The sequence below is a fragment of the Pocillopora damicornis genome, chromosome 2 (genome assembly GCF_964200805.1).
Source record: "Pocillopora damicornis chromosome 2, jaPocDami1.2, whole genome shotgun sequence".
Taxonomy (NCBI): Eukaryota; Metazoa; Cnidaria; class Anthozoa; order Scleractinia; family Pocilloporidae; genus Pocillopora; species Pocillopora damicornis.
Window position 1 is genome coordinate 30,210,162 of NC_142671.1, and position 144,179 is coordinate 30,354,340.

The following is a 144,179-nucleotide window of genomic DNA, read 5'->3' on the forward strand; positions in this document are numbered from 1 at the left end:
GAACGGCAATCAGCTAGAAAAGCTATCACGCGAAATATTTCTTGAATTGCCTGCCTTGGAAGAATTGTAAGTAATTTTTTTTTTTAATTTTTTAAAAATATCATTATTCAGTACATTGCGTTTGTATGAGACCAACTGTTATCGACTAGTTCAAAACATGGCACTAATTTATTGACTATATCTATCAAGCTTCGCAAATTTGGAAAAAAAATCACTGAACATCTAATGATGATGACTGGTCACTTTTCAGCGGTAAAAGTGGATTCTGTCAACTATCAGGGAGTGGACTTGCCCCGATTGTACTCGTTGGAAAGTTGCTCATCGGACCGCTAAAAAATTCTGAAAAAATTGCTAAAAAAATTAAAAAAGGTTACCAACTGAATTTTAAAAGTTGCCACCTTAATTTCTCGATACTCCTCTTCTATAAACGTTCATTGAAAGCTTTATTTTTCGTTCTTCACAATAAATGCTAACATAGATCAAGAAAAATAGCTTGAAACTTAGCTTTAAAGAGTTACTTGCAAATGTGGGCCCGATTTATATAAACTCTTACGTTTAAAGGAACAAAACACATGGTTCATTAGACGCTTTGCCGAACGATATGAAGGAAATTGAATGAAATTAGCTCTACCGATTGCATTCTTAGAGTCTAAACCATAAAACTCTTAAAGTTTTCAATGAAATCGTTTATTTTTTCGTGCGTCATAAGAAACACTTTTCATAAAAAAAAAACTGCTCAGAAAGGCACGAATTATTGCTCCTAACCTCAAAAGGTGCGCAAAAGTTGCCAAGCGCAATCGGGACAGGTCTATCGGGGAATACAAAGCCGATTAAATGACTAGCTTGCTGTGGTGGGGGAGGGGGAGGGGGGGGGGGAGAAGGAAGTGCAGAGGGACTCAATCAAAAATTTGTGAGCCTCTAATTTTAAACGTTGTCTAGAAATTTAAACATCAAGCCCCCATGAAAACGACCATCAACTGGAATTGTTTCTCAGCACTTTCTCCACTTTTTATATAAATAAATAGAATAGATGTTGTCGTGGGTCTGTTTAGTAATAGATCGCAGATGACGTCAAATTGTGATTAGAACTAAAAAAGAGACACAGGCGAGTGTGTCAGTGGCGTTTTTCGCAAAGTATGACGAAGAAAATTTAGCTTTGTTGGAGCACACATGCCTAACTAACCGTGAGATAAGTCTAAAATTATCACCACCAATCGGCATTACCACCAGTGCCTTTGTTTGGAAGCCTGGCATATCGACTCCACCCACGCTCGTTTAAATCGTGATGATGGTGGCTTACTACCAGACGCCTATTTACACCTCGTAAGAAAAAAGGGCAGCTAATTAGTTAGCATATAAAAGGACCTCTTGTTGCAGCGATTAGATCACCCCTAATGAAGGCACTAGACAGGAGTGTCGAAGCGTTGGGTCTATGAAATGTTACTTCTCGGCTACATTCATGAAATCTACCAGAGTAGCATCAAACCATGAAAGTGTTGAAAAAATTTTTGTTGGACGAGAAACACGGTAATTTTCGTTGGAAAGGTCAAAGTCGAAACTCATATCAAGATCATTTTCCCGATACGGTTCAAATAAAGTCGATGTCCATATAATGGGTATAACATCTATTCATAGCACTTAAAACTTATTTTAGCTAAGGACATATGTCCCATTACTTTAAAATGTTTGTTAACTGCAACTTTTGACTTGTTCTATTCACCTCACTCCCCGCTTATGTTATTGTTAGGGACTTGTCCTACAATCAGTTGCAGTTTTTGCCTCGAGGGCTACTTAGCAACAACACCAACCTGACAGAACTGTAAGTAAAACTGGTTGTGAAACAAAAAAGAAAGGCAAAGTTTCAAGTAAAATATAGATAATTAATAAGGGTAGTCTTTAAACACTTAAAAAGTTTGCTTATCTCTGCTTCGACGTGATCCGCTATCGGATGAATTGATTCAATGATTAGCGTTATTTGGTTTTGGATCTCAGAATGCGTTCGGTGGGCCTACTATTAATTATTGTCTCAAACGAAACGTCTAACGGTTTAATACATGGAGCTATTTTTCACTGAGTGAATCTGCTGCATATTGGTTATTCCTGGACATTGTTTGTGGGGTCAGGGGTATTGCAAATGTCTCCATTCGCCTAATTTAAATCTAAAAACACGTTGCGGTGTATAACTGGTTGGCTCGTTTGGCTCCTGTTTAGCTCATACCAGAATACTTAAGTAGCGGGCTTTCAGCCCATTTTTAAAGTAGGATTTAAGTTCTTGAATTGTTATCTAGTTTACTGTTATCTGAATAAACACTTTAAGGAATTTGTCAAACAACAAAATTCAGCGTCTACCCATGGATGTTTTTGGCAACCTCACTAAGATGAAAAGGCTGTAAGTGGCATTCAGCCCTAAGCGGCAAAGGGAATTATAATGTATGGTTTTTCATAGAGCTTAAAGTAAACTTATGCAGTATAGTAATAATAACAATACTTTAGCAGGGATCCCCACTTCACCAAAAGGTGCTCTTCAGTGGGGCCCTGCATTATGACCATTCTGAAAACAGAGCTGCGCGAACTTAGATTTTGTGATTATTTCAAGATGCGTACTGGCTTTATATAATGCTAACTTTTGTGGAGTTGATCTTCAAGAACAATTGAAAGAAAGAGGTCAATATTAAATTCAATTGTCTCACACAGCCTTTATTTTCACGTGACTTCTGACTATCTTTTCTTTTTCGCTGAGTAACCAAGGAACTCCCTTAAGATTGATTTGTGATGTAAGTGACATAATATAGTTTGGTGCATCAGTACTGAAAAGTTATGTCATGACATGAAAACGCCCATGTTAACAATGAACGTGCAAATGGTATCTTTTACCTAAATTCTCAGTACCAGAAGTAAACAGTTTATGTACTCAGCAAAAATGTGTCAAGTTTTATAATTCCTCAAAATAGCTATGCCAGAACCAATTGGGTTTTGTTTCAATAAAGTTAAAGTCCTCCCTATTCGGGGAGAACAAGAACTTATCCAAGAATCTCAAATTCTATTTTAACTGACTTCTTTTTCATTCTATATATTACTTTAGCTTTCTCTCCAGTAACAAACTTCAGCGCTTGCCAAGGTTCAAAAATCTCTCCAAGTTGGAAATATTGTAAGTGATTGACGTTTGTAATGTAACTGGTTCAGTAAGTGTCTTGCTAATGAGCATTAATTAAAGGAAGCATTGGCCAAAATCAGCTTCGGTACGGACTATCTCTATGGCATCTTCTTATGACATAAAAGTTTATTTAAGGATCTTAATTGAGTAAGTTAAAAGTTAAAAATATGCATCCACTTTGGAAGGAGATGCCATCAACTAAGAATTACCAGGAGTCAAATGTTTAAGGTGATAGAACAAAATATAACACAACAAATCCTGTACAATACATTAATAACACCCTTCCCTTACGTTAGAAATGATCGCTGGTTGATGATTAACCTAAATCAAATTTTAATGATAAATTGTTATTTTTCTGAAAAAATTGTTTACCGGCTATTAAACGTTTTCGTCAATATTGGGATAATTTGGGATTTAAATGAAAATACAAGATCCATAGATTCCAGTTTTTAACAAACATTTTCCTGTAAGCTTTTCGACATGTTCCAGAAAAGGGTTGTTTCAATTAAAAGCATAGAATTCCGGGTGGTGCGATTACAAATGCGCGCTTTAACTTGATTGCAAAAGTAAATGGGCACACGTCCGATCATTCATTTAAATTTCACAATAGCGTTACCAAGGTTTAACCATTGTTTTCATGGTGGCCAGCATAGTTCTTTCGGTGAAGGCGTAATATGATGGGACTTAATTGTTTCTGTCGCAGTGCACACAGCAACGTTTTGGTCCAAATACACTCACAGGACGAAATTGCAAGAATCCGTAAACGGAAACGTGGCAGAAACATGTTAAACCGTTCTGGAAACACGACGGATAACCTGTGTTTCCGTTACCGGTTTCGTGGCGTTTTCTCGCGTTTCCGTTGCTGCGTATACAACGGAACCGGACCACTTTTTGTGCATGTTAAACATAACGGAAACATGGAGTCGCATGTTTCCGCCACGTTTCAGAAATACGGAAACATGTGATTTCGTCCTGTGTACTTATGGGACGTTTTTTCAGGAAGTGTTGGAGCACACTGATTAGCACTAAAACAGTTTGCCAAATACCAAGGCACTAAATACACTTATGAAGGAGGTTTCGATTATAAACATGACTGACTTTAATAAAGGATGAAACAGTTTCTATAATATTAGACAGGGTTCAGGACAAAATTAGTCTCAAGGTCCTTAAAAGATAAAGGTGGGTCAAAGTTACTTAAGGACCTCTGAGTTTCGCAGTCAGCTATGTGCTGCCAACCACCACTAAAGTCAATAAATACCTCCCCCCGTTGAAGACTCTAATTATACCGAGCGCCTGGTGCACTTTATTGTGTAGGTACATGTATAACAACAGCCTCGCAGCCCTGTCACCTGATCAGTTCCAAGGCCTGTCCAAACTGGAAGAACTGTAAGTAAACATTCGATAGAAATCATACCTGACAGCACAAGTAACTATTCTTGACCAAATATGTATTTAACCAACTTTAATTGATATTCATTTTCTCGCCGAATTGTTCAGCTTCCTTGTTTTACTCTTGGTCGGAGAACATACAACTGCAAAAACAAGGAAGGAGTAATTCTCGAAAGTACAAGTATTCAATATTTTTGTAGTTTTAAAGAGGGTCAGTAGAGCGAATAGACCTCTCTTTCCTCCTCCCACCACTTTTGCCCAAAGTTCCGCTAAATTTTTAAGCCAATGTACTTTGATTGAATAAAGCTCAGAAAGGTTAGCAGAATTCTGAAAAAGATGCTCTGTCATCCAAGATAGCACCTGCCACCTTGGATTTCTCTCGGAAAAGACAGAAAAAGAAGGAGATTAGAGATAAAGGAACTCCCCAAAAAATTCAACAGATAAATGGAACAATGCTTTTAAAGTAGTCCAAATATAAGCATGCGCTAAGTTTTGACATTTTCAGCAAGGTAACCGCAAACTGCACATCAGTCTAACTTTTACGCATTTCTGGCTGTGTTTTTTTGTACCTTTTTACTTTTTTCAAAATCGGATAGCTTTTGAAGATATCGTGGGGAGAGGGCATTTAACAGTCAATAAAGATAGGAAGGAAGTTTATGTAAATACGAGTTTTCTTCCAAATTTTTCTATATATTTCTGATAATAATAATTTGTCCTCTCTTTTGTTCAAGGGCTGTTTGTGAAAACAATATCGACTACCTGCCGCGTGAAGTTTTTAAAGGCATGAAAAACATGATTTCTATGTAAGTATCTGTCTCTAAACTTTCCTCTAAATAACATTCTTTGCTAATTTTCTGTCCAGTTTTGTTATAATTTATACCTTGATGCTTGTCAATTGACGCTCTACACTTTTCATTGTTTCATCGTTCTCTAGGAGCTTTTATTTTAACAATATCCGTGCCGTTACCAATGAACAATTCAAAGATGTCGCTCCAACTATTCGGTTCCTGTGAGTATGAGTAAACTGATAATATCCCAAGTGTGTCCAAACTACTTCGAGTTCAAGGGAGACAGATATCGTTGGTGCGACCTACACGTGCCGCAAACTTACGGATTAGCGCCCATTTCCCATTTTAATGAATGGACAAGTAATAGCATTGTGCCGCTACTAGAAGTTAGGATCGGCTTTATACACTAATGCACAATTTATACTTTTATTTGCGCCCAAATGTTATACTCCTTTGGATGATCATATCTGGTCACGAGAAAAAGTTTGGGAAAAACTTAAGGGAGGGCCCCTCCCCATAAAGTACCCTCTCGGTAATGGGGGACCCACCGTTTCAGCCTTAATTTGAAACGAGTGCACCAGGTGCTTATTGGAGGATTAACAGCATATGAATATAACAAATAAAGACACTTCGGCATAGCTTGTGTAAGTATGTTTTACACGCTCAATGACGAGTTATTCGTATTCGGTGTCAGTTTTCTATCAATAGTTGTTGAGAATTGGGCGAGAAAAGGAAAAAGAGAGAGCCGAAAAACTGATTAATACATAATGGTAATAGGACAGAGTGGAGTCCAATTCGGTCTGTAATCATACAAGTGATCAACAAAATCAGACGATCGCGAGGTGGGAGTCCGATTTGTTAATCACGAGTATGATTACAGACAGAATTGGATAACAAGAAGACCTGTTACCAAGTAATCATAGCCATTTCAATTTCCGAAAAAACAAATACAACTAAAAAACAAATATCTCCAGTGGAGACAATATCTTTAGTTAAGAATTCCTCCATTTTGAAAATTCCCTAGTTTTTCTTTGAATAATTAGTTGTTGCTATGATTATTTCGATCATTTCTGTGCTTGGAGGATTAGCTGCTTCAACTGTCCGATTACAGTAGCCCGATTACAGCCAACTGTCCGATTACACTGTCCTATTACAACTGTACAGAATGATAAGTGAAAAATGAAGCTGCGAATGCACCAATAACATTCGAAGAATTTGTAATGGTTGTGATTAATAGACTAAAGATGTCGATGTAATCGAGAATTAGCAAGCAAAGTTTGCCTGAAGGTCTTTCCTTAAATTTGCAGGTACTTCCACTACAACGAATTACGAGAACTACCGGAGGGTTTCTTTTCAAACATGAATAATCTAATCACTGCGTAAGTCAAGTGGAATATTCTGGATGCGAGGAGTTGAAAATAGAAAAATTTTATTTGCCAGTGCCCAGTTATACTGTAATTAGAGTATTACTATCACACTTTCATTTTCTTAAAAGTTGAGATCCTGTGACGGATCAAATTTGTCCTTTTGTCTCTTTTGTCGTTCATTTGAACTCTTTTTATGAACCGTAGGACTGTAGACACCAACCTGATGTGTTGCCATTTGACGAAGGAGGACGCAGATTGCGACTTTGCTTATGTCGACAGCTTTGCCAGTTGTGAAACTTTGTTCAGAAATCGAGCTCCTAGGGAGTGCCTCTGGGTGATTGGAATTATGTCGTTGGTTGGTGCTGTGTTTGTCATTGTGTGGCGGTCGGTGTTTAGGGAGACGAAGAAGAAAAACAAGATACAGTCCATCATGTTGATACATTTGGCTGGGTCTGATGGACTTATGGGTGTCTACCTCATAACTATAGGTGTGGTGGATGCCATTTGGGCCGGGGAGTATTATTTGCATGACTATTACTGGCGTTCAAGTTTGACATGTCAGATAACAGGTGCCATTGCCGTGTTGTCAAGTGAGGTGTCTGTAATGACAATTTGTTTGCTCTCCGCCGACCGGATGAAGAATGCTCTGTTCCCCTCTCGTGGAAAGTCCCTTTCACTTAATGCTACGCACCTTTTGTGCTTCCTTATCTGGATTGTTGGTGGCATACTTGCCTTTATTCCCACGGTGGGCTTTGACTACTTCGGTAGTCGCCAGAAAGGTCATCACTTTTATGGCAGATTAGTTGTATGTCTGCCATTGCAGCTTTCTACTGATAAGTCGTCGGGCTGGGAGTACTCTGTTGCCATGTTTGTTGGTTTAAACTTTACCCTTGTGCTCTTTGTCGTTGTGGCATATGCGATGATAATCTATAAGTCTTGCGCATCAAACAGGCTCATGGCTAAGCAAGGGAGCAAAAGAGAAAGGAGAATGAAAGCCAAGTCAAGGGTAGCCGATCTAAGGAGGGAGGCCTCGCTCGCCAAAGGAGTGTTCTTCATTGTTCTTACCGACTGTCTCAGCTGGCTGCCTATTGTGGCGATTGGAATGAGGTCTCTCTTGGAAAAATCCTTCCGTACACCTGGTGACCTCGCAGTTTGGATCGCAGTCTTTGTTCTGCCAGTTAACTCTGCCATTAATCCCATTCTCTACACCTTGTCTACCCCACAGGTACATGTACTAATAACTTGAACAGTTGGAAAAATATATATACAGCCAATAAATTAAATTTTGCACTTATATCATCACAGATCACAGATTACATCTAAATTAGACAAGAATAAATAAGTGGAACACGAACCGCTAAGAAGTGTCAAGAAGTGTGTTTTACCGTATTTTATATTAGCTGGTAAACTTGATTTCCGCCATTTCTGGGATCCCTCTGCCTCAGAACTCTCTTCTGAATGTAAAACGTGCACGTTTTCATTGTATCGCACTCGTTTTGAGAATGGCTGGAAAGCTGCACAAACATAGTTTGCATTTGTGGGGAAATTAAAGACTCGAAGGGTTCAGAAACTGGTGAAGAAGCACTATTTACTGATTATAACTTCGTGCTTTATTTCGATGTATTAAGGTCCGAGGAGTCATCAGAGCCAAACTCCAACCGTTGTGGGATTATCTGGTGGCAAAACTCGGCCGAAATCAAGATGTTGAAGGTAATTTTTGACACTTTTAAATAATCTTTCTTCATTCTGGGAAGTGTTTTTCCCGTTCTTTAATTTTTTGGTTTCATCCTATAAAGTTACGTTTAAAACAAGTTTAAGAACAGGTTTACCGTGGGTTAATTAATCAGATCGGCTCGTAAGCCAAGAGATACTTTTTGTTACCTATATGAATAAGAAACAAACAGATGTATATATTTAGTGGCGCGCGAGCTTGTGTATTTCATGTAAACACATAGGTAGACTCAACCTCAAATGATAAAAAAAGACATTGCCTCATAAATGAATAATTTTGTTATTGCTGATGTTTTGTCCACTTGCTTGTATTTTTCCGTCAGTTCAAGATCAGGGAATAGAGATGAGAGTTATCGAAGAAGGTATGCACCATTCACTTCTCCACAGACTAGAACACATTTCAGAACGCAACACCTTTTTACCAGTTTAAGAAACGCGTAAAAAGTAATTTAGCCTCCAGTTTGAAGTTTACAGACAACCATATTTTGAGTCAATTTAATGACTGTAATTTTTCGTTATGTAATATACTTAATCGTACTTTGACTGATTCTTAACTACTATTTAGTGGAGGGAAAACCTATAGATTTTGTCACCACTAACAATATTTCGCTTTTTATGTCGTAAAACAAATAGAAGTCACTCACATAAAAATGGAAATGGGCTAAGAACATCGGAGAGTTAATCGGCTGTCTCCACTGCACCACGTTTTTGATGTTACCACATTCCGACGTCATCTGTGATCTATGAGTGAACAGACGCACGGCAATATAGGCTACTTGCTCGGTCGACCCTGAAAAGTTTTTAAAGAATGGTTTTGGTAAGGTATCAAAGCCACAAAGAGATATTCGGAAAGAGCAAAGGCGGAGCGTAAATGATTTAGGATGGAGAAGTTACACGATGCAGGGACCAAATGCAAAAAGCACGATGTAGCTCGTTTAACAAATTTGGCGATTTGGCCAACTACAACCACCTGAGCAAACACTTTTTAACCTCATTCCCTTTTTGTGTTTATTTCATTGAACACAGTACAAAACCAAGAGGAAGTGGGGAGCGCTGACGATAGTGAGGATGAGTCGCAAGAAGAACAAGGAGATGGTGAGCACCATGCAGGATCAGGCGAAGAAGATGAACAACCTTTTGAATCCCAGCAGGTTCAACATGAACAAGACGAAGAACCAAAACAAGGAAAAGAAGAAGCCACTGAACTGCAGCGAGTTGAACGTGAACAAGACGAAGAACCAAAACAAAGCCAAGAAGAAGCGACTGAACAGCAGGAAGTTCAACGTGAACAAGACGAAGAAGAACCCACTGAACAGCAGCACGTTGAATCTAAAGGAAACGAGGCACCAAAAGATAACCATGAAGAACCCACTAAAAAGCAGGAATTTGAACAAGATCATCAAGCAGATTCAAAGGGAAACAAAGAAGTAAGTGAAACGCAACGAGAAAAAGAGGGACTAAATGACGACGATGAAAAACCTGAGCGAAAGCTAAAAGGAGACGACCAGGGATCCAAACAACAGGGCACTCAAGAAGAAGAAGAAGAAGAAAAAGAACCGAATGTCGACCATGCAGAGCCTGATGAGTTAAAGGATGTGAGTAAACAGAAGAAAAAGTCGAAAAAAAATTAAAAAGAAAGAGAACACCAACAAGATGAGCAGGAGCAAGAAGAACACCCTGAAAAAACCGAAAAGCAGCAAGTTGATTGTGATCAAGAAGGACGAGAACAAGACCATAAGGATCCTAAACTCGAGCAAATTGGACAAGAAAAACCAAAAGGAGACGATGAAGATCTTAAGAAAGTCGAAGTGGATTATGAACAGCCAAAAGAAAACCATGAAGAACCTATGAAAGACCAACTGCAGCTAGGAAAACCAAAAGGAGAGAGTCAGGAACCTAAAAAAGAGCAACTGGAAACAGATAAACCAAAAGGAGAGCATGAAAAACCCAACCAAAAGCAACTTGAAGACGAGAAGTCAAAAGGAGCTTGTAGGGACTCCCAAAAGCAGGTTGATCATTCAACGGAAGATAAATCTTCACGAAAACAGCAGCTGATTATGGACGAAGGTACGTTTTGCCACCCTCCATTTTCGCCAAAATTCAAGTTTTGGAGGATTAATTTCTCGCTTATCAGGCTGGGTAGAGGAAATATTTCTTGATTACTCCAAAACTCTTGGTTATTTGTTTTAATGTTAACTAAAGTATGATGATAATGAGTTGCTTTGTTATTCAACAGGACAATACGAAGATGATGCGGTGCTGGATACACGTCTGTGATTGCTAGCATTGACTCATCAAGTCCTTTTTAGTTCTAGTTATCGTTTTAGTAACAGAAAGGTTATATACCGCTATATCATGAAAATGATGCATTTACTTAACCAAGAGCATTAGAGAATAATTCATATAAGGTATTACAGTGATTAGTGCGAGCCCGCAATGTTTGTTTTCATTTTTTGATCATCTCAGTTGTCGTAGATGAAATTGCAAGATACTCTTAAAAACTGTACTCGGCTACGCAGTAAACTGAGTGATTTCCCGCCAATGCCGCGGGTTGCATGTTCTAGCGCCCGTGCTACAGTTGGCCGCGCATGCTAAAAGTAGCATCTTGTGCGGTCGTACGGTCGTACAACCAAATTTTTTGGGTTTGATGGGTTACTACTATTTTGTATAGTTATGGGGCTACGCTCTGCGAGCTCCGCTACAAGTACAAAAAGCTACAGGAGAAAGAAAATTAGTATGGTTTGCTAAATAGATCACTGTGAAAGCATGTTTACGGCCGTGTTGCGTTTCAAGTGTCGTCAGAAGTTTCCGCAACTGATTTTAATTCAATATTATTAGGTTTATTAGTACTTATAAACATGATTTAACTATTTACTTAGCATTCAGTGGCATATATTACTCATTATTTATTGACTTTAGTCCTAGTTTGTTATTAAGTAGGTGGCTTTATTGTTATTACAATGCTAAGCCACTAATTGTATTTACTCCACTGCACACATGTATCAAGTGCACAGGTCAGATGATGCATTTTCATCTGGCTCCTTTTTTATTCACATTTGTTGTTAACCTACGATTTAAGTTTAAATTTTTTAGGAGCTTGCACAAAAATAGAAGAAAAAACTATCACAGGGGTGAAACCCAAGTGAGAATGTTATAAAAGTGTGAAATGTTTCATGATCTATTGTCAAGCCATTTAGTGCCTAATAAAAAAAAAAAGTTAAAATTTTAGCTCTCACTTTTTTATCTTCTAATAATTGAGCCATCCTGGAGCTCAGTAGTGTAAAGAGTATATTATAACTGGAAGATCACCTCTGATGCTGGAAATCAATTCAGTTGCTGCGGGATTGTTCAAAATAAGTTGAATCAGATTGTCAGTTGACTGATCAACCAATAATACGGTACGTGAGCTCCAGAGAAAGGTTGAAATTCCAGCACAGAAATGGTCGGAGAAGTTGAATGTAAAGATTCCATCAACAAGCTTTTTTGTATCTCCATAGTTTTGAATGAAGGTCATGCACTGTGGCCTCCTAGAGTCAGTGACAATCCCCGACTTAATATTATTTCTACCACCAGGATCCCGCTCTTCCTCACCCCGTGGAGAGTCAAACATTTTCCATTCCCCCGCTGAAAAAGTATGGTTATAGGGTTTAGTACTTACACTTGTCTCCTGGACATACTCTCTCCAATCAAATGACCAATTAAAAAACGACAAACGTCCAATACTCAAAAACAGATTCTGACGGTTTTCTGATGGAATAGGCAAGTCTGGACGCGAGATAGAACCAGTAGTCGGCAGACATCAGACATTTGGAAATCGACTCATCCGAGAGATACAGATCTCACCATCAGGGACCGGTCATTGTTTATCGCCTGGGTGGGAGCGAGTGGGTGGTAGGTCGGAGTATTTTGGCTGTGTCACAATCTAATCCCCCCCCCCCCCCCCATAAGGCTAAGGATGGGAGCGCCGAGTAACTTTTACTGAAACTTTCTGAAGAACACTTGTTACTATAAGTAAGTGAGGCCTACCCTTTTCCTTGTACTTGTGTTCTCTAGCTCTGTGACTGCATAGAGTCATTATTTTCAGCGCCTTTTTTTGACACGCATTTGTTTGCAACTGTCTCTTTTACATGACTTTTCATCGCTTACCGAGTAGTAAAGAACCATGATTAAAATGTGCTAGTTACAAAGTAATTCTAATTCCTTAAAATAAGTCGAATCTCATACAAAAGATGCCTGTCTCAATGAATTAGTGAGATACTGCTTTCAGCTAAGTACTCGAAGCTCAGGCAATTGAAAGCAACAGCAGTACACAAGAATTTATTCTCTTGTACTAAAATGATTAGCTGGTTAGTTAGAAGAGCACACAAACCGCTCACAGACACTTCCTAACAAGCACCACAGGGAACAGGATAATACATGGAGACAGTTTCAGAGAAGCTATGACATTAACCAATGACATTCCCCTTCTGACATTGCGGGTGATGAGCTTTGTCCTGACAGTTGTGCTCTGAAAAATAAAATTGTAAAATGAATAAATGAGTTAACAAATAAAAAAAATGCCTAAACTCTTCATTGAAACTGTAGCAAGCACAATATAGGTTTAAACTCTTTAGCTTGGGAACTCGCTGGTGAAGAAAAAGTCCTGAACTCAGTATAGCGATCAGGCTTTGCCCTGTTTCTGTGGTGCTTTTTCAAAAGTGTTTTCTCTTATAACTGCTCAAAGTTCTTCTTTACCGTTGTGGTTTTCCAATGTGTTGCTTTGAGAATTTTGTTGAAAGTGGGGCCTTAGCGCCTCAACTTCTTTGTCATGATATTTAATTTATCAAATAAGTTAAGAATAATTTTATGGCCAGCACATTTTGATCTATGTAACGAGACACATAAAAGCAATATTTTCTGTATGATAAAGACTTACAAGAGAGGAAAAAATACTTCGCACGAAGAAAAGGTGAAAGCAATAGCTTGATAGTAAGTTTGGTACAAACATTTACTCAGCAAAGGTAACTTGTAAAAGTCATATGTACATATACACATGTGTATACATATGTGTATATATACGTATAATATATATATATATATATATATATATATATATATATATATATATATATAGATATATTGTGGGAGGAAAAAGACAAATAAACTACAAGTTCATCCCTACAGGTCTGTTTCGTGGTCGCCCACTCATCAGGGGATTTAATGAGAATAATCTTTACCATCGCTTACATACAATATAATCTAATTTATGCAGCGCGAAATTTAACAGTTTAGTCTTTGCGTAGGAGGGCTTTGTTTATGCGGCGGCAGGAAGACACGAGTTCATTACATTTGTTTAGTGTCGATAGTTCGGGTCGACAGATGATTAGGAATTTTTCTTTGAGGCAGAGATTACATCTTTTACTTGAGCTGTTGTACTGCGAGTGTGATGAGAGAATGTGCCAGGAAATAAAGTGCTCGATGACGTTGTCTTTGAGGGTCCAGATGTGCTTGCTAAGTTCGGTGGAGTTTCTGTGTTTAGCGTGGCGGAATAATGCGGTGTGGTTTCTGTATCTTGTTTTGAAGTCGCTCTCTGCGAGTCCGTCATCAAAATCATTTTGATGATGACGATAGATCATAAGACGAGTTCTTTCTTCTTTATGACGTTCACACATTCAAAAACCCAGATTTTCCTTATGAAAGTTATGGGAAACTTTATTTTAATGCTATGGATGACAGTGAGTGTTTATCCGAGTTTCGTTTTTGTAAGAGTGAACTTCCTGTCCTTTCTGAGGCCCTACATCTTCCTAACTACTTTACATGTCACCAAGGAACAATATGCGATGGAATTGAAGGGTTGTGTATCGCACTTCGAAGGTTTGCGTATCCATGTAGTCTCGGTGATTTGATTCCACGATTTGGCCGCCCAGTTCCAGAGCTAAGGATGATTTCCAGCCTTGTGGTGGACACAATTTATCAGTAACATAATCACAGAATAGCTCAGTGGAATCATACACTCCTGAACCCAGGAACACAAAACGTCCAGTGTCTGTAACATTAAGTCTTTAATCAAGTTTATTTGAATTAAAAAGCCTGAACATGAAGCTGATATAACATGGAAAACCTAACAATAAAATAAAAGCAAGTGTACAAAACAAAATCAAGAAACATATTCCTGAAATTGCGGGAAACTACATTCATCTTGCACAGTACAAAATCAGGCCATGACTTAGTTTTGTTTTTCTAGAAGTTTTATTATAATTGAGACTGCTGCTGCTGCATTAGCGTGAACATCTTCTGAGAATTTTGCATTTGTTCTTGTTGCTGTTTAGTTTGCTGCAGCATGACCTGCATCAGATCCTAATGTTGCTTTTTGGACTGCTCCTCCTTCTTACTTTCAGCCTCCAGTCGCTGCTTCTGTAGCTGCGTTTCTTCCATTTTCCTTTCTGCATGAGATCGTTCTTTTCTCGAAAATATGCCACCGTGTCACTATCACCTCTTCGACGTTTTGGTCTTGGTGCTGTTTCATTCTCCACCTCATCCACCCGCCGAGGTTCTCTAGAGCTCTGTATCTCATTTCCGCTGCTTTGGCACTATCGACTTTCTTTTTGTCATTTTGCGCTGTTTCTTCAACCACAGCTTCTCTTTCTACTATCTCCTCAAGTGCTTTTTTAACGTCACTCAAATCTGTATCTATTCCACTTGCCTTTTCTTCATCTCGCATCTTTGCTCTAAATTTGGCGCTCAAAAGCGTATATCGTTCTCTGACAGATCGCTTCGTCACTCGGAACTGGGGATGTTGAAGGCTGTTCAGATTGTTCGCTATTTTATCCCAAATTTGGCCCCTTGCAACACTTCTTTTCTTTGCCTTGAATGGTTCAAGAACGAGAATCTCCTGACAAAGAACATGGTCATATTGTTCAGCCCAATCCATATTGGTTCTAAAGATAAAAATAAAATGTTAACACTTATTTTCTTTTTGTTTGTGTTGCATGTTGTTTGTCTTTTTTTTTAATGCAAGCAGAACCCTTTTTTGTTCACCAAATATGCAAGACACTTTCACAAACATAAATAATCCAGAGATTGTCATTTACTAAGCGTCGTGTTGAGTTTCACCACATTTATTGTTAAAAACGTAAAGAAAAGACAATAAGAGAACTTACTAAGCAATCTTCTTGGCACTCGTGTCGGCTGCAGCCTTATGAAAGATATTTTATAAAATCACTGTAATCAACGGCACGTTTTGTACGAAACGGCAAACTAGTTGTTTTGACGTCGCAGACAACACAGCTACGGCAGGAATTTACGGGGAACGGCTACCGGATGTAGGTAAACACGCATTCAAACTTCCGCCCGCCGTCGTAGAAATCCGCCCTCCTCGGATCTTAAGGTCCCTAATAGCAAGACTTGCAACTGCCGACAAAAGAACGCATGCCCGCTCGACGGAAACTGCCTGCAACCATCAGTAATTTACCAAGCCACCGTTACACGCAAAGACAACAACACGACAGTAACGTACATCGGACTTCGAGTATGAAACACCCTCATTGCAATAAGCGCCCCTATACCAATTAGCGGCACTATTCTGTTTCAGCGATAATACTGTTAGTGTACCTACACATTCAGATTGAAGGTGGTTCATCCTCCTTTAATTGCTTAATTGCTTATTTCAAACCTTACTATACAAAAAGAATGGTCTTTGTCTCAGTCTCTCAACTATAATGTCCATGTGTGTGCACAGTTCCTTCAAACGAAGGATCACCTCTTCAAATTTTGCGACTACGATTTCTTGGCTCTTCGTTCTGGCCAGGAAAAATCCGGGGAGAGTATGTCCTTTCACCAGTCCTCTTGGTCCTTTTCAAATAAACATCAAAGCTTTGTTTGGCACCATTTACTGTTTCTCGAAAATTAAATAAATGCCGTGTCCCTTAATAGCGCCCTGTTTCGAATAAGCACCCTCCCTCTAGGTATTAAGAGTAAATAAGCGCTCCGGGCGCTAAATGGAATCATTACGGTACGAAGAAGAAAACTCAATATCGCTGAGCTTTTTCATACCTGATTTTTTCTGTGACGAAGAAAAGCTATAAAGTTTGCCAAAGTGACAATCGCCTCTGACCTTTCAGACTCTTACGTCGAGGATGAGAGAAAGAATATAGCGGGAAGAAAAACAGCAAAAAGGGGGAGGGGGTGGAGAAAAAGCAGGCCCCTCCCATACCATCCCCTACCTGCCGCTTCATTCGAAGCTAATTCCAACAGGAAGCTCTACACAAGCTGTATCGACAGTCGGACACGAATAGCCGATCAGATTACCCCCTAGCTAACTAATGGGTCAACAGGTTTTAGATTAATGACACGTAACATTACACACGTTCATGCTACCAAAAACTCAACTGAACTTCCAAATAATGTCCATGTCGACCCAATTGTCAAGTTCAAGGTCTCTAAAAAAAGCGACTGGTTAATTGATCGGACCACGCACTTCCCACGTGAATACCAAAAACATACCATAGGGGAGGAAAAGACAAAACTTCTCTCCGAAATATCGACGAAAAAACTAGAAAACTTCAATGACCAGGATTTGGAGAAATACTTTGCTGAGAAAGTGGGAGGTCAATATGGCTCAATATGAGCCTGAATATGAGAAACTTCTTCTACCTATCGTCAGAGTTTAAAAAAAGAGATTTGGATTTATAAATAAATCAACATTATCACTTCATGATCTCTTGGTCGACTTTGGTTCATGTGCAGCACCCTCATTCATTTGTGTACAACTTCCTCAACTAAATCTTTCCGGCTTGTTTAGTTCGTTGCTTAATCTAAGACTACATGAAAGCACTGTCCAAAGAATCATTCCTTTCATATTGTCTTTCTAAATTGTTTGTTTGCGTTTGAAGATATGTGAAGAGGAACGCTGTTATGAGGGATTTTTCTTTTCAGATTTCTCTTACAAGCATAAGGACATCAGCTGAATGGAAATTCCATCACCAGTTCCAAAAACCATATAATTTTCATCTCAGCAAGCGAGAAGTACATCGTTATGAAATGGTGACATTGACCACGCTTTGTCTCCCAATGATGATCTGCATTAACAATTAGATGCTACAAAAAATACATATTTTTGATGCGAATAATGATTTTTTTTCTTTTTTATGGTCAGAGCAGCAGCTACTTGTAAACCGCTCGATGTGGTTTCCGCGAGTCGATAGCTTGCAGCCAGATTACCATGTTAATTTTGAAAATGGCAGCGTCGATAGTCAACTTCTTGCCTCTTGAATTCTTTTGGCTTCGAAATCTGAAAACACGGTAGTACATATGTAGTTTTTCGATACACTTTTATAAGCAAAGGAAGAAATCACTCTGTAACAGTTCCCTTAAGAAGAATAGAAAGTATTGTTGCCTTTCCACTGCCGTCATAAAACCAATGATCATCAAAGAGGTTATTCTACAATAGTTGTATCGGTTCTTTTAAATCGTGTCTATCGGCTTATCTGCGTACATCACTTAGATGCATTTTGTTGAAAGTGAATCATAAGAATGATTTAGATGTTTCAAAGAAGACAAAGGCCATTGTTTTCTCTTGACTATTTCAAGTGATATTGTCAGTGAGAAAATTTCCCAGAAAGTGGAGACATGGAATAGCCTACGTGTAGCCGTACCCTCCCCCCGCCAAGTACGGCTGCACGTAGGCTGGACATGTATAAACCAATTTTGAAGAAACTCGCTGCCGATGATGGCCTTAATAAGATAGTCGAAAAGCCTTAAAGTTGTTGGCTAAAAAAAATAATATCTCTATCCAAAATAATTGCGAATACGTGTGGAATATTGGGGAAACGGCTCTAAAGTTCTGGATGCTTTCGATGGGTAAATCCGGATTAAAATTTGGAAATGCAGATTTGCAGTAAAAAATGAAAAGAAAAAACGGATTTCGACGCTGAAAAATCAGTCCTCATGGTGGCTTTCCATTAAGAAATCCAGAGCCAAAAATCCGAAGTTGGATTTCTTAATTGAGATCCACTTTAAGGATGGATTTCGCAGCGTTGAAAGTCCTTTTTGGGTTTCATGTTCTACCGAAAAATCCGGTTCCCGATTTCAAAATCAAAATCCAGATTTATCGGAGTAAAGCTCCCAGATTTCTTTTAACATAGTGTCTTCTTTCTGATTGGCCTAGACTAGCTCTAGACCCAGTTTCATAGCAGCCACATTCAAAATGGCGGACGAGTTACCGTGAATTTAGAAATGAAAGAATCGATGTCGCACTGAATAGTCAGTTTATTTCGACAGTTGTGTTACATTTGATGACGGATGATGATGACCTGTTCTAAAATCTCGTCTCATCTTCACTTTGTACATCGGATATGTAAAGTAACGTCTTTCTACCATGATGAAATTCTAATGTTTGCCAGGAACCCCTCGTCAGATGAGAGATCTTCAAAGAACTTTCAACCGAGTCAATATCAATGAAATGTATTTTATTACATAGGAACGTTACTTACTCATCTTCTCAGAAATATTGCACTGATCACCAAGGAATGGCGTGATGGACAAAACAATGTCATCCAGTCCATGGACTTAACCCCGTTGGACAACTCAAATGAACTACCCTAACATGCACCAACCCTTCGATGTTTTTTGTTTTGATTTCGTTAGGTCACAATGAACACTACGAAATTTAAGCGATTATTTTAAACATTCAAAATCTTATCATCGAAATATATCGTGATCCAAGTCATGTTACATTCTTCAATATCGGTCACGAAGTAAGGCGAGAAATCGATTATAATATTAAATGTCCTTCACTTTATAGATTGATGCAGATACAAAATATATTTTTATGTACATCAGTTGGCATGGCTATGTTTGGAAGGAGATTATTTTTATAGGACTCGCACATCCATTTTAAGCCGCACTGTATTTATGGTCCAGAAGAGCGTTCTTTTTTTTTTCCTTTTGTTTACTGATTTTATTATGGTAAATGAATTTAAGATTCTATCATGGTGATTTATTGCGAGAATGATTGCTTATCACAGGTTCTTAAGCATTAAATAAGAGCTAAAAAATAATAGATGGTTAATCCCTTTTACAAAATTCAAATTTTTCATTGGGTTCTTAAAAGTTGGCCTCAAAAGCATTTTAATGTAAATCGGCCAATTCGTCTCATCAGATTTTTAATTAAGCTAAGTTAGACATTGAGAAACCTAAGTTTCAATTGTGCTCTGCAGGCATCAAGTGGTCTCCCCTGGAATTTAAAGTTAAAAGGCAGAAGTTGTACTTTTTTTGGCTGATTGGCTCACCAAAGTATCCTTTGCAACAAGTTTCACCACAATCGGTTGTCCCTTAGCGTGTTTCTGTCCTCTGGAACACTTTCTTGTAGACAGAGAGACTAAAGAATTTTTGTTATTTATAAACTGTTTGGTGTAGAAAATGAATTTGAAAAGAATTAAATTAAAGGAACCTTAATTTGGAAAACTTCTTTTAGAATGAAGAATTTGGGATAAATTAGAACAAGTAACAGATTGTCTCTGTTATTGAGCACTTTTTAAACTATAACAGAAGCACTTTGCTTGAAGATTATAGTCACCTTTGCTTTTCTTTGCAAGAGAACTTATGAATTGGCATGATTTATTTTGTGTGAATAAATTAAAACTGGAAAAAAGGAGAGCATTCAGTATCTTTCTTTTAAAAGACATTGATTAAGGGTGATTCCTTTGAAAAAAAAATTTATTGAACAATTTTCTCTAAACTTTCCTTAAATGTTCCTTGCAAATGTTTGTTTGGAAAAAATTCATCAATTTTATAAAAGATAGGTCACCATGCCTGTTTAGGAGATATAATGGGCCAAACTAACTCCATTTATTTATTTACTGGGACAAATCGGTACATTTTGCTGCAGGTGGAAGCGTCGATGTTGCGTCGATATTGCTCGGAATAGTCAGTTTATTTCGACAGTTGTGTTACATTTGATGACGTATGATGGTGAGCTGTTCTAAAAAATTGGTTTCATCTTTACTTTGTAGATCGGATGTGGTAAGTAACGTCTTTCAACCATGATGAAATTCTAATGTTTACCAGGAACCCCTCGACAGGTGAGAGATCTTCAAGGAACTTTCAACCAATTCAATGTCTATGAAATGTATCTTATTACATAGGAGCATTATGTACTAATTTTTTAACATAGTTTGAAAGCACTGAGGAATGGGGTGATGGACAGAACAATGTCCTCCAGTCCATGGCCTTGACCCCGTTGGACAAGTTAAGTGAACTACCATAGCAATTGCACCCACCCTTCGATGTTTTTTTGTTTTGTTTTCGTCAGTCACAGCGAACACCACAAAATTTAGGCGATTATTCTAGAAATTCAAAATCCTTCCTTCGAAATATAGCGTGATCCAAGTGATGTTCCTTTCTTCAATATTGACCACGAAGAAAGGCGTGAAATCGATAATATTAAATGTCCTGTAGTACATAGATTGACGCAAATCTATATGTATTTGTAGGAAATGCACACCCATTTTAAGCTGCATTGTATACATATTTAAGGTCAAGAAGGGCAAAACATTTTTTCTATTTCTTACTAATTTTCTTATTCTTTATGAGTTTAAGATTTATCATGGTGTTATTGCTACAATGATTGCTTATCACAGGTTCTTATGGATTAAAATAAGAGCTCAAAATTAATAGAAGGCTAATCCCTTTTACAAAATTCATATTTCCGATTGTGTTCTTCGAAGGTAGCCTCAAAAGCATTTAAATGTAAATTGGCCAATTCGCCTTGTTGGATTTTAAATTTAACTAAAGTAGAGATTGAGAAATCGAATTTTTAGTTGTGTTCTGCAGGAATTAAACGTTCTCCCCTCAAATTTTAAATTAAAAGGCTGAAATGTTAATTTCTCTGGCTTTTGGAATATTTCACTCAAGTATCTTTTTCAACAAGTTTCATCATTATCAGTTCAAAATCCCAAGCATGTTTCTGTTCTCTGGAACACTTTCTTGTAGACAAAGAGACTTACATGTAAGAATGTTTGTTATTTATAAACTGTGTGGTGTAGGAAATGAATCTAAGGTAAAACTAAATGCACCGTAATTTGTAAAACTTCGTTCAAACTGAAAAATTTGCAATTATTTAGATCAAATAACAGATTTTCTCTGTTATTGATTACCTTTCAAAGAGAAGCCTTTGCTCGAAGATTATAGTCACCTTTGCATTTTCATTCCAAGAGAACTTATGAATTGGCATTATTTATTTATGTGAAGGAGATGAAACTGCAAAAAAGAAGAGCATTCAGTATCTTTCTTTTAATAGACATTAATTTACTTAACATATTTTCAAGTATTTGAACTCTGAATCAGGAAATTAAAAATTTGTTGAGCTGCATTGAGGTTTTTTGGGGCACATCAAGGCCAGAAAGTGGGGATTAGTTTTTAAGGGTAGGTATTTAATTGACAATGTACAAAGTGCGACTTGGAGTACCCTTTGTGCAAGATGAAATCTGTTGATTTCGAAATAAAAGGCTTCAAAGCATTTCTAGAGTGAAATGCCAAAATAATGGGAGATGGAAATAGCTGGTTGGCGTAAATACGAAGGATACAAAATGCGGATCTTAGTATTACTGAGGGCCATTTTAGTGATTTCCAAAGTAAATTAATGAACGTAGCTATTCAGAAATTGGTTCTCTTAAGTCCATGCAGAACTTTAGCTCTCTGAAATGTATTGGTTCTTCTGAAACGATTTCGAGAAATAAAAATCCCGTTGTTTATTTAGTTAACTTCTGCCACGACATGATTGTTTGATCACAAGGTTTGTTTGACTTGAAAATACACGCTGACATATATTTTTTATAGACGGCTACACCTGAAGTTTTATATGAAATAATTCATATTTGTACTGCGGTTGTAGATGAAAGTGAAATGTGATCATCGCAGTAAATTTTCCAACTTAAGCAATTGGAAAGAAGAAGCCTGAAAAAAAAATCAGGGCTTCAACGGGATTCGAACCCGTGACCTCCGCGATACCGGTGCGATGCTCTACCAACTGAGCTATGAAGCCACACATTGGGAGCGAGGTCAATTTATTGAGTTCATATCTTCCCGTGCAGTGAAATGACGTGAAGTTTTATATGAAATAATTCATATTTGTATTGCGGTTGTAGATGAAAGTGAAATGTGATCATCGCAATAAATTTTCCAATTTAAGCAATTGGAAAGAAGAAGCCTGAAAAAAAATCAGGGCTTCAACGGGATTCGAACCCGTGACCTCCGCGATACCGGTGCGATGCTCTACCAACTGAGCTATGAAGCCACACATTGGGAGCGAGGTCAATTTGAGCATCGCACCGGTATCGCGGAGGTCACGGGTTCGAATCCCGTTGAAGCCCTGATTTTTTTTTTTCAGGCTTCTTCTTCACTTTCATCTACAACCGCAGTACAAATATGAATTATTTCATATAAAACTTCACGTCATTTCACTGCACGGGAAGATATGAACTCAATAAATTGACCTCGCTCCCAATGTGTGGCTTCATAGCTCAGTTGGTAGAGCATCGCACCGGTATCGCGGAGATCACGGGTTCGAATCCCGTTGAAGCCCTGATTTTTTTCAGGCTTCTTCTTTCCAATTGCTTAAATTGGAAAATTTACTGCGATGATCACATTTCACTTTCAGACGGCTACACCTATTAAGTTTCACCCTCTTCATCCGACGTCAACCGAACACTTATGAATTATTTCAAAGAGTACAAAGGTGTAACTTCTAGCAATCTGCCTTAGTGACCTTCAGAGCCGTAAGTTTCTTCTAGATAAGCGAAAAAACAATAGGATGTACAACGAAAATTTCTGGATATCCATGTTTACGTCTCAAAATAAGTTACTTTCGGTTGAGGTTTGTGAGATATCTTATCAAACGAGTCAAAAAAGTTCCCAGTTCCTTCTTGATGCAGGGTATCTGCGTGCTGGAACAAGAATACGGGTTCAATTGTCCATTTTGAACAGGAGTAAGCTAAGGTTGACCTTGTTATGATACAAACCCTGCTGCTTTTCAAATGCAAATTACTTTCTTATCATGCTAACTAAATACTGATCTCTATCACAACGTTAACAAGGTCACCTTCAGCCTCACTCCAAATCAAAGGCTTGGTAACCAAGTACATAACTGTTAAATTGCCTATTCAAAGGGAAATAGATTGTCTAGAAATCATGAGTGACAACGAATGTTGTGGAAATGCACAATAAAGCACCCTATTGATAAAGTAAATAACACAATTATTAGTTCATTCAATTCAGCATCCCGCTGCATGATCCTTCACGATAAAGTTTTATAGCGAAAAGTGGGGCCTTTCGCTCTGATGCCGGATCATCTCCAATACATAATTTGCGTACTTATATCTATGCTATACAGATACGGCACGTCTCGGTGAATCAATTTCTCCCTTTAGTAATGTTTGGTTGAGTGGCGTGAAATACACTTTTTTGCATACATTTTGGTGGTTTATCAGTAACATAAACCGCCCAAACTGAGTTAGAGTATTGTCACTGTTCTCGAAATAAACCGTTTTTCGTTGCAGTTAACACCACCAAAACCAGGTGATGAAGTTTGGTACATGAGATGGTACATGAGAAGTCCTTTAGGAAAGAACTATTTGGCAAATTTATTTCCAAGGCCGTCAAAATTCTGGAATACACGGTAGAGTCATTAACCACTCTATATGGATTTCGTCCATCTCGCGTCTCCTTTCAATGTAAGATGCAGATACCTCAGAAAATTTTGTTGGTTTATAACATAACTACTAGCTGTAAGTACTAGCCTGGTTTTTTCTGCTCGATTTATGGCTCCTGCGCGCTTTGTGCTTGGGCCATAAATCGGAGCGAAAAAAACTCGGTCCGCAACGTGCAGAGCGGCCCTCGAACTCGGTTGGTAAGAGGTATCTCGTGCTCTCTAAACTTCCTGCGTACATCCATACTTCGGTTTTCGCACGCTAAGCATGGACCAATTCTCTATTATAACATAGCGCGTGCTTGCCCTATATAAGTTCCATTGAGCTGCTATGAACAAAATCTTTATTTACGCACGCCCGTGCGTAAATAAGATGACGTGAGCATTTTTTTTACCTGGCTTCAGAGTTTCGGTCCTTTTAAGCTGCAGTGCAGTTTTCCTTCTCCTTGAAATATGGAAGAAACCAGCGAAGAACTGCCCAATTCTTCTATCGGCACTGACCTTTTAGGTCCTTATCCAACAAGAAACAAGAATAAAGTCGCAAGTTGCACGTTTCTCAAATTTGTCGGAAGACCAGTTGCAGCAAATTTTGGCCGAAAGACATTCACTGGGAACCAAAAAAGACACCAATTGGTCATTAATAACTTTAAAGGTAAAATTTCCGCTTTTATTGTTGTTTTTAAATTTGTTCAACCTGGGGAATAAAGTACACAGTTGTTAATTGGGAATTAACCAAAACCCGCAAATACAAACACAATTGCATTCTATCACAATAAAAGGCTTCTTCACGCAGATCCTTGTTGTCGCTCTGTTTGTCATAAAAGAATTTGCTCATGCTTTTAGCTGTGCGTATATCGAGTTATGGATGCATTGAGATAATAACATAACGTCAGAAGAGCGGTATTCTTCTAGTTTACTGTAATGTTTTGATCTAGATTGGATGCACCATAATGTAATGCACCATTACCTAAAAATAACAATTTGGTCATCATCAACTAGAACTGTCATGGTCTCCATCTAGGGCAGTAGAAGTTTCCATATGTCAGATATGTTCACCCAGACTGTTGGCGGAAGATATAATCCTATGATCAACAATCATTGTCAATATGTGTTTTGGCGTTCGACTTCACAAAATATTCATTTAATTTGGGTTTCCTCATTTCCTGTTTTCACCAGGAAAGCGTTATCCATCTGAAATGGAAATTTTAAGGAAATGTTTTACCTTAATTTTTATAAGGAAGAGACTTTTATTATTCTATTCTATTTTGTGATCAGCATTTGTCATGTTCTGCTTGCATTTAAATACTACCCTGAATCAGGTGTAGTCTCCAGAATCACATTTGAATCTAAACTATGATGGAACTTGTAAAATAACCATCGAAGGCCTTAGATTTAAAATTTGAAATACATCTTCGGGTCAGTGAAAATAACGAAATCTTTACATTTGGGATTTATTTGGCAAGGAAATTGGGGATTTAAGATCCAGGACTGTAAATATTACAAATGAACGAGGAGACAAGATATGGGAGTTTCGCCAGTTGGATTCGAAAAGACACATCGGAAAAGCTAGATAAGACCCCCACTGTAATCCGCTGTAACAATAAATTAACCATGTAAACATATTTTCCAAAATTCTGATCACAAGAAAGTCTTAACGAAAACTGTGTTACCAAGCAGTACATACGAAATAGAAATTGATAACAAATTGAACATTTCTCAGTTATCTTGACAACTGATAAGTCTTCAAAAAATATCCACAGAGATAGCGTAGGCATTCTGCACGCAAAAATAGTGGCATATAAAAAAGTAAATATATTTTCAGTAGTTTTTATTTAATAAAAAGTATGTTACCACACAATCAAAACAAAATAGGAAAAAAGGTTCAAAATGAAACGATTTGAACTGACGTAATTCGAAATTAAAACTATAAAAATTTGAAAGAAGGATGTCATCAAGGTGTTTTGGTTGAATTTTATGCAGCGATCACTATGCTTGAATCTTCACGCATCGTGGATTCACTAGACGGCCTCTCTTTTTGAAGTAAGAAACATTTAAAAATTGCAAGAGAAATAAAATACAGGTTTGTGAAAACATGAGTGGAAGACACATTTGATATTGGTAATTTTCACCTATTTATTTAGGATCATATGTGTGTGATCATTATAACTATCCTGTCACTCTTTTGATTACACTGAAAAAAAGAAAAAAAAAACGGAAAAACCTGAAGAACTAAGGTTCGAGTCCCCACCTGGCTATAATATTATAATATTTCCTTGGCCCCGCCTTCGTGAAAAATGGCTTAAATCTTTTTCCAGAAACGATTTTAACTGGTTTATGCGTCCGATGCAGATGTTATCAGACGTTATAATTTGCATATCTTGGGAAGAGAGGAAATAAATTTGTAGATGGTCGGTGCCAACAACAGCAATTCATAATTTCAAGTTTTCCACATCTTTGTGGATGAGACTAAAGTTGTAAGAACAAAAACGTGCCACACGAAGCACAGCCTAGTGTGACACTGTGAGTTGCTACTGAAGAGACCCACGGCAATATTTATTTGCTTAAATATTGATTATCGGGATGCCAACGAGGAGTCTGTCCTCCAATTGAACATTAGTAAAAACTAATCCAAATGAGTGTGATTTATCTTGTTATACAAAGCTATGGCGGAGTATAGCGAGTGTTTATCAGGTGTATAACTTAACAGAAAAAGCAGTCAGACATAGAAGTTTTTCTCGTATTTTTGTTTTCTTTTGTACCTATGCCCTCTAGGAAAAGATCGCCATGCTGGCTCTACGAAACTTCTCGAATTTATTAAAGAAAGGGAGGTAAATGTTTTAGCAAAAAGTTTCAAATTTCAGTTGCTTCTAGTAATTATTACGGAAATGCTAGATGATGGAGAAACTAGGTGAAGTTTCTTTAAATCAAAAAGAGTATGATAAATGAATGAAATTGAAAGATTTCGATAAAAATTCCGAGTCAATTGATGATAATGAAAGAAAATACCCCGACTTTTCAGACTTGTTTCGTTATTTCTCTATCTGAAGTTCATAGGTATTACCAATCAAGCAGCGAATAATTTTGTAAGTATCCGAAATCGGTCGGGTGTTCGGTCACACTTTAAGAGGTTGGCTTGCAGAATCTCTTGAGTTGGTTACATCACGTACAACCTTTCCATATATAAATTACCATTTGAAACCTGTTAATTTTGATGGTTTTATTAATTATTATCGGCTTAACGCTTCTGAAAGTCGTGATAATAAAATTATCTTTTATCTGTTTTTATTCTTTTTTTAGCATGAAAAGTAAGGCAGGTGCATTGTGTCTGATCACAGTTTCTCTGCTCACCGAGCCTCCATGACCTTCAAAACATAAAATGTCATTTTGTCAATGGGCAACTAGCTGTGGGTTCGTTTTTTATTCGGAGCCAGGTGAGAAGTGATTTGGCCTCTGAAAAATTCAAGCACTTGAAAGCGAGACTTCTTGGAAACTTCAAATTTCTCAATCTACAGATTAACATTAAATATTGGGAATTATGGATCAAATGCATCAATTAATGATGCATGACACAAAAAGGTAAATAACATGGAGATGTCAAGTGTGAAAAAAGTGGGATGACATCTCTGAATAAATTCCGTCTCTATGCTTTTCCTTTGTTCTGAGAAACCTGAAGAGTCGTCGTTACGGACATATAAATGCAATGTTTGTTTTTCCAAACCGATGTTCATGAGAGTTGTAATCCTTTTAAGGTCTTTTAACCCTCCTAATGTAGCTAAGTTAAAAATTGATCATGTAGGCATCGTCGTTTGATACAAGCACTTTGATCATCGCTTGATAATACAAGCACTTTGATCGTCGCTTGATGACACAAGCACTTTGATCGTCGCTAGATATTACAAGCGCTTTTCCTTCGCACGGTTCAACCGTACCTGCAATTTCCAGACATGAATTCGTTGGTATAAGTTGCTATATAGACCTAAGACCGCACACTAAATGACTATTCCTCATGTAAAATGTACATGTCTTCTCACGCGTTGTCTTGTTTCCTATCAGATCCATCACATGTAGATTACACATGCCCGTGAAGAGTTTGAGACTTAATTAATCATGAAATCAAAATGCTATCGCAGATGAGTTATAAGTCGGGACTAAATTACGAATGATCTTTGCCACGATCGACGGTGGACTGTTGCTAGTTGTCTATAGTCAAGAGAGTCTGCGGGTAAGTCACCATCTATTATTTTCAATGAATTTCTTTTTAAGTCTCCTAAAGAAAAATGTCTTTCGTATCAGCTAACGACCAAACGTCTAGAGATCGCAGCCCTGTGCATGGTTTGCACGGTTTTGTCTGTTTTCGTGAGAGTCGTTTTGTTACCTGTGTCGATAAACCTGTGTCATTTCAACACTGCACTGGTACAATTTTATTTCTTGTGCCTCTACCATGGCGAGAAGCTCCTCCAGTTTCGTTTCCCATAGCACAGTAAGAGCAAAATCCGCGACTCAGAGCAAGCCCCCCTGCAAAACTTGCGCTAGCTTGCCAATGAACTAACTATACAGTAATAGGGGTATCCTGCTCGAATCTCCAACTTAACAAGTACGCAGATCGTGAAGGGGTGTCTAGGTCAGTTTTATTATCATCTACGTGGGCATCGTCGCTCGACGCTTTTCGTCGCACTGTTCAGCTGGTTTGCCACATTAGATAAGCGTCATTTCATTTATCGAGCTCCAGTGATTATCACACAGTACCTTTAGAACTCAAACCTCTCCCTTCTGTGCTCATTTTGGCTAGCATTTCAAACTGAAAGAACAAGACAGCGACAGGGTTCTATGCAAAAATACACTGAACGCGATTCAGTTTTGGATGGTAAGTGATGTAAGCCTCATTCGTTTAATGTAATTTGATCCAAGCAGAAGTCTAATATGCCGTAGGTAAGTCTCTTTATGATTTTCATACCATGAGCTTATCTTTTTTGTGGAAATGAAAATGTCGCTGACGATAGTTGAAATATGGTTTAGTTTCTCAGCCGGATTTTCTTGTTATCAGGTCTACTTCCTGATACCGCAATGATTCCTCAATCATACAAATGCTACGTTCAATAAAACGATTCACGTGCCGCTCTAACTACGGAGACTTGAAATATTTCGCCTTGGTTAAGCTTAGCTGATGCTTATGTTCCAAATTTATTCCAACACTTACTCAACCATACGAGTATTAGCGGCGAAGGCCCAAACTGGCGCAATATCTTGTTTAAATTTAATGTCTCTTCTAAGATAGATTATTATGCTAAAGATCCTATGTCAGTTTGCATCTGAACGAAAGAGTGTCCATGCAGAATTTTTTTTTTACTGAAATAGCTTTCGTCCTCGCCAAGTCTTCTCTTTTGCCCCTGAACAAAAAGCAAAGAAACTTTCCGTACGTTTTTGTCTTCCATAAAGCTGAAGATAAATAATTGGGTGGTCCTAGCTGTTCAGCGTCAAATTATCTCGCAGGAGCTGGTTTTGAAGATTCAAAAAAGCATTTCCTATACTTATTGTATAGCGCCACGCAAAAAACTTATATTCTGGCTGCCTCTTTTGATATGAATGCGACATGATCTTGACAAAAACTGAAAAAAGGTTGTATTCCTAAACTTGAATCATTAGGAATTGAATTAGTTCAGGAAATGTAAAACTGCAAAGCGCCGCGTCAAAGTGCTATTCCTATCCCCTGTCCATGCACCATCCATTAAACATTAATTGAACTATTTTATTAACAGTCAGGCTGATAGAGACTCTTGGGGAAATGTAGAAACTGCGCCTTTAAACATAAAGGCCAAAGTTGACTACAGATTCTTGAAGTCAAATTAAAGAAACAGCGACTGGAAACTATATCAATTAATTCATGAGAGAGAGCTTTTCGTTTGTGCCCTATTAAACAAGTATCAGGCACAATCTTGAGTGGCGTTCAAATACCGCGTTAAATCGAAAGACAAAATCGGCAAATCAATGTTGGATTTCCATTAATAAAAATAAATATGGCGCAAATAAAACTCTATATGAATTTATAGTTTTGGTTCTGGCGCGGACTTTATTCCTGTGGTTGCTTCGCTTCAAGAATACATTCTTCTGAAAATAAAGTTAATTCATCGTCCGCTAGCATGACAGCGCGCATTGCAGAACCGTCGTATTATTTCATGGTCATGGATCTGTCAAAAATATGTGGGATCATTCGCATGCAATTAAACTTCGATAGGAGGGCTATAAGGTAAAAATAAAATTGACCTGAAAGCGACGGTTCCATAACGGAATTTTGACATTAAAGTGATCCGAAATGTGACGTGTGCTTTCCCATGATTATGCAGGCTATAAAAACAAAGTGTAAGGATACAAATTTATATGGAATTTGTCTCCACTTTCTGTGCATTGTTACGATCAACCATCATAGAATTCTAAATAACAGGCCTTGCGTTCCAAGACGCCATTGACTTAAAGCTAAATTATCATTTTTTTTATTAAACTTAGTTGCGTGTCATTTGCCTAGTGCATTATTTTTTTTCGAACTAATAGAGCCCACTGAAGGTCTGTCATTGATTCACAGCTGCTCATGATCAAGAACAAACCGTCAAATTTACAAGGAAGTAAAATGACATACATAGAACATAATTTCGCAATTTCCCCAGATCTCCGTCACTTTTTTAGAATTTCCTACATTAAAATTGTTCATTTCACCTAAAGCAACTTTCTCTTTGGTTCGTCACACTGTTCGTGAGACCACTTGGCTAATTACTCACTAAAGTGAGTTTTAAAATACGGAGCATCTGCCTTAAGACTCGCGAGAAAGTACAAAATCTCCTTTTTGAGTTAATCTTGAATTTCTGCACGTAAATAAGGTTTCTTTCTTGTTTGTTTGTTTTTTCATACTCAAGTTTATGAATTAAAATCAACGAGGAGATCTAAAGCAAAAATGGGATTATTTATAGGAACGGACTGTAAATGACATGTGACATGTTCTAATTTGATGGTAAATCAACAATTATCCCTATTCAATAAATTATGAGTAACATTCATAAAAAATACTCTGCCTCTATGTAACCTAACTCACATCAATCATATAGGGCTTGCTTTGAAGAAAAATAGCTTCTAGACGATGTTCTTAAGTTTGACCTCTTGACTGAGCTCTAAATAGTTTTTTTCGTGACTTTCAAAGCGGAAGACAAAGCCCGTGTTGTACGTGTCTTGAAAATTGATATGAGGCATGTTGGATTTGAGATCAATTTGAGGACTCCCACACGCAAACATTTATGTCCGATATTCCTGTCCAGCTGTCAAGAAGAGATGCGGCCGAGATTAATATTCATAGCAAATCATTTTAAAATGGTTGAAAAAGGAAGGGATCAGGAATGAGCTCCTTAGTTCATCAGTCTCGGGCCACTGAATTCTCAAACCGTTGGAAAGGGGTAGCAACCTTATCGATCTCCAAAGGTATACTATGTTTCTTATGTTAGATCAACCTGAAAAAACGCTTGGATCAGTGCGGTTGAAATGTTAATTTTTCCTTTTTTTTTAATCTTCCTTTAGTACTAAGAGGCTACAAGTCTGTTTGCTTACAGCGGACTTCAGTGCATTCTATCGCAGGTACGTTGAATTGCCATGAGACGTTCAACGCTTCCTAACTCATAATAACTTGAAGGGAAATAAGTTGACTTTGTAAGGCGAATATATTGGCAGATTGATTTCTTGCTTTCAAACTAATACTTATAACGTTACAGTCAATCAAGAATAGTTATATACATGCCCCAACGGTGTCTTCAATAAGATATCATACATAATCTTTGGTGTTATTTTTTATTCTACCGGATATTGAACCGCGAATAAAAGGTTAGTTATAATGAATATTATGTTATTTTTATGGTTCTTTTCTGATAATTTTCATTATTGGTATTATACGAACAAATGTAGGAACCGTCCAGAAAATTTGAAAATGCTAATAAGAAAAAACTATTTCTGAAAGTTATCTTTATCCATCGGGACGTAAAACGATAATTGAGAAGATGACAAATAAGAAACACTTTCGTCATAAAAGCAAACCAACAACGAAGACCAGTATTTATATATTTTAAGGATGGGAATATTTAGCACTTCTAGGCATAAATGCTTAACCAAGTGATAGTAAGATTTTTTCACCAGGGTTATGTACGGAGAAAATTAAAATGCCCTGCTGCATTCCTTTTCCTGTTTCCAGTATTTCCGTTGCTGTTCACAGCTTCAGTGACGTCCTGAAATATCATCGACTCAACCAAAGTGAACATAATTTCAAATAAAATTAAAAAAATTTTTAAAAATAATTTTGTTTCTTTTGAATTCACAATCGAATCCTCACATCACACCCCCCAAGTTGGTATCAAATAAGATCTTAGGAGGCCATGGGTGTTTCCTTTACTGATTATTTATTCAGTAATAACAGTTTTATCCTATTCAACTTTAGCAGCAGAAAAAACAGGGACTAAAGATGAAACCAGTAGCCGAATGGATCATCACAGTCCTCTACGCCATCACGATGCTCGTAGCGTTTACAGGGAATATTTTCCTCATCTACATCGTGTGGAAGAAACCTGAAGTCAGATCACTGACAAGCTTTATGTTCGTCAACATGGCCATTGCTGATTTGCTGGTAACCTTGGTAGTGATGCCCTGGTCGATTTCCACAATATATACAGACGGTTTGTGGATGATCCCGGGAGTATTTGGAAAAGTCATGTGCAAAGGTGTTGTATACATTGCCTATGTCACTTGGTCTCCATGTCCATTTTCCTTGTTATTCAAACTGTGGAGGACTACAATAATTCTCCCCATTGCACGCTATCTGTTTACATCTTGGGTGATCCAGATAGGGCTCTTCAAGGAATATACGTCCTCCTTTTCGTCGTCAACTATCTCATCCCCTTGGTCGTTATTTCTTTTCTGTATACCATCACTGCATGGAACTTATGGTTCCATGATGCACCTGGAGTGAATACTTTGAGAGGAAATCGAGCGCAACTAGAAACTTCCAAGAGAAGAGTGGTTCGGATGCTCATTATTGTTACCTGTGCCTTTGCCCTTTGTTGGCTCCCACCACAAGTGGTCCACATCATGTACGTCATTCACGCATCTAAGGCTTACCAACATATACAGCCGATTGTCAGCTTTGTGTGTTTTTGGTTTGGACACGCTAACAGTGCCGTTAACCCATGGCTGTACATTTTTCTGAGTACCAAGATAAATACGGCATTTACAAGGATCGTCAGTAGAAAAAGCAACTGGTTGCCTTCAAGTCTCGCCATCAAAACATCAGATGCCGTCTTACCACCTGAAGATGAAGCAATCCAGAAAGAATCAAGAATGTAATCTCTCTCATAACATCAAACGTTTATTACCAATTTGGTAACTGTAAGATAGACACTCGCTTAAAACGGATTTGCTTATTTCTAATTATATAGTATAATACAAACACCTATATACGGTTTCATAAAAATTACTGTAGTAATCCGAGTAATTTCATGAGAAATTGATAATTGCAACTTATTTCTAAGAACCGTTCCGTGTATATGCAAACCGTTTCCGTGATAATAATTTAATTTTGACTAATTCATATTATAATTAACTGTTTTGAAAGGAGATTTGTAAGAGCCTTCGGCTATGACATACACAATTAAAGCAAAAGAAATGCTTATGGACCAAGAATCGTCTTATTCCGTTTAGAGTGGAGCGCGCTAACCACTCGGCCACACTATCTCCCTTAAGGTTGCAATATTTGTTCTTTCTTTTTCGTCTGAATTTGTTCTGAAATAATACAATCTTGAACAACTGAAAAAAAGAAAAGGGAAAATGAAGCTAATATTCAGGGGCTTGGACATCTCAGAGGACATCTCAGAAGAGTATAGAGAAATAGAGTTCAATTTTCACAACTATCTAGCAAATTTTTTAATTTTAATAATATTGAGAAAATAGGCGTTGTCAAACAAGGTATTTCACAGTCATTACCGGCGATCTAGCTTATTAGCGCGCGCGAAAAGCGCAATTCACTTGTCTGCTATATAGTAATTTGGTTTGTTCATTCATAATTCTCTCATCGATACTAACCAATCGTTCCTCACAGTTTTCTTAAATTCTGTAGCATAGAATTCTGATAGTTTCAGCTGAAATCCAAGTAAGAGCTCTGTGTAATGGGGCGTTAATTTTGTTTTTTAGGTTTCAAGTGTCATAGGGACAAAATGGGGACAATAGGAAAAATGAGATTTTCAAGGGGAGCTCGGCAATCCCTCGACAGAGTACAATAAGAAAATATGCACTTTATTTAAAAACGAGCAAGCAGCTGGGAACATGAAAAAATAATCTGAGACTTCGTTAAGAATTTGAACATCAGACCTTCCCATGGTGCCTCAAATAACGGAGCTGCGTTACAAGGCAGTCCAGCATACTGATAAGATCGGAAATCAGTATTTGCTTGAGTATTCATCGAAAACTTTCGAGGAGATGGGGGAGACTCTGTGAGCCTTCGTAGGTAGAGTGGGAGCACTCGTCTCCTCATATGTAGTTGTGGCTTGAGTTCGACTCCCCAGTGATTCTGGCGATACTTGTGGGTTGACTTGGTAACTGTTTTATTTCTCTTTCGCCATCTTAATTTTTCTCCCAATATTGATAACATCTATATAATTTTTGGATTATCCAGAAAAAATAAGAATTCCCGTGAAGAAAATAACCGCGATTGCTCTTGGAGAAGAGGTTGGAAAAAAAAAACAAAACAAGGAACGTCTCAGTGAACACGACGAAACGAGTATTAAATTCCTAGAAGAGGCCATCAATTGCATACCTCTGGAAAATGAGGATGGAGCTGATTTTGAAAATGTCGCTTTCATTTTTAACCTCCAGCCGGGGAGTTTATTGTTATAGCAGGAAAGGGTGATTGGGAATATTACTTTTCCGAGGATGGCAGCAACAATATAACCTGTAAATGTGTCCGCAAACCCTCGCTGATGTACCTCTGGAACAAAGGCACATTTGGTTTTTCTAGTATCACCTTGTTATTGTTTCTTGCAGAAGTAGTCATCAAGGCTTTTAGGTCTAATTAAGTGTTATCTTGGAGAGCTTAATATAGGTTTTATGTCTCATTTATATAGTTGTATATTTTACAGTCCCAAACAAACAAGCTAAAGGTACCAGTTTAGTTTATTTTCTTTGCGATACACAGAACGTCATTGCCTTCGTAGTTCCCGATCGCTATGTTTTGAAAGCCGCTCTCGTACATTAAATTGTTGAGTACTGATAAGAAAATACGGGGAGAGTTTGGATGCGACCTCCCTTTCAAAAGGCCTCTATGAAAAAAGAGTGTTATGAAGTGCTATTACGATGCAAGGTTTTTTTTAAGGTTAGTATTCAAAGATTGTACCACTCCTACCTATTACGATAGGTTCCATTGTTGTCTTTCTCCTCTGGCGATGGAATTACTCGAACTTGAAATTTTGTTTCTAAACTGGTCATTTTGAGTACTTTATTTTTAGTTTCCTAAATGTCACTCACAAAAGGTTTATCTGACTATTGTATAGTCGTTGTGCGAGTCTTATCAAGTTTAGAAGCCCGCAAGGTCTTTTTCTAATTTTAACATTAACAATAGTTTGTGCTGACACTATTTTTGAGACTTTTTTCTCGAACAAAGACGTTCTTCGGTGGTCATGTTTGGATGTGTTTAGTGAACTTGTATAAAAAATACATTTGACCGGGTCAGAATTTTGAACAAGGGGTTAAACTCTGCGGAGACAGCGCATTACCTACATGTTCACCAATAAGGTACTTTAGAGCGTGCACTACAGTGAATAAAAGAGAAAGACAATTTGGTTAGCTACAGAAAATGTAATAAAGAAGAAGAGAACCAAGAGTCTTGGTGCCTCCTGTTATATAGAAGGTTATAAAATGGACAGCTAAGGAAGTTACTTAAACACCCAACTACGAGACTGTTGCCAAAGTCGAAATGAAAATGAAGAAAATTTTGGAGAAAAGGAGAGACGTAAACATCTTTTTTCATTGTTTATGATACTACATTTTATTATCCATCTCGAGAAATGTATAGAAAATCCCTGCATGCAATGATGCATGGTTCTAAAACTTTTCTTACGTAACCCTTTTACTCCCATCAGTGACCAAGACAGAATTTCTCCTTACCAAATCAATACAATATCAAACAGGCAACAGATGATGGTGATGATAATCAGCTAGGGGACTATTAGTTGATCCAATACCAAATTCTAAGAGCTAACATCATAAGAGTTGTATGGCAAACAGTAAAGAGAATAACCAATGAGATCTTGGATGTGAAAGGGTTAAGGGAAACACTGAAGTACCGAGGAATCCCAAACAAAAAAATGTTTCAGTTGATTTCCCAGCCTTTGTTACCTTTTCTGTTCTTTTGACTTTGTGTTTTTGATTTTATTTTTGGCATAACAGGAAACGCAAAGTTACTGTGATAGAGATTCAGCTTAAAAAAAATCGTTCACATATTAATCAAACGATGGTGGAGTGTTAACAAGGTTAACAAGCCTCACTCCAAATCAAAGGCTTGGCAACTAAGTACACAACTGTAAAATGGCCTATTCAAAGGGAAATAGATTGTCTAGAAATCCTGAAAGACTGCGAACGTCGTGGAAATGCATAATAAAGTATCGTATTGATCAAGTAAATAACACAATTAGTAGGTCATTCAATTCAGCATCCCGCTGCATGATCCTTCACGATAAAGTTTTATAGCGAAAAGTGGGGCCTTTCGCTCTGATGCCGAATCATCTCCAATACATGGGTTGCGTACTTATATTTATGCTATACAGATACGGCACGTCTCGATGAATCAATTTCGCCCTTTAGTAATGTTTGGTTGAATGGCGTGAAATACACGTTTTTTCATACATTTTGGTGGTTTATCAGTAAAATAAACCGCCCAAACTGAGTTAGAGTATTGTTACTGTTCTCGCAATAAACCATTTTTCGTTGCAGTAAACACCTGAAAAAACCAGGTGATGATGTTTGGTACATAACGGGTCCTTTAGGAAAGAACCATTGGGAAATTTTATTTCCAAGGCCGCCAAAAATTCGGGAATGCGTGGCAGGGTCATTAACCACTCTGTACGGATTTCGTCCATCTCACGTATCTTTTCAATGCAAGATGCAGAGACCTCAATAACATAAGTGCCAACTTTAAATACTAACCTAGTTTTTTCTACTCGATTAATGGCCCCTGCGTGCTTTGTGCTTGGGTCATAAATCCGAGCGAAAAAAATTCAGTAAGAAATATCTCTTGCTCTCCAAACTTCCCGCGTACATCCATACCTCGATTTACGCACGCTAAGCATGGACCAATTCTTTATTATAACATAGCATGCGTCCTTACCCTATATAAGTCCTATTGAGCTACTATGAACAAAATCTTTACTTTCGCACGCCCGTGTGTAATTAAGATGCCGTGAGCTTTTTTTTTACCTGGCTTCAGAGTTTCGGTGCAGTTTTGCTTCTTTTCATTTAGTTTGGGTTTTCTAATTTCTTGTTTGCACTAGGAAAGCGTTATCCATCTACAATAGAGATTTTCGGGAAATGTTTTACTTTAATTTTTTATGTGGAAGAGACTTTTATTATTCTTTTCTGTGATCAGCACTTGTCATGTTCTGCTTACATTTAAAAACTACCCTGGATCAGGTGTAGTCTCCAGAATCACGTTTGAATCTGAACTGCGATGTCTTCCTTAATGGAACTTGGAACTATCTTAGATTGAAAATTTGAAATACTTCTTCGGGTCAGTGAAAATAACGAAATTTTCGAAAAATGGCTCTCTGCATTTGGGATTTATTTGGCAAGGAATTGGGAATTTAAGATCCTGGACTATAAATATTATATATGAATGAGGAGACAATATATGGGAGTTTCGTCAATTGGATTCGAAAAGACAGATCGAAAAAGCTACATAAGAAACCCACTGTGATCTGCTCCGACAATAAACTAACCATGTAAGCATATTTTCCAAAATTCTGATCACTAAAAAGTCTTGGCAAAGACCGTGTTACCAAGCAATACGTAAAAAATAAAAAAAATGATACTGAATTGAACATTTTTCGGTTATTTTGAAAACTGATAAGTCTTTTAAAAATATCCATAGTGATGGCGTGGGCATTCTGCACTCAAAAATAGCTGCATAGTAGATAGTACACATATTTTCAGTAATTTGAATAACAAGGCGAGGGTACGGAAAGCTACAACGCAATCTTAGCAAAATAGGAAAAAAAGGTTAAAAATGAAACAATTTGGATTTACGTAATTCGAAATTGAAAATGTAAATATTTGACAGAACGATGTCATCAGGGTGTTTTGGTCGAATTTTACACAGCGATCACTATGCTTGAATCTTCACGCATCGTGGATTCACTGGACTGCCTCTCTTTTTGAAGTAAGAAACATTTAAGAAGTGCAAGCGAAATTAAATACAGGTTTGTGAAAAGATTATGGGTGGACTACACATTTGATATTCGTAATTTTCACTTATTTATTTAGGATTGTAAGTGTGTGATGATTACAACCATCCCGTCAATGCTGCCTCATCAGCGCGTCGAAAGTGTCTTGAATCGGGAGATTGTTTAAGGCTGGAGATGTTTTCATCTAGAAATATTTCTTTCTCAAGATATTAATTTTCGACATTTTCCATCACTTGCCGTTTGATAACAAAAATGACTTAAATATTTTTTCAGACTTTTTTGACTGGTTTATGCATCCAATGCAGATGTTATCAGACGTTAAAATCTGTATATCTTGGGGAAAGAGGAAATAAATTTGTTGATGGTCAGTGGCAACAACAAAGTTATGGCGGAGTATAGCAAGTGTTTATCAGGCGTATAACTTAACAGAAAAAGCAGTCAGACATAGAAATATTTCTCGTATTTTTGCTTTCCTCTGTACCTATGCCCTCTGGGAAAAGATCGCCAAGTTGGCTTTACGAAACTGGTCGAATTTATGAAAGAAAAGGAAATTTCAAATTTCAGTTGTTTCTAGTGATCACTACGGTCATAATAACTGGTCATAATGTTCGATCCAAATAAACCTTCCAAGGGGTGGAGAATGACTGGAAATATATGAAAAACCTTATATGTGCACTGCGGTGAAGAAATGACCAGCTCCCAGTTGGCTTTTTAGCTCAGTTGGTAGAGCACTGCACCGGTATCGCAGAGGCCATGGGTTCAAATCCTTACGGGCCTGAATTTTTTTCAGGTCTCATTTCTCAACTACTGGTTCAGTTGTGTTCATAGCTGCGAGGATCGCTTATATCTCTTTTCTTCACCGCAGACTCTACTCAGCTAACTTGTTATTGTCAAAAATTCAAGCTTACAAAAGAAATTTGTTATCGAGTATAATAACAAATCGAGTCAGATTGGGCGTGATTGTTTGTGTTTGGCCAAAGCTAGTACAGAATCTGGACTTCAATTCACTAGGATCCGTCCCTTTTGCCAATTACTATCTAGCGCTAGCGCAGAGAGGCGGACTTTTTACAGTTGTCAATTTCACTTGAGCTTAAAATGTCTTCTCACGTGTTGTCTTGTGTCCTATCAGATCCATCACATATAAATTACAGATGCTCGTGAAGAGTGTAAGATCTAATCATAAAATCAAAATTATTTCTCGGATGAGTCATAAGTAGCGACTGAATTACGGATGATCTTTGCTACACGGTGGACTGTTGTTGGCTGTCTATTGTCAAGAGACTCTGGGTAGGTCACTATCTATTATTTTCAATGAATTTCTTTTTAAGTATCTTAAAGCAAAATGTCTTTCATCTCAGTTAACGACCAGACGGCTAGAGATCACAGCCCTGTGCATGGTTTGCGCGGTTTTGTCTGTTTTCGTGAGAGTCGTTTTGTTACCTGTCTTGATAAATCTGTGTCATTTCAACACTGCACGGCCACATTTTATGCTCTTTAAAACCCATTTCTTGGGTCTCTACCATGGCTAGAAGCTCCTCCAGTTTCACTTCCCATAGCACAATAAGATCAAAATCCACGATTCATAGCGGCCCCTCTGGAACAACTTCCGCTAGCTTGCCAATAAACTAACTATAAAGTAATAGGAGTATCCTGTTCGAATCTCCAACTTAACGAGTACACAGCTCGCGAGGGGGCTTCTAGGTCAGTTTTATTATCATCTACGTGGGCATCGTCGCTTGACGCTTTTCATCGCACGGTTCAACCGTACCTGTACATGCGTCTTTTTCATTTCTGGTTTGCTCAGCCATCATGTCACAAGAGATAAGCGTCATTTCATTTATCGAGCTCAAGTGACTATCACAGTATTTTTGCAACCTAAACCTCTCCGCTTTGTGCTCATTTTTGCTAGCATTTTAAACTGAACGAACAATGCAGCCACAGGGCTCCATGCCAAAATACCCTGAACCTGATTCAGTTGTAGATGGTAAGTGATGTAAGATTCATTCGTCTGATGTAATTTGATCATACCATGAGCTTATCCTTTTTGTGGAAATTGAGACCACTTGGCTAATTACTAACTCGCTAAAGTGAGTTTTAAAATACGGAGCACCTGCCTTAAGATTCGCGAGAAAGCGCAAAACCTCCTTTTTGAGTTAATCTTGAGTTTCCGGACGTAAAGAGGGTTTCCTTTTTGTTTGTTTGTTTTGTTTTACTCAAGTTTATGAATTAAAATCAACGAGGAGATCTAAAGAAAAAATGGGAATATTCATAGAACGGACTGTAAATGACATGTGACATGTCCTAATTCGATGGTAAATGAATAATTGTCCCTACTCAATAAATTATGGGTAACATCCATAAAAAATACTATGCCTCTATGTAACCCAACACACATCTATCATATAAGGCTCACTTTGAAGACAAATAGCTTCTAAATGGTGTTCATAAGTTTGACATCTTGACTAAGCCTAAGTGGTTTTTTTTTTTTTGCTCTTTAGAGCGGAAGACGTAAGCCCGTGTTTACGTGCCTTGGAAATCAATATGAGGCATTTTGGATTTGAGATCCATTTGAGAACTCCCACATGTACACGTTTATGTCTGATATTCCTTTCCGGCTGTCGAGAAGAGATGCAACCGAGACGCATTAATATTCATATCAAGTCATTTTGAAATGGTTAAAAACAGAGGTGATCAGGAATATGTTCTTTAGTTCATCAGGGTTCATCAGTCTCGGGCCACTGAATTCTATCTCCAAAGGTATACCGTCTTTCTTATTTTAGATCAACCTGAAAAAACGCTTGGATCAGTGCGGTTGAAGTGTAAATTTTACCCTTTTTTTAATCTTCCTTTAGTACTAAGAGGCTACAAGTCTATTTGCTGACAGCGGACTTCAGTGCATTCTATCGAAGGTACGTTGAGTTGCCATGAGACGTTCAACGCTTCTTAACTGACAATAATTTGGAGCAAAACAAGTTGACTTTGTAAGGCGAATATATCTGCAGATTGATTTCCTGTTTCCAAACTAATACTAATAACGTTACGGTCCATCAAAAATAGTTATATACATGCGCCAATGGTGTCTTTAATAGGATATCATACATTTTTATCGTTTCTTTCTGATAATTTTTGTTATTGGTATTATGCGAACAAATGAAGGAACCGTGTAGGAAATTGAAAATAATAATAAAAAAACTGTTTCTGAAAGTTATCTTTATTCATCGGGACGGAAAACGACAAATGAGAAGATGACAAATTAGAAACGCTTTCGTCCTAAAGGCAAACCAACGACGAAGACCAGTATTTATATATTTTAAGGATGGGAATACTTAATAATTCTATGCAGAAATGCTTAACCATGACTTCATTACTAAGGGTGCGTTCCTTTGGGAGGATCCGGATTTAGATTTGTGATACAAGATGGCACAGATCACGGTGCATGAAAGGAACGACGTTTCAAACGAGCTCTCAGAGAACTCCAAAAAGTACGCTATTTTAAGACTATGCACGTGGGTTAGTGAGCTCTTCCCTGAAGGGTTCGTCTTATTGCACGGGCTTTTCATACGCACTATTCATTAGAAGCACATTTTTTCATGGTAAACTCAAACGATGGAATTAAAACAGGAGCAAATATTGATTACGATATGGATACTTAGGAACCCTGAATGACTGCGATCAGAGGGCGATCGATTCAACATTACGAAATCGATTTTATTTCGAGTTTATGGCAGAATTTGTGGAGCGATTGCCAACAATCTTTCCGGTCAAAATATCAAGTACCTACGTGTTTAAAATTGAGCACCGCTGGGCAAAATGATTAATGTCGGATCCTTCGCCCAAAAGAACGCGTTGGATCAGTGATTTAATGATCCGTCATTAGATCACGCAGATCAGTGATCCAATGAATTCTTGTCCAGAGTAGATTTGATAGATCACTGATCTGAAAATGGGTTTGCTCGAAAGGAGCGCACCCTAAGATTTTTTCACTAAGGTTATTTATGGAGAAAATCCAAATGTCCTGCTGCATTCCTTTTCCTGTTTCTAGTATTTCTGTTCCTGTTCACAGCTTCAGTGACGTCCTGAAATATCATCGACACAACCAATATGAACTTTGTTAAAAAAAAAATTAAATGTTTTGTTTCCTTTGAATTCACAATCGATTCCTCTCACCACACCCCAGGTTGGTATCGAATAAGATTTTAGGGGGCCATGGGTGTTCCCTTTACTGATTATTTATTCAGTAATAATAGTCTTGTACTATTAAACTTGACCAACACAAAAAACAGGAACTAAAGATGAGACCAGATACAGAGTGGATTGTTATCACAGTCCTCTACGCCATCACGATGCTCGTAGCGTTTGCAAGGAATAGTTTCCTCATCTACATCGTGTGGAAGAAACCTGAAGTCAGATCACTGACAAGCTTCATATTCGTTAACATGGCCATCGCTGATTTGCTGGTAACCCTGGTTGTGATGCCTTGGTCCATTTCCGCAATATATACAGACGGTTTGTAAATGATCCCGGGATTATTTGGAAAAGTCATGTGCAAAGGTATTGTATACATTGCGTACGTCACTATAACAGCATCCGTCCTCTGCCTGATGTTCATGGCGATCGACAGGTACTATACCATCGTTCATCCCCTCCGCCGCCATCTTTGGTTTCGAAAGCCTAAACTAACCGTTCCATTTATTTGGATCGGGTCACTGGTCTCCATGTCCATTTTCTTTGTTATTCAAACTGTGGAGGACTACAATAATTCTTCCTATTGCACGCTATCTGTTTACATCTTGGGTGATCCAGATAGGGCTCTTCAAGGAATATACGTCCTCCTTTTCGTCGTCAACTATCTCATCCCCTTGGCCGTTATTTCTTTTCTATATACCATCACTGCATGGAACTTATGGTTCCATGTTGCACCTGGAGTGAATGCTCTGACAGGAAATCGAGCGCAACTAGAAACCTCCAAGAGAAGAGTGGTTCGGATGCTCATTATTGTTACCTGTGCCTTTGCCCTTTGTTGGCTCCCACCACAAGTGGTCCACATCATGTAGGTCATTCACGCATCTAAGGCTTACCAACATATACAGCCGATTGTCAGCTTTGTGTGTTTTTGGTTTGGACACGCTAACAGTGCCGTTAACCCATGGCTGTACATTTTTCTGGGTACCAAGATAAATACGGCATTTACTAGGATCGTCAGTAGAAAAAGCAGCTGGTTGCCTTCAAGTCTCGCCATCAAAACATCAGATGCCGTCTTACCACCTAAAGATGAAGCAATCCAGAAAGAATCAAGAATATAATCTCTCTCATAACATGAAACTTTTATTATCAATTTGGTAACTGTAAGATAGAAACTCGCTTAAAACGGGTTTGCTCGGCAATCCCTTGACAGAGTACAGTAAGAAAATATGCACTTTATTTAAAAACGAGCAAGCAGCTGGGAACATGAAAAAATAATCTGAGACTTCGTTAAGAATTTGAACATCAGACCTTCCCATGGTGCCTCAAATTACGGAGCTGCGTTACAAGGCAGTCCAGCATACTGATAAGATCGGAAATCAGTATTTGCTTGAATATTCATCGAAAACTTTCGAGGAGATGGGGGAGACTCTCTGACCCTTCGTAGGTGGAGTGGGAGCACTCGCCTCCTCATATGTAGTTGTGGCTTGAGTTCCACTCCCCAGTGATTCTGGCGATACTTGTGGGTTGACTTGGTTAATGTTTTATTTCTCTTTCACCATCTTAATTTTTCTCCCAATATTGATAACATCTATATAATTTTTGGATTATCCAGAAAAAATAAGAATTCCCGTGAAGAAAATAACCGCGATTGCTCTTGGAGAACAGGTTGAAAAAAAAAAACAAAACAAGGAACGTCTCAGTGAACACGACGAAACGAGTATCAAATTCCTAGAAGAGGCCATCAATTGCATACCTCTGGAAAATGAGGATGGAGCTGATTTTGAAAATGTCGCTTTCATTTTTAACCTCCAGCCGGGCAATTTATTCTTATAGCAGGAAAGGGTGATTGGGAATATTACTTTTCCGAGGATGGCAGCAACAATATAACCTGTAAATGTGTCCGCAAACCCTCGCTGATGTACCTCTGGAACAAGGGCACATTTGGTTTTTCTAGTATCACCTTGTTATTGTTTCTTGCAGAAGTAGTCATCAAGGCTTTTAGGTCTAATTAAGTGTTATCTTGGAGAGCTTAATATAGGTTTTATGTCTCATTTAGTTGTATATTTTACAGTCCCAAACAAACAAGTTAAAGGTACCAGTTTAGTTTATTTTCTTTGCGATACACAGAAAGTCATTGCCTTCGTAGTTCGCGATCGCTATGTTTTGAAAGCCGCTCTCGTACATTAAATTGTTGAGTACTGATAAGAAAATACGGGGAGATTTTGGATGCGACCTCCCTTTCAAAAGGCCTCTATGGAAAAAGAGAGTGTTATGAAGTGCTATTACGATGCAAGGTTTTTTTTAAGGTTAGCATTCAAACATTGTACCACTCCTACCCCTTACGATAGGTTCCATTGTTGTCTTTCTCCTCTGGCTGTGGAATTACTCGAACCTGAAATTTTGTTTCTAAACTGGTCATTTTGAGTACTTTATTTTTAGTTTCCTAAATGTCACTCGTAAAAGTTTTAGCTGACTATTGTATAGTCGTTGTGCGAGTCGTATCAAGTTTAGAAGCCCGCAAGGTCTTTTTCTAATTTTAACATTAACAATAGCTTGTGCTGACTCTATTTTTGAGACTTTTTTCTCGAACAAAGACCTTCTTCGGTGGTCATGTTTGGATGTGTTTAGTGAACTTGTATAAAAAATACATTTGACCGGGTCAAAATTTTGAACAAGGGGTTAAACTCTGCAGAGACAGTCAGCGCATTACCTACATGTTCACCAATAAGGTGCTTTAGAGCGTGCACTACAGTGAATAAAAGAGAAAGACAATTTGGTTAGCTACAGAAAATATAATAAAGAAGAAGAGAACCAAGAGTCTTGGTGCCTCCTGTTATATAGAAGGTTATAAAATGGACAGCTAACGAAGTTACTTAAACACCCAACTACGAGACTGTTGCCAAAGTCGAAATAAAAATGAAGAAAATTTTGGAGCAAAAAGGAGAGACGTAAACATCTTTTATTCATTGTTTACGGTACTACATTTTATTATTCATCGCGAGAAATGTATAGAAAATCCCTGCATGCAATGATGCATGGTTCTAAAACTTTCTTACGTAACCCTTTTGCTCCCATCAGAGACCAAGACATAATTTCTCCTTACCAAATCAATACAATATCAAACAGGCAAGTGATGAGAAAAAAAATATCAGCCAGGGGAATATTAGTTGATCCAATACCAAATTCTAAGAGCTAACATCATAAGAGTTGTATGGCAAACAGTAAAGAGAATAACCAATGAGATCTTGGATGTGAAAGGGTTAAGGGAAACACTGAAGTACCGAGGAATCCCAAACAAAAAAATGTTTCAGTTGATTTCCTAGCCTTTGTTACCTATTCTGTTCTTTTGACTTTGTGTTTTTGATTTTATTTTTGGCATAACAGGAAACGCAAAGTTACTGTGATAGAGATTCAGCTTAAAAAAGAAAAAGCGTTCACATATTAATCAAACGATGGTGGAGTGTTAACAAGGTTAACAAGCCTCACTCCAAATCAAAGGCTCGGCAACTAATTACACAACTGTAAAATGGCCTATTCAAATGGAAATAGATTGTCTATAAATCCTGAAAGACTGCGAACGTCGTGGAAATGCATAATAAAGTACCGTATTGATGAAGTAAATAACACAATTATTAGGTCATTCAATTCAGCATCCCGCTGCATGATCCTTCACGATAAAGTTTTATAGCGAAAAGTGGGACCTTTCGCTCTGATGAAAAATCATCTCCAATACATGGGTTGCGTACTTATATTTATGCTATACAGATACGGCACGTCTCGATGAATCAATTTCTCCCTTTAGTAATGTTTGGTTGAGTGGCGTGAAATACACGTTTTTGCATACATTTTGGTGGTTTATCAGTAACATAAACCGCCCAAACTGAGTTAGTGTATTGTCACTGTTCTCGAAATAAACCATTTTTCGTTGCAGTAAACACCAGAAAAAACCAGGTGATGATGTTTGGTACATAAAGAGTCCTTTAGGAAAGAACCATTGGGAAAATTTATTTCCAAGGCCGCCAGAAATTTATTATCGAGTATGATGACAAATCGAGTCAGAGTGGGCGTGATTGTTTGTGTTTGGTCAAAGCTAGTACAGAATCTGGACTTCAATTCACTAGGATTCGTCCCTTTTACCAATTACTATCTAGCGCTAGCGCAGAGAGGCGGACTTTTTACAGTTGTCAATTTCACTTGAGCTTAAAATGTCTTCTCACGCGTTGTTTTGTGTCCTATCAGATCCATCTCATATAAATTACAGATGCTCGTGAAGAGTCTAAGATCTAATCATAAAATCAAAATTATTTCTCGGATGAGTCATAAGTAGCGACTGAATTACGGATTATCTTTGCCACACCATCGACGGTGGACTGTTGTTGGCTGTCTATTGTCAAGAGACTCTGGGTAGGTCACTATCTATTATTTTCAATGAATTTCTTTTAAGTATCTTAAAGCAAAATGTCTGTCGTCTCAGTTAACGACCAGACGGCTAGAGATCACAGCCTTGTGCATGTTTTGCGCGGTTTTGTCTGTTTTCGTGAGAGTCGTTTTGTTACCTGTCTTGATAAATCTGTGTCATTTCAACACTGCACGGCCACATTTTATGCTCTTTAAAACCCATTTCTTGGGTCTCTACCATGGCTAGAAGCTCCTCCAGTTTCACTTCCCATAGTACAATAAGATCAAAATCCACGATTCATAGCGGCCCCTCTGGAACAACTTCCGCTAGCTTGCCAATAAACTAACTATAAAGTAATAGGAGTATTCTGTTCGAATCTCCAACTTAACAAGTACACAGCTCGCGAGGGGGCTTCCAGGTTAGTTTTATTATCATCTACGTGGGCATTGTCGCTTGACTCTTTTCATCGCACGGTTTAACCGTACCTGTACATGCGTCTTTTTCATTTCTTGTTTGCTCAGCCATCATGTCACAAGAGATAAGCATATTTCATTTATCGAGCTCAAGTGACTATCACAGTATTTTTACAACCTAAACCTCTCCGCTTTGTGCTCATTTTTGCTAGCATTTTAAACTGAACGAACAATGCAGCCACAGACAGGGCTCCATGCCAAAATAAACTGAACCTGATTCAGTTGTAGATGGTAAGTGATGTAAGCTTCATTCGTCTGATGTAATTTGATCATACCATGAGCTTATCTTTTTTGTGGAAATGAAAATGTCGCTGACGATAGTTGAAATATGGTTTAGTTTCTCGGCCGGATTTTCTTGTGATGAGGTCTACTTCCTGATACCGCAATGATTCCTCAATCATACAAATCCTACATTCAATAAAACGATTCACGTGCCGCTCTAACTACGGAGACTTGGAATATTTTTCCTTGGTTAAGCTGAGCGGTGCCTATGTTCCAAGTTTATTCCAACACTTACTCAACCGTACGAGTATTAGCGGCGAAGGCCCAAACTGGCGCAATATCTCGTTTAAATTTAATGTCTTTTGTAAGATAGATTATTATGCTAAAGATCCTTTGTCAATTTGCATCTGAACGAAAGAGTGTTCATGCAGAATTTTTTTTTTTAACTAAATTAGCTTTCGTTCTCGCCAAGTCTTCTCTTTTGCGCCTGAACAAAAAGCAAAGAAACTTTCCGTACGTTTTTGTCTTCAAAAAAGCTGAAGATAAATAATTGGGTGGTCCTAGCTGTTAGCGTCAAATTATTTCGCAGATGCTGGTTTTGAAGATAATTTTTCAAAAAAAGGAACTCCTATACTTATTGTATAGCGCCACGCAAAAAACTTTTATTGTGGCTGCTTCTTTTGATATCAATGCGACATGACCTTAACAAAAACTGAAAAAAAGGCTGTATTCCTAAACTAAAATGGTTAGAAAATGTAAAGCTGCAAAGCGCCGCGTCAAAGCGCTATTCCTGTCCCCTGTCAATCCACCATCCATCAAACATAGAATGAACTATATTATGAACAGTTAGGCTGATGGAGACTGGTGAGGAAATTTATTGCACCTTTAAACATAAAGGCTAAAGTTGACTACAGATTATTGAAGTCAAATTAGAGGGACAACGATAGGAAACTATATCAATTAATTCATGAAAGAGAGCTTTTTGTGTGTTCTCTATTAAACAAGTATTTACCCCGGCACTGTCTTGACCGGCTTTAAACTACCCCCTTTCATCGAGAGACAAAATCGGCAAATCGATGTCGGATTTCCATTAAAAATAAATATGATGCAAAGAAATCTTTTATGAATTTAGAGTTTTGGTTCTGGCGCGGACTTTACCCCTGCGGTTGCTTCGCTTCAAGCATATATTCTTCTAAAATTAAAGTTAATTCATCGTCCACTATTGACAGCGCGCATTGCAGAACCGTCTCATTATTTCATTGTCATGGACCTGTAAAAAATACGTGAGATCATTTGCATGCAATTAAACTTCGATAGGAGGGCTATGAGGTAAAAATAAAATTGACCTGAAGGCAACGGTTCCATAACGGAATTTTGACATTAAAGTGATCCGAAATGTGACGTGTGCTTTCCCATGATTATGCAAGCTATGAAAACACAGTGTAAGGCAACAAATTTATGTGGAATTTGTCTCCACTTTCTGTGCATTGTTACGATCAACCACCATCGAATTCTAAATGACCAGCCTTGCGTTGAAAGACGCCATTGACTCAAGGTTAAATTATGGTTTTTTTTACTAAACTTAATTGCGTGTTATTTGCAAAGTGCATTATTTTTTGTCGAACTAATAGAGCCCACTGAAGTTCTGTCATTGATTCACAGCTGTTCATGATCAAGAACAAACCGACAAATTCACAAAGAAGTAAACTGACATACTTAGGACATAATTTCGCATTTTCTCCAGATTTCCTTCACTTTCCTAGATTTTCCTATATTAAAATTGTTCATTCTACCGAAGGGTAGTTTCTCTTTGGTTCGTCACACTGTTCTTGAGACCACTTGGCTAATTACTTACTCATTAAAATGAGTTTTAAAATACGGAGCACCTGCCTTAAGATTCGCGAGAAAGTGCAAAACCTCCTTTTTGAGTAAATCTTGAATTTCCGCATGTAAAGAGGGTTTCCTTTTTGTTTGTTTGTTTTGTTTTACTCAAGTTTATGAATTAAAATCAACGAGGAGATCTAAAGCAAAAATTATTCATAGAACGGACTGTAAATGACATGTGACATGTCCTAATTCGATTGTAAATGAATAATTGTCCCTATTCAATAAATTATGGGTAACATCCATAAAAAAATACTATGCCTCTATGTAACTAAACACACATCTATCATATAAGGCTCACTTTGAAGACAAATAGCTTCTAAATGGTGTTCATAAGTTTGACATCTTGACTGAGCTCTAAGTGGTTTTTTTTTTTGCTCTTTAAAGCGGAAGACGTAAGCCCGTGTTTACGTGCCTTGGAAATCAATATGAGGCATGTTGGATTTGAGATCCATTTAAGAACTCCCACATGTAAACGTTTATGTCTGATATTCCTTTCCGGCTGTCGAGAAGAGATGCAACCGAGACCCGCATCAATATTCATATCAAGTCATTTTGAAATGGTTAAAAACAGAGGTGATCAGGAATATGCTCTTTAGTTCATCAGGGTTCATCAGTCTCGGGCCACTGAATTCTATTTCCAAAGGTATACCGTGTTTCTTATTTTAGATCAACTTGAAAAAACGCTTGGATCAGTGCGGTTGAAATGTAAATTTTACCCTATTTTAATCTTCCTTTAGTACTAAGAGGCTACAAGTCTATTTGCTGACAGCGGACTTCAGTGCATTCTATCGCAGGTACGTTGAGTTGCCATGAGACGTTCAACGCTTCTTAACTGACAATAATTTGGAGCAAAACAAGTTGACTTTGTAAGGCGAATATATCTGGAGATTGATTTCCTGTTTCCAAACTAATACTAATAACGTTACAGTCCATCAAAAATAGTTATATACATGCGCCAATGGTGTCTTTAATAGGATATCATACATTTTTTATCGTTTCTTTCTGATAATTTTTGTTATTGGTATTATGCGAACAAATGAAGGAACCGTGTAGGAAATTAAAAATAATGATAAAAAAACTGTTTCTGAAAGTTATCTTTATTCATCGGGACGGAAAACGACAAATGAGAAGATGAAAAATTAGAAACGCTTTCGTCCTCAAGGCAAACCATTTGTATATTTTAAGGATAGGAATACTCAATAATTCTATGCAGAAATGCTTAACCATGACTTCATTACTAAGGGTGCGTCCCTTTGCGAGGATCCGGATTTAGATTTGTGATACAAGATCGCACAGTGCATGAAAGGAACGACGTTTCAGACGAGCTCTCAGAGAACTCCAAAAAGTACGCTATTTTAAGACTATGCACGTGGGTTAGTGAGCTCTTCCCTGAAGGGTTCGTCTTATTGCACGGGCTTTTCGCACGCACTATTCATTAGAAGCACATTTTTTCATGGTAAACTCAAACGATGGAATTAAAACAGAAGCAAATATTGATTACGATATGGATACTTGGGAACCCTGAATGACTGCGATCAGTGGCCGATCGATTCAACATTACAAAATCGATTTTATTTCGAGTTTATGGCAGAATTTGTGGAGCGATTGCCAACAATCTTTCCGGTCAATATATCAAGTACCTACGTGTTTAAAATTGAGCACCGCTGGGCAAAATGATTGATGTCGGATCCTTCGCCCAAAGGAACGCGTTGGATCAGTGATTTAATGATCCGTCTTTAGATCACGCAGATCAGTGATCCAATGAATTCTTGTCCAGTGTGGATTTGATAGATCACTGGTCTGAAAATGGGTTTTCTCGAAAGGAGCGCACCCTAAGATTTTTTCACTAAGGTTATTTATGGAGAAAATCCAAATGTCCTGCTGCATTCGTTTTCCTGTTTCTAGTATTTCTGTTCCTGTTTACAGCTTCAGTGACGTCCTGAAATATCATCGACACAACCAATATGAACTTTGTTAAAAAAAATATTAAATGTTTTATTTCCTTTGAATTCACAATCAATTCCTCTCACCACACCCCAGGTTGGTATCGAATAAGATTTTAGGGGGCCATGGGTGTTCCCTTTACTGATTATTTATTCAGTAATAATAGTCTTGTACCATTAAACTTGAGCAACAGAAAAAACAGGAACTAAAGATGAAACCAGATGCAGAGTGGATTGTTATTACAGTCCTCTACGCCATCACGATGCTTGTAGCGTTTACAGGGAATGGTTTCCTCATCTACATCGTGTGGAAGAAACCTGAAGTCAGATCACTGACAAGTTTCATATTCGTTAACATGGCCATCGCTGATTTGCTGGTAACCCTGGTTGTGATGCCTTGGTCGATTTCCGCAATATATACAGACGGTTTGTGGATGATCCCGGGATTATTTGGAAAAGTCATGTGCAAAGGTGTTGTATACATTGCCTACGTCACTATAACAGCATCCGTCCTCTGCCTGATGTTCATGGCGATCGACAGGTACTATGCCATCGTTCATCCCCTCCGCCGCCATCTTTGGTTTCGAAAGCCTAAACTAACCGTTCCATTTATTTGGATCGGGTCACTGGTCTCCATGTCCATTTTCCTTGTTATTCAAACTGTGGAGGACTACAATAATTCTTCCTATTGCATGGTATCTGTTTACATCTTGGGTGATCCAGATAGGGGTCTTCGAGGAATATACCTCCTCCTTTTCGTCGTTAACTATCTCATTTCCTTGGTCGTTATTTCTTTTCTATATACCATCACTGCATGGAATTTATGGTTCCATGTTGCACCTGGAGTGAATGCTCTGACAGGAAATCGAGCACAACTAGAAACCTCCAAGAGAAGAGTGGTTCGGATGCTCATTATTGTTACCTGTGCCTTTGCCCTTTGTTGGCTCCCACCACAAGTGGTCCACATCATGTACGTCATTCACGCATCTAAGGCTTACCTACATATACAGCCGATTGTCAGCTTTGTGTGTTTTTTGGTTTGGACACACTAACAGTGCCGTTAACCCATGGCTGTACATTTTTCTGAGTACCAAGATAAATACGGCATTTACTAGGATCGTCAGTAGAAAAAGCAAATGGTTGCCTTCAAGTCTCGCCATCAAAACATCAGATGCCGTCTTACCACCTGAAGATGAAGCAATCCAGAAAGAATCAAGAATATAACCCCTCTCACAACATGAAACTTTTATTACCAATTTGGTAACTCTAAAATAGAAACTCGCTTAAAACGGATTTGCGTATTACAAATTATATGATATAATACAAACACCTATATACGGTTTCATAAAAGTTTCTGTAGTAATCCGAGTAATTTCATGAGAAATTGGTAATTGCAACTAATTTCGACAAAAACTGTTTTATCGGCTGGTAAGAATAAAAAGGGAGATCCGTTGCAGAGTGAACTATAGGAAGAAGCATACTAGCAGTGAGGCAGTGTGGTGAGGGTGCTGAACTAGTGATCTGGTGGTCACGGGTGAAAGCCCTCTACCTTATTACTCGCTGGATTTGTTCTCGTTTTTCCCTAACGTCGATTCCTTGACTCAGTTTGTACACAGCCAACTGGTGTGCACTCTGCTGGTTGGGATTTTCAAAACACTATGATTATTTACAACGTCTGTTTTCCAATTTGACTGAAATGGTCAAGAGAGCCCTATGGGTTATTGATAAAAAAGGAAACACTGACATGTTTCTTCAGTGCTCCAGGTAGCGTTAAGTAAGCGTATTTGCATACCGTTTTCACGATAATAATTTAACAACTATTCCAGTTTATAATTAGCTGTTTTGAAAGGAGATCTGTAACAGCCTTCGGTTATGACATACACAATTAAAGCAAAAGAAATGCTTATGGACGAAGAATCGTCTCTTTCCGTTTAGAGTGGAGCGCGCTCATCACTTGGCCACCCGATCTCCCTTCAGGTTGCAATGTTTATTCTTTTTATTTCGTTTGAATTTGTTCTGAAATAATACAATCTTGAAAAAAAAAAAAAAAGACCAACTGAAAAGGAAAAGGGAAACTGAAGCTAATATTCAGGGGCTTGGACATCTCAGAGGAGTATAGAGAAGGAGTTCAATTTTCAGAACTATCTAGCAAATTTTTTTGTGGTTGTCGTTGTCAAACGAGGTATTTCACAGTCATTACCGGCGATCTAGCTAATTAGCGAAATACCTAATTAGCGCGCGCGAAAAGCGCAATTCACCTGTCCGCTAGATACTAATTTGGTTTGTTTATTCATAATTTTCTCATCGATATTAACCAATCGTTCCTCACAGTTTTCTTTAATTCTGTAGCACACAATGATAGTTTCAGCTGAAATCCAAGTGAGGGCTCTGTGTAATGGGACGTTAATTTTGTTCTCTAGGTTTCAAGTGTTATAGGAACAAAATGGGGACGATATGAAAAAATGAGATTTTCAAGGGGAGCTCGGCAATCCCTCGACAGAATATCATAAGAAAATATGCACTTTATTTCAAAACGAGCAAGCAGCTCGGAACCTGAAAAAAATAATCTGAGACTTCGTTAAGAATTTGAACATCAGACCTTCCCATGGTGCCTTAAACTACGAAGCTGCGTTACAAGCCAGTCAGCATAGTGATAAGATCGGCAATCAGTATTTGCTTGAATATTCATCGAAAACTTTCGAGGAGATGGGGGAGACTCTGTGACCCTTCGTAGGTGGAACATCAGACCTTCCCATGGTACCTTAAACTACGAAGCTGCCTTACAAGCCAGTCAGCATAGTGATAAGATCGGAAATCAGTATTTGCTTGAATATTCATCAGAAACTTTCGAGGGGGGAGGGGAGGAGACAGTTAGTAGGTGGAGCGGGAGCATTCACCTCCTCACATGTAGTTGTGGCCTTAGTTCGACTCCCCAGCGATTCTAGCGATACTTGTTGGTTGACTTGGTTACTGTTTTTTTTTTTTTCTTTCGCCATCCTAATTTTTCCCCCAATATTGATAACATCTATATAATATTTGAATTATCCAGAAAAAAATGGATTCCCGTGAAGAATATAACCGCGATTGCTCTTGGAGAAGAGGTCGAAAAAAAAATACCAAACAAGGAACGTCTGAGTGAACACGACGAAACAAGTATCAAATTCCTAAAAGAGGCCATCAAATTTCATTTTAACCCTCCAAGCGGGCACTTTATTTTTATAGCAGGAAAGGCTGATTGGGAATATTATTTTTCCGAGGGTGGCGGCAACAATATAACCTGTAAATGTGTCCGCAAACCCTCGCTGATGTACCTCTGGAACAAAGGCACATTTGGTTTTTCTAGTATCACCTTGTCATTGTTTCTTGCTGATGTAGTCATCAAGGCTTTTAGGTCTAATTAAGTGTAATCTTGGAGAGCTAAATATAGGTTTTATGTCTCATTTAGTTGCGCATTTTAGAGCCCCAAACACACTAGCTAAAGGTACCGGTTCAGTTAATTTCTTTGCGATGCACAGAACGCCACTGCCTTCTTAGTTCCCGATTGCTATGTTCTGAAGGCCGCTCTTGTAGACTAAGTTGTTGAATTGTAATAAGTCAATACAGGGATATTTTGGATGCGACCTCCCTTTTAAAAGGCCTCTATGGAAAAAGAAAGTGTTGTGAAGCGCTATTACGATGCAAGGTTTTTTGAGGTAAGCATGCAAAGATTGTGCCAGTCTTACCCCCTTACAATAGGTTTCACTGTTGTCTTTCTCTTTTAGTTGTTCGATTACTCGAACATGGATTTTTGTTTCTGAACTGGTCTGGTCGTGTTGAGTACTTTATTTTTAGTTTTTTAAATTTCAATAGTAAAATTTTTAGCTAATTATTGTATAGTCATTGTGCGAGTCTTATCAAGTTCAGAAGCCCGCAAGGTCGAACTCGTAATTTTAACATTAACAATAGTTTGTGCTGACTCTATTTTTGAGGCTTGTTTCTCGAACAAAGACGTTCGTCGGTGGTCATGTTTGGATGTGTTTAGAGAACTTGTATAAAAAATACATTTGACCGGGTCAAAATTTTGAACAAGGGGTTAAACTCTGCAAAGACAGTCAGCACATTACCCACATGTTCACTAATAAGGTGCTTTAGAGAGAGAGAGTCAATTTGCTCAGTTATAGATCTAGAAAATGTGATAAAGAAGAAGAGAACTAAGAGTCTTGTTGTCTCCTGAATGCGTGGGTCTTCTCAAAAGCTAGTTTTCCTTCTCATTGCATCTTTACAGAAGGTTATACAATGGACAACTAACGAAGTTACTCAGGCACTCAACTACGAGACCGTTGCCAAAGTCGAAGGAAAAATGAAGAAAGTTTTGAAGCAAAAAGAAGAGATTTAAACAGATTTTTACAATGTTTAGGCTACTTTATTTGATTATTCATTACAAGAAATTTATAGAAAATTCCTGTATGCAATGATGCATGGTTCTAATATTTCATCCTCCCCCCCCCAGGCGAGAAATTGGTTTATAGAAACTGATAGAGGGCCAATTGTCTTTGGCTGGGAATCGTCTGTGGAATTTGTGTGATTTGATTAGCAAGCGAGTGTTATATTTTCTTGTAATGGTAATGAGGGAAAACCCCTTTCACGAAATCAGTTCATCAGGAATCAATGTAAATTAGTTGAATTTGTATTTCACAGATGATCAAGAAAATCAAGAACAGGACGCTTACAAAGTGAGAGAGCTAGCGGGGTATTTAGGCAACAAATTAAGCCTGTCTATGAACCTGTATTAATCAGCACCGTATTAAGCGCCAATTGTCCAAGACAATCGAGGGCCAGTTGTCTATGGTTGGAAATCGTCTGTGGAATTTGTGTTATTTGATTAGCAAACGAATGTTACAGTTGCTTTCAGTGGTAATGAAGGAGAAACCCCTTTCACGAAATCAGTTCGAGACAATCATGTTTACCTTCTACAAATAGCTCCTCTTGAATTGCTTTCAGTAGGTGTGCAGACAATTTGTACGTTGTTTATTATTATTTTAATATCGTTATCGGCGTTAAGGCCCAGCTTTTTACACTCGATTTTTCTCATACATTTCGTGACATTTTGTTAGATTGATAGAACTTTGTTGCATTATTGTTTCAGTTTACGATCGTTGGATTGATTGATTGACTGATTGTGAGATTGATCGTGATATGTGGTTCGTGGATTGCTTGCAAGATTAAAGATTTCTGTAAACGGTCAACTTTGGTCTGTTATATTTCAGTCTTGATCTGCAAAATAGCCCCAAACACCTCGTTAACCGCGTCTTGGAGCGACACCGCTTAAAATCTTATGAATTAGATTTTTGGTCACTGCAAGCACTACAGATAGATCTGCATTCATCATCCAGCCAGAATCAAATTAGGATTTTATGTTAAATCAACATTTAAGTCCTGTTATTTTTTCCTCCATCAACTTTTTTCATTTTATATTTTTTCTTAAGTTTGTTTGTGTTTTCTCTTGGCCCAATTGGCTATAAAAACCAGGCTTATAATTATATGACAGGGTAAGCAGTGGCCAAATTAATCCATTTACATTGCATGAGATAATTACATGTAAACGCTGATATTTTCAATAGCAGGTTGAATTCATATTATACTGCTAAGATGACTAAAGCAGCAAAAGTGTGGGTGCAATGGACAACATGTGGAATGTTTTTTAACTTTTTATAAGGAAGCCGCTTCATGCAGGTTAAAACAAAAATTCTTTAGTGGGAGGAGGGGGAGGGGATGCTGTAAACCTCCCCTTATTAGGCCCTTGGTTATAGGTCTATCTATCTGTGAACAAAAAATACATCTGATTATAAGCTTCCCTTCCCCCTCAACTCCCCCCTCCTCCTCACCTCCCCCCTCCCCCTCATCTCCCCCCTCCTCCCTTGGATATAAGCACCTCTCTAGCTTTTCTTGTTTTAGTGATACGCAAGAAGCCACGCTGTTGTAAATTAGACATTACTATTTTAATTCAAGAAGCAAAGACAAGCTTCAAGGAAATCAAAGTCTGAACTTCCTTTTTGTTATGTTCTAGTTTTGTCTGTGTTATTAGCTGTTTTTTTTGTTCTAAATGTATTGAAATTAGTTCGATTTATTAATGCAATGCATATTTTGATCAGTGCGGCTATAGCTTACGCTTTTTTTGTTCTGGTTAATTTAAACTCTGTTAGATATACATTGTGTTTGTATGGCCCTCCATTTGTAAGTCCTCCTAAAACCCCTTACAAAGTTGCACAAGCACAGGTAGTAAAAGCCTCAGTTTACTGTATAGTATTTTTTCAGAACAGTCCGTGTCTACAGCCGTACATGTTACATTTTGTGGATTGTGTGTCAGTCTCTCGAAGTTCCTTGCATGGTTTCCAGTCACACAAAACTAGAAAAGGCAGATGTCATTACCTTTAGAGAAATAATTATTTTGGACAAAATGTTTTTGAGACAATATTATGCGAGCTTCACTTCTCCGTGATCCTTCGAAGAACAAACGGTAAAATTTCCACATAACCCCATACTATTCTAAAACAAATCCGTTTTCCCAATGGCGATGTATTGTTTTTTTCATTGTTTTCTCTATCCAAGAACTGAATGCATAATGTAGTATGGGGCTGTGCGCAAATTTTACCGAACAAAGTTTGGAACCAGTTGTAGAGACTTCAATCAAGTTAAACATCTTAGAGAAAAGATAATATATCTTTAATTATTCCTTTTAAAATTGTGGAAATTCCTGAAATGGTCATGAGCATCAAACCTTGATAACTCTCACTAAATTGGCGAAAGAGTATAGTCAGCTGTAGAAATAAATAATCAGACCTTAGTCTTACATCTTACATGTTTGTAATTTTTATCCCTTAAAAGTGAACTCGGTGCTCGTAAAAAAAGTCCCAAAAGGATTGAAGCTGTTGTGTCCGAGGCGGCTCGTGGAAGCATAACATGCCACATTCCTTCACGTGTCCATTGAAGAGAATCGTCTGGAAGCTGACTCAAAATGGCCCTTTAAACGTTCCAGTTTAGTCATCACATGGAGGACTGCTGAGTGCTGACCTCACCTTTCAGTAAAGGAAGAAGCCTAAACAGGCAGCGCGCCCTTAAGGTTCTGACTGCTCCACGTGATTGGCTGGGCCTGCAGAGAAGGGAGGGAAACAGTTCCATGTCCTCTCTGGCAGATAGTAGGGGGTTTGAGAAAACCACAACTGCAACGGCAACGGGAACGTCACTAAACGGTTTAATAAGCAGAGCAATGGTTTTGCACGCGCGTTACAAATTTTCTGCAAAACTGCAACGTGAAATCACCAAACTTTGCGTTGTTTGGAGAACGTGAGCGACGACGGCTAATTCTTTAAATTGCTATTTCTAATTTAACACGGTGTTCCTTACTCAGTTTCGAGATAGAGTTGACAGTGAAAAACAAACTAGATGACTTTAGAGTATCGCGATATTCGTAGGTAAAATAAAGGTTCACTTTTTAACCGACGTTGTCGACGGCTTCGCCGTTGTCGTTTCTTAAACTCGCCATTGTTCATGTGTGGCATAAACTGCCATTTGAACTGTAAATTAGCAAACTATATACGGCACAGGAGGCTAGTTTGTGGTGGTTATTGTTATGGAAGAGACACGTGTAAGTATGTTGCGTGAATCTGTGCGTTTTAGTCTTTCTAAGTCTCTGTCTTTCGGAATCAATCAATCAGTGTTCGTCAGCAAAGTCAGAGTAAAGTGTAAATAACATGTAGTGCAATGTCCTCAGACTTATTTCGCCTCCAATTGCTCTAATATTTCGTTATAGGTGCGCGGTGTCCGCTAACTCCCAAACGTTATCCAGTTTCTAACATCTTTTCTTGACAGGATTTCAATAAAGAAATCCATCTAAGCCATTTGGATTCAAATCACACCTTCAAATCATCCCTTGTTCTGAATGTAGTATTTACGTCATGCTATAGAAATGCAGCCGATCGAGAACAGCTAGGTATACTTTGGCGGCCGTTGCAAATAACGCGGTCAGTTGAACAGCGGCTTCTAGTTATGATTCCAGGAAATCCTCTTCGGCTCCAATTTCCCGCTGAAAACAAGATGCCTTGAGCGACGGTTTCCTACCTTCCGTTTCACAATTTTTTTGGGGGGGGGAGGAGAGGGGGGATACGGCTACACACTGGTTAGGGTTTGTTATATCGAAAACCTCGATTTAACGAATTTGCGGGAAAACAACGAAAATGTTCGTTAAATCGAGGAATGGTTAATGATTTTTTTTTTTGGTGGTGTCACGTCGGGTTACCCAGCATTTCGGGATCGGAACGATTACTGTGAATAACATTTCTGCGTTAATATCCATATGAAGCTACAGTACGCTGTACAGGTCTGTACATAGCTACAGCACCTTGTTTTAAAAGCACGTAGGACAAATTTCAGTGGAAGTCACTGGCAAACAGAGAAACAAGGGTATTAGACAGGAAATTCCTGCCTCTTACATATTTAACTACAAGAAGCTTTATTGTACCTAATAAGAGAAATGTTAAAAAATTGAAGGATTTTGATTCTTGTTGGTCTGTTTTGCTTTTGTCCTTTGTCACGTGTTGACATTTGTTCATTATATCGGGGTATATTATACGTTTCGACTTCTAGATTGTATTCGTTATACGAGGATTTCGTTATATCGAGGTTCTTTCATATACATTTTACTGTAACTTTGGTCGGGCTGAAGACTATCGTTCGTTATATTGAGGACTTCGTGTCATAGAGGTTCGTTACATTAAGGTTCTACTGCGCTTTAAGTTGCATCAGGCCTCGGAGACCAGTGGAATTCTGGTTGCATGGTTCTTCTGGCTCATACTAAATTTAACTGAGTGTAATTTTCAGGGGAGAGGGATATGTCTGATGGTATGAGCACATCCTCTCACTTTTACTTTACTCACTTTATTTTGAAGTGAAGTTGCAATTAATTTTTTCACAAAACAACAAAATTCTCACACAATAAATTATCTTGAAGACACTTTGTTTAAATATATTGAAGTAGCTGAATTTTATCTTCCTTACATATTTACATATTTAAGTATTTACGGTGCAGGAATACCAGCTTCAGCTTTTGTTTCTTTGGTCTAGGAAATGTAATAGAATAAACCATTGAACTTTTTTTTTGCAATAGGTAAATCAACAGAAAAATAAAATAACATGCTTCGTTGACATCTTTGAAAGGTTTTTCCCAAAGATAAGATTATGATGGAAAAATTAAATCCCTTTGTTATTCAAATCCTAACTAAACATATGGAAGTAAGAGATAATTGTCTCATTTTGTTCACTACAGTTTTGAATATTTAATTCTAAGGATAACGGCCGCCCGGCAGTATCAACGAACTTGGAGGATTAGTTAACAACAAACTGAACTGTTCAATCATCATGAAAAATGAAAAATAGCAATACATCTGAGTTTAATTAAGATGATGCTGAATGGAGAAGTGCATTATATATCATAGCCGCAGTGATTATTTACTGTAGCTGCAAACTGGGTTGGATTTTTTTTATGTTCTTTGAAATGTTTACATGTTCAACTTTCTTATCATTCTTTTCTATGGCATCAAGTAGGTATTTGAGTTATTTAATCCTGGTCTTATACACCTAGTTATTTTAGCCCAAATAAGTAAATTTAAAAAAGCGTTATGGATGTATAAAATACCCAAAGTGAATTAAAAATGAGACAGCCTTTACGTTTATTACTTGCACAGCTTTAAACATCTGTGTGGGCTTATTTTGTCAACTGATTTGAAAATAGAATTATTTTTGCGTTGGGAAATTTGGTGACGTTGTCTAAGCATGCATCATGATAACTCAATAGAGGGCCGGGAGATAATCGCATGACATTTTTTAGCAGCAAACAGAAGTCCACTTTTATGATATACGGTGGTTTTTTTTATATTATTATATAATATTATTATATTATTATTTATATAGTGAAATGAATAAAGATAAAAGCGAGGCATTACAAAATAAACGGAAGAAAATAAGTTCAAATTTACCACCAAATTTACCATTTATCGCCTCCCCCCCCCCCCCCCCCCCGCCCTCTAGCAAATAAAATGAGTACTATTCAGCCAAACAATTCACGGTATTTTAGCGTCCAATTTTCCCTCGGAAAGTTCTGATTAAAATTCTCAAGTCTCTGCTGGTTATGGCAGAGCTTCTCTCACTTTCTTTGTGTCTTTGTAGTATGTCCGCGCGTCCTCTCATGACTGAGATGGTCCCGTTTTACATATAACACTGTGGTATTTTGGGAAAGATTCACAATTTGCTAATATTTCTAATGAGATAAGGGGTTAAGAACAGCTCAGAGAGCCCTGACACCAGTCAAACTAGGAGCAAAATAATCGGCTGAGACAAAAAATTCCTTCTAAAGTTTCTCATTCAATTTCCTTGCGTTCAGCTTTTGTATGAAATGTCCTGTTTAGCTGATCAAAAATGAGAAAGTTGGGCGAACAATAATAACTGAATCCTGCGTCAAGTTTTTCGGTACAAGAGGAAGTGCAACAAAATATGTGAGTGTTTTAGTGACATCTTCCACAACCTCCTAAACTATTCACGCAAATTAAGAAAGAAAATTGACGATTCTCAATGAGCTTTTTCTTGACTCATTTAGCGGGTACTTTTAACTTATTGATCACAGTTAAGTCTTATTAAAATTTCGCGCCTACTTAATTTTGCGATTTTGGGGAGACGATATTTTGCGGGGTTTTATTCTCGCGATTTCAAAAGTCAAATATAGAAAAGGTGCATTAAATTTCAAGATTCAGACGTTCTCATTTCATTTCAACTTTCAACACGTCAACTTTTGACGGCCGCACGAGATATATCCTAAGGAATTTGTACGAATTGAGAGAGCGATAAATTAAGATGAAGATGAGAGCTGGATTCTCTGCACCATATGCGAAACCCTTGCAAAGTACATAAGACCAGTTAATGATTTGTGTATTTTTCAACACATATTCTGTATATTTTGTTGTTATTAAATGTTGATCACTTTTTTTGTGATTTGAATTTTCAATGAGGAAATAATTTAATTGCGCGCGTTTAGATTCCGTGCGGGTTTTTATGAGCCGATCTTCAATTATAACAAATGGTGCTCGGGTGCTTATTTTCTTCAATATAGATTTAGATTAGGTAGCCTAATAACAAGTTTCAGCAAATTTACTGGGACAACAGAACTAATAAACAGGGGTTAAAATACTGACGAGCACGTGAATACACAGAGGCACAAAAGAATAATATATAAAATTGTTAACATGCTTTTTCATTGTGTTATCTTTTAATTCGCTCTCGTTAAGGTTAAAACGTTTTTCGTTGTCATTAGTGTCATTTATTTCGTTCCTTTTTTTCCTCATCTACTTTATTTATTTAATCATTATTTAGACACGGTAAAAAAATATTCATCAGGTACAAAAAATTCCAAGACAATGACTAATGTCCTAAGAACCTAAAAATCCTTGTCCTAACATCATATTAACTTACAACAATGTGCTACTTAAAAACCTGATTTCCATGAATGCCGCGTTTAAAAATTATGATAGAGAAGGCGTTTAAATTGGTTTAATAAACCAGACTCTCTAATGTTGACAGGGCAAGCTATTCCAAAGGGTTGTGCGGCTATAACTAAAACTGTTTTTCATGTTGTTAGTTCTTGGAAAGAGGACAACAAGCTTGTTTACCGAGTCTTTTTTTAATATAATATTACTGTTTCTTTAATATAATTTACAATCAAATTAAAGGTTAGTCTTGCATGTGAACAGTGCATAGCTTAAGACACCGAGTCTTGTAATCGATTTTCGGTTTACAAAGTTGAAGGTATAAATGTTTTGATTCACAGATTAGAATGAAATATTGGCGGGTGTTAAAACTTCCTTTCCAAAATAAGAATGAGACATTCGAAATGCTAATTATTGAACAAAGAGGAAATGACTAGAGAGGCCAGAGGCTGACTTCATTTTGTGAAAGATTTTCTCCTCTGAAAAATAACTTACGTTATCATTTTGCCACAACTAGTGCGAACACAGTCTTTGTTTTTATCTTTCAGTTTTTTCCACCTCAGCTTTAAACACGTTGATAAACCTTTCTTCAGAGGCTACCTGAGATAAATATATGTCAAGCCTCCACTTTAGCAACTTACGTACAACCCCACCAGCTTGAGACATCTGTTAGGGTTTTATTGATGTATACGTGAATAAAATATTTGTTGTTTTGGTAAATGTGACTGCAGAATAAAAACACTCTTGCGGAGAAAAAAACAAACACTTTTCAGGTAATTTTGTAGTTCTTTTTGTGTTATAAATTAGTTTAAGTAGAGTCTTATGCTACTCTGCCGGAGAAAAATAAAAAGGAAAAAAAAAACGCGAGGATAAGAGAACATAACGCTTTGCGTCGTTATATGAGTAATTAACTTCTTAATAAACTTTTGACGACGATGAATTTTTATTTTATTTGCCAACGCAACTTTTTCACAAAGAACACTGTATGGAATATTACTAGAATTGGGATAGGTGTGACGCAATGATAAAATAGCAGTCAATGAAATGGTAAAAACATTCACCGTATGATATAGCCACGTACAGTGGCTGGGGAACGCTTAGTCATGAAGGAATAAATATTGTGGTTCAATCACGAGACAAAGAAAATCAGGTCGAAGCCGATGATGATACTGAATCGCAACGTTTACAACGTATAGATATGCTGAGGTGCCGAGTAGAGGCTCACAGATAAGACAGATTTGAATTTATTTTTATTCTCATTTGCTTTTCTTTGTAGGAAAGATGTCTAACATGTGGACTTTCACTTTTGTTTTGGGTAAGTCGGTTGCGCTTGTTTAAGACGTGTAGTTTTCACGAGCGAGCATGAGACACCATTGAGTAGTTTTGGTTGTGAGAAAATTTGTGACAAAATTTTAACCCAAAGATCACTCTGATCTGCCGAGGGTAAGCTTAGATCAATTTTATCGGCAGAATGGTTAAAAATATGTAATGTTCGAGGCAAGTATTCTGTCAGCAAGTTCACGTAAAAATATGGGCAAAACTAAGGGAAATCAGTAACATTATTTATAAGCAGAACAGTTGTAGGAAGGTTCAGAGAAATTCATTGGCTCTAAACACAAATCTTTTATTGTATACCTTGATAATTTCTCGTTTTCTTATAGTGTTAGTGCCTTTTAGCAGCTCCTCCATTTTGATGATTACGACTCAGTAAAGAAATGTTATTGTGCTAAGTTCGAGGAATCTATACGCTCCATAAATTAGTTATAATTAGCGTTACATATTAGGCCAAGGTTACCATCCGTATTTGTGAAAATAGGTACAACCCGAAGGAACGTTTTTTTTGGCCACCTAGGGTAATTAAAAGCGTAATTTAAGAATCGTGGTAATATTTCGAGTAAATTATGCAATTTTACCGATCAGGATTACTGTTTGGCAGTTTAAACTATTATGCGAACGGAAGCTATCCAAGCCTAGCCACTTGCCATTCATAATAGTTCTTAACGAGAACATCGTAATTTGCGCGAAGATTATGTGTGCAATCCATGCTTACCACATAGACGACCAGGGACATTTGACTCTTGTAGCACAGCGTGACCGATCAGTTGTTAATTACTGAAGTAGGAGTTTGACATGCTCACTGATTTATTAAGAATAAATACTTCTCATTTTACAGGTTTACCAGAAGAGTACAGGGAAAATTTCCTATGAACTTAGTCTCACAGTCTATCATGAGTTTCATTATCGTTTACGCACACGATAACGGAAGCTTAAAAAAACGAGATGGACAGTCATTAATGAATTACTTGTGCAAATTATGTATAGTTGTTCCTCTGTGAAATTATTTTCTTTGTCAGTTGCAATAATCGCAGAAGTATACTCCCGTGATATCCCAGACTTTGGTTCAATCCAGCGTCTTCAAGTGGAAAAAGGGCAATATATGGAAATACGATTGGGGCTATGGATGCACCGTGACTCATCTGGAGCACCTTGTGCAGATGAGGAATATCTTGAGATCCGTGATGGGTATAATCAGTCTGGAAATCTTTTGGGTGTATTTTGTGGAAGATACGTTCCTCACTTTACGCTACGTTCCAATGGACAGAACACGTGGTTAAGGTTCTCATCTAACCATAGATACCGGCTATTTTATCCCAGATATTATGAGGGAAAAGCATTAAGTGCAACAGGTAAGTATTCTTAGGTTAAAATGTTCTGATTTTCCTAATGGTATAATTTATTCTGGATGATATGTCTTCTTATGTTTGTGCTTAGTTCCCACTAACCTAAGAAACGTCGCAAAGACTCAGTTTGTCCTCCACCAATCGTCATCTTTGTGGTGCCCGGCGGAAGGTGGACCAGCTCCTCGCATTGTTTGGAGAAAGAATGGCGCTGTTGTGCAAAACAGCACTAGCGTGCGACTTCAAATCAAGGTCACTGAAGAAGAAAGAAGTACAACTTACAGCTGCAAAGTGGACGACCATGGCCAGTTGAAGAGGAAAAACATCAATCTTATCGTCGAGAGTAAGTCTCAAGTTACAACTTTACTTCAAGGGGATCTCAGTTGTTGTGTGTGCTTTTAGTAAACCTTTCTCTTTGTCTTGAGTCAGTTTTAGGAATTTTTGGTTTCAGAATAAAACCGTCGATAGTTTTATTCAAGGGTAACCTGAAAAGTCATATTTACGAAATAAAACAAAAAATAACTAAGCTTCTATTTTTCAATTTATTAAAAGATTAGTTTTCATGCTTTTGCTTCAATTTTAAAAACATTATTGACTCGATTGACCGCTGCTCAAAAATAAGCGCCACATGTAAGAGCAAGGATATGGAAAAACGCTGCATCTGAAAGAGCGGCGTCCATTCAAAGCACCATAACAACGAGACAACTAGTTTACAAGAATTGCGTCTGTTTAACAGCCACTGTTTTTTCTTTCAACAAACAACGTTGATTTTCTTGTCTAAGTCACCATCTTGTCACAAAATAGATTACGCCCGCCTTGCTCTAAGCAGATCAATACATTCTGGTGCAATGTTTTTCTTACAAGCATTTGTGAAAGAAGTCTTGAGAAGACGAAGTTGTAGCAGCCGTTGTATTAAACTTAGCAGACACAGAAGGAATAGAAATGGTCTCGAGTTTGGAATTGTACTTGAAGTCAGATATGCAATCTGTTACCATTACGAAAGGGAATGATAGACCAATTAGGAAGAACTCCCTAGTGCGGCTTTGTTACATTTAATATATGTCAAAGAAATGTATCATACCTTGATCTTTCTTTACGTTGGAAAGAATCAAACCAGGTCTCAAATAATGTATTGCACATAGCTTTCTTATTCCTTGCTTTTCATCGATTTCTGACCATTATTAATTGATATTTAAAAACATTTAAAAAAAGAAAAAAAAGTGAATTGTTGAATATAGATTTTTTTTGTTATCGGTTAATCACGTTGAGAAACTAATCCAAATAACATTTAAAATGGCGAACTGATTTTCCCTTTCTCACGTGACAAAGCGTGTTGAAAATAATACTGCCTGCAATCGATCCGCATTTAACGATTTTTGCTGTGATGCCATCAAAAACTGTGCTGTTCAAACTATAGATTTTCTGAAGCCGGGGAATCGCAAAATCGTTCAGAATGGATAATCAATCAACTAGCTCAAACGTAGTAACCAGAAAGTGATGCAAACATCTTCTGTCAATTATCATTTAAAAGTGATTCAAGTGATTCAAATATCAATTTTTAATGGAAGCCTGTTTTTGTTTGTCAGAGTGTCCTCAACAGTGCCAATGCCAAGTCCTTAAAGGCAACATGAGGAGCTTAGTATCGGCCGATTGTGGAACGAAACAGCTTAAGTTAATTCCAAAGAAAATTCCCCGAGCCACAGGAAAACTGTAAGTAGTTAATACATTATATAATTTTAGGTAACGACATGATTTCGAGTACAATTTGGTGTTAATAAGCACCAATAAATTTTCAAAGGCAACAAAATTGAAGGAGTCCCTACGGCGAGTACAATGTGTAGTCTTTGACAGATTTACATGTGTGCTTATTTACACCACACTGCACTCGAAATCATGTCGTTACCTGTTAGTCATGTTAACGATTTACATACGAAAAACTCACCACAGAGCGTCAAGAAGAACGAAATTTTGGCAGCGCGCGCGCTATTTAGAATTTACATGAAAATGCAATCGTTTTTAGCCAATCAGATGCACGTAATTTTTTCATGTATAAAATTAAGCCTCAAATTTGGCTTTCGTTCGAATTTGGAAGTGGTACACTGATTGCCTAAAGTATGAGAAGGTATGCTAAAGACAAAATCATTTTATGGTCGTCTGTAATTTTGTAAGACATTTCATAAGAAATAAGAAGAATTACATTCCATAACTGTTGAACCAGATGCGTCGGGAGATTTCCCTTCCTATCTTCATTCAAATTGTCGAAAAGAAAGAAGAGCCAACTGATGTACTTAACATATGCAAAAATTGTTAGATTTTTATACTTCTGTAACTAATTAGAATGTAAAGAAACCAATGAATGCATTTTCAGTACATTTGGAAATGTTGTATAGGTTAATTTTCAGTCAGATTTACGCAAGAGTTTAAGATATTGACCCAGTCTTACTTTCGATCGACAGGTTTTCTGCTGTTTTTTTTTTTTTTTCTTTTTTTGACACTCACTCGGTAAAAAACAGATGATGGTTTTACTGCTTGCTGCTGATTATCCTTTTACAATCTGAGTTAAAACTGACTTTATCTTTTGTTGCAGCACGCTCTCAAACAACAAGCTGAAGCACTTGCCGAAGGAAGTTTTCAGTAGAAATTCTAATCTGCTAAAACTGTGAGTCATATTGATATTGTCAACTTCTTTTGTATTTCGATGTATTGGAGAATAACTGATGGAAAATAATGTTTCTTTCAGCGAGGTGCTTTGGGTGCGTTTCGCAAATCAAAATGCATGAATTTCGCAAATTAGCTAAATTAAATTCTGTAATTTCTGAGTGATGAGTAAACTTTGATAAGATATCTATGTCGGACCATCAATATCAGAGTATTTATTTCTTTGCTCGATTTGAGTATTGAATATTTTCTTTCCATGCCGCAGAAGTTCACCATTTTTACTATCCGGTATTTTAAAAACAGTCGTAACTTTAACTGTATGTGCTTCTCATTCATAACCACACCTTTTTTTTCATGTTAAATTGCAATCAGCATATAAGGTGGTAGGTTTTTGCTGAGAGTTTGAAAAAAAAAAGCCTTATCGATAATTTAAGGTGGGTCCAAATTTATTCCCCTAATATTTGAAAAAGTTTCCAAGAGCTAAGTCATAATGTGCTTACTGGTGCTAAATAATTAAATCTTGGGTTCACCGCACTCGTTTTTGAGTGAAAGACAAGGGAAGCTAAAACTGGATGACACTGCATTAGACTGTAGTGTTGCTATGGTAAGTTTTTGAGCCAAAAAAACTGTTCAAACTTGTTAAGCAATAATTGCCACGGATATTCCTCACAGATGTGGAATTGGTTGAAAAGTTCAAACTAAATTGTTGGGAGGTGTACTGATCTATTAGTTGATAAAAGTTATCTTGTTTAAATGGTCACTGCTCCATTGAGAAGGTGAATGGCATAAGGATAATCTTGATGAATCTACATTTCTGTAGATCAGCCATTATGAAATTGACAAATGTTTTGAAGTTAAAGGAAGAACTCATAGCAAGTTAATTTTTGCGTGAAGCTTAAATTAACAAGCACCATACGGACAGTGCAAGTCCATAATTTTTTTTGTAAGCTATGTAATTCTGGTTAACAGTGGAGTAAATAAGGTAATTAGGTAATTTGGTATTATTAACTGATTTGTTAACGTGAATTGGGCGCCGTAATTAGTTTCAAAGCCGCGGTTTCAAGCGTTAGCCCTTCGTCAGAGCAAATCGCCAATTTACAGTGTCAAATCAGTTAATAGTACCAAATTACCCTGTTATACTCTTGCACCGACGTAGCACCACAGTTTCTTTAGAAACTTACCCCCTTTATAAATAGGTACTTTATTTGTTAATTTGTTCCTAGGGACCTGTCCAAGAACAAGTTGCAGAACTTGCCAGCGGGGGCCTTTAGTAACAATTCAAGGCTGGAACATCTGTAAGGAGGACGTTTCTTCAGCTTACGAACATTCATTGATGATTTTTTGACCACGTAAAAATGAGAACTACAGTAGATCAGAAATTACAGTGTATGTTTCCTGCCCGAAAGAAATGATATCGTAATCATGTGTCCTGTTGCGGAGAGTTTCCATGACTTGCAAAAAATAACACATCAAACTGTGAGGGAGCACTACAAATTAAAGACCATCCATATCGAAAGCGCGAAGATATAAGAAATTCCTCGTGTTTTTCAAATTTATCGTGTTTCAAATCGACAAAGTTCACGACTGAAAGTCGTTGACAATCATCCCTGTGATTTCTTTTATTTAAACCGACTTTTCCAATATCTGCTTGCCCCACCCTAGCACTTTACAGTGATTTTGATGTTTTCGCCGATTGGAAAAGATTTTTTTTTTAATTGCAAAAGTAAGGGTCGCACTTGGAATGTCCCCCGACGACAGATTTTATCCACCCAGAAAACACATCTTGGAAAACTCTTTCCAAGTGCAACACAAGCCTATGACACAAAAGTATACAAAGGCGAGAGATGTAACCAGGAATCCACCACTGACATGCAAGTGCATAAAATTACAAAGAGACAGAGACCTTCCAATATATTAATTTTTGTTCGTGTTGTCCACCAGGTGTAAAGCAGGCTGGTCCTATCACCAGCGAGATTAAAGGAATATAACAACAAGTGATTTAAAATGAGTCCTCCATTTCTTTCAATATGCGAGTTTTAATCATCGACAAGCAATTAATCTGATCAAAGTTTTCGCCGTCTTTTGAAATTTCTACCACTGCCTAGAAAACCAGATGGTTTCTCTTGAAATGTTGGCAGATTAATTAAACGATGTTATTTTGCACGAGAATCTCTTAAGGGTAGAGTAACAACTTGATCTAATTATCCATTAACGTGAGTCAAATACAAACGTTGTTATTATTTTGAAAAAGTATCGAGTGCTTTTAAAATGTAGCTAGGAAAACACACATGCCGCCGACAGCAGAGTTCACACTTCGTTGAAATGACTCATTTGTTCCAGGATCTTGTCCAACAACCAGTTACAGAATTTAACGCAAGGAGTGTTCGCTGGCATCAAGGTTTCCCTCCGAGGGATGTTGACACTGTAAGTAAGACTCCTATACTGCAAATCAACGTTAATGAAAAGCAAAACAAAAAATCGGAAATCAATAAATTAAAATTGAATTTGGTTAACTATGGAGCCAAACATCCAATAGCTCGAGCCACCGCTTTCTAACCGTCCATAACTGTTTAGTATGATCACACAAAGCCTCTGGTTTCACAAAGCTTGTATTACAGCTAACGGTAACGAAACAGTTTTTCCGCCGTATCGTTACTTTTTTATTAGTAGAAAACATTTAGCCCAAGGGTTGCTTAAAGTAACTGTTGAAATTTTTGTCCAGGGAGTTGAAAGAATACATCTTTGTAAGATGATTTCAAATATTTCGTTAAGTTTATCAATAAGCGAGTTGAATTCAATTTAGTAAATGAATAACCAATGAATCTAGCATGATCACGAGCGACGTTAATCCTCATGAGACATTTTAAATCGGTAAACAGCTTCAGATGTTTGAATGTTGGACCATGCAGGGGCCAAAGGATAGCTCATAAAGTTTATTTTAACAATCTGTTTATTACTTCTTCAAATTTTAGATTAGATTTTCATTCCAGCCAAGTAATCTAGATAGTATCAACCTCAGATAATGCCGAATAAACAATGCTATTCGGCCTTAGAATAATGGAATATTAGCAAGGCCGGGTTAAATTTTTCAGTGAGATATATCCGATAACGTTAAAAATAGTTGCACATTATTTAAATCGTACCGAGAGTTTTTTTAACAATATACTTTGTCATGCAGCATGCAGATATTCCTTTTAATCTGGATCATAATTCATATAAGTTACTCCGGACTGACTCAACATTATTCTTCAACACAAGGTTGTTTTTGAGGAAGAGCCATCGTGACTTATTTTCGGTCACTTCGAACACTTGCTTTTTTTGCAAAATACGTGAATCAATCGGCACTTTGTGTCAAGGTTTCTTTCAAACCGATAGAAAGTTTTTGCGAAATGCCGCGTACGAACGATTCCAATCGACAGAGCATGTCTCTAGTGGAGCTTTCTGACGAAATTTTAAAATAGAAAAACTGTCTGAATCAGCTGTTGTGATATCTTAATTTTAAAACGAAGCACGAAACCATCTTTTTACAGTGTCAGCCACTGTTACATCGATAGCTCAACTCTATTTCGTTCATCAGCATGTTTGTCTAGGTAATCACATGATTTCGAATGCAATTTGGAATAAATAAGCACGAGTAAAAATTTTTTTGTGGTCTTTGAAAAAATTAACAAGGTAGTACTTGTTTACTCCAAATTGCTAATCAATTAGCGATTAATTATTTAATTCAATTATCTGATCACAGTATCCGCTATCTTTAAAATTTGTACCACTGCTCAGAAAACCAGATGGTGTGAAATGTTGAAAGATTAATCGAACAATGTTATTTTGCATTAGGATGTCAAGGGTAGAGTAACTTGATCTTATTATCCACTAATGTGAGGCAAATCAAATGTTAATGTTATTATTTTGAAAAGTATCGGGAGCTTTCAAGATGTAGGAAAACATACATATCGCAGACAGCAGAGTTTACACTGCGTTAAAATGACTTATTTATTCCAGGGACTTGTCCAAAAACCAGTTACAGGATTTACCATCAGGGGTGTTCACTGGCATTAAGGTTTCCCCAGGGGGGACGTTGACGCTGTAAGTAAGACTCCTGTACTGCAAATAAACGTTAAATGAAAAGCAAAATGAAAAATCGGAAAATTATTAATTGAAATTGAATTTGGTTAACTATGGAACCAAACACCCAATAACTGCTTAATAAGATCACATGAAGCCTCTTGTCTCACAAAGTTTGTATTATAGCTAACGGTAACGAAATAATTTATTCGCTGTGTTGTTATTGTTTAATCAGTAAAAATGATTGCCCCTAAGGGTTCCTCAAAGTAGGTGTTGGAAGCTGTTTCCAGAGGGGTTGAAAGGATACATCTTTATGAGACATTTCAAATGGGTAAACAGCTTCAGATGTTTGAATGATGAACCATGCAGGGGTGAAAGGATGGCACGTAAAGTTTATTTTAACAATCTGTTTATTACTTCTTCAAATTTTAGATTTCATGTTCATTCCAGCAAAGTAATAGAAATATTATCCCTCATGGTTTTGAATCATTACCTCTACTTGGATGTGCAGATAGTATCAACCTCAGAAAATGCTAAATAAACAATGGTATTCGGCCCTAGGATAATGAAATGATTAAGCCACTCCTTAAATTTTACTGAGGCCAATGAAGATATATCCGATAATGTTAAATATAGTTGCACATTATTTAAATCGTATCTGGAGTTTTTTTAATTATAGACTTTGTTATGCACTATGCAGATATTCCTTTTAATCTGGATTATAATTCATATCAATTACTACGGACTGACTCAACATTATTCGTTAACACGAGTTTGTTTTGGAGAAAGAGCCATTGTGACTTATTTTCGGTCGCTTCGAACACTTGCTTTTTTTGCAAAATACGTGAATCAATCAGCACGTTGTATCAAGGTTTCTTTCAAACCGAGAGAAAGTTTTTGCAAAATGCCGCGTACGAACGATTCCAATCGACAGAACAAGTCTGTGGGGAGCTTTTTATCGAAATTCTGAAAAAAGAAAAACTGTCCGAATCAGCTTTTGTGATATATAGATTTTAAAACTAAGCACGAAACCATCTTTTTACAGTTAGCCACTGTTACATCGATAGCTCAACTCTATTTCGTTCATCAGCATGTTTGTCTAGGTAATCACATGATTTCGAATGCAATTTGGAATAAATAAGCACTAGTAAATTTTTTTGTGGTCTTTGAATAATTAACAAGGTAGCGCTTGTTTATTCCAAATTGCTAGAGAAAAATCATGTGATTATGTGTTAATAATATACATGAAAAAATACGAGATGGCCTATCATAATTAAGCATAAGCAAAGCGCGTGTATCAAGTGCAAAAATAATTTATTCAAACCGTGCGTTCGCTCGAAACAAGCGCGTACGACCAAAACCGTGATAATATGCAATGATATCTTCACATCTTTAAGGCGCAAAACAGTTCAAAGCCCGGCTAAACAGTTCAAGGAATTGTTCAGGCTGTGTCCGAATCACTTTCGATGAAATGGAATCGTCATTTCCGAGGTTTAACCATGTTTGTTTTTAATTTCGGCGTTGGATCGCTCGAGCAAAGTGTTAAGCTGGGTCGGCTCATAATTTTCGATTTCCTTGGCAATTCCCTTCTCTAAACACCACTTTTTCCAAATCGGCAACCAGAATGCAGAGCTTTTTACAGTGTTTCCGTTGTTTGAGCTGTCTTTCAGCTGCGGTGGCGAAAGAAAACCTACCTAAAACGCCGGCCATCGTTTCGCTCGCAAATTTTCAAATTTTCAAATTTGGTTCTGACATCCAAGGCTCGCATTTGATTAGCTATCTGTGAGTTTCTTTGATTACTGGCCAATCAGAATGTCTGATTTGTCACTTTCTTTGCACTGAATTAACCCTCTTCTGCACTGAATTAACTCTCTTCTGCACTGAATTACCTGAAAACTGCATTTATCTTAACCAATCAGAATTGAGTAATTTTTCCATGCATGTTATTAGAAGGGTAACTTTTGAGTATATCCCCATCTTTTATGTTGGCTGTGTTCGAGAGAGAGGGATTATGTCGTCGATGTAGTGTTTCCAATCAGCGCCTTTATCTAAGATTTGAATTTTTAGCCATGAAGATAGTTGCAAAAACTCCTACCATTTTTGGGTCCATGGCGGTTCCGTGCGTTTGCAAGTAATTTTGTCGGTTGAATTGTGAAGAGTCTTCCTGCAAAATCATCCTAAGCGCTTTGTTATATGTGCACTTTACGCAGTGCTTCTAGAACGAGGAATACTCTTGTTGTTTGTGCACTTCACGCAATGTATTCCTTGTTCTCCAATACCCCAGCTTGATACAAGTCGTCTAAAGTATTCACGAATCGTAAGATTCGTCAACCATGAATATTCATTACGGAAACTATGGAAACGAAACGGATCGTAAGGTTGTGTTGTCTATCCATGAATGTTATTAGTGATACTTAGATATACCACGTTGAGAGAATTAGCCCCGGATGGTGGTGTGTCGATTCGTGCGAGTCGTTCAAGTCGTCGATTCACGAATATTCATTACGGAAACCATGGAAACGAAGCGAGTCGTATGGCTATGCTCTCTATCCATGAATGTCATTAGGGTGACTGACAAAATTTGCTCGTGCTTATTTATTCCAAATTGCACTCGAAAGCCTGTGACTACCTATACTAATCATCGTTTCAACGGTTGCATGTATTCGGTTTTCCGATGCGTGCGTCGAATTTGTCCGCTCATTAATATTGCATTGTATTGAAACAGAATTCACATTACTTTTGGTTGTTATTTGATAACAATAGAAATGTCTATGCTTTTCCTTTCACAAGTTCTGTAGAAGTTGCAATTTATAACAAATTATAGGTGACAATTTTTTTATAATAAAATTAGTTATGAATATCGCCAATGAAAGTCAGAAAGAACCCTTCAGCCCAAAGGGCTTCGAAAGCACCATTCCTAATGGAAATTATTTGGTCCATTTTGCGTAGTGCTTTTTGCCAAGACGAGAAATGCAGTGATCGTTTGTGCACTGCGAGCAGGCCTTTTTTTTTTTAGAACAAAGAAGAATAGAGTTGTTGCTTGCGCACTTCACGCGTTGCTTTTAGAACAAGGGCCACTTTTGTGAAAAAATCTCCCTAATGACATTCGTGGATAGACAGCACAGCTTTACGACTCGTTTCGTTTCCGTGGTTTCCGTAATAAATATTCATACGACTCGTACGAATGGACACACCACCATCAGGGCTCAGTGGTATGAGATGAAAAAAGGTTTGTCTCCCTAGTGAGGGGTACGACGACTCGTATCGATCCGTAGTATTGGAGGAGAGAGCTGGGCGGACAACTTCGCTCTCAATGAGAATCAGGCTATGGATGTAGGAACGGGGAGCGCGAATATCTTCATTTACGTTTTACTACAGGAGTATTTAGAATCACGCGTACGCTTGTGAGGCATGCAAAGAATGCAACCGGGGCGTTTCATTCAAAGAACGAGAAGCCTTTTGCAAATGGCTATAAATCTGCTAAAACCAGCTGTGATCAGCAAACACGTTGTTAAACATCAGCTTAGAGCTAATTCGTGAGACTACTTAGTTATTGTTGCGTTGCGACATTGTGATTGACCTTTGCACCAGTCATGCGTCTTTTCACTGTCTTCCCAAAACTGTTGTTACGCTGTGATAAATAAATCAGGTAGAAGGCCATTTTTTCAGGTAAAAGGTTAAACTTTTACCTTGCCGTTTTTCGTGTTTAATTCGCCCGTGAAATCGCCCGTCCGGTAATAGATGGGAGGTGCATAAACCTTTTTATGCAGCACCGGTATCAGGCACAGTAGGGACCTTAAGCAAACCACGACAGCGACGGCAACGAGGACATGGAAAAACAATAGATTTAATTAACAAAACAATAGCTCAGCACATGCGTTTGAAAATTTTGTACATTTCATAGCCGTCCCATGCAAAACAACAACGTGAAATCACCACAAATTACGTCGTCTGCAAACCTAAACTGCGACGGCAAGTTGTTTTAATTTCCATTTGGAACTCAACGCCTCTTTTATACGTTATGCTGAAGTTGAGGTGTGGCGCCGTATGAGACGGTGAACATATTCAGCCATTTTTGAAATTCTAATTAACGGCAGAAATTCATCTTTAATTGAAGTCTTCACTGGCGTTGCTGTCCTGACTGCTTAAGGTCCCTATTATTACAAATGTGTAAAACATGCGCAACGAGTAAAAATACTAAAAATACTACACACCAAAATGTCTAATAAGTTATTTATTACCTAACTTTTTTCTGCCGAGTGTTTCTGCTCATTTTTCATAAGGCGGGAAAAGTAAAGCGGATAGTTCACAAACAGCTCACTTTTTTTTACAGTACATAATAACCAACTGTACAATATCGCAGGATATTTGTGATTTACTTGTGCTCTATTCGCGCCATATTTGTACACTTTACGCAGTTTGATATAATTTTGAGATGAAGGATTTTGTTCTATAACTTGAAATGTTTGAATGAAGGACCATTCGGAGGTCAAAAGATAGCACGCACAGTTGTTTTAATATTCTTTTTTGTACTTCCCTAAGTTTAAGATTTCATTTTAACTCCACCCAACTAATTGAAAGTCGTCCGTCTCGTGATTTTGAAATTGTTACTTTTAGTTAGATTAGCAGATGTTACCACCTTCAGAAAATACCAAATAAACAATATTATTCAGTCTCAGGATAAGTTTACATAGGTAAACAGCCTCGGTGCGGTTAAAGCCGAGTAAAATTTTAGTCAATGAAGATATATTCCATGATATAAAAATAGCCCCAACCAGTCAAATCATATCAAGAAATAATCAAACACTTTTATTCATTATGCGGAACGTTATCCTATGGTTCGCAGCTTACATTTTGTTGTTGTTATTATTGATTATAGGGACTTGTCTCACAACCAATTAAAGGATCTATCTCCAGAAGTTTTTGGCGGAATTTACTGGTCCTTTTCTTCAACTTTGACGCTGTAAGTAAAGACTGTTGAACTTTGATTGTATAATTGTTTACAGGGACCAAAAGTAGATCAAAGTCTGTAACTTACCCAGGTAAGTGTCGGGATGAAATGGGAGGAAGAAAGGGTGCATAGATGCTGAGCTGACTCCTCGCAAACCCATTAAGTGTTGCATACAGGAATGACAGCGAGGGGGCCGTACATGCTTGGTGAAAAGCATCAAGCGACGTAGATCTAAGTCTGCGAAATTAGAAACCATAATTTCTTTCTGTCATGAAAAAAAAAAAAAAAACTAACATCTCTTTCATAGTGCATAAGATAAAGGTGAGGACACCGTGAAAATTTACCTGTCACTGAGCGTGATCCGCCGGGTAAATGAGATTGTCGAAAGAAATAATGTCATCTGAGAAAAACGTTTTATAAACGTGGGCGTTAGTCATCAAACGAAATCAAGCACATGCATAATCACGTGTTATTTGAATAACTAAAGCTCGACCCTTTAATTGGTCAGCTCCGTGTTATATATCGTTTTATTTCCAAATTTTTAACAGTTCGTTAGTCTCTTTTGGTTGATTTTGATCCGTCTGTCATAATACAGGGTCTTTTGATTTAAATTAACAGCGGCTTAGACAATTTCACTCAGATTTTGAAAGTTCACACCAGCTTGGTATCGTACTCTTGATTCTAAAGTTACCTTTAGCAAAATTGATACTTTTTTTTATCATAATTTAACTCTCTCATGGCTATTGCGGCTCATCATGTGACCCCAACTTTTGTTCCTCAATGATTTCCATAACATACACCAGGCAGTATAGCTTGTGGAAAGTGCGGCGTCACTGACAGAAATAATGTGACTTCGTGAACGCCTTTGGTCGAGCATCATGACTGGATGCTCAAGATAAATAGCCACTTAGACAGTAAGATTGTCGCGCTCGGTGGCGGAATGGAGACGAAACTGATCATGCAAGCGCTTAACCTAAGAGTCTTACTTCGAGGGGGTGAGGGGGCAGGGCGAAGGAATTACCTCTGAGCTGACTGACTAACGACAAAGGGAAAATATCAGTCAATTATTTCTTGACACCAATAATGAGCAGCAATTGGACTTGGAACGAGTCAGGAGAGACTTAACAGGAGTTTAATTTGCCTGCATATTTCCTGGAAGAATGTAAATCTAGAATCAATCCAATCAGACGCTATTAAAGCCCCAACATCTTTGGGGATTTCCGCACATGAAGGCGGGCATGAGAAAGGATTTGGTTAAGGTGATGGCTCTAATAGTTTTTTGCAGAGTAAGCCGTAACTGGGCCAGTAAACGAGTGGTCGAATTGCAAGTGAAGGAACTACTTATATTTTTGTCTGATTAGCATCCCTCTCCTAGCTCCGTCAAATTAATTTTCTCGTAAAATCTCTAGCTACGCATGCTAAGCCGGAACTTGAAAGTCCTTGTAAAGAAAAGAAGTGATCTTAAGCCTAATAATTATTCGACCCTAATAGTTGGACGGCCTTAACAATTATTCACCAAAGTGGAGGTGAGTAGTTGTTGCTAATTCATATCTGAACTAGCCAATCAACGTGCGCGAAAAGCACTATTCCCTTAGTACGTATATACTAACTTTAGTTAATGGTGTAGGAAGTTATTCCATTAACTTATTTTTGAGTTCTCATTGGACTCCGTTCATGACTGAGTGAGCGGTGTGGAAGGCTCTGTCAATTATTTGTGGTCGTCAGGGTAACTCACTTCGACTTGAGGCGACCCACCCAGCCATTATTTGTACTTAGACCATTGGAAACTCTGGTCCCTACATAAGGAGGTCATTTGTTCAGCTGACTGTCATGACTGAATGCCTAGGAATATACGAAAAGAGTCAAGGACTATTGTTTGTAAGGAGCTCTTTTTCTCCCACAATCTGATAGTAATGTAATTCAGATTAACTGCGATGGTAGTGGAATTAAACTTCTTTTATTATTATTATTATTATTATTATTATTATTATTGGATTGGACCGCATTTTCTTCAGCGAGTGGCCATTTTGATTTGACATCATGAATTAAATTTGACATGATAGCGAGGTCTTGCGTGGAAAGACTGGTCTTCCGGTCATTGCAGTGAGGCTGAACCAAATTTCCACGCCGAAATGTGAAAAGAATAGAGGGTAAAATATTCCAAACTTAACTTGCCTTTAGAAAAGCTGAAGCATTGAAACAGCATCATGGGGTCGGAATTGACCAAGAAAATTAATCTCGGAACGCGTCACGTCTTCAAATCAAGTCTCACCAGAGAATACCGAAAAGTAAACATCCCATGCAGCAAACGATATGCTGTTCGTTAAAATTTTTCCAGCGCGTTGAAAATATTTGAAGGATAATAAAAACAAGAATTACTTTATAGTAGGTAAAATAGGACACATGAAGAGTGGCTTTCCAATCCGCAAATCCAAAGATTACTCGAGGTCCAGGACTGTTTATGTTGACCAGTAAAAATAGTGAGATCTGAAAGACCTTGAAAACGTTTGACAGTAAATGATGTGTTGTTTTCATTGAAGGGTTTAGTTCCCGCCGTTTTACCGTCGATGTAAACTACATCGCGACTTCTTACTGCTAGGCTAAGGAATACGCCGAGTGTTTCGTTTCATGCGATCAAGGAGCTTTGGTGAATAGTTGGGACTTTTATTTCTGTGGAATGAATCCCATTGAAAGGTTAAAAGTGTATTGGAAACTCGTTTGGTTACTATTTCACCGCTGGCAAAAACCTCTGATGTCAAACATTGGTGCATTTCTGAGATGCCATAAAATGTCCCAGAAAAATGACGACAATTTGCCTCATATAACCTGTACGAGTGTCCGTGGCCACATGATGTGGCATTTGTGACGATCTGAATACTCGGTTCTGGGCTAACATGTAGTTCAAATTACCTGAGTACTACCGCAGTTTTCTTTTAAGAGTTTGGAGATTTTTCTCTTTGTCCTATTTCTCTAATCAAATCAACAACGGGACAGTTTTTGTACCAACATCTCATGCTGTTTGCTGTTTGTGAGTTACTTTGTTGCGCTAAGGAAATTGAAATTAAACATTGGAGTTTGGATTTAGTTTTACAACGATCAGCCTCATGCCTTTGGAATCATCCGTTTTGTCGAAAATTTCCATAATGAACTCGTTGGTTATTTCTGCAGGCCTAATCGCAGAAAAACAGAATTTTTTCCTCCTAGACGACAAAATTCTTCACGATGCCGACTGCGCGGATATGTCGCGCTATGATAATACCGAACTCGCAAGGACCAATCAGAATCAGTTTTGTACGTTGGGTATATTTATCTATAGATTAACATAACAACCCACGTACCAGAGAGTAAACACAAATCAATAGACCAATATGTCTGAAAAGTTTCAGTTTATCTGAAAATTTGAAGAAAACAAAAGCAATATCGATAGGCTTGTAATCACAATATCGAAAGTGGCGAAAATAAAATTTCTAACGGACGAGGAGGTGGCTTGTGAAATTGAAGATTACCCCAAGGAAAGTGTCAAATTACTTATTTGCACAGCTATGTAGAACAGTCGTGCGTTAGGGGGGAGGGGAAAGGTGTATAGATAAAAGCCGGTTGATCCACATTCTGCACGATGACATCAAAATCTCCGTTAATCTGAAAATTCAGAAACGTCTTGAATTACTTGTAAATGTAATATTTGTATCAAATAATTTTATATTGACCAATTGCAAAACGAGTCCGTCTTGATTTTCAATAAGGAATCCCTTCAGTCAAACCTAAGTAACCGACTTTATTCAACGCTTTTCCTTGAATAATCGCCCGGGCGCTAATTTCGAATTTCGGCTGAAAGGAGGGGCGCTTATTGGAAGGAGGGCGCTTGTTAAGAAACTATTAACCGGTACTGATTAAGCTGTAATTGAAGGTTAAAGAGATAGGTAAAGTTGCAATAGAAACAGGTTCTCTTCATATCTGAGAAAAAGAAGGAGGAAGGGGGCGGTGGTTTACTCGAGGGGCGCTTGAAACGTAGCAAAACGAGACTTTCTTTTGCAAGGAGTTATATGGAGTTATAGGTTTTATCTAGTAGCGCAGTTCTAATATTTGATGTGATGATTTCTTATTGACAGGGACTTATCCCATAATCAGTTGCAGGACTTACCCTCAGAAATTTTCAGAGGGCTTTCGGGGCTCGTCAGACTGTAAGTACCAACCAACATAAATCTTTATTTACAACTGAAATATCCACAATCGAAAAAGTCTCGTTCAGAATTCAACCACCTCAACAACTATCGGTGGAAAAAAAAGTTTGTGGCTAGCTAGCAATAAAACTCCTTCAAATTGTACGCCCCCGTCCCTCCCCCCTCCCCCCCCTCCCCTGAGCCTCTCCTCACAAACCCCACCACCCAAAAAACGAGGACTAGAAGCTGGCCTCAAAATGAAAGAGGGAACTTTGGTAACGAAAAGGGAAACTTCAGTAACATGACCGGGAACCTTATGTAACTTAATGAGCGTCTGAGAAAGGGCCGGAAAAATGGAGTAAGACCACCTCAACTTATTAAATTGGCCTGCCTGTTGCAGGATCAGCAATGTCTTGGATTATTAGCAACTGTATTATTTCCATCAGAGAATTTTATCTTGACTATTTCCATTATGAGTCCCATTTGATTTTTAATAGGCAATTTCAGTATTTCGAATAAGCATCGGAGCGCTATTCTAAAATTTCGGCTGAGAGGAGGGTCACTTCTTGGAAGGGGGGCGCTTATTAGCAAACTGTTAACCTGTACTGATTAGGCTGAAGTTGAAACTTAAAAAATTATAGATGAAGTGGCAAAGAAACAGATTTTCTTTGTATTTAAAAAGTGTGAAAGAGAAATTGGGGGAGGGCTTATTCCAGGGGGGGGCGCTTAAAATGCAATAAAACAAGACTTTTTCCCACTAGGAGTCATGTGGAGTTTTAAACTTCATCTAAAAGCGCACATCTAACTATCCGTTGTGATTATTTCTTGTTGACAGGGACTTATCCCATAATCAGTTACAGGACTTACCCCCAGAAGTTTTCTTCCGCCTTGATCATCTCCACAGAGTGTAAGTACTGACCAAAATAATCTTTATTCATTACTCTAACATCCACACGAGTGAGTCTAGGGCTCGAAAAAGTTTAACGCGGAATTCCACTACTAGCAGATGAAAAAAAGTACAATCGGTTGAGAAATAAAAAAGGCGAGCAACAGAACACCATCTGATTTTTAACCCCCCCCTCCCTCCCTCCTCAAAAACCCCACCACCAGCCATGCTAGGACTAGAAACTGGCCTCAAAATCAAACTCAACCTTGTATCGAGGGTGGGTAGGGAAGGCAAAGACCAGGCAACCAGGTAAATACAAGTTAAAACAGACTTTTTGCCACCTTATCTTAGAATTTCAGCAATTTTTAAGCCCCAGGAGCAGTTGTTATCAGAGCCCAATAACGACACGAAAATTTTGTGATGGGACATTCATTTGGATTCGGGTGCATTTATCGTTAAGTGACTCGGTAATTCGTTCAGTTTACTAAACATAATTGTTAATTTCTGTAATGTAAATAATACGGACCCACCCAGGCTGGTGAATAACATTGTTTTCAAAGAGTCAAACGAATGCTTGCAAAAAGAGCCTGAATGATTTAGGACTGTATTTACCGCAAGATCCTCCCGGCCATAAACTGAAAAAAATTTTGCCGAGTAGATAGTATAGAATAAAGAGGTGATGCAAATTAAAGAGAGAGGCTTCACCCAAACAGTTTTATTTGCGTAAAGATAAAGGTAATTTAAAGAGCCTCCAAGCAATCTTTGCAACATGACTATCATGACGATGTTTTCTTTAAAAACAATCAGTGAACTTAAGGAGAGTATTATACACTTCCATTGGCGATTAATCCACGTAGATTTATCGCTGTTTAGTTTTAGGAGACAAAGAGAGTCAGTGTCACCATTTTTAAATGTATGTTTTGAAGTTGTGAGAGTCTGTTTGTTTGTTTGCTGCAACGGCGTGCGCAAATCTTGTCGTTCTTACACCGAAAAACTGAAGTCAAATGAGGCACTATTCAGACACAAGGGGATTTAATGCTGCATTTATTCATGCCATATAAATTCCCTCAGTTTCTGTTGTGCAACTCACAATAAAAATGTCCAAATTTCAACGGACTCGCTGAAAGTGTATTTATAGTAGATCGTAGGACTAAAAACATCGGTTAGCGTCTAAAAACGATTAAATTGTTTTGGCGATTTCAGATAGTAAATTTAAATTAATATAAATGTGAACAAGTACCTCACGTTTTTACTTTCAAAGTTGCTTTTGGTGAAGGTTTCACTTACAAACAGTTTTTAGGCCGCGTTTCAACCCGTTTAATAACTCGTAATTTGCTACTACAAATTTCATTTCGATACCAGTTTTTAAAGGAATCCAAAGTGATTTTAAAGGGGAAGAGGGAGAGAGAGAGGTAGATTGATGTGGTTATTTGCTACGATAAGTGGTTATTTGCTACGTAGGCTAGTATTTGCTACGGTAGCAAACTCGGAGGGTGGGTATTTGCTCCTATGAGTGGGTATATGCTACAGTAGCAAATACGGAGTGGGCATTTGTTACGCAAAGTACATATTTTCCACAGCAGCAAATACACACAGAGAGTATTTGTTACGGTTGCAATTACGTTACTACCCAAATATGTATTTCATTGCGATTTTCTATGGATTTCGTGCAAAATGTACTCTCATGCAACAATAAATCTCAATTAAGCCTTTTCAACACATCAATTAGACTAGTTTTTGGAGGCCCAGCCTGTTACCGATCGACAGGGTGGTAATGGTATCGATTTTAGATTCTGTTTAGAAATCGGAAACCGAATAATTTCATATATGTCGTAAGAAACTTGAAGATATGAAGATAAGTGAGTTTCAGGAGGCTGTCTATTATCCTGGAACAGTTGAAGACCCAGCACGATACGGGATACTGGTAAATAATCATAAAACGGCTGGAGTGTAAGACGCAGCAGTCGTCAGGCTCTACGATGACTTGTACAAGCTAATAGAGATGTACCTAAGAACTGTAAGAAGTCAAAATACTACCTTGGATCGAAAGGTCGAGCAGGTATTCGTGCCTACTAAAGGCATACCCTTAATGTCGCCGCAAGTGTCTACTTCTGTTTACAGAACTTGCCAGCGAGAAGGTATTGCGACAAAAGGAAGGATGTGCGCAACAATAGTCAGGAAATCCCTCGCTACTGAAATGCACGCATGCATGCCCGACAAGCAGGAACATTTAGCTGCCCTGGCACAACACATGACACGAACGCAAGCAGACTACTACTGCGTCCATGAAAAAGTATCTGAGACTGATTTGGGTCGCAGAGCAGAAAAGAAGCTAGTTTCTCTGAAAACAACAGACTCACGCGAAAGAAGAGAAGCTTACCTCATGTACAAAGGAGGAAGAGGATAAACTTCAACAACTATTCAAAGAAGACATTGCAACTGGGGCTATATGAGGGTGAGCTAAATGAAAAAGTGTCGACAACAAACTTGCTGAAAGTGCATTCATTTAAAGCAATCGTCTTAAAGCTCCAGCGAATAAGCGCGGAACAAAGAAAGGACATCTCATTTCCCAGTGAGAAGATGACAAGCACAGAGAAGGTTAGCAGCTCTCTTTCCTTGAATAGGCTCGAGGGTGATGTATTTGGTCCAGTCAACGCCCCCACAAAGGCTGAGAGTGATGTATCTGGTCCAGTCAACGCCTCCACAAGGTCCGAGAGTGATGTATCTGGTCCAGTCAACGCCTCCACAAAGTCCGAGGGTGATGTATCTGGTCCAGTCAACGCCTCCACAAAGTCCGAGAGTGATGTATCTGGTCCAGTCAACGCCTTCTCCCCACAATCTGATTCCTCACGATTTTGGAGGAAGATTGCCGACGAGCAAACCAGTTATGTACTTAACTTAACGAAAGACCTGGTGGAAAATGACTCTGTGAAGAGGGAAATCGTTTGGGAATGAGTGCGAAATGATTCAAGATCACAGGAACTTAGGCTTATCACTGGTAAAGAGGACGAAGAAGAATTAATGAAATGCAAACAAACAAACTCTTATTCCGCTCACACGAGAAAGACGGTTACAACACAAAGAGAAAAAAAAACAAAAACGAAATATGTATGCTAATTTAAAAAAAAAAAGTTTGAATAACAAAAGGAAAAGAAACACCTGGGCCAATCATAAGTCAAATGAACAATTCCTGTGAAATATATCAACTTCAAATGACAACGGTCAAATCATAATATACATAAAAACAACCCTCCCACTTTTGACGTTGCTTATTTGAAAGTCTTCATACCCAGCTTAGTAACAAGTTTCTCAAAGCGATGCTTAGGCAAAAGTTTCGTAAGGATGACAGCAATCATCTCGTGTGTACCGATGTATTTCAAAGCGAACGAAGTGGTAACGTATACCGATGTGCTTTGTCCTGGCATGGCCCACGGGATTCTTAGCCATCGAAGTAGCCCCTTGGTTGTCTTCATATATTTCAGCTTGACCCTCTGGAGGTTCTCCCATGTATGCCAACAACCTTCGAAGTCAGACTGCTTCCTGAGTGGCCGTACTGAGTGCTACATACTCTGCTTCTGTTGTCGACAATGCGACGGTAGCCTACTTTTTGCTTAGCCAACTTACTGCCCCACCAGCCAGTGAGAATACGTTTAATGAAGTGGAATGACGGTCATCCACATCACCCGCCCAATCTGCATCTGAGTAACCAATAAAATTTCCATCAGTATTTGTATCTCAATCCGAGATATGCAGTTGCTTTCAGATATCTGAGGATTCGCTTTGTTGCTGTTAAATGATTTTGTGTGGGATTGGCACAGAACTTCGACACAACTCCCACTGCTCGGACGATGTCTGGACGAGTTGCAATTGCAGCATAAAGTAGGCTTCCTACAATCGATTGATATGAGGTCACATCAACCGGTCTGCTAAAACCATCTTCCTTTTGTAGCTTGACGTTCAAATCAGCAGGTGTAGACACCGGTTTTGCTTTAGTTTGCCCAGACTTCTCGAGCATCTTTTCGAGGTAGTGCCCTTGATGAAGGAAGACTTGCTTGTTTTTCACATCTTGAACGACACAGACTCCGACATAGTAATGCAGCGCTCCCATATCTTTTATCTTAAACTGCAGCTTTAGACTGTCTTTGTCACTTCGAATTCTCATCTCCGTGATTTTTCTTGGTAGAATCATCAGATCGTCAACGTGAACTCCAATAATAGTTAATGCATCCTTTCTGATGAATACGCACGAATCTGCAGAGGCTTGAATAAAACCAATCTTCTCAATGCTTTCCCGAAAAACTTTATTCCAACGACGGGAAGACTGCTCTAACCCATACAGCGACTTCTCTAGATTGCATACCAGATGCTCCTCCCCAGGTTTCACGTATCCTTCCGGCTGCTGCATGTAAATTTCTTCATCAAGTTTACCGTTGGGAAAAGCTGTTTCTACGTCCATCTGGTGAATCAGCAATCATTCTGAACTGCAAACGCTAGCAAACAACGTATTGAAGAGAAACGAACTACGGGCGAAAAGGTTTCATCATAGTCGATACCATATTTCTTGGTTTAACCCTTGGCCACTAGGCGGGCTTTGAATCGTTCCACTGCACCATCGCAGGAGTGTTTCAGGTGTAAACACCCATTTGCATCCAACAGCTTTCCGTCCTGGAGGTAATTCAACCAACCTCCACGTCTTGTTTTCAATCAGCAAATTGTATTCTGAATCCGTCGCGACTTTCCACTCTGCAGCGTGATCACCTGATCTTGCTTCTTGTATAGTTGTAGGTTCATCAATCCCAGAAAGATGATAGGCGACATGATGTACGCGGTGAGTTGCCGTCTCTGCGTATTCGTCATAACCATATCTGACTGGTGCTTTTCGTGTTCTTACTGACCGTCGAGGTCACCCTGGCGGGTCTGCTTCTAAATTCCTCATTTCTTCTTGTTCGCCTTCATCTTATCTAGAGATTACTTCGTTTTGCTCTGCTTCCTCGCACCTTGGGTCTGACACTGTTGTCATGGCTCGCTTCTGGCCGAAATCGTTTTCATTAAACTCCACATCTCTTCGGATATACATCTTTCGGTTCGTCTCATCAAAAAGAAGATATCCCTTTGACGTTAAGCTGTAGCCCCCGAAACGCATCTTCCTCGATTTCTTGTCAAGCTTTTCGTCGTTCACTGTCTGGTACTTGGGCATAGGCCATACACCCAAATACACGTGGCCCACATCTAGTTTCCTTCCATGCCACCGCTCATAAGGAGTTTCATTCTCTTTTACCGCCACAAAGGTTAATCTCTGGAATAAATTACTTTTTCATTGTTTCCGTCGATATTAAAGAATAAATGTTGTAGAGCTCGAGGCTTAGTGAAATCGCGTTTTCCATTCAATAAAAATATTTAAAACTGGTGAGCAAAAACAAGTAGCAAATACTGACTCGAGAATCTAGAGAGGGAGGGAAAAGAGAGAATTAATAAATTATTTATCGTCTAAATGTCGTGACCGAAATATTTGCTAATAAATGCTGTTAGGCGCACTAAGCGACTCAACACGCAAAGTATTGGTCTAACGCGTCAGCTTTAAGTGCACGCGATTGTTATGTCTATCGCTTCCCTGTCATCCGGATCCGCCCTCAGTCTCGCTACTAGAATTATTACACCTCTTTGAAAGTTGTTTCACTATTTTAAGACTAGACCTGAAATTATACCACCTACATCGCATCAGCATTTATCTACGTTAATTTAGCGACGCAATACATCTGAGAATACAATCAATTGGTAAAATGTTGGCAACAAACGTACAGCATATATAGCTATAACTCGACCATCGTTTAGGTGATTTATCAAACTCATCGATCCATATACCAAGAAAGATAATTTTTTCCGATATGTTTATTAAATCAATTCCTGTGCTTACCTGCACTTTTGCAAACATTTGATATATCATTTGTGGCAGTATATTTGTTGAAGATTGATGTAAAGAAAACCTTGGAAAACGGGGGAGTAATGAAAGACAAAGGAATCACCTAAGGTTTTGAAACTGACCTGTGCCCTTTCTGTTGCTGTTTCTTTGCTTTTTCAATTGCAAATTTTTTTTCTTATTATTATTTTGCTTTCGCTCTCAGTTTTTTTTTTTGCAGTTCTGCAGCTAGCGCGACAAATAATCCTTCAGTTCATAGTCCATTGTAACCGTTCATAGTCTGCCGGCTCTTTTCCCGCACTGCACTTGTTGTCCTTATTGACATGATTGTAATTCATCCTCTCCTTTTCAATTAAATTATTTGACAACTTTCTGTTCCTCACTTTTGGAGCATTATTTTCGTACGTTTTATATTCACGGGAAGCACGGTTTTTGCATTCAGTCTTAAGTATAATTCCACGATTCAATTTCTTTTTAAAATTAAGCTAGCAGGTGTTATGGCTGAGTATATGCTTACATCAGTCAAATTCACCCATTGCCATAACATCTATTTCATTTGGTTGCCTGAAAATAGTCGCAAAATCCTTGTAAAAAATGCCAATATATCTTGGAGCAAGATTTTCCTGATTTCATCACGTCACGCAAAAAAAGATGCAGAGTTTCGGCTCTGACTTTTGTTCCTATCAATTTTTTTCGCACGTTTGTTTCATTCGAGGGATGTTAGTGCATACCACTTTCTTTTCTAGTCTATGAGGCTTCTCAACAGGGGTTGAAATGACAGAGCGCGAGCTTGATCAATTTCTTTGACGCGACATTCTACCGTACCCATCCACAATATTTCTTTCTGCTGCTTTGGGAGTAATGATATGACAGTCAAAGAAATGAAAACCTGTGCATCGTACGCGTGGTGTTATTTAACTATGTTAGATGTTTCTGTTTATTACTATCTATAGTTTAACTTAAATAATAAGCTTTGTTTACTGGTGTTGAAGATGCACTACTCCTCTATAATTAACTTCGAAGTAATTTTACATTAAAAGGAGACCCAAGTGATTCCTATCAAGAGAGCAGATGAAGCTTCTACTGGTTTTGTTATTTTTGAGTATTACAAGATTCAAAGGGTTGGAGATTTGCGGATTGCATCCTCAGGGAATTGACAAGCCGCACAGACAAACCGACTTACTTTGACTTAAACTCAAAGCTTCGTTAGCCCCAGAAAATCCATTTCCTTATAATGATTTCAGAGTGAGTCACGAATAACTGAAATTTCATGATAAAGGGTTCACCTTGTTTTCTCTTTTATAGTGACTTGTCCTATAACCAACTGGAACAACTGCCTCCAAAAGCTTTTTTTTAAATGCTCTTCCTTCAAGAACTGTAAGTAGAACATTTCTTACAGGTGTTATAGGGGTTTTTTTTTAAGTTGCTCTTCTTTACCAAATATCGTGTTGTGATGTTGTGAAAATAACTGTTTATTATATGGCCACGTCTCAAAATGACATCCCACAAACAAATTGAAGTATTTGATTGGTTAAACTCGATATTGCTCATGGTCGAGATTTTCCAATCTATACACTGACATTTAGATCGTTGTTTTGTAATATTTGTTCTTAGAAAGTAACATAAGAAAAACGACGAAAAATACATCACCAACGGTTCTTTTAGTTCAAAGATTTTCTAGATGCCAAATTAAGCAATCAGAATGATTCGATAAACCTAGACAACCATTTAGACAACCATTTTGGCGTCATCTGTGATCTATTACTGAACAGACGCGCGGCAACTTGGAATCTATTTGTTTTATATAATAAAGAATTAAAATATACGGAAAAAAAGTTTTAATGATGACGTCATCTAAACGTCTGTCCTCTAATAGATCATAAGTGAGAACCAATCAGAATGCATGCATAACTGAGGTTATTATATAATTAACAAATAGATTCCAAGTTGCAGTGCGTCTGTTCAGTAATAGATCACAGATGATGTCAAAATGTGTTAAGAACAAAAAAGTGGCACACGAGGCGCAGTCACTGATGTTGTTACCACATTTTGACGTAATGTTTAATGATGACGTCATCTATACGTCTGTCCTCCAATAGATCACAAGTGAGAACCAATCAGAATGCGTAAATAACTGAGCTTATTATATAAAATGAAATAGAGAATAATACATGGGCGCGCGCAGATACGGAATTTATCTTAGAGTGTTAAACTCGATAGCTCACGAGTGGGATGTCGAGTTGAACACGAAAAGAGAAATTCCATATCTACAAGCAACCATGTATTATTTTTTTCATCATATAAACACAAAAGCCCTTTACTGGGAAGAAAAGTCGACTTCCTTAATGAATGGAAATAAATGAATCGACAGTCCTCGAATAACAATCGTAGAGTGCGTTGGCGCTGACTCTTAAGATGAAAAAATGCGTTGAATCATGATTACAAAAACAACAATGGTCGTAATTTTCAATCTACAAAATTCTCATTTATTGACTTTGTCCTTACCGATAGAAGAAGTATTTCAGGTAAATGGTCAAAATCGGCCAGTGGCAAATCTTCCAGTTGTCGATTTTTATTCTCAGCGGAGGGAAATACTAACACCAAAGCCACTATCTTTTAGTACATTGGTTTTCTTCCCCTTCAAGGAAAGTTCGAACCTCACTGTTTGTCAGCGATACGAATTGTTTAGTGTTTTAGCCGCCATGATTCGAGAAAGCTCCTGCAAACAACTTGTATTGAGAATCATTAAGGCTTTGCGGTTCTTTCACCAACCTGACCGAGTGGCGCCAAAAGCGAGTGACGTGTAAGCAGCTGATTGGCTATATCAACACACGTGAAAAAATACGATATTTTTTCACGTGTTGTTACGGCTTTTCTCAGGGCCAGAAATCCTTGTATATAAGATTATTTTTCAGTTTGACACCAACTATTCAACTTTTAATCTCGGTTCAGCGAAAAAGTCCAGATTCATCCCAACGAAATTTTTATTCAGACTAACTTAAATAAGGTAGAGGAGTATAGAAATGAAAATACACTTTGTGATTTCGGCGAACTTCTGGCACAGCCGGTCGACATATAATGATACTCAAAAAGCGCCTACAATCACTCAAAATTGACATCGCCAACTTAGGTTGTTTTATAATTGAGAATGGGATAAGACATTATCTAGATGAGAAAAAATTTCCTCCTCGCCTAGAAAAATAAAGCCACCGAAAGTTTATTTTTCGCTTTAAGCGACCTAGTAATTTGTTTATCATTCAATCAACGGGGTAAAAAAAAAACGTGCATTTAAAGTTAGTAAAGCCATGAAAATAGCCATGTCTATCCAAAATATTTTTTGTTGTTTATTTACGTACTGTTCTTATTAACACTGTTAATTAAAGGATTTCACTTTAATTACAAGGTATTCTCTGACTGCGTGTGCCTTCTGTTAATAATCTCTTGAGAGCAGTCTAACATTGCAGTAAAAAAGCAATGCGGTGTAAAGTGCGGAGGGGTTAATTAACGGCTCTTGTCGATGTCAAAATTGCAACAAAAGGAGGACTTGGTCAGAACAGAGTTTGTATACTGGCCAATTTAAAGGCCTGGGATAGGGCAGGAAATTAATAAAATAGGTCCATGTGTTAGAAGTGCATTAAATGTATTCAGGAGCCCATTCTTTGATGTATTTTAGTTCAATAGCCACCACTTCGTACGCTCTGCGCACTTAGTGCAATGGATAAATACCTACTCCTCTTTAGTCCGTAGGTATAAGATTCAAGCCCTGGTCGCGTCAACCCTTTTTTGGCCTTTTTCCTTTGTTCCCTATGAATTGACATTCTTCTTCAAAGGATAATAGATATGTTCAGGGTAAAACGCACATGTGAGAATGTTTGACGGCGTAGCTTTTACGTTCAAATCGACCATGTGTCGGGATACAGAGGTAAGACCCTAAAGAAACATCGAACTAAACCCGATAAAACCAAAAGTGAATTCGAAAAAACCCAATCGGAATCGTTCAACGATGGCCAGCGTCGGGGCTGAACCAGGACGAGTCACAACAGTCGATAAGTCGCCATTTTGAAAACTGCGAGGGGTTTGGGGGAAGGTTTACGGACTTGCACGACACCTTAACATTGTGTTAAAGGCCTTCCTGTAAGGAAGTGAAGTCCTTTTGACATGTAAACAAACATTATCTGACGAAGTCAACTATTTAGGGATCCTTTCTTTTGACTTTATAAACCTCAAGTTCTCATGAGTTCGCCAGAGATGAAATATTTTCCAAAAAAATCCTCTCGAAATTTTTCCGTAAGGGCGAAAGGACTCTATAGAACTTTTATGTTTTCTTCCGTCTATCGCACTGAGATCACATCTTTGTTTACGAAATCAATCATGCGTCACGCAACCAAAGTTCGACAGAGGCAGCTGCTCCATTATATGACAAATAGTAAAGATAATTGGAACTGGAAAAATACTATTCAACACGTTCTTCTAAATGTCTTAAAGCAGTTAGGTAGTTTTAGGCCAGGCTGTTCATTCTAGGGCAACGTCCTTCCCAGTATCCCTCGCTTCTTTCTTTCCTTTCCCCGGCTACTGCCAAAGGGGGGGGGGGGGGAGGGAAACAATGACAGTATGTCTCGATGGAGCCATAGTTAATCGAGGGGACGATTAACTATGATGGAGCTGATGTAAACCGGAGGCCGTAGTTTTTCTGCCTTTCTTCAATTGCGATTAGTTTGCAGGGCTGCCTTGGCTAAAAAAATGATTCACCAGAACTTTTAAGACTCATAGACCGTGTTACACCTCTTAAGCTACCACATGCTCCTGCGTATTTCAAAAAACAAGGCAAGAAGCAGGAAGTCCCCATCTTGTGCTTCTTAAATCGTGAGGAAAATTCAACCTTGTGAATCAATTACAATGCAAGCTCCAGTTAACGTTGCCATGGGTTTACGCGTAAATTCTGATAAGGCGGCCACCTGAAACGCTTTGAAAAATACAGTATCTATCAGAATTTATAATATAGTTCGGATATAACGCGCGCTGTCAGCATAGAGCTGAGCTAGAGCTGTCACGTTATCTGCCAAAGTGTAATATGTTCGACCTTTTCCGGGACTTCTCTCTTGCTTCTTTTAGTTAATTTAAAAGAAATTTCGGAACAAGCAAGCCGGCAAGTAGCGACAGAAGAACCAAAAAAGGTTTGTAAACATGCCAAGCGCCGTAATTTACGTTATTTTAACTTGAGCAGAGACGAAAATCCTCAAAGAGAAAACGAAATGGACAGTCAGAGTTTTGAGGGTTTTCAAACACAGTTAACACTCGTATAACTAGCATATATAGTTTCGCGTTCAAAAAACAGAATAGAAAAGGAATGATGATAAATATAGCCAAACTGGCATAACTGTTAAAATTCGTGCTAATCATGACGGTGTCAGAGCGACTGTAATCATGCGGAGATCCATTGCAGCTAGCTCCTCATGGCGATATCCGGTCATCGCAGTAAGGAAAGCCTCGGAAATTACATCGGCCGCCCCTCGATTGAAAAACCAAGAACTTACCTTGATATCCTTTCCAATGCGTCGAGTGGAAGGCCACATCGGTCACAGAAGGCGGGTTTTACGGCGCTGTCATACCTGGCAATCTTCATGCTCCTGTGAATTCGGATGTCGTTTATTCATAAAACACACGCCATAAGCAGTTTGTTTTGTAATTGTCATGTGAAAAAAATTGCATGTATTTATGAACTAGTGGGGAGGAACACTCGACTACATCTTGTGTTTCTCCCTCCCTCAAACCTGAGTTTTGTGAGCGGGCATTGAGTGCTAACGCGATTTTTGGCGGCAAAAATTTGTTTCGCAATATTTTATAAAAAAACTTAAGTATGGCCCGACGACAAACGCCATTTTGAATTATTTGAAGTACTCTGGCAAAAATTTCGGCCACTGAACCACCCCCCAGATGTTTGAACAGAAGACAATAGCACAACTATGGGGACAGAAGCAAATCTAGTGGGGCAGGCAGGGGATAACGCTTTTAATCTAAGTTTTATCGTATAAATTAATTGTCAAACAGATCAGAATCGAGTAAGTAAATTTTCCTTCCGTACTGAAAAACCCCATAGTATCATTGACGTCATACCATGCGGTAAAAAGGATTCGTAGAAAAGGAAACTTTAATTTAGACCCGAAGTAGGCATTGTTTGTGCCAGATATTGCTTAAAATATCAAAACTTTCTTCCTAAGGAGGTTTTCGTAAGAATTATATACGGTTTATCGTCTGAAGATGAGAGTGATTTTCGCAGTAATGTCTCGCAGTCAGGAACCCAAGTAATAGGTTCCTGTCGCAGTAGGTTTTAATCTCTTAAAAAAAAAAAAGCACCAAAAGACGTGTAGTTTTTTTCGTTCAAAAGTTATTTTTTTTCTCTTTTTTCTCTTGTTATTTTCATATATTCCATATAAACTCCATCCGCCAGGAGAATGCAAGAAGCCAATCAGTCTGTGCTCGACTCAGTTACCGAAAATCTCTCATCATAATGACTCAGTTATTCATATTTTAACATTCAACGAGGGGTCTGCAAATGTTTCAGTCTGTGTTTAAGTCTTTATCAATAAAAGCAGAAGAAACCAAATTAGGCCGTTAATGTTCCACTAATACTGTTTCTTTGTTGACGATGCAGATACCTGAACAACAACAACTTAAAGTATTTGTTCTCTGATCAACTACCTAAACGGCAGCATTGGCCCATATTTGAAAACCTGTAAGTTAAGTTAAGTGGGTAAGTTTCTAAAGAAACTGTGGTGCTACGTCGGTGGGAGAGTATAACAGGGTAATTTGAAGTTATTAAATGAGTTAATAAACACAGTTGATAATACCAAACCACTCTGTCAATTAAGCGCTTTTGGATTTTCATTCTACTTTAGATGAGTAAGCTGAAGATCCTTACTGCATTTAGGAACACAACCTTTTACAAGACGGGGGCTGAAAATTAAAACCACTGAATATTAAACTGTAGAGAAAATTTATACTGGCACTATAAGAAACATCCCTTATTAGATAATCTTATATTTTTATTTGGCGAGGCATGCTCAAGGTCAAGCAAGTGTAAACTGTTTTTTTTTAAAGGATGAAAATTTAAGAAAATGAATAAGTTCTTACCAACATTTTCCAGATGAATCGAGTATTATCCTTTTGAATTGCTTTTTTGAATGTTTACTTTGCGAGCCATGTTTTTCTTCCTAATGTTGGTTAAGTCATCGGGCAACAATGTTGCACCCAAAACTAATAATTTCAAATCAATTTAATTCGTTCTTATTTTCAGAAATCCGATTCTCGTCAATATAATTGTAATTTAGGTAAAATTCAAATTAAGATTGTAAACTCAAATTTCGCGCTTATTAGAGAGCAAAATAATGACTTTCCAGTGGTTTCTTTTCGCCCCCTTCACGTCAATAAAACAATAATACATTGACTCATTTTTTCACCGTTGTTCTTAAAAGTCACTCAGTTGAGCCTGAGGTCTTAGAAGCTCGAGTTGTAGCCGCTCATCGAAGTCAAAGGTCAAACATTCAATGGCCAAAAAATTAACCGTAAACCCTCAAAAGATTTGTACTTTCGACTTTCATGAACGCAAATTTATATGAGAGGTGAAACTCTCAGGGGTCCCTTCGTAAGAACTAAAACTTAGTCACGATATGCCACACAGATCCTTTTATTTATATTTCTGGTTACAGGAAATCATTTACTTACCTCCTTCTGAAAACATTTCTCTGTAGTAAGACATTACAGGTGCATTTAGGCCCCGTCTGCTACGTTTGCTCTGTACTGGTTAGAGGGACATTCAAGAACACATGCACCTCTTGCAGTTCGGACTTGAAACAGCCAATTAAACCACAAAGACGAGCCGTTAACAGCCACATATATTCGAGCATTTTGTTAATGTTATTGCGTCCTCTGTAGGTTCAAAACTGATTTCAAAAAGTTTTAGAGGTCATCCACATCGTCAGAAGACACATTGCATTTTAAAAAAAGTCATAACAATTATGATTCTGAAATATATGTTTCGACAGTTTTTTTTCTCAGTTCAATCATCTTAAAGTATAACAGTGAAAAAGTGAAAAAGTAAAACCATTCAAAAATAAAGAAAATTAAACTTAAGATGACAGACAAACTGTTGAAGCATGTCCTTCAAAATCCGAAATGTTGTGTCGTCTTAAGATTCCAACGTATCTGTTGCTCTCCTTATGTCGATATCTTTTTACACAGAACCCTGGACTTCAACAAACTGAAGACTCTTCCTTCTGATATATTCCAGCGTTTCAAGATAATAGATCTGTAAGTGATGGGTCTTGAGGCTTTAGAAAGTTGACTTCCGCTGAGTTGGATTGATTTCCCATTTTCCCAAAAAGGTTTTATAGCGTTTGTTTGAAAATGAAATTGAATTCCCACTAACAAACTGAACTTGAAAAATTAAAAGTGCGGGTATAAATCTTCTAGAACAAATGTTTAAAAACGGGGGCTTGAAACACATCCCCCCCCCCCCCCATCTCTCCACCCCCTTCCCCCCGAAACACTAATTCTCGTCGGTTGAAAATTAATCGATAGCTGAACGCCCTCAAAACATTGGGATCATCAATTTCATGATTACCGATATTAGTCATTCAGTCATACTTAGAATTGTCCTTGTTGAAAGTATACTGTAGGTAGATTTCTATGCTTACCCTCAGCGACAGAACCAATTACATGGCATGACAGACTGAAGCTAAGAAGAGAATTGCGCATTTTACAGGTGGCTGGGAAACAACAACATCAAAGAGTTACCTGAAAACTTGTTTGCGGGGCAAGATAAACTAAAATATCTGTGAGTGATACTAGATTGCTTATTAACTAATCGGCGGAAAAATTTCCGCTCATACATCTATGAATAAAATCTGAACTAAAATGAACTAAAGAAATGACCAACATTTCAGTATGGAAAGCTCGCTTCAGTTAGTCCACTTACACCACCCGATTATCTTGGTGGCATATTCACCTGTCGGCTTCGGTGTCAATTGCAATCTCTGATCAGGAGTTAGTCATTAACTGGAAGGACCAACAAAAGAGCAAGACACAATGTATCTATCACTTAATCGTCATTGCTGACCTTTGGTTTGTTTGAGTCGTCTTGGTTCACAGAACCAATTTAAAGGCGAAGAAAATAACTTTAAAAGGAAGAACTGATTTCACCCGACTTGACCATGCTAAAAATTCCAAACAACCCGAGCGTGGCCATGGTTTATATTCTAAGATCGTCCCTATGGAAGTAGTCCTGAAATGGAGGTGGAAATGGTTTATGAGTTAACACCGACTTCTCGACAAGATGAGTGCGATTTTTGATCAGAGTCAAAGGAAATAAAAAAGGCTTTTCCATTTAAACTACATAATCATGAAGAAAATATGAAATACAATAAGTGACAAACTGAATCTCTTCCCTAGCCTTCAATAAAGACAACATTGTCCAGTTTACCACATATTGGTTTTACTTCTTTGGCTCCACTTTCTGAAAATGCCTTCTGCCGTGATCAATTCGTAGCCAATTTCTGATTTATTACACTGATAATTACATAGGTACACGAAATTATTACACGGTTCTAATCAGCTACAAAAGCTTGCATTTCTCATGTAACTCGTTTGTAAATTTATAACACAAGGTTAAAATTACAAATGGGCTTTGATTGGCTTAAAAACAAGAGAATCAACAAAAACAAATGAAAGAAAAGTTTCATTCGCAGAAGTCAGAAATAAGATCTGAGAAAATAACGGCCAATGTGTTTAAAAACAACGTCTTGGGTTTGCACGTAAAACAACCCAGTCACAGTTAAGAGAGCTTCTTCGTGGCTGAATATGTGGAAAACGTGGTTTGAAGCCGCAAAAAATATTGACAATGGAACCGTGGAAAAAAGAGCCAGTGAATGAAACAAATCACTTGAAAGTTTCTAAAACCAAAAATGGATAAGAATACGAGTTAGATAGCCTAAGAGGGATGATAGCCACACTCAACAGGCAATTAGATGTACAAGAATACGAGTGGTACATAACATGAGCTGGAGAGTTCCACTCTTCCCAGTAATTCTTCAACAGAGAAAAGAACTAACAGCTTCGCCAATGCGGTATGGGCAGACGTCCGTATAAAGCGCCAAGTTTTACCGAAGAAGGAGAAGAGGTGCTATAGGAGGCAGAAACTTTTGGTTCTAAAACTCCACACGTTCTCATTTCTTCTATGTGGTAGCTATTAATGCTGTCTTTTGGTTCCCGTGGCCGTTAAGAGCATCATGGAATGAAAATAGATGATTCAACGATGAAAAAATGACGTAGGCGTGGAGTTCGTTCCGATTACAGAAGGTCTTAGAAAGACGAGGCAGGGCGGGCTGTAGAATAAGAACATATATTGGCAGCCACGGTTGTTTACTGCACCAGTTGGTAGAGAAAGGTTGCCGGTAGCTCTCTTTAAGTGGTTTGTCAAGCAAATATCATTTTAGGTAGAAAGCATCGGACCATTGCATATTTAAGAATATGCAATGGTCCGATCCTTGCTTCAGAACGGTGTCAGAATTTCGCTTATTTTGATCTTCTTTTTTCCTTCTTTCTTCTATATTATATCACTTATTAATTTTTCACACTAAAAACTGCAGTGATCCAATGGGCTTTTGTTGGTCTAAAAAATGTGTTGGTATTTAATTAAACACTTATTTCAACAAAGTTCAATAGTAAATGATGTAATTACCAATACAAACTGTAATTCAATACATTTTGCTCAATTTAAAATTAAATTTTATTTTGTTATTCTCCCAATGTAGGCGGTTGAGCGGCAATCAGCTAGAAAAGCTATCACGTAAAATATTTCTTGAATTGTCTGCCTTGGAAGAATTGTAAGTAACAACCTATCCTGTGCATAAAAATTGCTCAGAAAGGCACCAATTGCTCAAGGTTGCTATAACCGCAAAAAGTGTGCTCCTAACGTCAAAAGATGCTCAAAAGTTGCCGAGCGCATTCGAGACAGGCATATCAGGGAATGAGGAGCTTGCTGAGGTGGGGGAGGGGGGGGGGGAGGAGGGGCAGAGAGACTTGACTGATCTTCGCAAATTTTAAACAAAAATTTGTGAGCCTCTAATTTTAAACTTTGTCTAGAGAATTACACATCAAGCCCCCATGAAAAGGACCATCTATTGGAATTTTTTCCCAACACCTTCTCCACCTTTTACATAAATAAATAGAGTAGATGTTGTCGTGGTTCTGTTTAGTAATAAATGGCAGATGACATCAAATTGTGCTTAGAACTGAAAAAAGAGACTCAGACGAGTATGTCAGTGGTGTTTTTCGCACAGTTTGACGAAGAAAATTTAGCTTTGTCGGAGCACACGTGCCTGACTAACCATACAATTGGGTGGGATGAGTCTAAAACTATTACCACTAATCGACGTCACCAGCGCCTTTGTTTGGAAACCGGCATCTCAACTCCGCCCACGCTCGTTTCAGTCGTGACGATGGCGGCTTACTACCTGACGCCTATTTACACCTCGTCAGAAAAAAGGGCAGCGAATTAGTGAGCATATAAAAGGACCTCTTGTTGCAGTGATTACATCACCCCTGATGAAGGCACTAGACAGGAGTGTGCATCAAACCGTGTCTGATTTAAAATTCAGTAAAGTGTTGTTGAATAAATTTTGTTGGACGAGAAATACAGTAATTTTCGATGGAAAGGTCAAAGTCGAAACTTATATCAAGATCATTTTCCCGATACGGTTCAAGTAAAGTCGATGTCCATAGTAGTGGGCATAACATCTATTTATAGCACTTGAAAACTTATTTTAGTCAGGGACATTTGTCCCATTACTTTAAAAATTTTGTTACCTGCAACTTCTGACTTGTTCTATTCACCTCGCTCCCCGCTTATGTTATTGTTAGGGACTTGTCCTACAATCAGTTGCAGTTTTTGCCTCGAGGACTACTTAGCAACAATACCAACCTGACAGAACTGTAAGTAAAACTAATTGTAAAAAAACAAAAAGAAAAAAAAAAAAAGAAAAGCAAATAAAAGCAAAGTTACAGGTACACTATAGATAATTAATCGGCAGATGAATTGACTCAATGAGTAGTGCTATTTGGTTTTAGATCTCAGAATGCGTACGGTGAGCCTACATTAATTATTGTCTCAAACGAACGTCTATCAGTTTACTGCCTAGAGGTTTTTTTTCACTAGGTGAATCTGCTACATATTGGTTATTCCTGGCCATTGTTGTGGGATCAGGGGTATCGGGGTATCTCCATTCGCCTAATTTAAATCTAAAAACACGTTACGGTGTATAACTGGTTGGCTCGTTTGGCTCTTGTTTAGCTCATACCAGAAGACCTAAGGGGCGGACTCTCAGCCCATACTTAAAATAGGATTTAAGCTCTTTAGTTGTTATTTAGCTTACTTTTATCTCGATATATACTCTAAGGAATTTGTCAAACAACAAAATTCAGCGTCTGCCCATGGATATTTTTGGCAACCTCACTCAGATGAAAAGGCTGTAAGTGACATTCCGTACAAACTCCACAGCAAAGGGAAATATAATGCACAGTTTCTCATAGCGCTTACAGCAAACTTGCATTATGACCATTTAAAAACAGAGCTTCGCGAATTTGGATTTTGGGATTATTTCAAGTTGCTAATGAAAGTAAACTCCATATGCTCAACTGGCTTAAATAATGCTAACTTTGGTGGCTTTGGTAATCAAGAACAATTGAAAGAAAGAGGTCAATATTAAATTCAATTGTCTCACACAGCCTTTATTTTCACGTAACTTGTGACTATAAGTTTTTCGCTGACTAAGCAGGGAACTCCGTTAAGATTGATTTGTAATGTAAGCGACCTATCGTAGTTTGGTGCATCAGTACTGAAAAGTGATGTCATTATATGAAAACGCCCATGTTAACTATGAACGTGCAAATGGTATATTTTACCTAAATTCTCAGCATCAGGAGTAAACAGTTTATGTGCTTAGCAAAAATGTGTAAAATTTTATAATTCCTTAAAATAGCTTTGCCAGAACCAATTGGGTCTTATTTCAATAAAGTTAAAGTCCCTCCTATTCGGGGAGAACGAGAACCTTTCCAAGAATCTCAAATTCTATTTCAACTGACTTATTTTTCATTCTATATATTACTTTAGCTTTCTCTCCAGTAACAAACTTCAGCGCTTGCCAAGGTTCACAAATCTGTCCAAGTTAGAAATATTGTAAGTGATTCACATTTGTAATGTAACGCAGTAGGTGTCTTGATAATGAGCACTATAATTAATTAAAAGAAGCGTTGGCCAAAATCAGCTCCGGTACGGGCTATTTCTATGGCATCTTCTTATGACATAGAAATTTATTTAAGGATGTTAATTTAGTAAAAAATGAAAAATATACATCCACTTTGGGGAGAGATGCTATCAACTAAGAATTACCAAGAGTAAATTGTTTAAGGTGATGGAACAAAATATGACACAACACATCCCGTACAATACTTAAATAGCACCCTCCTTTTAGGGCTTTTACAATGACCATACACTAGGAAAGATCGCTTATGATTAATGATTAACCCAAATTAAACTTTAACGATCAATTGTTATTTTTCTTAAAAAATGTATTAAATTCTTTAGCGGCTTTCAAAACGTTTTCGTCAATGTTGAGTTTATTTGGGATTTTAAATGAAAACACAGGATCTATAAATTCAAGTTTTTAACTAACATTTTTCTTGCAGCTTTTCCAAATGTTTCAGAAAAGGGTTTTTAAATGAAAAGCATAGAATTCCGGGTGATGCGATTAGAAATACGAGCTTTAATTTGAGTGTAAAAGTAAATGAGCGCATGTCCGATCACTCATTTAAATTTTGCATCAGCGTTACCAAGTTTGAACCATTTTTTACCTGGCGGCTAGCATAGTCCTTTCAGTGAAGGCGTAACATGATGGAACTTAATTAATTGTTCTTGTCACAATGCACGCGGCAACTTTTAGGTCCAAATACATTATGGGATGTTTTTTCAAGAAGTGTTGGAGCACACTGATGAGCAGTAGAACAGTTTGCCGAATATCAAGGCACCAATACACTTTCGAAGGAGGTTTCGATTACAAGCATGTTTAACCCCTCTGACTTTAATTAAGGATGCAACAGTTTCTATAATACGAGACAGGGTTGGGGACTAAATTATCCTTAAAGTCCTTAGAAGATAAAGCTGGGTCAAGATTACTTAAGAATCTGTAAGTTTCGCAGTCAGCTGTATGCTGCCAAATACGATTCCAGTCAATAAATACTCCCCCATCAAATACTGTAATTATACCGAGCGCCTCGTGCATTTTATTGTGTAGATACATGGATAACAACAGCCTCGTACACCTGTCACCTGATCAGTTCCAAGGCCTGTCCAAACTGGAGGAACTGTGAGTAAACATTCGATAGAAATCATACCTGACTGCACAAGTAGCTATTCTTGACCAAATATATATTTAATCAATTTTTGATTGATATTCATTTGCTAGCCGAATTGTTTAACTTCCTTTTTTTACACTCGGTTTGGAGAAAATACAACAGCAAAAACAAGGAAGGAGTAACTGTCAAAAATACAAGTAATCGATAATTTTGTAGTTTTACAGCGGATCAGTAGGGCGAGTAGACCTTTCCCTCTTCCTCCCACCACTTTTGTCCAACTTTTCGCTAAATTTTCAAGCCAATATACTTTGATTGGATAAAGCTCAGAAACCTTAGCAGAGTTCTGAAAAAGATGCTCTGTCATCCAAGATAGCAACTGTCACCCCGGATTTCTCCAGAAAAAGACTGAAAAAGAAGAGAATTAGAGATGAAGTAATTCTATCCCTTATCCTCCTAAAAATTCAACAGATCAATGAAACAATGCTCTCTAGAGTAGTCCAAATATAAGTATGCGCTAAGTTTTGACATTTTCAGCAAGGTAACCGCAAACTGCATATCAGTCTAACTTTTACGCATTCCCGGCTGTGAGGTTTTTTTGTGCCTTTTTACTATTCATATTTTAAAAATCGGATAGTTTTTGAAAGTATCAGAGGGAGAGGGCATTTAAGAATCAATAAAGATAGCGCAAGTTAAAGTAAATACGTGTTTACCTCTAAATTTTTCTACATTTTTGATTATAATGATGTGCCCTCTATGTTGTTCTAGGGCTGTTTATGAAAACAATATCAAGTACCTGCCGCGTGAAGTTTTTAAGGGCATGAAAAACATGATGTCTATGTAAGTATCTAATTCTAGACTTTCTTCTAACGGTAGCGAGGTACTGAAAAATTAGCCAGGGTCTAGTCAGCATGCAATTGTAAGAATCTCAGAAATGTCCGTTATCTGAGACGAATTCGGCTCAGGGAGATCAAGAGACCCACAAAGCTGCACACCAAAGGCACGGACAATCTTCTACCCCCGAGGACAGATCATACCTTATGGATAAAACCATGTGTGATGGACGACGAAATATTTGCGATAGTGAAAGTGAAAACAGGCTGACTAAGAGATCATATCAACCAGAAGAAGAGTGAACCACCAAAAGGCAAATCAGACAAAAACTTGAGAGACACCAGGTCTCTTTAACCACCAAAAACAAGATCCTGCTAAGGTATCCCCTTCCAGATTCAAACATTGAGTTTGCAAAGACTTCTACCATGAAAACCTCTCGAGGGTATGCATGACAATACACATGAGGTTGTTTAAATCGACATCGGCCACGCGGATGGAAATGGATCTGGAGCTGTATTATCAATTGCGACTTATATAAGAAATAGCAGGTAATTTAGTGTTAACAACTGAGTTGAAAGCGTAAATTAGCCACCGTAAAGGGTAAAAAAGCTGACGTTTTGAGCGTTAGTCCTTATTGACGAAGGGCTAACGCTCGAAACGTCAGCTTTTTTACCCTTTACGGTGGCTAATTTACGTTTTCAACTTAGTTGTTAACACTAAATTACTTGCTATATTCTCCCACCGACGCAGCACCACAGTTTCTTTAGAAACGTACCCCTTTATTCATTTATATAGGAAATATTTTGTTCATTCTTGATAACTGAACTGTCACTTTGATGAACTTCTCAGTAATATGAAAATTCGTAAAAAATACTTATGTGACATTATTGTATGACGCACTGTCCAATGTACGGTGAGGTTCTTTTCTCGTCGCAGAACATTTTGAACAAATGGAAGATATTGCCTTCCATCCTTGGCTAATTTTCTGTCCAGTGTTGTTTTAATTTATGCTTTAAAACTTGTCAATTGACGTTCTACACTTTTCACTGTTTCATCGTTCTGTAGGAGCTTTTATTTCAACAATATCCGTGCCATTACCAACGAACATTTGAAAGATGTCGCCCCAACTATTCGATTCCTGTGAGTATGAGTAAACTGATAGTATCCCTGGTGTATTCAAACTACTTTGAGTTCAAGGGAGACAGATATTGTTGGTGCGACCTTCACGTGCCCTAAACTCACGGATTAGCACCCCTCCCCCGTTTTCAGTACATGAGGGGACGCAAATCGTCTGTACTGTAAGTATCCCGGAGAGTCCCCTACATTTTCTTAGACTTTTAGTCTAAGAAAATGTATGGGACTTTTTAAACGCTGCAGGCGGTTTTCCTGTAAGGTGTCATAATCCTGTTGCTGCTGATATCGATGTGACAGATAATTGCTTTTGCACTGTTTTCTTTGCCGGCTTATACTTGTCGTCAAGTTTCAATAAGACGGCTATCATTTTTCACAAGAATAATGAAGTTTTCGTAAATTGTGATATGTACTTACAGTGCAGACGATTTGCGTCATGATGAATGGATGAGTGATACCACTCGCCGAATTGTTTAAAAAGGAAATTGTAATTAAAGATTTTCACACACATACCACTACTACTTATATGCTAAGAGTACCAACTGTGCCGCTATTAGAAGTCAGGATCGGCTTTGTACACTAATGCACGATTTATACTTTTATTTACGCCCAATGTAAAACTCCTTGGGACGATCATATCTGGTCACAAGAAAAAGTTTAGGAAAAACTTAAGGGAGGGCCCCTCCTCATAAAGTACCCTCTCTGTAATGAGCGACCCTTCTTTTCTGCCTAAAGTTGAAATGAGTGCACCATGTACTCATTGGAGTATTAAAAGCATATCAGTATAACAAGTAAAGACACTTTGGCATAGCCTGTGTAAGTATGTTTTCCGTAATCAGTGACGAGTTACTCGTCTTCGATGTTAGTTTTCTATCAAATAGTTGTTGAGAATTGGGCGGGAAAAGGAAAAAGAGATAGCCGAAAAACTGATTTATACATAATGGTAATAGGACCGAGCGGAGTTTAACTCGGTCTGTAATCATACGAGTGATCAACAAAATCGGACGAGCGCGAAGTGGAAGTCCGATTTGTTAATCACGAGTGTGATTACAGACAGAATTGGACGACAAGAAGTCCTGTTACCAATTAATCATAACCATTTCAATTTCCGAAAAAACAAATGCATCTTAAACAAATATCTCCAGTGGAGACAATGTATTTAGTTAAAAATTCCTCCATTTTAAAAATTTCCCAGTTTTTCTTTGGATAACTGGTTGTTGCTTTGGTTATTTTGATAATTTCTGCGATTGGCGGATTAGCTGAGTGGAGTTAGCGTGATTGGCTGCTTCAACTGTCCGATTACAGTTGTCCGATTACAACCAACTGTCCGATTACACTGTCCTATTACAACTGTACAGAATGATTACTGAAAAGTGAAGCTGCGAATGCACCAATGAGATTTGAGGAATTTGTAATGGTTGTGATTAATAGACTAAAGATGTCGATGTAATCAAGAATTAGCGAGCAAAGTTTGCCTGAATTGCTTTCCATTTGCAGGTACTTCCATTTCAACGAAATGCGAGAACTACCGGAGGGTTTCTTTTCAAACATGAAGAATCTAATAACTGCGTAAGTCAAGTGGAATATTCTAGATGCGAGGAGTAAAAATTGAAAAATTTCATTCGACAGTGCCCAGTTATACTGCACTTAGAGTATTACTATCACACTTTCATTTTCTTAAAAATTTAGATCCTGTGACGGATTAAATTTGTCTTTTTTTCCTTTTGTTGTTCATTTGAACTATTTTTATGAACCGTAGGACTGTAGACACCAACCTGATGTGTTGCCATTTGACGAAGGAGGACGCAGATTGCGACTTTGCTTATGTCGACAGCTTCGCCAGTTGTGAAACTTTGTTCAGAAATCGAGCTCCTAGGGAGTGCCTCTGGGTGATTGGAATCATGTCATTGGTTGGTGCTGTGTTTGTCATTGTGTGGCGGTTGGTGTTTAGGGAGAAGAAGAAGAAAAACAAAATACAGTCCATCATGTTGATACATTTGGCTGGGGCTGATGGACTTATGGGTGTCTACCTCATAACTATAGGTGTGGTGGATGCCATTTGGGCAGGGGAGTATTATTTGCATGACTATTACTGGCGTTCAAGTTTGACATGTCAGATAACAGGTGCCATTGCCGTGTTGTCAAGTGAGGTGTCTGTAATGACGATTTGTTTGCTCTCCGCCGACCGGATGAAAAATGTTCTGTTCCCCTATCGTGGAAAGTCCCTTACACTTAAGGTTACGCACCTTTTGTGCTTCCTTATCTGGATTGTTGGTGGCACAATTGCATTTATTCCCACGGTGGGCTTTGACTACTTCGGTAGTCGCCAGAAAGGTCATCACTTTTATGGCAGATCAGTTGTATGTTTGCCATTACAGCTTTCCACTGATAAGCCGTCGGGCTGGGAATACTCTGTTGCCATGTTTGTGGGTTTAAACTTTATCCTTGTACTCTTTGTCGTTGTGGCATATACGATGATAATCTATAAGACCTGCGCATCAAGTAGGCGCATGGCTAAGCAAGGGACCGAAAGAGAGAGGAGAATGAAAGCCAAGGCAAGGGCAGCCGATCTAAGGAGGGAGGCCTCGCTCGCCAAAAGAGTGTTCTTCATTGTTCTTACCGACTGTGTCTGCTGGCTACCTATTGTGGCGATTGGAATGAGGTCCCTCTTGGAAAAATCCTTCCGTACACCTGGTGACCTCGCAGTTTGGATCGCAGTCTTTGTTCTGCCGGTTAACTCTGCCATCAATCCCATTCTCTACACCTTGTCTACCCCACAGGTACATGTACTCATAACTTGAACGGTTGGAAAAGTATATATTTAGCCGATAAGTTAAATCTTGCATTTATATCATCACTCACAGATTACAGATCATAGATCACATCTAAATTCGACAAGAATAAATAAGTGGAACACGGACCGCCATGAAGTTTCTCACTGTGTATAATTTTACCGTATTTTATATTAGCTGATAACCTTGATTTCCGCCATTTCTGAGATCCCTCTGACTCAGAACTCTCTTCTGTATGGAAAACGTACACGTTTCATTGTATCGCACTCAATTTGAGAGTGGCTGGAAAGCTGCAAAAAAAGTATTTTGCGCATTTGTGGGGAAATCAAAGACTCTAAGGGTTTAAAAACTGGTGAGGAAGCACTATTTACTGATTACAACCTCGTGTTTTGTTTCGATGTATTAAGGTCCGAGGTGTCATCAGAGCCAAACTCCAACCATTGTGGGATTATCTGATGACAAAACTCGGCCGAAATCAAAATGCGGAAGGTAATTTTTGACACTTTTAAATAATATTTCTTTATTCTGGTGAGTAGTTTTCGCGTTCTTTAATTTTTTGGTTTCATGCTATAAAGTCACGTTTAAAACAGGTTTTAGAGCAGATGTACCGTGCGTTAATCAATCAGATCGGTTCGTAAGCCAAGAGATACTTTTTGTTACCTATATGAATAAGAAACAGATGTATGTATTTAGTGGCGCGCGAGCTTGTGTATTTCATGTAAACACATAGGTAGACTCAACCTCAAATGATAAAAAAAGACGTTGCCTCATGAATGACTAGTTTTGTTATTGCTGATGTTTTGTCCGCTTGCTTGTATTTTTTTCGTCAGTTCAAGATCAGGGAATAGAGATGAGAGTTATCGAAGAAGGTACGCACCATTCGCTTCTCCACAGACTAAAACACATTTCAGGACGCAACACCTAGCATTCAAAACCAAGAGCGAAACAGAAAAGCCAAAGAAAAGCATTCATGTAACTTTGAAGCAAGTCGGTTCGACCTTTTTGCCAGTTTAGGAAACGTGTGAAAAGTATTTGAATCTTCAATATGAAGTTTACAGACAACCATCTTTTGAGTCACTTTAATGACCGCAATTTCTCTTGATATGTAATATGCTTAATCCTATTTTGACTGATTGTTAATTATTATTTAGTGGAGGGAAGACTTATAGATTTTGTCACCACTAACAATATTTCGCTTTTCATATCGTAAAACAAATAGATGCCTATAAAAATCGCTCACAGAAAAAGTCGAAATAGGCTAAGAACATCAGACTTACTCGGCTGAGTCCAGTGCACCACGTTTTTGATGTTACCGGCATTTTGACGTCATCTGTGAGCTATGAATAAACGGACGCACGGCAATATAGGCTAAGTGTTTGGTCGATCGTGAAACTTTTTCAAATAATGGTTTTAATAAGGTATCAAAGCCACAAAGATATATTCGGAAAGAGCAAAAGCGGAGCGTAAATGATTAAGGACAGAGAAGTTACAAAATGCGGTCACCAAGTGCAAAAAGCACGATGTAGCTCGTTTAAAAAATTTGGCGATTTGGCCAACCACAACTACCCGATGAAACACTTTTTAATCTTATTCCCTTTTTGTGTTTATTTCATTGAACACAGTACAAAACCAAGAGGAAGTTGAGAGCGCTGACGATAGTGAGGATGAATCGCAAGAAGAACAAGGAGATGGTGAGCAACATGCAGGATCAGGCGAAGACAATGAACAACCTACTGAGTCCCAGCAAGTTGACCATGAACAAGACGAAGAACCAAAACAAGCAAAAGAAGAATCTACTGAAGCGAAGCAAGTTGAATGTGAAGAAAACGAAGAACAAAAACAAGGCCGAAAAGAACCCACTGAACAGCAGCGAGTTGAACGTAAACAAGACGAAGAACCAAAACAAGGCCAAGAAGAAGCCACAGAACTGCAGCAAGTTGTACGTGAACAAGACGAAGAACCAAAGCAATGCCAAGAAGAAGCCACAGAACAGCAGCAAGTTGTACGTGAACAAGACGAAGAACCAAAACAATGCCAAAAAGAACCCGCTGAACAGCAGCAAGATGAATCTAAAAGAAACGAAGCACCAAAAGATGACCATGAAGAACCCCCTAAAAAGCATGAAGTTGAACAAGATCATCAAGCAGATTCAAAGGGAAACAAAGAAGTAAGTGAAACGCAACGAGAAAAACAGGAGCTAAATGAAGACGATGGAAAACCTGAGCGAAAGCTTAAAGGATACGACCAGGAATCCAAACAACCGGGCACTCAAGAAGAGGAAGAAGAAAAAGAACCGAATGTCGACCATGCAGAGCCTGATGAGCTAAAAGATGAGGGTAAACAGAAGAAAAAGTCGAAAAGAAATGAAAAAGAAAGTGAACAGCAACAAGAGCAAAATAAACAAGATGAGCAGGAGCAAGAAGAACACCCAGAAGAAACCGAAAAGGAGCAAGTTGATTGTGATCAAGAAGAACGAGAACAAGACCATAAGGATCCTAAACTCGAGCAAATTGGACAAGAAAAACCAAAAGGAGACGATGAAGATTCTAAGAAAGAGCAACTGGATTATGAACAACCAAAAGAAGACCATGAAGCACCTATGAAAGACCAACTGCAGCAAGAAAAACCAAAAGGAGAGAATCAGGAACCTAAACAAGAGCAACTGGAAACTAAAAAGCCAAAAGGAGAGTACGAAAAACTCAACCAAAATCAACTTGGAGACGAGAAGTCAAAAGAAGCTTGTGGAGACTCCCAACCGCAGGGTGATGGGTCCACGGAAGATAAATCTTCACGACAGCAGCAGCTGGTTATGGACGAAGGTATGTTTTGCCACCCTCCATTTTCGCCAAAATTTAAAGTTTTGGAGTATAAATTTCTCACTTATCAGTCTGGGTAAAGGAAATATTCTTCAATACTCCAAAACTCTTAGTTATTTGTTTCAAGCGACAATGTTAACTAAAGTATCATGATAATGAGTTACTTTGTTATTCAACAGGACATTACGAAGATGATATGGTGCTGGATACACGTCTGTAATTGCTAGCATTGACTCATCAAATCCTTTTTAGTTCTAAGTATCGTTTTAGTAACAGAAAGGTTACATACCGTTATATCATGAAAATGATGCATTTACTTAATCAAGAGCATTAGAGAATAACTCATATAAGGTATGACTGTGACAAGTGCGAGCCCGCAATGTTTGTTTTCATTTTTTGATTGTCTGAGTTGTTGTAGACAAGTAAAAACAGCTACAGGAGAAAGGAAGTTAGTATGGTATGCTAAATAGATAATCGTAAAAGCATATTTACGGCCGTGTTGCGTTTCCAGTGTCGTCAGAAGTTTCCGCAACTGATTTTATTTCAATATTATTAGATTTATTACTACTTATAAACATTATTTAACTATTTATTCAGCATTCAGTTGCATATATTACTCGTTATTTATTGACTTTAGTCCTTGCATGTTATTTGGTAGGTGGCTTAATTGTTATCACAATGCTATGCCACTAATCGTATTTACTCCACTGCACACATATATCAAAGTGCACAGGTCAGATAATGTATTTTCATCTGGCTCCTTTATTTATTAACCTTTGTTGCTAATCTACGATTTAAGTTAAAATTTTGTAGGAGCTTGCACAAAAATAGAAGAAAAAACTATCACAGAAGTGAAACCCAAGTGAGAATGTTATAAAAAGTGTGAAACGTTTCATAATTTATTGTCAAGCCATTTAGTGTCTAATTAAAAAAAAAATTTAAAAAATTTCAGCTCATTTTTTTTGTCTTCTAATAATTGAACCTTACTGGAGTTCAATCGCGTAAAGAGTATCTAACTGGAAGATCACCTTTGATGCTGGAAATCGATTCAGTTGCTGCAGGATTGTTCAAATAAGTTGAATATAATACGGGACGTGAGCTCCAGAGAAAGGTTTAAATTCAAGCACAGAAATGGTAGGGGAAGTTGAATGAAAAGATTCCATCAACAAGCTTTCTTGTATCTCCATAAATTTTTAATGAAGGTCATGCACTGTGGTCTCTTCTTCTACCACCAGGATCCCACTCTTCCTCACCCCTTGGAAATTCAACAATTTTCCATTCCCCTCGCAGTACAAGTAATGATCTGGAATTAAACCTTTGGTTTTTTCGGTTACAGGGAGGTAGTACTTACTCTTGTCTCCTGGATATACTCTTTCTCCAGTCATATGACGAGTTAAAAAATCACACACGTCTAGTAAACAAAACGGTTTTCTGGTTCTACGGATATATTACAGAGCGTAGTAAAGCAGTACCCTTGGACTTAGTTATTATTTTGGAAAGTCGACTGATTAACACTTTGAGCTTGAGGAACCAAAATAGACAGAATTGCCCTTATGACTGTTTATTGTAAATTATTGATAATATTTTCACAGAAGATGAAACAGTTGGATTCCCTCTTGGACATATACAAATCAACCCAAGACGTGTTGCGGAAACAGGCAGAGCAGGAAATGGTCGTTAAGAAATGTAGGAACAAGGTGGACTGTATGACTGATGAAATGAAAACGTTACAAAGAATTACTACAGAGGATGCTACGCCTAAACAAGTGTGTAATAGATTAGCTTGAACTAACGATTCGACTGTTAATTTAATAGCTTTTCGTACTGTTTAAACAGGTATCACTGATCAGTACCGTAATGATTTGATTTGGCGCCCTCGTGCCAAAAGCGCCCCTTCTCTAATAAGCATCCCCTCCAATAAGCACCCTCTCTAATAAGCACCCCCTCTAATAAGCGCCCCCTCTCTAATAAGCACCCCCTTTAATAAGCGCCCCTCTCTAATAAGCACCCTCTAAGAAGGGCCTCCTCTAATAAGCACCTCCTTCGAATTCGTTTTTGTTAATAAGCGCTGTTGTTCTAATAATGACCCCTACCGAGTATGAAACACCCTCATTGCAATAAATGCTCCTACACCAGTTAGAGGCACTATTCTGTTTCAGTGATAGTACTGTTAGTGTACCTGTAAATTCAGATCGAAGGTGGTTCATCTTCCTTTAATTGTTTAATTACTTACTTTACACTTTATTATACAAAAACAGCGGTCTTCGTCTCAGTCTCTCAACTATAATTTCCATGTGTGTACACAGTTCCTTCAAACGAATGATCTCGTCTTCAAATTTTGCTACGACGATTTCTTGGCTGTTCGTTCTGGCCAGGAAAGATCCAGGGAGAGCATGTCCATTCCACAGTCTTCTTGGTCCTTTTCAGATAAACATCAAAGCTTTGTCTGCAACACTGTCGTAAAAACTGTCTGCTGTTTAAAAAGGGGAAAAGGAAGAAATAAAACTGCAATCCAGCCTTATCAAACGCGCATTGATAAAGTAAAAAGGGAGATACATGTCAATGTACATGCCAGTTGGCCACTAAACTGTCTCATAAATTTAATTTTTTTCTAGGGAATGAAGATGGTTTCTGGGAAAACGTCGTCATCAATTTAGCAATGGCAAAGAAGAAGTTTGAAAGACTGCTAATTCAAAAATTTGTTAACGACAAACAAACTTACGAAGAACTCAAACGTGACCCGACTCCTGCGCTTCGAAACGTCAATCACCATTACCGACAACAGTCCTTCTCAGGACTACACTCACCCGGACGATCAAAATACACTATTACTTGTTTGTTTGTGTCTCAAGATATGAGAAGAGGAGCCCTGTTGTGAAGTAATTTTGTTTTCAGATTTCCTCTAACCAGCTTAAAGATATCAGCTGTATGGAAATTCCATCTCCAGTTTAAAAAACCATATAACTTTCGTCTAAGGTAGTAAGAAGTACATTATTATAAGATAATGACATTTTCTGCACTTTGTGATTTTCAGATTTCTCTTACCAGCATAAGGATATTAGCTGAATGGAAATTCAATCACCAGTTCCAAAAACCATATAATTTTCATCTCAGCTAGTGAGAAGTACATCATGGTGAAATGATGACATTGACCACGCCTTGTCTCCCAATGTTAATCTGCCTTAACAATTAGATGCTACAATAAATATATATTCTTGATGCAAATAATGATCTTTGCTTTTTTATGGTCAGAGCAGTAGCTGCTTGTGAACCGCTGGATGTGGTTTTCGCGAGTCGATAGCTTGCGGCCATATTACTATGTTGATTTTGAAAATAGCAGCGTCGATAGTCAACTTCTTACCTGTTGATTTTTTTTTTTGCTTTGAAATCTGAAAACACGGTAGTAGAGATGTAATTTTTAAATACACAGTTGTAAGCAAAGTTCTTTTAAGAAGAATAGACAGTATTGTTGTCTTTCCACTACCGTCATCAAACCAATGATCATCAAAAGAGTAAGTCTATAATAGCTGGAACGGTTCTTTTAAACCTCGTCCATCAGCTTATCTATCATACTCATGCCCAAGTACTCACGTGATGTACGCCCCTGAACGTACATCACTTTGATGCATTTTGTTGAAAGTGAATCATAAGAATGATTTAAATTTTATTTCTATTCAAAAGAGTCCAAAATAACTTCGAATACTTGTGGAATATTTGGAAAGCGGCTCTAAAGTTCTGGGTGCTTTCGATTTGTAAATCCGGAGTAAAATCTTGAAATACATATTTCCGATTTTGCAGTAAAAATGAAAAACAAAAACGGATTTCGACGCTGAAAAATCTTTCCCTAAGGTGGATTTCCATTAAAAAATTCAAAGCTAATTTTTTTTCTTTTTAGAGCCGACGGTTAACCACATCGAGACCCCTCCTAGAATAGATCCTTTTGGGATTTCCCGGAAGAACACAAAACAGATATTCATGAGATCCGGAGTTGGATTTCTTAATTGAGATCCATTTTGAGTATGGATTTCTCAGCGTTGAAAGTCGTTTTTGGATTTCATGCTTTAACGCAAAATCCGAATTCCCGATTTCAAAATCAAAATCCAGATTCGTCCGAGTTAAGCGCCCAGATTTCTTTTAACACAGTATCTTCTTTCTGATTGGCCTAGACAAGCTCTCAACCCAGTTTCTTAGCAGTCACATTCAAAATGGCGGACGAGCTGCTGTGAATTTAGAATTGAAAGAGTCGATGTCGCACTGAATAGTCAGTTTATTTCGACAGTTGTGTTACATTTGATAACGGATGATAATGACCTATTCTAAAAACTCGTCTAATCTTCACTTTGTACATCGGATATGTAAGGTAACGTCTTTCTACCATGGTGAAATTCTAATGTTTACCAGGAACCACGCGACAGGTGAGAGATCTTCAAAGAACTTTGAACCAATTCATTGTCATTGAAATGTATCTTATTACATAGGAACGTTACTTAGTCATCCTCTAACAAATGTTGCACTGATCACGAAGGAATGGGGTGATGGACAAAACAATGTCCTCCAGTCCATGGACTTAACCCCGTTGGACAACTCAAATGAACTACCCTAACATGCACCAACCCTTCGATTTAATTTTCGTTTGGTTTTCGTTAGTCACAACAAACAGCAAGAAATTTAGATTCAAAATCCTCTCTTCGAAATATAGCGTGATCCAAGTCATGTTACATTCTTTGATATTGGTCACGAAGGAGAGAAATCGATGATATTAAATGTCCTTCAGTATGTAGATTGACGCAGATAGAAAATGTATTTTCCATGTACATCAGTTGGCATGGCTATGTTTGGAAGGAGATTATATTTATAGGACTTGCACACCCATTTTAAGCCGCATTGTAAACATATTTATGGTCTAGAAGGGCAACACCTTTTTTTCTTTTCATTTTTTATGATTTTATTGTGCTAAATGAATTTAAGATTCTATCATGGTGATTTATTGCAAGAATGATTGCTTATCACAGGCTCTTAAGCATAAAAATAAAAGCTAAAAAAATAATAGAAGGTTAATCCCTTTTACAAAATTCAAATTTTTGATTGGGTTCTTCAAAGTTGACCTCTAAGGCATAATTTAATGTAAATTGGCCAATTTGTCTCATCAGATTTTTAATTGAGCTAAGTTAGACATTGAGAAACCTAAGTTTCAGTTGTGTTCTGCAGGCATCAAGTGGTCTCCCTGGAATTTTATGAGAAAAGGCAGAAATTTTAATTGTGTGACTTTTGGAATATCTCACCAAAATATCTTTTGCAACAAGTTTCATCATAATTATTTATCCCTTAGCATGTTTCAGTCCTCTGGAACACTTTCTTTCTTGTACACAAAGAGATTTAAGAATGTTTGTTATTCATAAACTGTGTGGTGTAGGAAATGAATTTGAAAAGAAACTAAAGGAATCTTATTTTGTAAATCTTCTTTTAAAATGAAGAATTTGCAGGGAATTAGAACAAATTACAGATTGTCTCTGTTATTGAGTGCCTTTTAAACTATAACAGAAGCACTTTGCTTGAAGACTATTGTAACCTTTGCTTTTCTTTGCAAGATAATTTACCAACTGACATGATTTATTTTGGGTGAACAAATTAAAACTGAAAAAAAAAGCATTCAGTGTCTTTTTTGTAAAAGACATTAATTTCATTAAGGTGATTCCTTTGAAAAAATATTTATGGAGTAATCTTCTTGAAACTTTCTTTAAATGTTCCTTGCAAATGTGTGTTCTAAAAAATTGCATTAATTTTAAGAGATAAGTCACCATGCTTATTTAGGAGATACAATGGGCCAAACATACCCCAATTACACCGTCCTGTACTGGCACTAATCATGTGTGTTCTTTCATTGGTTCACTGTACATTTTGCTGCAAGTGGAAGCTAGGGTTTTTTAAGTAACCCTTGAAAATAACTTGATAGAGTAGGTTGAAAGTTTGGAGCATTAATAGAACAATTTGATATATAATTTGTGGGAAAATCAGGCAAATTTAAATGACATAGACTCAAAATGTTCCCTGAGTCATTCCTTTCAAGATCATAATTTGAATCCTCGAGTAAAGGGCTAATTTGTGCATGCTTTTAGCCTTACCTTTTTTGCCCTTTGGATAATTTTTTTAAAATCCCCAATTTAAAGGGATAAATGGTAGAACAAAATTATGCCATAAAAAGTATAGGTCACTGTACTTGTTCAGGAGCCAAAGACCATTGTACTTCTTCACCTGGTCTTTGGATTGAAAAACAATACTATGTTCTTGGAATGCATGTATACTCATTCCCTAGATCACATGATTTTACGGTGCATTAAAGGATGCACAGTGATAAACTGAGGAATTACCTCAACATTTTCATGCATTTTAACTCTGAATCAAGACACTAACAATTGGTTGAACTGCATAGAGTTTTTACCTAGGCTCATCAATATGCAAATTGCAGTCTTGTACATTGCAGTTGAACTCACAACAGTTGAGAACAAATCCTTTAAGTAACAGAGTGAAGAGCTTGAAGTTGCTCTAAGAACTTGGCAACACTGCTTCCATCATGTAAAATTTACATCCATGTGCGCAAAGGCTCCTTTCATAGAAACTCACTTTCTTCATGTCTTTTTGTCCTTTTAACTTGTAGTTGTTCAACAAGTTTTTGTTCAAAGTGTTGATCAGTATGACTGAAGCAGAACAAGAAAATAACCCTTTTGAAAATTTTCTACAGTTAAGGAAAGTGTAGAGAGAATAGAATCTGCATTCATTATCCAACCAGAATCAAATTAGGATTTGTTTGTTAAATCAACATTTAAGTCCCATTTTGTGTTCCTCCCATAACTGTTTTCATTTTATATTTTTTTCTTAAGTTTGTTGGTATTCTCCCTCGGCCCAATTGGCTATAAAAACCAGGTACTATATAATTATATAACAGGGTAAGCAGTGGCCAAATTAATCCAGTCATTTGAGTGAAATTTTTTTCATGGCATAAGATAATTGAATGCTGTTGTTTTTAAGGAAGATTGAAGTGATAATGATAATGATGCTGAGATGACTTAAGCAGCAAAAGTTTGGGTGCAATGGACAACATGCTAGATTTGTTTGAACTTTATTAAAGAAGCTAGTTCATGAAGGCAAAAATAAAAATTATTGGGCAATCTGTTCTAAATTTTTTGGTAGCATGATCTGTCTGTGATTAAGTAAAGCAAAATCACTGTTGTGAATGACAAGTGGATACCATTCTTTTTTTCTTTTTCTATAAATGTAAACTAGGAGAAGTACCCAGCAATGAGAAAAGATAGAGTAAAATATAATACATGTAACATGACTTTCCTGGCACATTGATGGTTTTATTTTGAATGATAGGTTTTTTAATCCTATTGCTCAATATTATTGGACTCGGTTCAAGCCCAGTTTTTAAACAGTTTCAAATAAAAAATAGTCTGCAAATGATCTTTGTAGTTCTCCTTGAGCCTTCATTTTAATACTAACAGCTTGTATCTTGATATATGTAGAATATTATTACAAATGTGACATTCATGTGAATTTTGCCAGCATTATTTGGAGGCATTTTGGCCAAGTGGTCAGGGCACTAGACTTTTACTCTTGTGGTCTCTGGTTCAGCTCTTCACCCTGTTGCTCACTGGATTTGTAACTCCTAGGCTGTGCTTTGTAAAAAGCTAACTGGCTTGCCCATGTCCAAAGTATCACAAATTGTCAATAAGGATTCTTACCTCAGATAACCCAGGGCATCATTGGTAAACATTGCTAGCGTTGTATCTTAAATTTCACAGAAGATGAAAAACAGTTGGATTCCCCTAAGAACATGTTAAATTAACTCAAGATGTGTTGTGGGAACAGGAAGAGCAAGAAATGGCGAGCAAGAAATGGCAATTAAGAAATGTTTGAAAAAAAGTGGACTGTATGACTGATGAAATGAAAATGTTTCAAAGAATTACTACAGAGGATGCTATGCTGAAACAAGTGAATAATAGGTTAAATCCCGCCAACCTGTACACCTGAAAAAAAATCAATGAATAAAAAATTAAAAAAAAAATTTGCTATCGAAACTCTTTCTTTTCTTATATATATATATATTTTTTTCTGTTGTCTCTGACACTGTCATAAAAACTGCCAGTAGAAAATGTTTGCTGTTAAAGAAGGGAAAAGGAAGAAATAAAACTGCAATCCTGCCCTATCAACATGCATTAATACAGTAAAAAAGGAGTTACATGTCAATATGCATGCCAGTTGGCTACTAAACTTTCTAATAAAATTAATTTTTTTCCAAGGCATAGAGATGGTTTCTGTGAAAACGTCGAGGTCAATTAGCAATAGCAAAGAAGTTTGAAAGACTGCTGATTCACAAATTCGTTTGAGCCATATTTGAGAAACCTCTTCATTGACTTACACAGCTATTGTTCTCAACTGAGGCCCTTGACCTATTGTCAGAATTAAAAAAAATGATGTTGATTTATAAATAAATCAACATTATTACCTCATGATCTCTTGATTGACATTGGTTTTATGTGCAGTACCCTCATTCATTTGTGTACAACTTCCTTACCTAAAATCTTTCCGGCTTGTTTGGTTCGTTGCTCAATCTAAGACTACATGAGAGCGCTGTCCAAAGAATCATTACTTTCATATTGTCTTTCTAAATTGTTTGTTTGTGTTTAAAGATATGTGAAGAGGAGCTCTGATGTGAGGGAATTTTGTTTTCAAATTTCCTTTAACCAGCTTAAAGATATCGGCTGAATGGAAATTCCATCTCCAGTTTAAAAAAACCATATAATTTTTGTCTAAGGCAGCAGGAAGTACATTATTATAAGATAATGACATTGACGGCGCTTTGTGATTTTCAGATTTCTCTTACCAGCATAAGGATATCAGCTGAATGGAAATTCAATCATCAGTTCCAAAAAAACGTGTAATTTTCATCTCAGCTAATGAGAAGTACATCATTATGAAATGATGACATTCACCACGCCTTGTCTCCCAATGATGATCTGCCTTAACAATTAGATGCTACAAAAAATATATATTTTTGATGCGAGTGATGATTTTTTCTTTTTTATGGTCAGAGCAGTAGCTGTTTGTGAACCGCTCAATGTGGTTTTCGCGAGTCGACAGCTTGCGGCCAGATTACTAGGTTGATTTTGAAAGTGGCAGCGTCAACAACAACAACAACAACAACAACAACTTTTATTTCAACACGATGGTGATTAAAGCGTTGCCGCTTATGGGGTCGTGCATTTAAACTAAAACCTAAGGAATAAAAATATATTAGAATCGTCTCAATAATATAGAAAATCGTTATCATTATTGTGAGGCATTGTTTGCGGAGATTCCGCCTGAAAGTCTAAGTTACGTAATTTGTTCGATTTGGAGGCCTTTCTTGTATAGTTCTTGACATTGGATGTGTTTGCGAGATCCGGGGTAAGGAGATTCCACACAATAGAAGCCCTAAATGCTATTGAATTTTTCATAAAATATGTATTAAAGCGTGGCACTGTTACTGTGTTCGAAGTACGTAAATGATGGATAGAAGAAGTTTTCTTGGTTCTTGGCGTCGATAGTCAACTTCTTACCTCTTGATTTCTTTTGGCTTTGAAATCTGAAAACACGGTAGTAGAGATGTAACTTTTAGATACACTTTTGTTGGCAAAGAAGAGATCACTCGGTTTCAGTTCCTTTAGGAAGAATAGTCGATAATAGTTGGATCGGTTCTTTTAAATCTTGTCTATTGGCTTCATTGAGATCCCCTTTAAGGATGGATTTCTCAGCATTGAAAGTCGTTTTAGGATTTCATGTTTTACCGCAAAATCCGAATTCCCGATTTCAAAAGATCCAGATTCGTAAGAGTTAAGCACCCAGATTTCTTTTAGCACGGCGTCTTCTTTCTGATTGGCCAAGATTAGCTAAGTCTCGACCCAGTTTCTTAGCAGCTACATCAAAATGGCGGACGAGTTGCCGTGAATTTACAACTGAAAGAACCGATGTCGCAAGTTGGAGAGTCGGTTTCTTTCGACAAATGTGTTACATTTGATGACGGATCACGATGACTTGTTCTAAAAACTCGTCTCGGCTTCACTTTGTACATCGGATGTGTTAAGAAACTTCTTTTTACCATGATGAAATAATAATATTTACCAGGAACCCTCACAGGTGAGAGATCTTCAAAGAACTTTCAACCGATTCAATGTCTATGAAATGTATCCTATTACATAGGAACGTTACTTACTCATCTTCTGACAAATGTTGCACTGATCACTAAGGAATGGGGTGATGGACAAAACAATGTCCTCCAACTCAAATGAACTACCCTAACATGCACCAACCCTTCAATTTTTTTGGGCGACCCTAAAAGCCGGAACGGCGGAATGGCGGAATGGCGGAAAATGACCCCAAATCCTAAAACACGGAACGGCGGAAAATGACCCCAAATCCTAAAACACGGAACGGCGGAAAATGACCCCAAATCCTAAAACATGGAACGGCGGAAAATGACCCCAAATCCTAAAACACGGAACGGCGAAAAATGACCTCAGATCCTAATGTGGGGAATTAGTAAGGATAGCCCACACTGTCTCGTCTTCACTAGATTTTTATTCTTCTCCTCTTCTATTCTCGCTAGGTTTCACAACTGTCACAACTCCTCGACTCGACTGATGTGAAAGATTACTTCGACTGAAAGCTGAATAAATCACAGACAATTGTTCCTTTTCTTTGCGGGACACCTTAGTTAAAAAGAACGCTGATTGGCTAGATACGAATCTTCCAGACATAAGAATAACAAAATTTCCAGACAAACATTTCACAATCGCTATTTGATATCTATGCTATTATTCTGTTTCCGACACTAAAACATCGAACGGCGGAAAATGACCCCAAATCCTAAAACACGGAACGGATGTCAGGGCATGTTGCACAAATTTTGTACAAAGACACCAAGCGCTTGGCTCATTTATCCCCACGACGATAACGCGCGTGACTAAAATTAAGTGTTATTAATTTTTTTCTTTTACTGAGTAGAATAAATAATAATGAACCATTATGCATGAAAGATAGCTGCGTTTTCGCGTTGTAAACCTCTTTAGTTACCTTTTGTTAAGCAAAATTTGCCATGAAACCAAACTCGACATACCACATTACAATAAACAATTGTAACTTTGATACGTTTCCTGGTCACGTCTGTATTGATTTATTGAAACAATAACGTCTCATATGCTTGTAAATGTGAGAACATCACAGGAACGTTTTCAGGCTTCTCAAAATGTGACAACGTTCAGCCCCAGCTCCAAACTTAGACTAGCGTGAGAGCAAGCCCTCGTTACGAGCCCTTCAATACGAGCGTTTTTTCATCCACGAATAAGTTTTGGGACTTGAGTAACACTAGTTGAAGAGAGGTTTGCAGGGTGTCACGCGCGTGGGAATTTCTCATGGCGTGAAAAGACAAAAGAAAGTTAGAAGAAGGAAGCCGTCAAGAAGAATTTGAAGAATTTCTTCGCGACCTGGTGTCCAAAACACCACCATCCTACTGTGAAATTTACGGCTTACATATCTATGGGCGGCCGTCACCACCAAAAATACAAGGATGTCAAATAGATCAGCAAATACAAAGATGGTGTAAGGATCAACTGCAGGGTAGCATAGCTAACAAAAGAATGGCATAGCCAAATTATAGACAGTCTAGTTTTCCTTCGTGAAACAGAACACCCTAAACATGAATAGTTTAGCCAAATGAGAAACGGTCTAGTAGCCCATGTTGAGTTGGAACATGAGATTGTGAAATGGACTAGCTCAATTACGAATAGCTTAGCACTCATTTGCAATACAGTACTCAAACGGTGTAGCGTTGAGTTAAACGGCTCAGGGTAACGTCGAGTAGCACAGCGTACGCACAAACGGTGTAGCGTTGCGTCATATGGCTCAGCTTAATGTAGAATGGTACAGCGTACACACATATGGCGTAGCGCTGCGGGAAATGGCTCAGCGTAATGTCGAATGGTACAGCGTACATAAAAACAGTGTAGCGTTGTGTGAAATGGCTCAGCGTAATGTCGAATGGTACAGCGTACATGCAAACAGTGTAGCGTTGCGTGAAATGGCTTAGCGTAATGTCGAATGGTACAGCGTACATACAAACAGTGTAGCGTTGCGTGAAGTGGCTTAGCATAATGTCGAATGGCACAGCGTACACACAAATGGTGTAGCGTTGCGTGAAATGGCTCAGCGTAATGTAGAATGGTACAGCGTAGACACAAATAATGTAGCGTTAGATCGAATAGCTTTGCAAAACATCAGACGCTCTATCTGAACATTAAATTGCTTAGTAATACTTGAAATATTTCGATGTTGTGGCGAATCGTCGTGGCGTGACGTGAAGGCTATGCCATTCCTTTATTAGCTATACTATCCTGCGGCTGATCCTTAAGCCATCTTTGTATTTGCTGATCTATACGACATTCTTGTATTTTTGGTGGTGACGGCCGCCAAGGCATCTCGCCGAAACCACCAAAAATACAAACCGCAAATGGAACAGCGATCTGCTGGGGGTATGACGTCATCGAATGTGAAGACTGACACGAAACCATTACATGGCGTAGTATAGTCTTCACTTCGCTTTGCCGTAAAGCAGAGCCAATTTGGTAAGTTTCTCCTCTTTTTTCACTGCTGATATTGCACTTATTCGTTGTCGTTCATGACAGCGTCAATTAAAAGTAAGTTCCATTTTTATTTTGTCGATCAAACGTAGATTACATGTCTGGACCGGAAACAGTTGAAGGGTTTTTTTCGCGTTCCAAAATAGTTTTTGCCAGAGTAATATTTTTTCTGAGTTGGTTTTGCGCGCATACATACTTATCTTCCCTGTGCTCTTTCCCATTCCGTAGTCATCACGTATTAAGGAAGACTAGTGCGGACACCGTAATGCACGTAGTTGTAGGTAATTGTCCAACTCTAGGTCGAGTTTTACCGTTCGATCTGTTACAGTCGCAACTTGTTGAATATAAACTATTGCATAATTCAGACAATTGACAGGACATCTTGCTGTTTCGTCGTTTGTTTCGGTAGACGTATTTATTTACATTTTTATTTATTTTTACATTTCTGTACCTCAACTATTAATTTTTGTGATTATTATTATTATTATTATTATTATTTTTATTATTATTATTGCTACAGACTGAGTTCAGTACACACTGGATATATTGACTAGAGTTGCGTGACCATGGCGTCCAGGGCACACACAAAATCCAACTTCTCACGTACTCCTGCAATGTTCAAAGAACCGTTGAAGTTAAACTTCCTTTGAAAAGTAAGCGCAAGTCAGAAAAGAAAAGAAATGAGAGCTCGGCAATAGACATTTAATGCACATTTTAATAATAGTTGAGTTTAATACGGTGCATTACGGTGCATTACTTTTACTATCACTGCACCCAGGAAAAAATTAATAAACAAAGCAATATAATGTACACCTTTTTAAAATAATAAATATGTCTTCTCTTAGCTTACTCTTATCGTCCGGCACACCAATTAAAGCATTCCGATATCACTTTGATCGAAAAATGTCAAAACAGATCAAGGATAGCAGTTTTCTTACTATGGCGTCCAGGGCACACACAATATTCAACTTCTCACGTACTCCTCCAATGTTCAAAGAGCCGTTGAAGTTGGACTCTCATTGAAAAGTAAGCGTGAGTCGGAGAAAGAAAAGAGAGCTCGACAATTGACATTTAATGCACGTCATAACACTTCTTAATACTATAAACATGTTCAGGCCCACCAAAGCGTGCAAACTGTGGTAAACCGGGAGGCCGGCAAATCGTGGTAGAATTCAGTCTCGTTGCTATTTTAATTGACGCTTTCATGAACGACAACGAATTAGTGCAATATCAGCAGTGAAAAAAGAGGAGAAACTTACCAAATTGGCTCTGCTTTACGGCAAAGCGAAGTGAAGACTATACTACGCCATGTAATGGTTTCGCGTCAGTCTTCACATTCGATGACGTCATGCCCCCAGCAGATCGCTGTTCCATTTGCGGTTTGTATTTTTGGTGGTTTCGGCGAGATGCCTTGGCGGCCGTCACCACCAAAAATACAAGGATGTCGTATAGATCAGCAAATACAAAGATGGCTTAAGGATCAGCTGCAGGATAGCATAGCTAATAAAGGAATGGCATAGCCTTCACATCACGCCACGACGATTCGCCACAACATCGAAATATTTCAAGTAATACTAAGCAATTTAATGTTCAGATAGAGCGTCTGATGTTTTGCAAAGCTATTCGACCTAACGCTACACTATTTGTGTCTACGCTGTAACATTCTACATTACGCTGAGCTATTTCACGCAACGCTACACCATTTGTGTGTACGCTGTGCCATTCGACATTACGCTAAGCCACTTCACGTAACGCTACACTGTTTGTATGTACGCTGTACCATTCGACATTACGCTAAGCCATTTCACGCAACGCTACACTGTTTGCATGTACGCTGTACCATTCGACATTACGCTGAGCCATTTCACACAACGCTACACTGTTTTTATGTACGCTGTACCATTCGACATTACGCTGAGCCATTTCCCGCAGCGCTACACCATATGTGTGTACGCTGTACCATTCTGAATTACGCTGAGCCATTTGACGCAACGCTACACCGTTTGTGCGTACGCTGTGCTACTCGACGTTACCCTGAGCCGTTTAACTCAACGCTACACCGTTTGAGTACTGTATTGCAAATGAGTGCTAAGCTATTCGTAATTAAGCTAGTCCATTTCACAATCTCATGATCCAACTCAACATGGGCTACTAGACCGTTTCTCATTTGGCTAAACTATTCATGTTTAGGGTGTTCTGTTTCACGAAGGAAAACTAGACTGTCTATAATTTGGCCATGCCATTTCTTTATTAGCTATGCTATCCTGCAGCTGATCCTTACACCATCTTTGTATTTGCTGATCTATTTGACATTTTTGTATTTTTGGTGGTGACGGCCGCCCATACATATCAGCTGAAGAAAAAAACTTTCTAAACAAAAAAGAGGCTATTTCACCAATTCGTTCAGCGGATTTCTTCTGTTCCTCAACAAATTGCAAATCGTCAACTCTATGGCGTTTAAATTGCCCTTTCTGAAAGGGAAGTGTAATTCAGACGGATCTTTGGATTGTCATGGTTTACCATTATTCGAGTGGAAGCAGTTGCGAGACAAAGAAGAGGCTATCGGTCGAGGATCCTATGGTTTGGTTTTTGTGGCGAGAAACAATTCTGAGAAGGTCGTTATCAAAAAACTGTAAGGTGAGGACGAGAAGGAAAAGCGTCTTTTCCTCAAAGAGGCAAAAATACTCCATGGGAATAAAAGTGAACATATCGTTAGGTTTCAAGCTGTGTGCATGGAACCGTGTGCAATGATGCTTGAATATTTGTTTTTCGACTTCGCTCCCTTCTTCAAATTCTTCTTGACGGCTTCCTTCTGCTAACTTTCTTACGCTAGTCTAAGTTTGGAGCTTGGGCTGAACGTTGTCATATTTTGAGAAGCCTGAAAACGTTCCTGTGATGTTCTCACATTTACAAGCATATGAGATATTATTGTTTCAATAAATCAATGCAGACGTGACCAGGAAACGTATGAAAGTTATAATTGTTTATTGTAGTGTGGTATGTCGAGTTGGTTTCCACATGCTGTGCGACTTTTTATGCCGCGACCAACTCATGGCAAATTTTGCATAACAAAAGGTAGCTAAACAGGTTTACAACGCGAAAACGCAGCTATCTTTCATGCATAATGATTCATTATTATTTATACCACTCAGTAAAAGAAAAAAAATTAGTGACACTTAATTTTAGTCACGCGCGTTATCGTCGTGAGGATAAATGAGCTAAGCGCTTGGTGTCTTTGTACGAAATTTGGGCAACATGCCCTGGCATCCGTTCCGTGTTTTAGGATTTGGGGTCATTTTCCGCCGTTCCGTGCTTTAGGATTTGAGGTCATTTTCCGCCGTTCCGTGCTTTAGGATTTGGGGTCATTTTCCGCCGTTCCGTGCTTTAGGATTTGGGGTCATTTTCCGCCGTTCCATGCTTTAGGATTTGGGGTCATTTTCCGCCGTTCCGTGCTTTAGGATTTGGGGTCATTTTCCGCCGTTCCATGCTTTAGGATTTGGGGTCATTTTCCGCCGTTCCATGCTTTAGGATTTGGGGTCATTTTCCACCGTTCCGTGCTTTAGGATTTGGGGTCACTTTCCGCCGTTCCATGCTTTAGGATTTGGGGTCATTTTCCGCCATTCCGCCATTCCGCCGTTCCGGCTTTTAGGGTCGCCCATTTTTTTTTTGTTTCGATTTCGTTAGACACAACAAATACCACGAAATATAGAGTGGTCCAAGTGATGTTACATTCTTCAATATCGGTCCCGAAGTAAGCCGAGAAATCGATGATATTAAATGTCCTTCAGTATATAGATTGACGCAGATACAAAATGTACTTATAGGACTCGCACGCCCATTTTAAGTTGCATTGTATACATATTTATGGTCAAGAAGGGCAAACCCCCCGCCTTTTTTTTTTTAAAACTGATTTTCTTATTCCTAATGAGTTAAAGATTTTATCATTAAAATAAGAGCTCAAATTTAATAGAAGGTTAATCCCTTTTACAAAGCTCAAATTTCTGATTGTGTTCTTCAAAGTTCGCCTAAAAAGCATGTAAATATACACTGGCCAATTTGTCTGGTTGGATATTTAATTTAGCTAAAATAGAGATTGAGAAACTGAAGTTTTAGTTGTGTTCTTCAGGCATTAAACGTTCTCCCCTCAAATTTTAAATTAAAAGGCTGAAATGTTAATTTCTCTGGCTTTTGGAATATCTTACTTGTAATTATCTTTTTCAACAAGTTTTATCATAATCAGTTCAAAATCCCAGAGCATGTCTCTGTTATCTGGAACACTTTCTTGTAGACAAAGAGACTTACATGTAAGAATGTTTGTTATTTATAAACTGTGTGTTGTAGAAAATGAATTTGAGATAAAACTAAATGAACCTTGATTAAGAAAAATTATTTTAAAATGAAGAATTTGCAATTAATTAGAACAAATAACAGATTTTCTCTCTGATATTTATTGCCTTTCAATCTATAACAGTTCTGTAAGCACTTTCCTTTAAGATTATAGTCACCTTAGTTTACATTTTCATTCCAAGAGAACGTATGAACTGGCATGATTTATTTTATGTGAACTTACTGGAAAAAAGAAGAGCATTCATTATCTTTCTTTTAAAAGACATTAATTTACTTAAAATGTTTCCATGCATTTGAACTCTGAATCATGACATTAAAAATTGACAGAGCTTCATGAAGTTTTTTCTGGGCTCATCAAGACAAGAAAGAAGGGCAAAGACGAGCTTCAGGGAGATCATAGTCTGAACTTCCTTGTTGTTATGTTCTAGTTTTGTTTGTGTTGTTAGTTTTTCATTTAAGTTTTTTCTAAATGTATTGAAATTAATTCAATTTATTGATGCAATACATATTTTGATCAGTGCTGCTATAGTTTGTGCTTTTTCTGTTCTGGTTAATTTAAACATGGTTTTCAGTAGCACAAAACTAGAAAACCAGATGTCAATGCCCAGAAATAATTATTGTGATTAACAATGTTATCTGAAAAAAAGCAGTCATTAAACAGCATTGAAGAATGAATAAGGACTCAAAAACAGTATACTATGCATGCATATGCCTAGTTTACATTAAGCTCTGTTGCCTTAAATTATTTGTCCACGAGGTTTGAAACCACCTTCTTCTCCCTCTAGACAGACTGTAACAGGGAATCCAATGGTTTTATATTATAGGGAAGTAAAATGTTGTTCATAGTGATGTAATCTATGCCCCTGTTCTCGGTAACCAGCTTATTGTAAATTTTGTTTTTGTTTTATTCTTTACAGGACATAGACTTTGACTTAACAAACATGGCAAATATTCTTGATATTCCTAGTCTGAGTATGCTTCATGTGTGGTGGGATTTGTGGTTCTCCCAAACAGGATCACAGTTCCTTTGACTGATGTTGATCCATATGAACTGAAATACCCCTTGCCTGATGTGAGTGACTTGTACTTATCATTAGAATTTTCTCTCTGCAAATTGTCTTTTATTGTGCCTCAAGACATGATTAAAACGTTTATTTAAACTTGAATAACTCAGTAGTACTGAGTACACCAAGTGTACACATAAGTGAAGTTTTTAAAGGTTTTTGGCAAATTGATTTTGCTTTCTCTTGCCACTCCAGGGTGTCCTTCACATTGAATTCCTGGAAGCTAAATAGACCTAATCAAGAAAGACATTGTTATCATCTCTAAAGGTTCTTCAGATCCAAATGTCATTCTCAGGTATGTATCAAAGCTTATGGAGATTACTGTATGAGCTAAAGACATGAAATAGCCCTTACTGACCAGCAGTAATATGTATCCAAGTGTCTTTTGGTGCATGTGTCACTGAAATTTTTCTACCTCAGTTTCATAGAAGGTGAATCATACTTTGAGTCAGAACTCCTCTGAAAATTCTACATCTGTGTAAACTTTTTTGATCGTTTATTTTGAATTAAATAGAATCAGCAATCAGTGAAGCATAAATTTATTAATTATTACATCATTTTTTGGATTTCTCATTTGCTTTACCTCCATGAGGAGATAAATTCATTGGGACAAGATCATTGTTTTAGAGCACCAATGAGTATCTTACTGTACATGTATGTGCACCATAGCTCATGATGATATTTCTTTCTGTTGCCAGTGGGAGCCAAGACATTCTGCACAAAGACAAAGGACAGCACAGTGAATCCAATATGGAATGAAGCGTTCGAGGTAAAGATTTTGATGGGTTTGTGGTTCCTTGTCCATACTTCAAACATGGGATATTTCATTTCTGATTGTTTTGTTTCTGATTGTTTATGTGAAGGCCTTTGTGGACAACTTACATGGTCAGAAATTATAAAGATTGGTGTCTTTTATGAAGACAAAGTATCTGATGAAGAATCTCTTGGAAGGTACAGTAAGTAATCATCCAAACATGAATCATTAGAAAGCAACTCATATCTCCAGTTTTTACATGTATGTGACTGTTTTGATGTTGACAAATGATGTATTATCTCCTTAGTGTTGAGGCTGACATTGGTACAATTATTGTCCAGCGAGGCAATGTTAAATTGGTAAGTTGCAAATCTTTTACTAACTAAAGAGTTGTATGTCATATTCAATAACCAGTGTTAGGAACCTTGTTTAACACCATGTGATTTGATATAGCATCTAGAGCAATTTTTAATTGATTGTCAAATTAAAGCAACCCAGGACTGCACTACCCTTGTGAAATGGATTTTGGAATTCCTTGGAATTCCTAGGAATTCATTGGAATAAAGGTGTGAATTTTCATGGTAAATTTGGACTGGGAATTCCTAGGAATTTCTAGGAATTCCCAACCACAACAACTCTGGTACTAAAAACCTAGAAATTCCTAGAAATTCCAAGTTTATAGCCAACAGGACTTGGAATTCCTAGGAATTCCAACTCAGAGCACCAATGACTTTCCCTGAAAAGCTGTAGATCTATAGAATTCCTGGGAATTTCTGGGAATTTTCAGGAATTTCTAGGAATTTTTAAGAATTACTGGGAATTTTAAGCACAAATTTGAGGCTACATATATAAAACAAATACTTAAAATTAAAGAACCTTAGCTAAAATTCAATTATTCAATAAAATTTGTTTACAAGCTCAATTAAGGTTTACATGTAAAATATTTTGATTAATTATTGACATCAATATGTAGTAATATTAGGATGGAATTTGATTTTTTTTCTTTTCTTGAAAACTTCCTATGAATTAATCCTCAATTACAGCTATTCATATAAAATAGTCCTAATCAATCATTAAATTTGGTTTGACACAAAATTTGTGTCAAACCAAATTTAATTGTGAATAAAATCTGTTAATTCTTTTCCATAAAATACAATATCCTAAATTATATTTGAAAACCAAGTATTCTTGGGAGTGAAGGGGTTAATTACAGTTAAATAGAATTGATTTTTTAACTAAAATCTTGTAGTAACTGTAACAATAAATTAGAATGAAGTTATCCCAAACTGCAAACTTAGCTGCTGTTTGTCTTTTTCTCCTTGGGCTCACAATGAGTTGGCCTTGAATGAGGTTGTCTACAAGAAGCTTGACCATTTTGTATCTGGATTCTGTAACATCTGAATTTGAAAAAAAAAAAAAAAAAAAAAAATATATATATATATATATATATATATATATATATTAAAAGTTCAGACCGGGCCTTAGATAGCTATGAGGAAAAGGGCATTCATTGGATTCTCAAATTGGGAAATATCTGTTATATTGAATGACTTTTATATTGGAGTTAGTACATCTCTCCCATAGATTTTACTAAAAAAGGGCTGAATACATTATTTTGTTTTTACCAAGGAGGGCTTCTTTATGTAATAAGGTTTGTTGAATAACAGTTTGTATTATCAAATACATATAATACTACCCTCTGAGCCAAACACATGCAAAGAGATAAAACTTATAGTGATTTGATCAGTGACACTTTCCTCTACTTTGGGTACTTTACCTGTTTTTTCTTTTGACTGAGTCTACATTTAAAGTTTCATTTTAATAATTCTCCCTTTCCTGATTGGCCATTGTGATGAATTATTGGTTTAAACACTCAGATTAAAACTCCTAGAAGTGATTACCATGTAACTTCTCTCTGAAGTTACAAGTTCTCATCTTGACTGTGTATTATTTGCTTGTTTATTAGTTTTGTTTTTCATATACAGCCTGACCAAGCCCTTATTGGTGAGGAAATGTTAGCGACAGCAGCTCTTTTTGTTAAACTGGACTCAGCCAAGAATCTTCCTTAGAGTAAGTGTGTGATGTGGTCTCTTCTTTATATGTTAGAAAAGAAAATAAGAATGCAAAATCTCTGCTTCTCAAAATACACTGCAAGACCACACAAAGTGTGAAAGGTCACTGTTGTTAAGTTTTAATGTAAATTATAATTTTTGTAGGTAACAAATGCTGCCTGTGGCACCACAAGTGCATTCTGCACACTTACTGTAGCAAATATTACTTACCAGAGCAAGGTAGGTCACACTTTTGATTGATCATCCATAAGCTATTGTTTCCTGTGTATCATCACTGAATTGCCACAGATACAAGGTCCCACAGGCTGGCACACTATGCTGTTGATCTACAGGATAAGGGAGTTTAGTTTCCAAAAAAACAACTATGCTTTGGTTTTGTTAACTCAGTTGATAAAACTAATGGTGGATGTTACCCATACCATTTACATGTCAGTGTTGGTGGTTGTCTTATTGAAGGAAGCTCTTATTACTGTTGTTTCTTACTGTTACAAGTACATTTCTCTTGTGTTGGTGTAATGGAAACCACATATCATAGAGTACAGTTGTTTTATGTAATTTGATCATTACCAGATCAAGCTTTCAGTAGTGATGCTGGACACCACTATTTATAACCCCTGTCCAAATCTTTTCTTTTTAGCATTTGAAGACAAATGAGATTTCCCTAGTTTTTGTTTTGAATTTTGGCCTCATAGCTCAATTAGTGCTACTGCACTCAACTAGTATGTAGGAGGTGTTGCTGGCTTCTTTTCTGCAATTGCTTAAATTACAGTCCACCTGCAACGACCATTTCTTTGCCTGATTTTCATCTGCAGCTCAAATTAAATTAATTTAAAAAAAATTATGATTAGAATTGTTAATGGGAAAGGAGAACGCCTTAAAACTTGCCTCTCAATGAGTGTCTCTGTACCTCAGTTGCTAGGAGTAGCCAACTAGTATCTTGAAGGCTCTGCGGGTTCAAATCATTTCAAAGCCTGAATTTTTTCAGGTTTTTTTTCTGCAGTTTCTTATTAACAATAAATTACAGTCTACCTGTGAGGATCATTTCTTTGCTTGAATTTCATCTGAAATTTATTCCTTTCAAAATTATGACTTCTGAAATAACTGAACAACTAGTTAATGTCTCCATTTGCTAATAGGGATATAAACTGAGATCATTTCTCTCATGTAATTCTTTATAGCAACTGAAACAATGTCAGTTGGTGAGAAATAGATTACTGACATGTATTTGGAACCAGCTGTAGAGGTTTGAAGTAGGTTTAACAACTCAGAGAAAAAGATCATATCTTTGATTATTCCTTTTAAAATTGTGGAAATTCCTGAAATGGTCATGAGCATCAGACCTTGAATAACTGTCACTAAAATGGGGAAAAAAGAGTATAGTCAGCTGTAGAAATAAATAATCAGACCTTGATCTCATATCTTACATGTACGTCATTTTTATCCCATAAAAGCGAACTCAGTACTCTTAAAAACGTAGAAGATGGATTTAAGCTGTTGTGTCCGAGGCGGCTCTTGTAAAGTTAACATGCCATCTTTCTTCACGTGTCCATTGAAGAGAGTCGCCTGGAAAACTGATTCAAAATGGCCCTTTGAACGTTCCAGTTTCGTTTTATAACACGGAGGACTGCAGAGTGCTGACCTCGCCTTTCAGTAAAAGAAGAAGCCTAGCAGGCAGCGCGCTCTTGAGGTTCTGACTGCTCCACGTGATCGGCTGGGCCTGCAAAAACCACAACTGCAACGGCAACGGGAACAATACTCAGTAAAAATAAGGTTTAATGAATAGAACAATGGCTTTGTAGGTGCGTTATAAATTTTTCTAAATTTCTCTGCGTCCTCTGTAAAACTACAATGTGAAATCACCAAACTCTACGTTTTTTGGAGAACGTGACCGACGACGGCTAATTTTTTAATTTTCTATTTCTAATTTAACGCCCTGTTCCTTATTTAGTTTCAGATAGATTTGACAGTGAAAAACAAACTAAACGACTTTAGAGTAACGCGAGATTCGTAGGTAAAATAAAGGTTCACTTTTTAACCGACGTTGTCCACGGCATCGCCGTCGTCGTTTCTTAAACTCGCTATTGTTCATGTGTGGTATGCGATTTGAACAATAAATTAGCGAACTATGGCACAGGAAGCTAGTTTGTGGTGGTTTTTGTTATGGAATAGACACGTGTGAGTAGGTTGAGTGAGTCTGTGAGTTTTAGTCTATCTAAGTGTGTCTTACGGAATCAATCAATCAGTGTTCGTCAACAAATCAAAGTGTTTTTAAATAACATGTTATCTTCCAATATCCTCTGACTTATTTCGCCTCCAATTGTTCTAATATTTCGTTATGGTGCGCGGTGTGCGCTGCCTCCCAACCGTTATCCAGTTTCTTACACCGTTTCTTAACAGGATCTCAACTAAGAAATCTATCTCAGCCATTTGGATTCAAATCACACCTTCAAATCATCCCTTGTTCTGAATGTGGTATTTACGTCATTCTATAGAAATGCAGCCGATCGAGAATAGCCATGTACACCTTGGCGGCCGTTGCAAATACCGCGGTCGGTTGAACAGTGGTTTCCAGTAATATTACCAGTAAGTCCTTACCGGTTCCAATTTCCCGCCGAAAACAAGATGCTTAGTGCGACGGTTCCCTAACTTCCTTTTCACTTTCTTTTTGTTTTTGTTTGTTTGTTTGTTTTTTTGTTTGTTTTTTTTGGGAGGGATACGGCTACACGCAGATTAGGGTTTGTTATATCGAAAACCTCGATTTGACGAATTTGCGGAAAAACAACCAAAATGTTCGTTACATCGAGGGATGGTTAAATTTTTTTTCGGTGGTGTGACGTCGGGCATTTCGGGATCGGAACGATTACTGTAATTAACATTTTTGCGTTAATATCTACATGAAGCTATGGTACGCTGTGCAGGTCTGTACATAGCTACAGCACCTTGTTTTAAAAGCACGGAGGACAAATTTCAGTGGAAGTCACCGACAAACAGAGAAACAAGGGTATTAAAGAGGTAACTCCTGCCACTTACAATTTTAACTACAAGAAGCCTTATTGTACCTAATAAGAAACTGAGAGGATAAAGCGGATCTGTAGATGTGTCAATAGTGTCAGTGTCGGCATTCGTGGGATTTATGATAATCCCAAATCTCGTTGTTTTGTCATTACATTACTGGCTATCTTAGAATTTTCTATTATACTGACGCAAATGTACGTAACGGCCATTAAGTAATAATATATACCAACAACAACATACTCCGACATACTTAGTGGCTTCAAGAAATTCTCGTGTCTGTATACGAACGAAATTACGAACTGCGTCGTTACCTTACCGCCGTCGGCATTTATAATGAGCTGTTACCTTTGACGTCCTATTGTTATAGAATTAAAGGATTTTGATTCTTGTTGGTCTGTTTTGCATTTGTCTTTTGTCACGTGTTGACATTTGTTCATTATATCGGGGTATATTATACGTTTGGGCTTCTGGATTGTTTTCGTTCTACAAGGATTTCCTTATATCGAGGTTCTTTCCTATACATTTTACTGTAACTTTGGTCGGGCTGAAGACTATCGTTCGTTATATCGAGGACTTCGTTGTATCGAAGTTCGTTAAATCGAGGTTCCACTGCGCTTTAAGTTGCATTAGGCCTCGGAGACCGGTGGAATTCTGGTTGCATGGTTCCTCTGGCTCATACTAAATTTAACTGAGTGTAATTTTCAGGGGAGAGGGATATGTCTGATGGTATGAGCACATCCTCTCACTTTTACTTTACTTCCTTTTTTTTTGAAGTGAAGTTGCAATTAATTTTTTCACAAAACAACCAAACTCCCACACAATAAATTATCTTGAAGACACTTTGTTTACATATATTGAAGTAGCTGAATTTTATCTTCCTTACACATAAAAATTAGAATAACAATGATACAGCAACTGTCCATTTTTTAATAATCTACTTTATAAGTATTGCTTGTTTACTGTGCAGGAATACCAGCTTCAGTTTTTGTTTCTTTAGTCTTGGAAATTTAATAGAATAAACCATTGAACTTTTTTTGCAATAAGTAAATCAACAGAAAAGTAAGATAACATCGGCTTCGTTGACATCTTTCAATGGTTTCTCCCAAAGATAAGATTATAATGGAAAAGTACCTTTGTTATTCAAATTCTAACTAAACATATGGAAGTAAAAGATGATTGTTTAATTTTGTTTACTACAGTTTTGAATATTTAATTCCAAGGATAACGGCCGCTTGATAGTATTAACGAACTTGGAGGATTAGTTAACAACAAACTGAACTGTTAAATCGTGAAAAATGAAAAATAGTTATACATCTGAGTTTTAAGGAAGATTATGCTGAATGGAGATGTGCATTATATATCACAGCCACAGTAATTATTTACCGTGGCTACAAACTGATGACTGGGTTGAATTTTATTTTGTGTCTTTTGAAATGTTTACATGTTCAACTTTCTTAAAATTATTTTCTATGGCACCATGTAGGTATCTGACTATTTTAATTCTGGTCTTATAGACTTAATTATTTAGCCCAAATAAGTAAATTTAAAAAAGCGTTAGGGATGTATAAATTACCTAAAGTGAATTTAAAATGAGACAACCTCTACTTTTATTACTTGCGCGCGCAGCTTTAAACATCTGTGTGGGCTTTTTTTATAACAACTGATTTGAGAATAGAATGATTTTTGCGTTGGCAAATTTGGCGACGTTATATAAGCATGCATCCCTCAATAGTAGGCCGGGAGACAATCGCATGATATTTTTAGCAGCAAACAGAAGTCCACTTTTATGAAATACGGTGGACTAATCAGGTTCTTTTTCTTTTGTCTAAATAACCAAGGAATTTTCGTTTTGTAATTGTATATTTATATGGTTTTGACTTAGTTTGACTTCAGCATTTTTAGAAATAAACCGGTCACTTGACCTGAAATTGGTTGTTAACAGGGAAATATCCTTTAAGAGAACCTCTTGACTATACCTTTAGACCCCTACTCTCGTCAACTGTTATTTCCAAGTATTCTTTCGGCCCCCCCCCCCCCCCGCCCTCTATCAAATAAAATGATTGCTATTCAGCCAAAAAATTCACGGTTTTTTAGGGTCCAATTTTCCCTCGGAAAGTTCTGATTAGAATTCTCAAGTCTCGGCTGCTTACGGCAGAGCTTCTCTCACTTTCTTTGTGTCTTTGTAGTATGTCCGCGCGTCCTCTCATGACTGAGACGGTCCTGTTTTGCAGATAACACTGTGGCATTAAACTAAAGTTTCTCTTTCACTTTCCTTGCATTCCGCTGAACACAAACATAGGCGCATGCGTACACTTAAATGAATTTTTATAGATGAGTCAATTGTCAACAAGCCTGATTTCGATATGAAATGTCCTGTTAAGCTGATCAAAAATGAGAAAGTTGGGCAAACAATAATAACTGAATTCTGTGTCAAGTTCTTCGTTAGGAGAGGAAGTGCAACAAAATATGTGAATATTTCAGTGACATCTTCCACGGCCTCCCAAAGTCTTCACGCAAATAAAAAAGAAAATTGACGATTCTCAATCAGCTTTTTATTTATTTAGCAGGTACTTTTAACTTAGTGATTTTAAATTTTATTAAAATTTCGCGGGTACTTAATTTTGCGATTCTGAGGAGATAATATTTGACGGGGTTTTATTTTCGCGATTTCGAAAGGCAAATATTTAAAAGGGACATTGAATTTCACGACTCAAGCGTTCTCAATTTCATTTAAATTTTCAATCTGTCAATTTTTGACGGCCGCACGAGATATATGCTAAGGAATTTGTACGAATTAAGACAGCGATAAAGATTAAGATGAGAGCTGGATTCTCTGCACCATATGCTAAATCCTTGCAAATGAACGTCATTTCACAATGGAAGATAAAAAATAGAAGTTACCAGTACATAAGACCAGTTAATGATTTGTGTATTTGTTAACACATATCCTCTATATTTTGTTGTTATTAAATGTTGATCACTTTTTTCTGTGATTTGAATTTTTTACAGGGAAATAATTAAATTGCGAGCGTTTAGATTCCGCGCGGGTTTTTATGCGCAGATCTTAAATTATAGCAAATGGTGCTCGGGTGCTTATTTTCTTCAATATGGATTTAGATGATGTAGCCTAATAACAATTTTCAGCAAATTTACTGGGACAAAAGGACTTATAAACAGGGGTTAAAATACAGACGAGCACATGAATACACAGAAGCACAAAATAATAATATATAACATTGTTAACAGGCTTTTTCACTGTGTTATCTTTGAATTCGCTCTTGTCAAGGTTAAAACGTTTTTTGTCGTCATTAAGGTCACTTAGTTCATTCCCTTTTTTTTCTCGTCAACTTTATTTATTTATTTAATCATTATTTATACGCGGTAAAAAACGTTCATCAGGTACAAAAAATTCCGAGACAATGACTAATATCCTAAGAACCTAAAAATCCTAATCCTAACATTATATTAATTAATTAGCAATGTGCCACTTAAAAACCTGATTTCCATGAATGCCGTGTTTAAAATTATGATAGGGAAGGGCTTTAAATTAGTTTAATGAACCAGACTCTCTAATGTTACAGGGTAAGCTATTCCAAAGGGTTGCACAGCTATGACTAAAACTATTTTTCATGTTGTTAGTTCTTGGAAAGAGGACAACAAGTTTGTTTACCGAGCCTGTTTTTAATATAATATTAATGTTTCTTTAATATAACTTACAATTGTATTACAGGTAAGTCTTGCATGTGAACGTTGCTCAACTTAAGACACCCGAGTCTCGCAATGGATTTTTGGTTTACAAAGTTGAAGGTATAAATGTTTTGATTCACAGATCAGGACGAAGTATTGGCGGGTGTTAAAACTTCCTTTCCAAAATAAGAATGAGACATTTGAAATGCTAACTGGAGGGCTAGAGTCTGACTTCATTTTGTGAAAGATTTTCTCCTCTAAAAAAATAACTTACGTTATTATTTTGCCACAACTAGTGCGAACACTGTTGTTGTTTTTATCTTTTTTTCCAGTTCAGATTTGTTAAGCGCGCTGAGAAACTCTTCTTGAGAGGCTACGTGAGATAAATATATGTCGAGCCTCCACTTTAGCAACTTACGTATAACCTCACCAGCTTGAAACATCTGTTGGGGTTTTATTGATGTATACGTGAATAAAATATTTGTTGTGTTGGTAAATGCGACTGCAGCATAAAACACTCTAGCGGAGAAATGAAACAAACACTATTCAGGTAATCTTGTAGCTTTTTTGCGTTACAACTGTTGATGAAATTAATTTAAGTAGAGTCTTATGCTACGCTGCTGGAGAAAAATAAATGGAAAAAATCAAGAGGATAAGAGAACATAACGCTTTGTGTCGTTATATGAGTAACTGACTTCTTAATAAAGTTGTGACGACGACGAATTTTTGTTTTATTTGCCGACGCAACGTTTTCATAAATAACACTGTATGGAATACTACTAGAATTGGGGTAGGTGTGACACAATGATAAAATAGCAGTCAATGGAAATATGCCGGATGTTGCTGTAAGTCTCTTAATAACAAGAAATGTTTAGAAACAGCGTTAAACATTTGAATTGAACAATTTTAATAGCGGGAATATCAACTTACCTGCACGTTCCATTTTAAGTCAAATAAAATAGTAAAATAGTGCAAAAATTTACCGTATGATATCGCCACAGTGGCCGGGAGAACGCTTAGTCGTTAAGGCATAAATATTCTGGTCCAATCACGCGACAAAGGAAATAAGTTCGAAGCCGATGATGATACTGAATTGCAACGTATACAACGTATAGATATGCTGAGGTGCCGACTCGAGGCTTACAGATAAGATAGATTTGAATTTATTTTAACACCCATTTGCTTTTCTTTCTAGGAAAGATGTCTAACATGTGGACTTTCATTTTTGTTTTGAGTAAGTCGGCTGAGCCCGTTTAAGACGTGTAGTTTTCATGAGCGAGCATGAGACACACTATAGTAGTTTTGGTTGTGAGAAAAGTTACGATAAATTTTTAACGCAAAGATTATTCTGATTTGCCGAGGGTAAGCTTAGATCAATTCTATCGGCAGAATGATAACAAATAAGCAGTGTTGGAGGCAAGTATTCTGTCGAAAGTTCACGTAAAAATATGGGCAGAACTAAGGGAAATCAGTAACATTATTTACACGCAGAACAGTTGTAGGAAGGTTCAGTGAAATTCATCGGCTCTAAATACAAATCTTATATTGTATACCTTGATAATTTCTCGTTTTTTTAAGGTCTTGATGCCTTTTAGCAGCTCATCTTTTTTGATTATTACGACTCAGGAAAGAAATGAAATTGTACTGAATTTGAGGAATATATATGCTCCATAAATTAGTTATGACTAGCGTCACACGTTAGGCTAAGGTTACCATCCATATTTGTAAAAATACGTACAATCCGAAGGAACGATTTTGTTTTGGCCACCGAGGATAATTAAGAGCGTAATTTAAGAGCCTTGGTAAAATTTAGAGCAAACTACGCAATTTTACCGATGAGCATTGCAGTCTGGCAGTTTAAACTATTACGCGAACGCAAACTATCCAAGCCTAACCAAGGGCCATTGATAATAGTTCTTTACAAGAACACGTTATTTGCGCGAAGATTATGTGTGCAATCCATGCTTACCACATAGACGATCAGGGACATTTGACTCTTGTGGCACAACATGTCTGATCAGTTGTTAATTACTAACGTAGGAGTTTGACATGCTCACTGATTTATTAAGAATAAATACTTCTCACATAACAGGTTTACCAGAAAAAAACAGGGAAAATTTTCCTATGAAGTTAATCTAGAGTCTAGCATGAGTTTACATTATCATTTACGCACACGATAGTGGGACTTAAAAAAACGAGAGAGACAGTCATTAATGAAGTAATTGTGCAAAGAATGTATACTTATTCCTCTGTGAAATTATGTTCTTTGTTACAGTTGCAATAATCGCGGGAGCATATTCCCGATATATCCCAGACTTTGACACAACCCACCGTCTTCATGTAGAAAAAGGGCAATATGTGGAAATAGAATTGGGGCTAGAGCTGGACTATGACTTACCTGGAGCACCTTGCGCTGATGAGGAATATCTTGAGATCCGTGATGGGTATAATCAGTCTGGAAGTCTTTTGCGTGTATTTTGTGGAAGATACGTCCCTCGCTCTAAACTGCGTTCCAGTGGACAGAACATGTGGTTAAGATTTTCACCTCGTCGTAGATACTGGCTATGGCCCAGATATTATGAGGGAAAAGCACTGAATGCAACATGTAAGTATTCTTGGGTTTTAATGTTTTGATTTACTTATTGGCTTATTGGTATAATTTATTGTGGATGATATGTCTTATTATGTTTGTGCCTAGATCCCACCAACCTGAAAAACGTCGCAAAGACTCAGTTTATCCTGCTCAATCATTTGTCATCGTTGTGGTGCCCGGCGGAAGGTGGACCAGCTCCTCGCATTGTTTGGAGAAAGAATGGTGCTGTTGTGCAAAACAGCACTAGTGTGCGACTTCAAATCAACGTCACTGAAGAAGAAGGAAATACAAATTACAGCTGCGAAGTGGACGACCAGGAGCCGAAAAACATCAGTCTTGTTGTCGAGAGTAAGTCTCAAGTTACATCTTTACTTCAAGGGGATCTCAGTTGTTGTGTATGCTTTTGGTAAACCTTACTCTTTGTCTTATGTCGATTTTGGGAACTTTTGGTTTTAGAATAAAACCTTCTACAATTTTATTCAAAGGTAACCTGAAAAGTCACATTTATGAAGTGAAACATAAAACAACTAGGTGTCTTTTTTTTAATTATTAAAAGATCAGTTTTTCATGCTAGCTTTTAAAAAAATTATTAATTGACTCAATTGACCGCTGCCCAAGAAAAAGTGCCATCAAAAGCTGTGCTGTTCAAACTATTGAAAAATCACAAAATCGTTCCGAATGGATAAATAAACAACTAGCAAAAGTCGCAAGTGACGTTAGTGCGGTTTTCCCCTGAGCTCAAATTGCGAACCTAAAGGCATTTTTCATTACTGCGACCGCGCAATAGGCAATGCACGCAATAAAATCAGTGTATAGAAAAGTGAGAGCCGTTTTTCGGTCAGGATAGCCATCTTTAAGTCGTTCGCCGTATACTTCACATAAGAAAATAGAGGATCAGTAGGTCGGTCTATTTGAATCTATTTGAAATTGAGAATTTAAGCGCCAAGTCGAACAAGAGCGAATTCAAATATCTGTCAATTTTTCGCGAGCCAAACATTGGCATTCGAATAAAAACGTCATTGAAATTCCTCGTTTCCATCAAACGAAAACTGAGGGTCAGATGTCCTGCCATCCCGTGCGCCAAACTACTCTAGCGGACCACGGCGTATTTTTCCCGCTTAAATTTTATCTGAACATTTTTTGTGTACGATGACAGCTAAATGGTTTAAAAACAAGATTGTTCGGTGCGCTAAAGATTGGAAGCTTGCGAGCAGGACGTCGGCTCCTTTGAAGATTGGCGAAATTTTGGCGATCCACAAAAAGTTGGCAAGGTTTTAAAATTGGGGGTAGCAATTATTTAACACAACTCGTTGACATATTTTTCGCTTAAACAAACAAAAAAGCTCTAATGCGACCCTGGCGGTAGTAGGTTCGGTCTATTTGAATCTACGTCGTAAACATGAAAAAATTTAACAAAGTTTGCACCGGATTGACTTTACTATTCTCCTTATCTTCGAACAGATCAAACGGAAAATACCAGAGAGCAACAAATCCCAATAATTAAGTATTTTAGATCATTTTCATACATGGCCAATAAAAATCATGCTCGTGATTGTAATGAGCTGTTTTGCACCAACGGCTGAATAGAAATAAAAAATGTGATGTGAAATATGTCTTCATTTCGATGAGAGAGCATTATAGTTTTGGATGGTTTTGAACAATGCTGAGCTAAACGGATGATATACTTTGTAACGTGCCATCATCAGTTTGATTCGAACACTGCACGAAAAAACGGATTTAAACAGGTTTGCGACAGAAGTAAATATGATGCAAATTTAGCCTTCTAAATTTGACCAAAATTATCACCAGAAGTAATTATGATGCAAACACAGATGTTTATTCCGTTGAAATTGCGTGCAAATACGACGTAAACCTGAAATCTACTTTACATTTGCTTCGTATTTGATACCTCCGCAAATCAACAAATCCGGTGTACATTTACTCCAGATTTGCTCTCTGTGGAAAAATAATGTTTGCTTTCTGCAAAAATCTAAGCAAACATGTTGCAAATCTATATGTATGCATCACTGTTTTCCAACGTTTACCCAAACTACATCCAAAAACTTTCGCGTGCGTTTTACTCATGTAACATGTGCAAATATTTACTTTTGGACAAAATTTGCATTACTTCCAAATGACCAGATTTGCGAGTGTTTTCTCACATTTGCTTTCGGTTTTCTGATAGTATTCGTTCTGATGAGGGATGAACGTTCGAAACGCCATCTTTTTGAGGTGACAATGTCAACCTAGTTGACTAAACAATTTTCCAACTTCCACTCCGCAACCAACACAGCATCAGTCCACTTTAAAGGAAAACTAACCCCTTGACAAATTTTGACCATGAACTGAGGCATTTCGAAGGCAATAAAAAAGGAAAAAAGGGTCATCTAAAGTGTGTATAATGAACACAAGTCATGGGGTGGATAAAGATCCCCCCTGAAAGCATAAACTTTATTTCCAAAAGAATTTGGAATTAACACTAATTTACATCAGTTCAATTATACCATGTCGTAGAAAATACAGTCAATCTGAGTACAGATCGACTAGTTGACGGTTTTTTAAAGAATCGGTTTGAGCAATGTCACCGCCAAATTTTTCCACTGACGTTTCTTAGTCTTGTCTTGTATTTTCTTTAAAAAACGCTGCATTACAATGAAAAAGAGTGACATTGGGTAAACCATTCACACCTGATCTGTACTCCACCCAGGATGGCCACCCCTCCCGGTTCCCCTTAGTTCCTAGTGACTGGGGGATATGGGCCTCACCCCCAGAGACTACCAGGACTCCTGTCCAGGGTGGCTACCCCCACTACCACTCGATCTTATCTCCCCCCAGGAGGGCTTCTTTCCTGGTCCCCTTACCCCTAGATTTAAGCACTTCCCTGCCACCAGAATTTTGCCCATTACCTATTGTGTGTTTTCTGTGTGGTACCTGGCATAGAGCCTTTATGCAAAAACCCTGCCAATTGGAAGAGATTATTAACTCACTTATTAAAAAATAATAACTACAGTGTTCATGTAGTGCTACTGTTGCCATGGCCTAAATCTTAAAAGAAGAAAGAAAATCATAAGAGCACAACATGCTGAATCCTTTGTCAAAAGTCTCCCAATCTAAACCAAAACTGATCCCAATACAAGAAAGTTATCTACTTTGCGAGTGCTTATACACTAGGGATTCACCATCTGGTCTTGACACCTCATTTCACTGCCATTTTAAATAAGTAAAGCAATGTTCAGCAGTGATTAAAAGCAATAGAACCAGATCCACTGTCCATCATGTATTTTGGGATCCAGAGCTTCTCTTTCAAATGACCCACAGGGGAATTATATTTACTGCAGAAATAACACGGTCCATAACCAAAACTTGTCGCCCATTATTTGTATTCACTACAAAGTTTGCTTTGGCTAACTTAACAGATGAAACATCTGTCCTGTCCCGTTTCCGGTGTGCTGCCTAAAGATGAAAACATCTGGGCAACTACAAGCTT

The 144,179-nt window shown here is 37.7% G+C and overlaps 6 protein-coding genes, 1 long non-coding RNA gene and 2 pseudogenes across 10 annotated transcripts in view; 8 read left to right on the forward strand and 1 right to left on the reverse strand.

Moving 5' to 3' along the window:
- Window positions 1-6,460: 6,460 nt before the first annotated feature.
- On the forward strand, window positions 6,461-11,646 carry LOC149050791 (G protein-coupled receptor GRL101-like). The gene is made up of 6 exons (XM_089198288.1): window positions 6,461-6,710; window positions 6,903-7,923; window positions 8,327-8,408; window positions 8,753-8,791; window positions 9,456-10,496; window positions 10,666-11,646. The coding sequence occupies exons 1-5, from the start codon at window positions 6,691-6,693 to the stop codon at window positions 10,058-10,060; spliced, it is 1,767 nt and encodes a 588-aa protein (XP_089054414.1). The 5' UTR covers window positions 6,461-6,690; the 3' UTR covers window positions 10,061-10,496; window positions 10,666-11,646.
- Window positions 11,647-14,660: 3,014 nt separating this feature from the next.
- LOC113674437 (uncharacterized) lies at window positions 14,661-15,339 on the reverse strand (annotated as a pseudogene).
- Window positions 15,340-42,743: 27,404 nt separating this feature from the next.
- LOC149050792 (orexin/Hypocretin receptor type 1-like) lies at window positions 42,744-43,951 on the forward strand (annotated as a pseudogene).
- A 7,818-nt stretch (window positions 43,952-51,769) lies between these two features.
- Window positions 51,770-53,010, forward strand: LOC113681384 (allatostatin-A receptor). Its single transcript, XM_027198476.2, is given in 2 exon segments — window positions 51,770-52,719; window positions 52,721-53,010. Coding segments are annotated over 2 exon segments (1,011 nt in total). The 5' UTR covers window positions 51,770-51,900; the 3' UTR covers window positions 52,913-53,010.
- Window positions 53,011-64,479: 11,469 nt separating this feature from the next.
- LOC149050793 (uncharacterized) lies at window positions 64,480-70,529 on the forward strand. Its single transcript, XM_089198313.1, has 6 exons — window positions 64,480-64,513; window positions 65,553-65,885; window positions 65,971-66,219; window positions 67,463-67,586; window positions 68,464-68,535; window positions 69,758-70,529. The coding sequence occupies exons 1-6, from the start codon at window positions 64,480-64,482 to the stop codon at window positions 69,831-69,833; spliced, it is 888 nt and encodes a 295-aa protein (XP_089054439.1). The 3' UTR covers window positions 69,834-70,529.
- Window positions 70,530-70,817: 288 nt separating this feature from the next.
- On the forward strand, window positions 70,818-100,558 carry LOC149050794 (uncharacterized). Of its 4 annotated transcripts, XR_016184388.1 has the most exons (8): window positions 70,818-70,958; window positions 72,534-72,617; window positions 77,476-77,559; window positions 81,657-81,728; window positions 82,543-82,614; window positions 89,816-89,887; window positions 99,319-99,390; window positions 100,427-100,558. XR_016184388.1 is itself a non-coding variant. In XM_089198326.1 (7 exons), exons 1-6 carry the CDS (start codon window positions 70,948-70,950, stop codon window positions 89,865-89,867), a joined length of 375 nt encoding a protein of 124 aa, XP_089054452.1. In that variant the 5' UTR covers window positions 70,818-70,947; the 3' UTR covers window positions 89,868-89,887; window positions 96,749-96,815. The 4 variants fall into 4 exon arrangements, 3 of the variants coding, with proteins under 3 accessions (XP_089054452.1, XP_089054455.1, XP_089054453.1); XM_089198326.1 differs by lacking the exons at window positions 99,319-99,390; window positions 100,427-100,558 and adding an exon at window positions 96,749-96,815; XM_089198329.1 differs by lacking the exons at window positions 72,534-72,617; window positions 99,319-99,390; window positions 100,427-100,558 and adding an exon at window positions 96,749-96,815.
- Window positions 100,559-100,807: 249 nt separating this feature from the next.
- LOC113674434 (uncharacterized) lies at window positions 100,808-111,432 on the forward strand. Its single transcript, XM_089198349.1, has 11 exons — window positions 100,808-101,034; window positions 101,676-101,741; window positions 102,856-102,927; window positions 103,682-103,753; window positions 104,813-104,887; window positions 106,376-106,447; window positions 106,638-107,658; window positions 108,078-108,159; window positions 108,501-108,539; window positions 109,293-110,489; window positions 110,666-111,432. Exons 1-11 carry the CDS (start codon window positions 100,997-100,999, stop codon window positions 110,704-110,706), a joined length of 2,775 nt encoding a protein of 924 aa, XP_089054475.1. The 5' UTR covers window positions 100,808-100,996; the 3' UTR covers window positions 110,707-111,432.
- Window positions 111,433-119,688: 8,256 nt separating this feature from the next.
- On the forward strand, window positions 119,689-128,866 carry LOC149050795 (uncharacterized). The gene is made up of 3 exons (XR_016184421.1): window positions 119,689-120,662; window positions 128,425-128,579; window positions 128,767-128,866. It is a non-coding gene; the product is annotated as an uncharacterized LOC149050795 (long non-coding RNA).
- Window positions 128,867-140,345: 11,479 nt separating this feature from the next.
- Window positions 140,346-144,179, forward strand: part of LOC149050796 (uncharacterized) — a 13,837-nt gene continuing 10,003 nt past the window's right edge. Inside the window, exons 1-2 of the mRNA XM_089193230.1 lie at window positions 140,346-140,704; window positions 140,798-141,040. Of these exons, the coding sequence (XP_089049356.1) occupies window positions 140,359-140,704; window positions 140,798-141,040 (589 nt within the window). The 5' untranslated portion in view covers window positions 140,346-140,358. The remainder of the gene's footprint in view (window positions 140,705-140,797; window positions 141,041-144,179) is intronic.

What these genes read in the sequence shown, in the direction of transcription:
- LOC149050793 (XM_089198313.1), top strand. Translation starts at nt 64,480, where the DNA reads ATGTCTAACATGTGGACTTTCACTTTTGTTTTGG. An exon ending in CATCAATCTTATCGTCGAGA is followed by an intron (nt 66,220 to 67,462) that starts GTAAGTCTCAAG and finishes TTTGTTTGTCAG; the next exon opens with AGTGTCCTCAACAGTGCCAA. An exon ending in CCCCGAGCCACAGGAAAACT is followed by an intron (nt 67,587 to 68,463) that starts GTAAGTAGTTAA and finishes CTTTTGTTGCAG; the next exon opens with CACGCTCTCAAACAACAAGC.
- LOC149050794 (XM_089198326.1), top strand. An exon ending in CCAGGGGGGACGTTGACGCT is followed by an intron (nt 72,618 to 77,475) that starts GTAAGTAAGACT and finishes TATTGATTATAG; the next exon opens with GGACTTGTCTCACAACCAAT. An exon ending in CTTGATCATCTCCACAGAGT is followed by an intron (nt 82,615 to 89,815) that starts GTAAGTACTGAC and finishes TCTCTTTTATAG; the next exon opens with TGACTTGTCCTATAACCAAC.
- LOC113674434 (XM_089198349.1), top strand. Translation starts at nt 100,997, where the DNA reads ATGGATATTTTTGGCAACCTCACTCAGATGAAAAGGCT. An exon ending in CTCACTCAGATGAAAAGGCT is followed by an intron (nt 101,035 to 101,675) that starts GTAAGTGACATT and finishes ATATTACTTTAG; the next exon opens with CTTTCTCTCCAGTAACAAAC. An exon ending in GCCCCAACTATTCGATTCCT is followed by an intron (nt 104,888 to 106,375) that starts GTGAGTATGAGT and finishes TTCCATTTGCAG; the next exon opens with GTACTTCCATTTCAACGAAA.
- LOC149050791 (XM_089198288.1), top strand. Translation starts at nt 6,691, where the DNA reads ATGAATAATCTAATCACTGC. An exon ending in ATGAATAATCTAATCACTGC is followed by an intron (nt 6,711 to 6,902) that starts GTAAGTCAAGTG and finishes TATGAACCGTAG; the next exon opens with GACTGTAGACACCAACCTGA. An exon ending in ACACCTTGTCTACCCCACAG is followed by an intron (nt 7,924 to 8,326) that starts GTACATGTACTA and finishes CGATGTATTAAG; the next exon opens with GTCCGAGGAGTCATCAGAGC.